We start from the raw sequence: 124966 nt of genomic DNA, 5'->3' as shown, positions 1-124966 counted from the left end.
AGTGCGGGGACAGGGTGCTTGTGGGTGCTGGGGCAGGGTAGAGAGAGAGGGGACTGATACGTGGGGATCCTGCAGCTGCATGTCAAGGCCCAGGAAGGTCATGAGCTGCTCCCCCATCTCCCAAACAGCGCAGTACCTGAAACGCTGGTCCGTCGCATGCCTGATGCCTTCTTGCACTGGGGAGGGAGAGTCCCGGACTGTGCCAGCCCCAACCACTGGGGCACTGTGCGCCTTGCTTTGCCTCTCCCCATGGCAGTGCGTGCTGTCCAAGCAGCTGGAGCCGGTATGCTGGGTACTTTAGTCCCCTGCTGCCTTCCTGCACAGGGGAGAGGGGGAATCCCAGACCACGCCAGCCCCAACTGCTCCGGCAGCACATGCTTTGCTCCTCCACACCCTATGGCAGTGCACGCCGCCCGAACAGCTGGAGCCAGCGCAGTCATGATTCCCACCCCTCCCCTGTGCACAGGAAGGCAGCAGGGGAACAAAGTCCCCAGCACCATGGACTGGCATTTTAGGTACTGCACTGGCTGTTGGGACGGGGGGGGGAGGGGGGGGAGCAACCCATGCACTTCCAGCACCTGGCGTGCAGCTGCAGAAACCCCCCTCTCCCCACACACACACACACACCCAACCCGTGGTCCCTGGAGGTAGCAGTGAGGGGGCCCCTAAAGCCTCATTATCGACTGGTCAAGCCTCCAGGATCGACCAGTTGATTGTGATCGATAGGTTGGTGACCATGGCTCTAGGATACGCCTTCCCATCTATATTCCGCTAGTCAGAATCTTGTCCTAGCACTTCTGTACTGGTTGTGCTCTGCTGGAAAAGCATAGAGCACTTTTTCTCACCGCAGGGCAAAGCCATCTGATCTGGGGAAGAATTCAGTAACACAAACCTTGTCTGTTTTGATTTTAAAACCCTAAGGCCGTGTCTAGACTACATCCCTTTTTCGTTACAGGGATGTAAATTAGGCATGTCAACATTGAAGCCGGGATTTGCATAATGGCGGCTGCCCCTTTTTTCGAAACGAGGCTCTCAAAAAAAAATCAGTTTAGACAGGGCGTTTTTGACAAATGCCCCGTTTCGAAAGATCCTGTACTAAACTGTTTTTTTCCGAAAAAGCCCCATTTCGAAAAAAAGGCAGCTACCATTATGCAAATGAAGTGTGGGAAATTCAAATCCCGGCTTCATTTGCAATGTCGACAAGCCTAAATTACATCCCTTTACTGAAAAAATGGATGTAGTCTAGACGTAGCCTGTGTTCGCTCAGCTGCCCTATAGTTGCAAACGACAGCCACCCTCCACCAAAGGAAAACTAACACGTGGCAATCTTATGGAACAGAATACCCTGTTTGTAGCCACCTCCATAGAAGCCCAACTTCCTAGAAATGTTACAAAGCAAGATCTCTGTGGAGAGAGAAAACATGGTGTTCATTAGTGGAAACATTTTAATTAAAAAAAAGCCTCCGTAGAACACTTATTTCCCCTTTGCCTGTCCCTTTTGTCATCAGCAACGTACAATATTGAATTTCATTAAATAGGTTTTTTGGGAAAAATTATATAGTGGTTACTTTATAAAACTTTATAAAAACATTTTCTAGCTACATGTGCTCAAGGAAATTGCTATGATGGATGCTGGTGGCTTCTCCTCCTGAAGCAGGTGTTACTTCTGCTGTCCATAGTCACCCAGCCTGCCAGAGGCCAGGAGTGGGAGAAATAACAATAGATTGCCCCTGTAAACAGCTCAGTCATAACTCCCATTGATTTCACAGGGAGCAGGATGAGACTCATCGCGGAGGACTGTTTAAAGCTTGGTTTGTGTGTTACGTGAACAGATTCCATATGGCAGTAAATCAAAGAATGCAGTTTTCCAAACAAGCTGTGAAAATTTTTTCTTCCACTTGTCTCAGCTCCGTTGGTGGCCAATGGAGTTGGTGAATAAGAATTAATCCAGTAAACCATTGGCTGTGCTTTCCTAATGCTACTTGAAGAGTGGGAACATGTAGGTACAGTTGCTCAGTGGTCTGAGAGGCATTAATTATCAACCATAGAAAAAGGCTGGACATTGGTTAGATTAAAACTGCCCTTGCCCCCACATCAAACTGTCTCCCATGGCAATGCAGCAAAGACAAAGTGCAAAGGTTCTAGTGGGAATAGAGTATAAAACCAATGTAAGAAAAGCTTTAGAAAAAAAAACGTAACTTAACATCTCTTAAACTTATTTGTGTGATGTTTGCTGGTGAAAGTGCCAGGCTGAAACTATTTGGTGAGATAGTTCTGGCTGTGGAAGCATTAATCTGTGACTTCGCTGTAATAGTATTTTTGAGCCGCATCTGTCATCTTCCAGTCCGCGGCACGGAACTCTATGATCTCCAGCAACAGGAGCTGAGAGAGGGAGCTGAGTCCCTCCTGCAGGAGAAAACCATCTCGGAGAAGGGAGAAGAGTTCATCCATTGGCTGGGAATTCATCTTCTCCAGCTGTTCTCCAATGCGGTGCAGCTGCAACACCAGGCAGTCCACCTTAAAAGACGAAAGGGAAAAATGCCTTAAAATGTAGTATAGTGATAGAGATGTAGCCGTGTTAGTCTGGTGTAGCTGAAACAAAAGACAGGACTATGTAGCACTTTAAAGACTAACAAGATGGTTTATTAGGTGATGAGGTTTGATCTGAGGAAGTGGGTCTGGCCCATGAAAGCTCATCACCTAATAAACCATCTTGTTAGTCTTTAAAGTGCTACATAGTCCTGTTTTTTGTTTAAAATGCAGTGGGAATCTATGGTGTTTCTAAATAGAGCTCCTTCCCCATCACCTCAAAATTAATAGAGGCTGGTTCCCTCCATCCTGTTCTCTTGGATTTCTTTTTTCCCTGCCCACTTTCCTTAGGAAACTTGCCATCATTTGGTAGTGACTAGGAATCTGAATGTTGATAGCTGCTCTGGAGGGGGCTTTCAGGGAAGGAGATCCCACAGCTTTGCACCTGAAATTGCTGAAGAAGCAGGATGGCAGCAATTCACACCATTAGAACTGCACCAACTCACGCTGAGGCTGCCAGCAGGTGGCAAATGCTGAATCAGCCTCTCCCCAGGGCTGCTTAAATAGGTACAGTATATAAACGCCTGTACCAAGTGATCTGGCTGAACTATGCTCTGTTTCCAGGATGGTTTGCATTCTTTTATCATCGGATTGCCATTCTCTCAAATTAACCAGGAACAGCAGCACCTGTGCTACGAGTCACACAGTAATATGCTTGCAGGGTATGTTTGGGGTAGGATGACAGGGAGAACTGCGAAGAAAAATTCATGTCTAAGGGCCTATGAACTTGATGGTTGTTTCAGTGCCTTTGGCATTCACATGATATCACTGTGCAGCTATACCAGCCACAGTCAAAGTTGGAGCTTGAAGTAAAAGTTTGGGTTGGGGGAGAAATGGAATCGTGGTTGCAACTTTAACTAGAGAAGCATCAACACCTCCATAATTCTTCCATTCTGGGGCAGCTGGAAACTTCCCACTTTACAAGCTTCCCTTGTTCCCTGTGCCCACCCCACTTAAAATAGGTACAAGGGGGGGGGGGTTCAGTTCAGCTCTGTGCCTCCGCTTTGTTCCAGACATTGGTTCAAACCTTTCTCAGCAGTCCTTGCAGGACAGTATTTTTTGCCAGTCACTTGGCTGTACAAACTCTCCTTGCAGGTTAGCATCCCACCAGCGCTCACCTCCTCCTCCTTCCTCAGGCTATCAGGTTGCGCCAGTCGGAACAGGCATTCATAAACTGGGTTCACCAGCGCCATCATGGGCATGTTGTTCACCTGTTAATGGGCAGCATGCATATCTCAGCTCATGGGCAGAGGCAGAGGGGTGTTGTTTTTTTTAATTGTTCTCAAATGGAAGGAGAACTGCTCCCCTGGAAACCTGTCAAGGTGTCACTCTGGCTCAGAGGTCCTATTGGCAGGTTTGGCATAAGAGATCGTACAGACATATCTCCTTAATCAGAGGCACCAGGGATCTTTGCATGGGGCAAAGGTTCCAACAGAGATGGGGAAGTAATACAAAAACGGAAGATTTGGTTATATTTTAAAATGAATTAACACCACCTATGCTTTTCTCACCACGCTTCAGCTGTGGTCACAACCCCATGACCTTCACTGCCTATCAGCATCTGAGCCCATGCGTTCTCTGAGCACAAAGCTCCCAGAAAACCAATTCTTGCTGGGAGGGCTTTAGCACTCATCCAGTCTGGGAACAGGAAATACCACCATGCAACTTACCCAACCCTTCACAACTAACCAATGGGACTTGGATTTCGTACATTTGAGATCAGTCAAAGAGTGTGCCAAGCAATGGATAAAGGTGTGTGTGCGCCTGTTCCAGGAGCTGTGAGGGATGCTGCTAGTTGTTCACAGTTTGTCTGCAAAGAATTATTTGCTCTGCGCTACAGACTGACAACTTTTCCCTCATCCTCTGCTTTATTGATAAGGGGAATAGTAAGCAATGGCCTCACATTGCCCTCTGCATATTGAACAATTAGTGAAGGCCTGAACTGTGATGTTTGAATGCAGAGCCCCTGCCCATACAAAGAGCGAGGGGTTCAGAACCAAGAATTCACTCCAGGTCCCAAGCTCCTGTCCCTAACTCTGCAAAGGTTCATTTCAACCCTCTTTAGCCAGCAGGCAACAAACAGGGATGTCCTCCCGCATAGGCACCTTACCCTCAGGTAGTCAAAGATGTTACAGATGAAGGTGACGTAACAGATCCACGCCTGGGGTGAGCGGGCACGCAGCTCTTCCCGGTCTTTATACTCCTGCTGCAGTCGGTTGAGAAGACTCCGTCGGAAAATGCTCTGGCCCACCTGCTTACTCTCTGCCTAGGACCCCAGAAGAGCGAGGAGGGGCAGGGGGGAAGAGGCAGGTACATTATTAGACTATTTACAAATCACTCATCATCCGACTCCCATTGTTACATAGAGAAAGATGATAGCCGAGAGTCTAACCGCATGTGGAGTTCAGGCTGCTGTCATGGCTTGCATATCCCATCCCATTCTCTTCCTCTATTTCACTGCTGCTCTGGGGCTACAGCAGCTCCTCCTAAGCATGCAACCCAGCCTCACACCTCATCTTTTGGGGAGAAATAATTCCATCAATATGCTGGACCAGTTCCTCTGCTATGACAGCCACTGCCCAAAGACTAGGGGACCCTCTTGCCATTCAGCCTGAGAAACTGCATTCAGACACATGCGGACAGCTTCGGATTTCTGCTTCTCTCTAGCAGATGGGGCAAGTGGTGGAGATACTGGTAGCTTCTGTTAAAACCCTTACAAAGACAGAGAGGAGCTGGCCTGGTGGTCAGAAAACAGGACCGGGAGAAAGGATGTGCTGGGTTATATTCTCTGCATTACCTTCTGCAAGTCTGTCCTTCTGTGTCTGATTTTCTCCCATTCTTTGAAAAGGGAATGATACTCCTCTAGAACAGGGGTGGCCCACCCATTCTGGGCAAAAAGCCAAAATATCAGTAGATCCAGTGCAAAAAAAAAAAAAAAAAAAAATAGACCTGCCCCTTTAAGAAAATGCATTTAGAGGCTTTTTGGCCACACCAGGCTCCCACCGGCCAACACCGTCTTTAATGGCTGCACCTGACAGCTCCCCTGCCCAGCACAGGGAGCCGGGAGAAGAGGGCCATTTTCAGGGACGGCAGGGCAGCTTTACAAGTCACAGGGGACACTTCACAAGCCGCACCCGGGGGAAGAGGGGCGGGAAGAGTCGCATATGGCTCGCGAGCCACAGGTTGGCCACGGCTGCTCTAGAGGGTGGCATTGGAAGCCTCAGTAGAGTTACTAAAAGGCTTTGTGGATTAAAAGTGCTCTGTAAATGCTGTGGAACTGAGGCAGGTCCAGCTGAGACACTGGGATGTCCACAAGCACTAGCTGTGATCCAGAAGGGCAGGCAGCATGACTCACTAAGGATTTGCTGTCAGCATGCTGACTTCCTCTCACCTGGATAATGGTGTAGCAGATGCGCCCAGCCTCCTTGCTGAACACAGAGTCTTTGAGGGACTGGTCCACAATGATATTGGCCACTTTCTCCAGGTCCACACTGCTGGGGTCTGCAGGAGATGAGGCAATACCATCAGCACCACGCACTCGCTTCCCAACATGGCACAAACTCCCTACTTCACACTCTCCCTGCTCCCTTGAGAGCACTAGGAAAGCAGCCACTGTACACATGGGAGTGAGTTGTGTTACCATGCTGGAAGAACTCAGGCTCACACCACTTCCCACAGACTGGAGGCAGCAAACTCAGCCGCTTTCACCACCAACAGACTGCATGAGGGATGGCATCTTCAGACAGTCCTTAGCCCTCAGTCGTCACTGAAGCTACGTCTACACTGTAGCATTTTTTTGGCAGAGGAAATGCAAATGAAGCGCTCATTAACATTTTTTGCACTCTTATTTGCATAGTCTCTTCCAATCTGTTTTACAGAAGAGGTTTTTGTGGAAAAACACACAGTGTAGATGGGGCCATTTTGCACAAAAAAACCTTTTTACACAAGATCCCTTATCCCTCAAAAAAGGAGGTATACAGGACCTTGCGCAAAAGGGTTTTTTGTGCAAAATGGCCCCATCTACACTGCTTTTTTTTCCACACAAAAAAATCAATTTGCATTTCCTCTGCTGACAAAATGCTACAGTGTAGACATAGTCAAAGAGGAGGGGAAAGAGGAAAAGAGTGAGAGTAAGGGACAAGTTTAAACTGGAGCTGAATGGGCCAATGTTCATTATGCTTTGAATACAACTGCTATTGCTGACCACAGCTGGCTTTTTCCTATAAGGCTGAGGATCCCCATCACTGGTGGTTTTTAAGAACAGGCTGAACAAGGGCAGGACGGAGGATGGGAGAATATGCAGGCCCTGGGTGGGGCAAAAGGCAAAGTGAGGGGGGATGGATAAGAGCAAAGGTAAGTCAGGAAGGAGGATGAGTGGGAGTGCAGGATTTGAGAGTGGAGGATGTTGATTATTTGCCAAGGGGGATGGGAGCATGGGTAAGTATGCTTCAGCACACAGGAGACAGACAGCTGATGAGAGGATTAGGCAGGAGCAGAGAGAGGGAGGTAGTGGCAGGGTGGGAGAGCAGAATCCAGGATTGGAGAAAAATGGATAGAGGGAAGGGGGTGGATGGGAACAGAGAGTTGGAAGGCATCAGAACAGAAAGATAATAACCACTAGAGGACACTCCCAGAACCTGGAATTGAATTCAGATAATTGTGCCTTAAATCTCAGGGAGGAGGTGGCAGGGAGCAGAGATTGTGTGTTCCACTAGCTCCCCCATGGCAGGGAAAAGGCCTTGGGGGCCAAGCAGCAGTGCAGTTGCATTTCTGACATAGCTTTCCTATTCTATCAGTGTTAACAAGACATAATGGCACCTGGCTGTTTAGATGTGATCTGCCAGCCAGACTGGGCATGGAAGCCACGGCAGGGGGGCTGGAAAGGCAGATGCCTGCTGACCTTTGAGAGCTGTTTTCAATAACTGCTGTGTCTCGGTGTCGAATGACTGTATCTTATATTCTTCTTTGCCCGAGTCTCCCATGTCTGGCCTGCTCTGACAGCACGGTCAGGGAAGTGGCTGTTAGTGTCAAACCCTGGAGAAAAGAGCAAACACGTTTAGTCAGGAAGCCAGATGGAGAAGTGCAGGTGTTCGTTTTGCCATTTGGGGAAACGCTGGAGCACTGTGTGGTTTAACCAACAACTATGCAAAGAGCATTCAGATATTTGGGGGTTATGACATTTTTCCAAACTCCAACCCCCAATCCTGGGCAACCATCACTACTATTTCTTTATAATCCCTGCCCTCTGCCACACTTTCACAGGGGGCTTTGGACCAATGGACTCCCTTATATTATCTAATATAAAAGCCTCTTTGAACTGCTGATCTGTGGCTTTAAAAACAAACTGCCCACCTGAGGCAACCAAAACACTTCCTTTTACAGGGAGTAACAGCCTGAGCCGGTCACAGGGAAATAACACACAAGAGCACGGCTTGGTTCTGCTGATTCATTTACTCGCATGTGGCTCCGAACCTGCAATTCAGCGGATTTGCTCAAAGACACCGGGGAAATTCCAAACATACAGATGATTATCCTGTCTGCTTCTCTCCTGCACTGTCACTTAATAGCAGAGCTGTGTCCGCATCGTGCTAGGCCAAACTCAATGACTTCAGAGGGGCTGCTCAGAGTGGCAAACAGAAATAGCAAGTAAATTCTACACCATTACTAAGTCTCTGCTTTCCTGGAGATCCTGCATTATTCTCCCCAGTACAAAATGATCCCAGAAACTCCCAAGTTTTCCTCTAATTAGTTATTTTGGGGGCGTTGTCATTTCACATACCCATCCAGCCTTACCTAATGTGAGATCAACCCCGGTCAGCGCAGCACCAAACGTTTGTTGCGGGGCTGCAGTAGCCTGTGTCAGAAACACTGAGAAGGCAAATGTCCAAGTGGAGCATTCAATGCGTTTTGCCAGCTCATGAGAATTCCACAGCTATTGCTCTCAGTCACTGTGCAAACAGGCCAGGAAGCAGATAGTGGGACAAGGCACCTATCTAAGTTGCCGTGACTATACAGTACCTGCAAGATTTCTTTTGGCACTGCTCTGGGGGGCGGAGGCCAGAGAACCACGTCCCTCTGTATACCCGCAGCTCCCCGCCTGCCTTCAGTAAGATGTCCAAGATACAATCTTTTCTAATGCACCACACTGCACCTCACCAGGCTTGGAGCTGTCAGTTCTATGAAGTAGAGGGTTGCACGTATTGCTTCGCTTAGGTATGTCAAGCTGAACACTCAACTGGATCTTTGCTTCTATCTGGGCAGTACTCCCCTTTAAGAGGGGTTACCAGAAAAGGGGAGTTGTCTATAGCCCAAAAGCAGTCTGAGACAGGCTACTGTAAGTTATGGCAACCCCTCAATGCTCTAATTTACAAGGGGCCATTTTGGTTCCTGGAGCAGCCCAGTATCTGGAGAGCACAAAGGGGGACAGCAGAATACTCTCCTGTAGTCAAATATGTTATCTGCCTACAGACTAGCATTTAAATAGTTTATTTTCCCTGCTGTCCCTTGTGGCTTTACAACAACATTTAATTAGCAAACGTTCTCTGTTTAACATTAGGGGAATAAACACAAGTTACAATCTCTTCCTCCCTGGCCACCAGGTGTCTTTTCAGGTAAACTCCCTGTTGGTCTTCTAATACCATGTACTTAACACAGAGCTCTGTGTGTGTTCTCAGTTAAACTTCTCTTTCCTAGTGAGGATGTGATGTCATTCCATTGTCATTCATGGTTGCTACGATAAGCAACAGTTGTAGTCCACTCTCCAATTGCTGAGTCTGGGCTGGAATTTCGACACACTTTGTGTGGTAACAGGGCAGTACAAGCCCACCTGCTGATGTTGCAAGCAAGAGACCTAGGAGGCGACCGTCTGTGATTTTTCTCTAGCCTATTTCCCTTAAAGCATCTCCTGGTGGTCACTTGGGGGCTGCCAGCCTTTTGACCATTCCATCAACTAACCCTGCTCAAAAGCAAATGTGGATGGCCTGACTGTAAAAATGCAGTGTCAGGCCAATCTATGGATCCTACTGCAGCTAGCACTGCGGGACATTTGGAGAAAAGGGCGGGTGAAGACCAGCCACGAATGCTCAGCATAATAAATGACAAATCCCTGTTCCATTTGCTATACTTGAGCCCCCTGCTTTTCTTTTGCAAGGGGCACTGCAGCATCAATGGCAAGATCACAGAACAAAGGGGAGCAGGGAAAGCAACATCAAGGTCTTTAAATCAAGACTGAGCATGTTTCTTAAAAAAAAAAATCACCTGGATCCACCACAACATATGGCAGCATTTGTCAAACTTTCTGAGCTGAACTATTTGAGTTATAATTTTTGGGTGCTCTTCCCTCCCCCCCCCCCCCCCCACCCCCCCACCATACCTCAAACTCCCCACTCAGATTTTCAGGGCTGGGGAAAGTGCATGTGATGATCTCTTGGGGTGGAGCCATCACTGGGCATGGAGGCATTGGCACTGACCCACAGACTGGGTGGCCAGCTAAGGTGGGTCAGGAAGTGGAGTTGTCTCTCTCTCGCTCCAAGCCCTACTTTATCCACAGTCAAAGCACAAGCCACTTGGCATCACAGCTCAACCCCTGAACGTTCCTCTGTGCCCCTTGGAAGGGTGTGCCCTGCAGTGTGATCTCTGGCATATCGTCTCTATGCAGGAATCAGTGGGTGAGGGGCTCTGGCCTCTGCTGTGCAGGAGATCAGACTAGATGATTATGGTTCCTGTGGCCTGGGTGCTAGCCTGGGACCGGGAAGACCTAGGTAAGGGTTCAGCTCCCAGCTCTGCTCCTGGCTCCCAGCATGACCCCAGGCAAATCACAGTCTCTCTGGGCCTCAGTTCCTCCTCTGTACTAGGGATGTTAAATATCGGTTAATTGAATAGTCGATTAACCTCATGAATTCTTATAGATTAGTCAACTATTCTATAGTCCCCGGGAGTGGGGCCAGCAGCCAGTGTGCTCCAGCCCCACTCCCAGGGAACCCCCATCTCTCCGCACCGCTGCCTCTCTACCAGAGGCAGCAGTGCAGGGTGCCAGGTGGGAGCTGGGCCACTAGGGGAGCCAGTTTAAAAACCAGCTCCCATCACGGACCAGCTGCCTGCCGCCCCACACTGCAACAGCCTCTGTCCAAGGGTGGGGTCTGAGCTCCTGGACCTAGGACAAACTGGAACCAGGCTGCTTGCCCACCTGGTTCCTAATACACTTTAAATGCAGAGCTGCAGAAGAGGTAGGTCCCAGACCCGGCGCAAGCTGAGACTGAGCCATGCTGCTGGCCAGCCTGCTAAAAAAATTACTGCTGCAAGGGAAGGAATGTATGTAGTCTATAGCATTAACCGATAAGCTTTTGCTTATCGGTTAATCGACTAGATTATTACAGTCCTACTCTGTACCATGGAAATTATAGCACTGCTCAGCCTCCCAGGGGTGCTGAGGATAAATACATTAAAAATTGTGAGGTTTTCAGATACTTTGGTAAAGGGAGCTACGAATACCCAAGACAGAACAGGGAGACAAGATTTTCCCTTTGCTAGGACTATAATCGGTGTGGGGGTGATGCAGAAGATCCACTCTGAGATGACTGAGGGGTTAAATACCCAGGATTAGGCTTGGTTTATATAACAATTTTGGAGTCTTGTCTCCTATCCTTTTACTTTTTAATAGATACCCCATCGGTGTAGAATCAAACCATTCAGCTGTATATGAATTGATAACCCATGGTTTGTCCCATTGTTTGTCAGGAGAGGGAAACATGCTCGAAATTGACATTGATATCCTGGTAAAACAACTATGAAAGTGCCTGCCCTGTGGTTACCAGTCGATCCATCTAGGTTAGCTCAGCTGGTAAGAGAAAAGTGATTTTAGGCATCAGAAAATTCCCCCCAAATGTCTCGAATTATGCTCACCATTAAATAACAAACTTTCCCTGGATTCGGGAAAAAATAAAAAAAATATGGAAAAAGCCTAGACTGGGCCCAGGAATTAGGTGTTCTGTTTGCTTTAAAAGTAGGCCAGCCAGTCGAGAAAGTCAGCAGAGAAATATTCTGCTCGGAAAGTAGATGCTGCTCCACCCAAAAGTGGCGCGCGTTAATTGCTGAAAGTAACCAGCCCAGCCCGATCTGTAAATGTCACCAACCTGCTCCGGCTTTGCTCTTCAGTCTCCCAGAGAGGTTTTCTCAGGACTCGAGCGCTCGCATCTTTGGTACCTTTGCACAGAAACCCGCCCCCTCCCCTAATTCTTCTTGTTTTCAGGGTCGGGGGTTTGGAGGTAGATCAGGAAAAAGCCCAGAGCCAAGAACAGCAGCAGCAGGAGCAGGAAAGGCAGCAGCTCAAGCATGGAATGCAAATGCAAGATGGGCATCTTTCACGCGTTCGCCCCGCCACCAGGCAAGCGCCCTGCCGGACCCAGCTGGCAGGATCAGGGCTCAACTCCCAGCGGCTGCTCTTACTTTTTGGCTTCTTTGGGCTCAGTGGTTGCCAGACGGATTCTTTCCACTGCAAATCTGCGGGCTTCCTCTTAGGTCATTTCCTAGCAGCCAGAGCCAAGGGGAGGAGGGACGTGAGAGCGCTGATTCAGCAGCGCCATCGCCTGGTAGAACCAGAATTGTGCAGCCCTCTGTATTCACTTTCGGTCCTTCTCTTTCGGTGCCCTCACCCTGCTCCTCCTCTTCCATCATTCTGCGATTTGGGAGCTGTGTGTCAGTTAGGAAAAACTTCCTACCTATCAGGGTGGCGAAACACTGGAATAAGTTGCCTAGGGAGGTTGTGGAATCTCCATCTCTGGAATAGTGCTACATTGTCCTGCTCCATCTCTGGAGATATTTAAAAGCAGGTTAGACAGACATCTCTCAGGGATGGGCGAGAGCTGTGTTTCTCAACCAGTGGTAAGAGTACTCTTAGAAGTCTGGGGGTTACTGACAACTGAAATTTGGAGAAAACTGAATGTTTGTTTTAAGTTTTACAGCATTTTATTATTTTTGTACTTTTTACACCCAAAAATTTCATCGCCTGCCCAGCTACGATTAAGCTGTTTAAACAAATGTGTTGCAATGGTAGAAAAAAAATGTGTGTCTGAAAACTGTCGGTACTGGGGATACTTAATTTTTTTTAAAGGGGGTACTTTCTTTTTTTAAAAAAAAAGGTTGAGAAACACAGGTCTAGAAAGTATTGGGTCCTTCCCGGAGGGCAGGAGACTGGACTCGATGACCTCTCAAGGTCCCTTCCAGTTCTAGTGTTCTATGATTCTGTGACACGCCCTTTCCCCTCTGACTCAGGATGATGTCTCCCACTCATAAGAGCTCTTCATCCACAGCTGTGTTTTAATGCTACGTTTTGACCATACAAGCTTTTTGACTTTTCTGTGTAAACTTAGCCCCTGTGAAAGGCTGCAGTGCTCTTGTCTAGTCACAGGACAGACACAGCAGAGAAGCTACAGTGCAGATTCCCTACACTGTTCTGCAAACATGCCCCGCTCCTGATCTGTAGGGATCTACCTACTAGACATGAGTCCTTCCCACTCTGTGGTCCATTCAACCTTTGGCCTCTGGGGCACTACCAGCATGGGGAGGGCTGCATGGGATTTTCATTAGTGGTTATGGTGACTAATGAAACATGAAAAACTGCTCACTAGGAACTGGGCCTGCCTATATCCAACAGTCCTCCTGCACCTCCAAGCAGCTACCCCACGCTGCTCTCTTTCAGATCAGTTCATGTGCTTGAGGCTGATAAATACACTTTTCCTCCTTTTGGGTTTTTCCTTTTGTACAGTAGTAGTCCATGGCTGTGCACTCTCCTGTTAGCTTGGAAGTCTGGGTTTTGCTCATAAGAACTGAACCTCGTATTTTTGCTTTCATATTTCCCTTCACAGTTTGTATGTGAACTTCAGAAACTTGAAATCTACTTAACTCTTCTATTTTTCCCTCCCTCTCTAAGATACACAACCCGATGAATATGTTGGAGCAGAATTGCTCTGGTCCTGACACTAGGGTTTTACTTGCAAGGTAGGAAAAAACATTTGAAGAATTTATAAAGGGGGGAAAAATATATGAGCACTAAACATTATAAGAGAAAGAGAGGCTATGCCAACTCACTTTAAGATCTCAAAACAGGTGCTATAGAACACAACTTTATGTGCCAATGTTACCACATGCTTAAAGTGTGATGTGTGCTGGTTCTTACTCCTTAGCATGAGCATATTTAGACAAAGTAGTACAGGCATACTCTTGAAACTAGAAAGCAGCTTCAGTGAATGAAGAATGAGCAGCTTTTGATAATGTTCTGCAGCACTGCATGTAATGGATACATATGCACTAAGTCTGAACTTGTCTACCAGACTCGTGAAGTAGGTCAAACATCTGCTGCTTTAATTCTCATACACAGTGGAATGACAAAGCATGTGCAAATCCGTTTGGACAATCACTAGTTATTTGTGCAGTAATGGAGATCTAAGAATTGAAGCCCTCTCTTGCTTTGTAATTGTGGCAATGGCGCCCTCTAGCAACCAAGCTCAGCAACTTTGAAATTCTAAATTTTCTGCTTTAAATTTGTCCCTCTGTGCCTTTTGCTTCACTCATCTTCTGAAGAAGTGGGTTGTGCCCATGAAAGCTCATGGTACTATCTATACTTTTTGTTAGTCTCTAAGGTGCTACAGCCTACTAGTTTTTTCAGGTTGCATCTGCAGTATAATTCATGAGCCTTGATCTCTCTAGTCAACAGGAGCAAGATCAGGCCCTTGTTAAAGGGTGTTTGTCCAATACAATCCAACTGCATCACCCCATCAGCCTGGTCAATTCCCTTTTTTTTTGCTCAACAAGTTTTGCTATTTTTTTTTTGGGGGGGGGGGGGGGGGAATGCGAGGGTTTTTCCAAAGTCAAAAAGGGGGCCTGATGCCAAAAAGTTTGGGAACCACTGACATACAAGTTTTATGTGTTTGCAGATAATTGAAAGGCAAAGCCAGAAAGGAACATAAAAAAATATTTAATGTTTTCTTTCATCTCTTTAGACACAGGCACACATTAAACATATCTTGTGAAAAGAAACAGCTAGTCAGAAACCTTAAGTCTACGGCATGCACAGAAGGTCCATTCAGATGATCACTAGAAATGCTGCAGAGGATTAAGGTTTTGCATATCAATGGAGGCTTCAAATCAAAAGGGAAAACAACCTACTTCAGAACATTTGTTTTCCTCACTGAAGCACCCAATAAATACAGTTCAGTGCAAACATCCTGAGAGAAGAGTGTTACTGTACATGAGTTCAGATAAGTGCTAGTGGAAACAGGAGATATGCTATTGGAAAGTGTTCCTTGCAGAATTTGCACATAGAGGATCTAAAGGCCAAGACTAGGTGGGTACTGTTGTGGATTCCATAACAGCTTCTGCAATATTAGTGCTTTGTTTAGTTAAGTGCTTTGCTTTACCTAGATGATAAAAGGCACTAGGACAAAAACAAATGTAATTGCTGGTCGCTTGTGGGGTGAATTTCAGGCAAAGTAAATCCTCGCTGATAGGATTACATTAGAATAAAATTCCAAAAATCACCATCAGTTACACTGTGGCACAATCTCACGGAAATGGTGCAAACCCTATTGAATGAGTCATTGTAAACTGGCCTAAAGTCAAGTATACAATCCAAAACAACCCTGCACTTGAAGGTGAGAACAAGGTTATCTAATGGATCTTTTCCTTTTTTAAACCTGATTCTAGGAAATAACCCCAATGTACTAATCCTACAAAACCCAACAGTAGCAAAAATAAGAGCCATCCTGCTAATTCTTTGTTTTAAACCAGTCTCTCTCTTCTTTACTTAATGGCACCAATGCTCTCATGTCATCCACCTATAATGTGACTTGAATTTAAAGACTAATGAAGTGCACATTAGAAATATTTTAAAGACATTAGGAAGGCAGGAGGTGAAATGATTGTTTCATGGTTTGTCTTTTCATTCTACTATAGAGGGCACTAATTCCCACCCACTAACACAGAGCAATCATGCCATTTTTCTAAAGCCGCCTGTCTGACAGATCTCAGGTCTGTCCCAAGCCCCAGCACCAAATTTAAAGAACGAATCTCCCAGCTGCATCAGGTTCTCAGCAATTCCTAGGCTCTATGGTGATCAGAGAGAAATAATCACTTTATACTCTACTCTGCAATTCCAGTTATTTAAAGTTGACTACGGTTAGCTTCCTTCTATGATATGCTTACATTACTACAGAGGAGTTTTATAGCAATTCAGTGACAGATCATGAAGAATCTGAAGAGCCACCCAATTCTGGGGGGATAGATGCAGTGTGCGTATTCCCCACACTGACTTTTTGGCCATGGCATAGTTCAGAGATGTGCTGCTGTGGTCTATTTTCTACCTTCTAGGCAACCCTAATTTCCCCTCTATTGGTAGCCAAAGATCAGCTACAATCCTGAACTCAGTCTGTTTTATCAGAGGATAATGGTATATTTTCAAATGAACCTAAATTACTTGGGGAAAAGTCAGTAGGACTGAGAAATTAGGACCTCTGTTTTATTCTCATCTGGAAGTAACACAGTGGTCTCTAATTCTATGTAGGTTTTGGGCTCAACATGATGTTTTTTTGCCCTCTGAGTCATACTCTGCATTATACTTATTTGGAGTACTGTAGATTTTCCTTGGACGTCTTCCATATGACTACCAGCCTTCCTCACCTTGATTAGCTTGCTCCACATCACTTACTTTGCACCATCCTGCTTAACTTAAGAAGATGAAGTAAAAGCGTGACTATCATTCTGCTATTGTACAAATGATGGTTTATATTTTTAACTCTGTAAAACCCTTTGGTGACTCTGAATTTGTTAGGAAAGATGTGTTCTTCTATCTCCCTCTATCTGAAAGAGAATTATTTTACTCAGCAGTATTTGAATGGAGCTGAAATTGACATGCTTGCTTCTTCAGCATCACATCAATTGCTTTCCATAATGACATATCTGGCAAAAATACCTTTGATTGCGAGCATCATTGCACAGTAACTCTCATGTCTGAGTTATCTTGCAAGAGGGTGAAAATGTTTTTGGGACCTAATAAAAAAAATATTGTTCCAAAAAATAATCCAGAGAAAGTAATACATTAAAAACAATATTCACTAGTTTCCATAGGGCTATCCTTCATTATTTTAAGGTAGGTTAAAAAAAATCTTCATAGCATCTACTTAATCATGACAATCTAATAGCAAAGCAGAATCCTGCACATCAGTGCAAAATAATAATGGGTTTTGTGCACTGAAAAACTTGAGAGCAAATAGCATTAGACCTGCACACCTGTTTGTTGGAGCATTACACTCATAAAACAGACCCTGAGAGGCCCCACAGCAGAACACATAAGCAGAGTAAGGGGCATTTATAAAATAAAATTAAGCTTGCCACTTGTAGTGAGAAAACAATTCAAGATGGGCATAAACTTTGCCAGATGACGCTATGTTTAAGATGTCTTATAAATGTCAATGAGCAGAAAATCTGGGTGGCAAAGAGAAAAAAAAGTGTCTATGCAGAATAAGGGAGGGCTTACCAGTACACCAGGGAGATGAATATGCAGCACAATGGACAGGCCCTAAGGAGAAGGCTGAATCTTGGCAGGTGTAACACCATTTGACATTGGCTGAGTGGCACTAGCTAAGCCAGATGGGTCCCAGTGCATGAAGGATTTCACACTCTTGATCAGATGCCTCTTAGGAATACGTTACCAGATGAGTTGTAGCATTAGCTGTTTATAAAACCCCTTCTCCCAAAGTGAGTACTGATGATGGTGGAAGATGCTCAGACCTCAACAAAAGCTGCAGTCACGTCCTTTGGTTTTGTTCCAACCACATCTTCCTCCAAAGCTAGTAGAGATATATTTGCAAAGCAGTGGCAGGGAGGAGCCATCCCCCATCCCACTTCATGTGACAATGGGACCAACAGTCTTACTCCTCCACAGAGCAGTTGCAGCTGATGGGTTATGCCCCATCAGCCCTCCTGTCTCTTAGTACCACTAGTATCCTTCAGGGAATATAGCAGGTTACAGAAGAACTCATATGAGAAGAAGGTGAAGCCAGTAGAGAGAGCAGCCTTCAGCAAGCTGGGGGATAGACCCTTAAACAATCCAACAGGCCCCTCCTCTCGCACAATCTGTCCAGCACAGTCCATTAGACCCTTGTATGTCCGAACCTGGGGGAGAAGAATTGAGAGAGTAAAGAGAGCAACAGTCCAAACCCAAGCCCTCAGGACAGGATTCTCTCCGAAAATTCTCTATTACATATCACACCTCAATGAAAGGGACATAGAGGACTTAAAAGGAAGCCATAGGCGGTATCTAAATTGTATTCTACAGTGGATACAGTGGAGATTCTAGGGATATTCACTATGGCTAATTGTCAGTAGCGGAGAATCAATTTGAGCATGTACTGTTTTGTAGTCGCAGGAACCAGAGCCACAAATTACAACATTTACCATTATCAGCAATAGCTTGCACACTAACTGAATGGCAGGAAATCCTTTAGACCATAATTCATGCACTGTTCATATTACACAATTTGTAGAGCAACCACTTCAGAATGTGTATACAGAAGGCCTCCAAGATGCGACTGCCTGAGTTCCGACCCCCCGCACTTACAACCATTTTTGTAAGTGCGGAAAGGGTCGTAAACCCCCGACTTATATCCTCGGCCCACATTTATGATGGTGCACAGCACCTACCCTAAATGCGGGTTTGAGTTACGACGCCCCCGACTTGCGACGCTTCCTCTGGAACCAATTGCATCTATTATTTTCCATGTAGAATCACAGACTTTTAGGCCATAAAGAACCATCATGATCATCTAGTCCAGCGTTTCTTAAACAATTTTTTTAATGAGGAATGCCAAGGATTTTTTTGTTGAGCAAAAAGGGGGGGGGGCATTTTGAACTCTGTTGTTCTCTGTGGCACTCCTCCAACTGCCTCGTGGCACACCAGTGTTCCCCAGAACACTTTAAGAAACACTAATCTAGTCTGACCTCCTGCACACTGCAGGCCAGAGAACCTTACCCACCCTTCCTGTAATAGACCCATAACCTCTGGATGAGCTATTGAAGTCCTCAAAACATGATTTAAAAACTGCAAGGTGCAGAGAATCCCCATTTACATAAGTTTAAACTTGTAAATGAGTCATGCCCCATGCTACAGAAGAAGTCCAAAAGCCCTGTGAGCTCTGACACTCTGACCTAGGGAAAAATGCCTTCCCAGTGTTCCCGGTAAGCTGTTTACTTGTGTGGTCACTCAAGAGAGAGTCAAATGATTAGCAGAATGAGAGCCAGATGATTAGCAGTGCGTCTACAGCTAGGTTTTTTGTTTCTCCATTCGCACATGCCTCAATGCACATAAAATTTATTATACAATTAGAAAAAAACTGCATTTGGTTGGAAAAGTTTAGAGGGAACGTGGTTCCCAACCCCAAATGTGGTGATCAGTTATATCCTGAACATTTTAGCAAGACCCAACAGCCTGTCACAGATCAGCTGTTATTGTTACAATACCAACCGCACCAAAAATTTCCCAAGTGGTCTTTGAAGCCAGTTAGGGGAGAAGTAATGCCAAAAAACCTAAGAGACTATTCCAGAACTTCTCTCCTTTGATGGTTAGAAACTTTCATCTAAAACTTGTTGGTGGCCAGTTTACATCTATTTGTTCTTGTGTTAACATTGGTGATTAATTTAAACAACTCATCTCTCTCCCTAGTATTTACATCCTTCCCTCTCAAACTACGAATCTGTCATTGCTTCAATTTGCACATTAGGCCACTATTAACTGGAAAGGAATTTTTCATATTGGGGCAGAAAGGAAATGTTTCTCTAACACTATTTTTAAAATGGCTATTTTAAGTTGCTTAGGAATGCTTGAAGTATTTAATTTACTTTATAAATCTCTTTAGACACACACCATGTACTGAATGCCTACTCCATAAATTAAAATACAATAGGAAGATTTTCATGTCACCTTGATATGCAAATAAAAAAATAAATAGATCCAAATTCCTCCAAACTTTCATTCATCCCGTCTTCAAGAACACAGTGCAAGTGAGGCAGGGACAGATTTTTAAAAGGCACCTAATTCTCACAAATAAATATGAGTTAGGCATCTAAATATGTTTAAAAATTTTACCCTCAGTCAACAGTAAATTTATTATATGGCTATGAATACTGTCAATCCCCAAGGCCCCTTTGAGGCTCCCACTAGCCTATATCTACACATACAGACATAGTGTACACCACTCAGTTGGGTCATCTTCATGAAAGCCAATTTATTCCAATTGTCAACAGAAGTAACTGCTGATTGTTTATAACAGCACAAGCAAAAATTCTGCATTTGGCCAAGACTTCAGAATTTCAACATCAGTTTAACACAGAAATTACAAAATTAGCAAGACAGATGATTTTTAAAAGTCATGGTTATTTTTACTCATTACGGTCTTTTACTTAATTTCAGGTCTTTTCAGTAATGTATGTTTCTAGAAGGAAAAATAATTGCCTAATCAATGTACCTGTTTATCTGGGATGACTGGTTCACCCTAAATAACTGCTCAATAAAAGAATTTTCTTTACTCTCTTGTGAACAAATCAACCAATATCTCCATGCTTTGGTAGGTCTAGAGAGGAAATAAACAGAACCCTGTTCAAAAGGAGATGCTACAGCTGAGTTTTCTGGGTAATATATATTTCTTGCCCTTCAACATATGAAAACCAGTTGATCAAAATATCTCTCACCTGCCCAAAGGCTGCCCGGGCCTGCTCAAAGCCTCCCACCTGCAACCGCTTTTTGAACAGGTCAAAAGGATAAGTAAGGGTTTTGCTGATAACTCCGGCACAACTGCCACACACAAGGTTTTTAACATTACCTGAAAAGCAGAGGAGTGGAAAGAGAATGGAGGGAGGAAATGGAAGATTTCAAGGCAGTTCTAATTTATAAAATCATCATGGAAAGTAAATTAGAATAATTTATTCTGAGACTGTAAGTATAGGAAGGACCATCAGGATAATCTAGTCTCAACTTTTGCAAACAACAGGAAATGGAACCTCACCCTGGAATTTTTGCATCAAGTCCACAACTTTTTTGAAAGCTAAGCAATCTTAATTTAAAGACTGATTTATTTATTTATTTATTCTGCAACTCTGTGAAATGGCAATATACAAAAGAAATAATAATAGAAGCTTTCACATTGCTAGAGAAAAATACTGGAGATTGGCAATAGACTATGGATCCTTGTACATCCAATTGAAGGTTCCAATCAGAACAGGCTGGTAGAGATCAGAAGTTGGTACCATGACTAAGTATTTCACAGTCCCAAGCACCTACCTTCGAATGGCATCACACATTCATACAATTGTTGCAGGAGATTGTAAAAGGAGAACTGGAGACCAGCGTATGGAAAGACAGCAATGATAGTGGGAGTCAAACCCCTGTAGAAGGTCAGAGGCCCTTCTGTCTGGTACATGGTTACCACGGCATGGCGAAGGTTTCGGTAAACCTAAACAACAAGGAACAGTACAATTTTCCGGTGAGATATACTTATAATCAGTTATCCAGAAATCAGTCACATTCCTGATATTGATCATAGGAATTCCCATCTTTCAATATACAGCTTGATTTTTAGCACAAGCAGATTAAGAAAACCATTTCCTGTAGTGGCAGATGGACACTCTCTGTTGATAATAATTAAAACCAACTGGCTGAATAAACATGGATTTCTTCCACATTAAACTAACTGAACCAACAAACCCTCAGTTCTGCTTCACACGGATATCCCATTGAAAGACAAGGCTGGACATAGCATAATGAAGTTGTCCAAACTCTGATTCTGGTTAAAAAAAAAAAAAAAAGTCCTAGAGATGGGTCCTGATGACTGAGAACTCCCTGGTGTGAACAGCTTCAGAAAGTGACAATAAGGGCAGGCTGGCAGAACAGGACAGCTATTATAGAAGATAAGGCAGGATGTAACTGCAAAACACAGCTGACTTTACAGATAAAAAGAGTGTCCTTCACAGATTCTTAATTTACAAGGGTATGTCTACACTAGCCCCCTAGTTTGAACTAGGGATGCTAATGTAGACATTCGAAGTTGCAAATGAAGCCCGGGATTTAAATATCTCAGGCCTTATTTGCATGTTCCCGTCCAGTCGCCATTTTGAAATTCCACTAGCCTGAAGTAACTGTCCCCAGCTACACGCAGCAGTGAAACGGCAATTTGAACTAAGTCCTTAGTTCAAATTAACTGTTACTCCTCCTGGAATGAGGTGTAACAGTTAATTCAAACTAAGGACTTAGTTCAAATTGCCATTTCACTGCCGCGTGTAGCCGCGCGCGGGCAGTTACTTCGGGCTAGTGGAATTTCAAAATGGCGACCAGATGGAAACATGCAAATAAAGCCTGGGATATTTAAATCCCGGGCTTCATTTGCAACTTCGAATGTCTACATTAGCCTCCCTAGTTCAAACTAGGGGGCTAGAGTAGACACACCCCAAGAGTGATGTCAAGTATGCTAGGAACAGCTTTTTACTCAAAAAGCTGAGAACATCTCTTGACCACTGTTTGGTGGCAAGAAAACACTAGTACTCAAAGACTTATTGTACTAAGAAATCTAGCTGCTACTTATATTTTTGATAATCTTCTGAAATATTTTAGCTCACCGGCACTTGTATTTGTTTCAGCGGTGCGTTTTCCTCCTCATAGACTAAGTTTCTCTGTTTATTCCTGCACTAAAGCCCTGGCACTGACTATATGCGGATGCATTGTGATTCCATTGCAAGCCAAGCAGAAATACTGTAAGAAAATGGCTCCAATTCAAAATTAAGTGTCTCCAGGAAGAACAAAGGGGAGAAAGAGCCGGGTATAAACAAAAATATGAAACTGGATTTCTAGAGGACTACTTTAAAACTTCATGTCTATAAAAACCTGCATGTCTCTTTGTACAATTCAGGTTTATGAACCAACAATGTGACATAGTTGTTAAAAATGATTACATCTTTTTGAGATATAATAGCAACGGTGTTGTAAGACAAGAGAAATAATTATCCCACTGGTAATTATCCTACTCGGCACTGGTGAGGCCTCAGCTGGACACTGTGTCCAGTTCTTTCTTAAAGTGTGGTGACCAAATGTGGACATACTGGAGACAGTCCAAAGAGCAATATACAAATTATGTAAGATTTCAAAACCTGACCTATGAAGAAAGGTTAAAAATACTAAAGAAGTTTAGTCTTGAGAAAGACGACAGAGGGAGCACCTAGTAACAGTCTTCAAATATCTCAAGGGTTGTAAAAAGGATGACGAAAAACTGTTCTCCATGTCCACTGAAGCTAGGATGTGAAGTAATGGTCTTAGTATTCAATAAAAGGGTACGTCTACACTTTCTCCCTATCTGTAGAGATTAGAGAGATTTAGATTAGATATTAGGAAAAGCTTTCTAACTATATAGATCAGAGAGGGGCAACCTAGACTAGTGAGTAGGCTGCATGAGTAGCCCTTCTTCATCTCAGTCAGTCACAACCAAGATAGTCTCCTGGGAAAGGATAGTTTTTCTAATTGAACTTGGCGTACCTAGACTTTATGGGGTATGGTGATTTAACTGTAGTGGTGCTTTGATTGGATGCAGAGGGAGCACCCGGCTCTCAAAACGTTGTGTAATATCAGCATGCACCTCATTACACGTGTCCTTGTTTTAAGTGCATGTCACTTTTGTAATACCAATAGGAAAAAAATTATGAGGATGAAAACAAGCAGAATCTGGCAACCCTGTGCATGGGCAATGGAAAGCAAAATGTCTCATGGGCCACATATAGAACACCAATGGGCCACAGGTTGCCCACACTGATATGGATAATTAAGCACTAGAAGGCTTCTAAAAAAGCTTGTGGAATCCCTATCACTGGAGGTTTTTAAAAACAGGTTAGGCAAACAGCTGATAGGGACGGTCTAGGTATATACTCAGTCCTGCTTCAGTTCAGGAGGCTGGACTAGATGACATCCTTTCTAGTCCTACATTTCTATGATTCTAGGTTTGAGATATGTCCCCTAACGAAGAGCAAAAGAGTACCCAAGTGAGAGCCATATCAGCCACACCAAAAAGAACAGTTTCTCCTTCGCTCTGCCAGGACAAAGCATGTGTGTCAACGGCCCAAAGGATAACTTGTCAGTAATGACATTAATACCTATTATGGGCTCCAGCCTTCCCAGATCACCTGCTGGAAGTTGTGCAGTATTCAGTCTTTCCCATGCTAATCTGAATGAAATCATGGCTACCATCAACCAATTTGACAAGTCTGAAGGTCTTCTCCCCTAACTCATACCTTAGGCTCGCCCTGAGCAGCAAAGCGGGTACGTAGTGTGTCAAGGGGCTGAACGGTCATGGTAGCAGTGCAAGCAGCCAGGCCACCACAAACAAAGTGTACGATGAAGTTGCGAGCGTTGTATGGTGTGGCATTGTGCACCAATTCTGTCAGGCACTCAAAGGTCACAAACTTTCAAAGAAACAGAAATATACGTCACAGAGAAAACTCTTACCACCAACACCTGTAACCCTCTTGTTTCTGCCATATTGTAACAAAAATAAATAGATAAATAAATCCATCATTTGCAATCTCATAAAGTGGATACTTTAAGGACACAGCCATCAAATTGGGAAATATTCTTGGCATTCAAAATCTCCAATTCTCCCTTTAGGAGAATACAGTCTGGGATTTAAAACAAAAAGGCATTCTAGGGCAATCCCATTTTAACTCTCTCTCCTCTCAACCAATTATTTATTAAATAATACATATTTGGTTCTTATATATCATCACCTTTCAATAGACGGTCTCACAGGTTCAGCAAACATTAATAAACTAAGCTTCACAACAACCTGAGAATTAGTATTATCAACACTGTCATTTTCAATGACCAGAGACAGTAAATGAACGAGAAAGTTAAGTGCCCCAGCCAAGGACTCATCTGAGAATAGAACCTACATCTCTGCTCTTGGTCCACTGCTCTATTATCAGCTAATCAGACTGCCAGAGTCTTCACTTTGGCAGTTATGACAGAATGCACCTGCTGAGAAAACCCCTATATGAACTAAAAATTTCAGAGTAAATCTAGCCCAGGACACCTTACTTGGACAGCTCCATAGCTGACTGAAAGGAGCTGAGCAGGCACATGCCCCTTCCAGAACGCTGTCAGCCCTTCCTCAAGAAGGATCCGGTGTGTGCTTTGCAAGATGCCATGATATTTAGCCAGTGGATTTCTGGAGGATATTTGTTCAATCTGAAGCTGAAGAAGAACAAAGAAAATATTTTATAATGTGATCTTCTTCAAGGGCCTAAACATGATCTTTAGAACACTCAGTGGCTTACATTACAACTCAGACCCCCCTTTTTCATGTGCCCTCATGGCAGCTACAACTGGCTAGATACCACTGCTGCTGGTCCTTGAGAGCTGGGGGAAGAATAAGAGGTATGTGCAATGCCAAAGAGCTATGATATTCAACAAAAATGTTAATACAACTAAATTAGAGCAGGTGTACAGAAAGGAAAAAGAGAAGGAAGAACAAGAAAAATACAAGCACTATGTACACAAAAATAAGACAGAGCAGTAAAAATACATCAGTTTGTTAATAGAAAGCTGAAATGGCCCCAAAGGAGAAATTGGTCTGTTTACCTTGTATAATCTGTATTTATCTCCTACACAGAGGTTTAATCAGCTATGCAATAGCTTCTGGGTGTACTGTGACACTGGCAACAATTTATTTAAATATTATAAAAGGTTAAAAGGTAAAGTGTTGCTTCCTTTTATTCTCTTAAAGGTCACAGGTGCATCACAGGGGCTGTTGGGAAAAGTACCTGAAAGCGAATCTTGATGACATCCAAAGGGCTGATTAGAGCCCGAGTGACAAACCCAGATGCAGATCCTGCCAGAGCTACTTCCACAGCTGAGATGGACTTCACTTCACATTTGGGGTCATAACCGACCATCACTGTCTGGTCCACAGGCAGCCTCCACCTGCATCAACCTACAGGAGCACTACAGTCCAAAACAGAAAAGAACGAGGAGTTTTCAGTGAGAGGTCTGCTTTAGGGATGTTAAGTAGCAATTAATAAGCTAATTGAGTAGTCGATGGAATTTCCATCGACTACTCGATTAGTCAATATGGGGGGGGGGGACACAAGCCAGGACTGAGCAATTCCGGATCGCGCTGCATCCCCTGCTGCGCCTCCATGCCTGGCCTTAGGGCAAGGTGAGCAAGGCAGCTGTCTTGGGCCCCGTGGCTTCAGGGCCTCACGCTGCAATTGACAACTTTTTGGTGTGAATCAGGTGGCTAATTCAGCCTCACAAGAGATGCCTCAGGCACTGAAACTGCCTGATTCCTGTCGAGAGATGCCTGACTCTGGATCACTAGCTGCAACACTAGCTATGGTGATTGGCCCCGGCTACTTTCGTGCTATCCAATGGTGGCCTGGGCTTGGGTTTGAAGCCCTGTCAGAGCACACGCTCCCCACACTCCCTCCTGGCTGCTTCCTCCACCTGCCGCTCGCTGCCCAGCCCAGGTGAGCAGGGCTGAGCTGGCTCCTACGGCCCAAACAAAACTCACCCAGGACTTGTGGATGGGTGGGCCTGGGAAGGGAGTTTCCTGGTCTGGTACCTGCAACAGGATGGAGTAGTGGGGGCAGTTCCTTTTCCGGCCCCACTCCCTAGGGCTCTGCCTGCAATGTGGCATCCACAGTCTGGGCACCCCTGTCAGCTTTTTGGCTGGGCCTGTGCGCCTCTGCCTCCCCTGTGGAGACTCCTGGGGGGAACCAGCTCCTGACCCCTCTCCTTGCTGCCTCTGATACTGAAGCAGCAAGAGAGGGGAAGCAAGTAGTGACTTGACTAGTCATTTACATCCCTAGTCTACTTCTCATAGAATCACAGGTCAAGTCCAGTCCTTGGCCCAACACCATCTAGACAGCAGTGGGAAACCGTTTTTCGGTCTGGGGCCACAGACCCACAGAAAAATCAGTTGGGGGCCGGAGCTGTGAAGAGGCTGCAGGGAGCCTGGAGAGCCAGCATGGGCTCCCTAATGCTGGGGAAGGCACTCAGCCTTGGGGGCCAGATCCAGACAACCCAGGGGCTGCATCCAGCTTCCGGGCCTTAGGTTCCCCACCCTCATCTAGGCCATCCTTGACAGGCATTTGTCTAACCTGCTCTTAAAAATCTTCAGTGTCAGAGATCCCACAGCCCCCTTAAGGCAATTTATTTCAGTAGTTAGCCACCCTGACAGGAAGTTTTTCCTAAAGTGCAACCTAAGCCTCCCTTACTGCAATTTAAGCCCATTGCTTCTAGTCCTATCATCAGAAGTTAAGAACAACAATTTTTTTCTCTCCTCTCAGAAGAGCAAAGAGATCCCTGTTACACAACACGCTAGCCTCAGGCCTGTGAATATTTTGTAGCCCCAACAGGAAATCCCAACTCCTAACACTGCTCTCCTCCCCCCCGCCGCCCCCGACCACCACCAGACCCCATGGTTTATGCAAACAGAAACAATCATAAAATAACATAAATGGTCCGCAGCCAGCCTACTATTTAGTCTGCAGAAGAGAAGAGTGAGGGGGGATTTGATAGCAGCCTTCAACATCCTGAAGGGAGGTTCCAAAGATGATGGAGAGAGGCTGTTCTCAGTAGTGACAGATGGCAGAACAAGGAGCAATAGTCTCAAGTTGTGGTGGGAGAGGTCTAGCTTGGATATTAGGAAAAACTATTTCACTAGGAGAGTAGTGAAGCACTGGGATGGGTTCCCTAGGGAAGTAGTGGAGTCTCCATCCCTGGAAGTGTTTAAGTCTCGGCTTGACAAAGCCCTGGCCGGGTGGATTTAGTTGGGATTGGTCCTGCCTAGAGCAGGGGCTGGACTTGATGACCTTCTAAGGTCCCTTCCAGCTCTATGACTCTACTAAAGGCAACACGAATACACTAACATTTGGACGAGACATGCTGGGACCAGCGCTGCTAGAGGTGGCTGATCATGGGCGGGAGCGGTGCTTCCCGGCGGGGACGTGCAGCAGGGGCAAGTACTGAGCAGGACTGGGGCAGGCTGCGAGGCCGGTCGCTGGTGCGGACGGGGGCGCGCCGGGGTTCCAAAAGAGGGTGGCGGGGGCGCGCGCCGAGCGGGTCTCTAGTGTGGACAGGGACGCGCCGGGGTTCCGAGGGACGGTTGCGCGCACGCGCCGCGGGCGGATCGGCGGTTGGACGGGGGCGCGCCGGAGTTCCCAGGGATGGTGGCGGGCACGCGCCGCGGGCGGGTCGGCAGTGTGGACGGGAACGCGCCGGGGACGAGGCTGCCCTAGATCAGGGCACCTCAGATTGTCCCCCTCAGGCGTCTGCCCCCAGCGGCCCTGCCGCCGCCCGACCTGAGGAGACAGGACGCCGCCGCTCACCCCGTTGCTGCCCAGGACGCTGTCGCCTCCTCATGGCGCTGCCCAGAGCCGCTCCCCGGTCCCTGACCTCCGCCCAGGCCCGTCCTGGACCTGGAGGACACATCACAAACTGCGCATGCTCACGACCATTACTGGCGCGCGGCCTGCTGGGAGATGTAGTCAAGCCAGGTCGTGGAAACAGGGCGGGGCGCATGTGTGCGGGGCAAAGGGGCGCCGCTGGCTGGGCGTAGAGGTTGGTCCCTATGCACCCGTCCTCTAGCAGCCTGGGCTCAGGGAGCCGGGCAGCCACAGGCAGTGAGAACACAAAGGAAGAGCCTGGCTTTCAAACCTGTTTGCTCCCACCCCCATCCCTTTGCACAAGTCCTAAGCCACCCTGCACTGCAGCAGTAACCACTGGCTCCTGCTGCCTGGCTGCCCTAGAACCACTGCTCGGAAACAGGGAGGGGGAGCTGTACACACACCCCAGGGGCCCTGGAACAATTTGTACAATGAGTGAGGGAGAGGGGTCTGAGAGCCAGTGAACCACATTTTAAGAAAGAGGTGGAAAAACTGGAGAGGGTCTAGAGAGGAGCAATAGAACTGAATAAAGGCCTGGAAAACAGCACCAATTAGGGAAGACTGAACACTTGGGTTTGTTTAGTTTGGAAAAGAGAAGATTGAGAGGGGACAAGGTTGCAGTTTTTAAGTACCTAAAAAGGGGTTACAAGGAGGAGGGAGAAAAATTATTCTCATTGACCTCTGATGATAGGAGAGGATGCAATGGGCTTAAATTGCAGCAAGGGAGATTTTAGGTTGGCCATTAATCACCTTGACAGGAAGTTTTTCCTAAACCCTGGAATAAGTTGCCTAGAGAGGTTGTGGAATCTCCCTCATTGGAGATATTTAAGAGCCGGTTAGATAGACATCTACCAGGGATTATCCAGATCTCTGATGTATAACATGCTAGCCACTAGCCACATGTGGCTATTTAACCAGGTGAATTTGGCTAATTGGCTTGATCAATGTGGCTATTGGGCCAGTTTAGTCAGGCTAAGTCGCTATAGAAGTAGCCACTGTGGCTACTGCTTCAGAACAGGTTGAACACCACAGATCTAGATGGTGCTTGGTCCTACTGTGAAGGCAGGGGAACTGGACTTGATGATCTCTGGAGGTCCCATCCAGTTCTAGTATATAACCAACCTGTAACCCTGCATGTAATGGAAATCTCTTCAAGCCAGAGGGCTGCAGCACCTCCCACACCTCTAGTTTGAGAGTAAAATCTTTACACATTTATAACAAGTGGCATTCAGCTACTATTCTCTTTAATTCCTTCCCCAAATCCAAGCTTTAGTTGGACACATTCCAGCTACCATTAGAGTTACAGCGCTACTGAATTTTCTTCTCCATGTCTCTCCATCCCTGCCTCCCAAGCTGTCCTAGGAAATCGTTTAGGGTGATAAGAGGAAAAGGTCCCACCACACACATCTTGATCTTTGCAACAGAGGAAACATACATTTTAAGAGCAGGTTAGATAGACATCTATCAGGGATGGTCTAGATAGTACTGGGTCCTGCCATGAGCGCAGGGGACCGGATTCGATGACCTCTCAAGGTCCCTTCCAGTTCTAGTGTTCTATGATTCTATGAGGCTACATCTACACTACAAGGTTTTTGTGCAAAAATGTCCATTTTTGCACAAAAAAGCCTTTTTTGTGCAAAAATCCACGGAGTGTCCACACCTCAAGTGCATTTTTGTGCAAGAAAATCTATAGTCAATCGACAAATCAGAGGGCTTTTTGTGGTGTAGGTTTACCTCCTTCTATGAGGCATAACTCCTTTTTGCACTACAGCTCATGTGCAAAAAGGCATGTGTGGATGCTCCACAGGGGTTTCTTGCACAAAAAGAGCCTATCCGAAAAAGCACAGGTGCTCTGATGGCCATTCTGTGAATGGTCATCAGAGCTTTCTTGCGCAAGAGCGTATATGCAGTGTGGATGTGCTTTTGCACAAGAAGTTTTTGCGCAAGAACTCTTCCACAAAAGACTTCTTGCGCAAAAACCCTGCAGTGTAGACATAGCCTGATTGTAAAAGGGACTTCTGCCCATTTAAAGATCTGGAGCTAGCCAATCCTGGTCTCAGGCAAATCTCCCTTTTGGGAAAGAGGTGCTTGGGCCTCCAGAGACAATTATCACATCTTCCTCTGATGAGGTCAGGTACTTGCTACAGGATCAGAATGCAATTGAGAGAAGTCCCAGGTAGATGGCCTGTAGAAGGATGGGGGAATATGTAAATACAACTCTGTATTAATCATTTTCATACAACCTTGTATTGACATAACCTTGTATTATGTCTTTTCATACTACATAACTTCCATTTTCATATAACTTTGTATTAAGTTCTTCTATATAGAAACTTTTTATTAAGTTTTAGTATATTATTATAGTTATGTCTTTGTATCAGAATAGATCTCTCCCCTTTACTTAATTGATTGCCCTGTTCAATGAATGAGGTGTGAAAGGATAATGCCTGGAAGGCAAACACCTCTGAGCAGCTACAACAGTTGGAGAGGGGATGGAAGCCATATCTAAGAACAATAAGACCTGTCAAGTGGGCTCAATGAAAGAAGATCAGACATATTGAGGGCCTTGGGACTCAGAAGCAGGCACCTTCCTTTGAAAAGCACCGACTTTGAAGATGAATGTGGCAGCATTAAGACAACACCCAGAAAGTGCCACAGATGACCAATTGACACAGACACAGATTTTGCATGTACATATGATGACTAACTGGTATAGATTTGCATGAGAGGGAAACTACAGTAAATCTAAGATGTCTTGCAAGAGGACCCAGGTTCTTACTAACATCAGAGTATCTATCGGGATCAGCAGAAGCCTGGTTCCACCCCTCCCTCATCGAACTCACATGGCCAGTGAAGTTAGGGGGAGCAACAGGCTGGTAACAGGACAGAGTGTGCCTGTGTGTGTGTGAATGCATGAGTGAAATATATATCAGATGCATATGATAGTAGTGATTGATATATGTATTACCAATAAGTGTGGTGTTTTGCCTTATCTCCTTGCAAAAGATCCTGTGCAGTTTTTTAAGCACAAATACATTGGTTTTGTGTTCAAACCCAAGATTCACAAGGAGTGTGTCCTTTTGTTTTGTTTTTAAATTCAGCGTACCTACCATATACTAGTCACTATGGACACAGGCAAGATATAATAGGCAATATATAGTAAGATATAAATACACATGCCAGATTAAGTGGATGTTAGAGCATAGAAGCATGTTACTCTAGACCAGTGGTCTCCAACCTTTTTACACCCAAGATCACTTTTTAAATGTCAGGACAAGCCAAGATCTACCCCAACCCTTCCCCAAGACCCCACCCTTTCCTTAAGGCCCCGCCCTCTCTGTTCCCCTTCTCTCCATCACTTGCTATCCCCGGCCCTTATACACTCTCAGGGCTACACTGCCACTTTTTTCAATCCTTCTGTTTGAAGAGATTTTTCTGACATTTGGCCCATCCTGCGACAAATGTTGGAAAACCCCTTTCTTTTGGAAGACCCCTTATTCCTCATGCAACGAGGAATACAGGGGCTGCCAAAAGAGCGTGTTTGCCTGAAAAACTCCTGCAGTCTAGCTGTACCATCACAGGGTTGAGACAGGAGGTGCGGGCTCTAGGGTGTGAATGAGGGATTTAGGTGTGGGAAAAAGTGAGAATTACAAGCTCTGGGAGGGAATTTGGATGCAGGAGGATGTGGAGAAGGGGATGCTGGCTCAGGGAGGGGGCTCCAGGCTGGGGAGTGCTGGGCTCAGGTGGAGGGTTGGGGTGCTGAGCAAGCCACAGTTTTGTGGATGTGAGGGTGCAGGAGTTTGGGTTGGGGTGTGTGAGGAGCTCAGGGCAGGGAGGTTGGTAGTATGATTTGCAGTATGTGAACGGTGAAAGAGTGTTGTGGCAGAGCATGACACTAAATCTATAGAAAGTTGGGTCTTACAACCATAAAAATGGGGTGTGTAGCCATGAAGCTTTGGGTTAGTCAGAGCATCAGAATGTGGCCAACAGAACCTGGCTATTTCCCTGTACCCAGCCATCTTGGCCACTAGCACGAATAAGACTGTAACACCTCCTGTAGGATGCGCGCATGTGTGTGAGAGAACGAATGAGTGCACATGCTGTATTTGCAATAAAAGGAAATTACTCACTTCACGCAGTAACAACTGTTCTTCAAGGTGTGTCCCCCCCATGGGTGCTCCACTGTTGGTGACAGGTTATCCCCGGAATCGCAGTTCGGAGCTTTTTCCCTAGCAGTTTACTGTCAGGCCGCACATGCGCAGGAGGCAGCTCACACCATTGGTGTTTTGACAGCTGCTTTGCGCGTGACCCAACCCTTCCCCTTCAATTCCTCGATTGTGCCCGAGTATACTTAACTCTGAGCAGACGGGAGGAAGAGAGGGGCGTGGAGCACCCACAGGGACACACACCTCAAAGAACAGTCATTACTGCATAAAGTGAGTAACTTCCTTTTCTTCTTTGGGTGATGTCTCCGTGGGTGCTTCACAGTTGGGGTGTCTAGACTACATGGCTCCGTCGACGGAGCCATGTAGATGAGTTTACTAGACATAGCAAAATGAAGTGGTGATTTAGATAATCGCCACTTCATTTACATCAAAATGGCCACCACGCTGTGCCAATCAGCTGATTGTTGGCACAGTGCTGTAGTCTAGATAGGGATCAACCGACCCCAGCACCCTTTGTCATCAGATCCTGTAAGCCTGGGCAAGTAGGATGCTCTCAGGATAACACCATGTTGGATACACCAGTTCCAAAGGTGAGTGGCCTCTGTGCAGAGGGACTGGGAGCGTGCACCCCTCTGCCTGTTTATATAAAACATAGTGATTGTACTGTCCATGAGTAAGCACACTGTGCGATTGGTAATGAGTGCTTGCAGGTGTTCCTGACAGCCCTGAATTCTAACAATTTGATGTGTAGAAATGCTTCGTGCTGTGACCATTTTCGCTGCACAGTATGGTGACTCACCCAGCCTATGAGTGAGGCATCCGTGGTGATTGCACGGATAGTTTGGGTTGACGGAAGGGACTCCTGTGCGTAAATTGCGGGGTGGGGGGGGGATGTCCACAACCTGAGGGATTGGAGCACGTGACTGGGAACGAAAACTGACTTGTGGAGCAGGTGATGAGATGGCTTGTAAACTGAGGTCAGCCAATGTTGCAGGGTGGGAAAATGGAGATGTGCAAACTGGACAACATATGTCGTGACAGCCATGTGGCCCAATATTTGGAGACCGGTATGAACAGTAGTGACTGGGTTTGTAGATACCACATTGATGAGATCGCGGAGGGTATTGAACCACTGTTGAGGTAAGTAGGCTTGAACCAATATGGAATCAAGGCAAGCCCTTATGAATTCTATTTATTGGAGTGGAAGTGGGGTAGATTTCTACTCATTTATCAGAAGCCCCAGGCAAGGGCAGCAGGCTTGTATAATTTTTGGTGGTGCCCAGAATGGGTCTAGTCCCCCCTTCCTCCACCCGCCCTGTCAACCAATATATATATTTTATTAAATAATGTAAAAATGGACTGGAAACCGTAAGTGTTTAACAGTTTCCCTTTATTGCACATTTTTCATAAGAAAAAATGATTTAACTAAGAATATCAATGTTATTAATACTCTTTTGAATATGGAAACAACCAAGCACTCTTTGATCAATAACCCTCAAAAGCAAATACTTTCTAAAATTAAAACAAATATAGCCCCTTCTTTTGCAATGTTCTTCAGGCCCCCACCCTTCTGGGAGCTGTAGAAGGTGGTTTTTCCATATATAACAGATTTTGGAACACTATTTTGTATAAAATTTATAAAACTCAGTCATTGGAGAAAGTTGGTTTTACTAAGTTTTTTTTTAAATTGCAATAAATGACAAAGATTGAATGGGGTCTGAGTGCAGAGATTCTTATCTATACCTTTTTTATAAAAAACCAACAAAAATGCTCCCTGAGTATAAGTTAGCTAATTTGACATGTTTTTTCTTACATAAGAGTTTTGCTATGGCTTGTATATTGCTATCAAAGTGCATGTTGGAATAAGACTGAAATATTGATTAGAAACTCTTTGTTCATTTTTTCACTTCTCGTAAATACTTTGACCTCCCATCTTTCTGCTGTTGGGTGAATAATATTATCTACAGCATCTGAAGTCACAACCCTGGAGCATGTGAAACAATACGTAGGGCCTTTTAAAGCTCAGTTACCTAGAAATATGTTTAAAAATTCCAGTTAAACATACGTTGTGGCATCAGCATTAATTCTAGCCATCTTTTTATTGCTAAACTGTATCCTCATAGTTATCACTTTTTAGTTAAGTGGTTAGTATGCTTGTTGCACAGTGTAGGCTTATATTTTATTTGGGTGAATATCTAGTGCTTTTATCCAAGAGATAAATGTGACAGACAATAGTAACTCCAGATGTTCTCATGTTTCAGGTATTGTTACATACATTCTGCAGTTATGTTAGGATGGGTGTTTTTGGATATGTAATACGTTCTGTTATTCTGTGTATATTTGCCCATTGTAACCATGAAAAATTGCTCTTTTGAGACTGCCATTCTAATCAAGCTTAAAAGATCCATAATTTTGGCCTACACTGAACTGAATGCAGTCAGTTAAGAAACTTATTTGCATGTGTACTCTATTACATGGTTTCTTGGGTCTGGAAGAAAAAATGAGGTGAAACATTTTCAGTAATCATGGATCAGCAATTCCTGGAGCATGGGCAACATGAGCCCATATAACTTGCTGCCCATGGCCCCAGGTAATTGAAGAGGCATCTGGTCTTTAACACCATGTCTGTTGCCTCTGTGTACGACCAGCCTTTGATGAGGCAGTCATCAAGGTATGGGGAAATGACGACCCCTCGTTGGCAGAGATAGGCCGCTACTACTGTGAGGACCTCTGAGAAGACTCAAGGTGCTGGGGAGAGGCCGAAGGAGAGGACGGTAATGGTCCTTCCCAACTGCAAAATGGGGAAAACGTCTGTGGGCTGGTAGTATGGAGATGGGGAAATAGGCATCCTGGAGGTCAAGGGCTGCAAACCAGTCCCCTCTGTCCAGTACAGGGATGATTGAAGCCAGCATGACCATCCTGAAGCACTGTTTTCTCAAACTTGTTCAATTTGCACGGATCTAGGTTGGGCCTCCAAACCTGTGTGCGCTTCTGGGTCAGGAAGTAGGTTGAATAAAACCCTCTTCCCTGATAAGGAATTGAGACCTTCTCTATCGCTCCAATATGTAGAAGTCGAGTGATCTCTTGCCTGAGAAGGACCTCGTGAGAGGGGTTGTTGAAAAGGGACAGGAGAGGGGGAAGGTGAGGGGGAAGTGACATGAATGGGATAGAGTAGCCTGCGCGAACAATCCTGAGAACCCACGGGTCTGATGTTATCGCATCCCAACAATGTAGAAAGAGATGGAGCCTGTGGTCGAATATAGGTTTTTGGCTTGTTGGCACTGAATGATAGGGGAGGTCGGGCAGATCCCCGACCAAGATTTCACATTTGCTGCTTAGGGGCCTAAGAACCCGAGGAATGTGACTGAGGCGGACGCTTCCCTCTGGGATCTCTGTCTGGGACGGTTATGGTCATAAGGCTTATGCTGGGGGCGGCTATAGAAGCTGTCCCTGTTCTTCTTGTAAGGGAAGTAGCATCTGTGACGATATAGAGGGGTGTCCAGGCCTAATGTGTGGAGGGTTGTTCAGGAGTCACTGTTAGGTTCTCCTCATGACTGTGGCTCTCCTGGCTGTGTCTGCCACATCAATGGCAGATAATAAGGCTGTGCTTGCCATGGCATGGCCCTCTTGAATCACTGCCCTTAGACTGGATCTTTTGGAGTCTGGCAGGTGTTCAATCAGCTCAGACAGCTTGGAGTGATTATCAAAAATCGTGGTTCACAGCAAACAGTTTGGCCTTGCTAATGCAAACCTGTAATGTGGCTAAAAAGTAGATTTTCTTGTGCTCTTTATCATAAAGCGTGCCCATGGTCTGAGGGGCTTTAGAGCGTTGATTAGCTGCATCCACGATCAGGGAGTTCGGTTGTGGATGAAAGAGAAATTCTAGACCCTTAGGGGGAACAAAGTATTCGTGTTCTGCCTTTTTGCAGGTTGGTTGGTTGGATGGAAGCAGATGTCTGCCAGATGTCAGATGACACCTCCATGATTGCCTCATCAATTGGCAATTCTATTCACCCCTGGGCAGCTGAGCCTATGTTTTTTAAAATGCTATGTTGCTTCTTCTTTAATTCTTGGAGCTGGACCTTCTGAGAGGTGGCCACTCTTTTGAAAAGCTCTTGGAATTGTTTTAAATCCTCAGAGGCATGCCTATCCTCTGGAATTACAGCATCCTCTGGGGCCAAGGATGAATTGTTGCCCCGAGAAGATGAGGCACCTGCATATTGATGTCATCCCCCAGGATCTGGCCGCCTTCCTCCTCAGAGTCAACTGTGGTGGGAATAGCGTGAGATGGTGAGAGTGGAGGCAGCCCTTTTGAGGAGCTAGATGGTTCTTTGGGGTAGCGTCTACAGGGTGCCCACTGTTCCCGTGATGCCCAATGGGAAGTGTAGTGCCATTCAGGATTCAATGGTGTGACATGACACTGTAATGATAGGACTGTCGAGATGCAGTTGTGGGGGAGCATTGTGACGAGAAAACACTCCTCTGGTCATAATAATGAAGCCCCTCATGCGGTGATGGAGACCTGACATAGCCCCTGGATAAATGAGAGGAAGGGAGCACCAGGGAAGGCTCCTTTGAAGGGGGAAGGGAGTGTAAAGATACATCATTGGTGCCACATGTTGGTAAATTGGGGTTACTAGTGGCTAGGTCAGTATGATGCACCTCCTTGACAGCACCTCTGAGGTTGAGCGCCATGTGAGGATGATGGCCTGTCATCAGGCGGTGCTGGAGTGTTACAGGACCACTGGGCAGACGGCTCCCCATTCCTTCCCAGCGCTGTGCTTATGGGTGCCGCTGTGTGGCAGCGCTGTTTTTCCGGTGCTGAGTGAGAATGCCTGCCCCGTTGTTCTGGGGGTTGCAGTCACTGTGCCTGTGGTGGGTGCTGGCACCGCAGTCGTAGAGGCGCTTGGCACATCTCCCTTGGTCCCACTGGGGGACAGTGTAGGAGGCAATGACCTCAAGGGGGGAGGCTTCCCGCCCTGACTTTTACTGGGGCTAACAGGCACCTCTGTCTTGATCTCCCAGAGCAGTAGACTGAGCTTTCTCTGAAGGCTACAGTGCCTTTTCAAAGAATTTCATTCGGAGCTGCAGCACCCATCCTTTCTGGCTCTGGCTGAGGCAGTGGTCACATTTCTGAGGTGAGAGAGACTCACCCAAGCAGTGTAAACAGCAGCTATGCCTGTCGGAAATAGGCATAAGCTCCTTACATTGTTAACACTTCTTAAAAGGTGTCATGCTGAGGAGATATCAGAAGCCACTATTCTAGGGCGAGGCAGCTGAAGGCTGTAATTAGCTCTCTGCTGTCAACAGCTGATAAGCTGGAGCATGTGTTGTTCACCCAGCTTCTCCTTATCCTTCATCTTTTCGGGGAGGGGGGGCAGAGGAGAAAGGTGGCTGGCTGAGAAGCGGAGCTGCTGTTTGTGGAGCCGTCCAAATGGACCATAAAGGAAAAAACAATCTAAATTTTTTGTGTCTTATCAAAAGGAATAATGAGAGGGTAAATTCTGAGGCAAACATTGAAAGAAGCAAGCACTATTCTGAGGAGAAACAAAATACAGGACTATGTAGCACTTTAAAGACTAACAAGATGGTTTATTAGATGATGAGCTTTCGTGGGCCAGACCCACTTCCTCAGATCAAATAGTGGAAGAAAATAGTCACAACCATATATACGATATATATAGTTGTGACTGTTTTCTTCCACTATTTGATCTGAGGAAGTGGGTCTGGCCCACGAAAGCTCATCATCTAATAAACCATCTTGTTAGTCTTTAAAGTGCTACATTGTCCTGCATTTTGTTTCAGCTACACCAGACTAACACGGCTACATCTCTATCACTATTCTGAGGAGACATGCTTCAGGGGTAGCCGAGTTAGTCTGTTACAGAAAAAAAATAAAAATTGTCTGGTAGCACTTTAAAGACCAACAAAACATGTAGATTGTATCATGAGCTTTCATGGGCACAACCCACTTCTTCAGATGACTGGAGTTATGAGTTTGGGATGTGTACACCTGAAATAAATAGGAGGGGGGAGGGAAGAAAAATGGAGGGGGATGGGAGACAGAGCATCAGTAAGTATCTGAAGATTGGATAGTTAAACAGAAGCAGATACAAATCAAAGTCAATAGACAGACTCCCATGTCAGGAAGGATATAACACAGAGAGCTGTTTGCACCTCTGTTAAATTGGTAGTGTCCCAGCCAACTTTCATCATGATTGAGTCCATTAGCATGTGAATTGAATTTGTGGATGAACTCTAATTCCAAATGCTTCCCTGTGGATCTGGCTTGTAGAACTGGCTTGTGACAAGACAGCTACTTGGAGATCTTTCAAAGTGTGATTTAGAAGGTTGAAGTGTCTCCAATACATTTCTGTAGGTTTCCTTTGCGTATATCTGATTTGTGCCCATTGATTCTTTCCTGCAGAGACTGTCCAGTTTGTCCAATATATAAAGCAGTGGGGCACTGCTGGCATAGATCAGATCACTGGATGTGCAGTCAAATGACCTTTTGATTTGGTGGCTGATGTTCCAAATCACACTATTTTGGGTGTACACATCCCAAACTCTCAAATCTGGTCATATGAAGAAGTGGTTGTGCCCACGAAAGCTCAGGATACCATCTACATGTTTTGTTAGTCTATAAAATGCTACCAGACCATTTATTGTTTTTCTTCCCTGAGGAGAGAGACAGCTGAGGAACTCTGTCTGCGACCAAGAGCAGTAAGAGAGGAACTGAAGGGAGGGGTCGAGCTGCACGCGAGGCCGCTGTCAAACCACTAGTCGCCTCCTGTGCACGCGCGTCCTGACAGTAAACTACTAGAGAAAAAGCTCCAAACTGTGGCTCTGGGGATGACCCGTTACCAACAGTAGAGCACTCATGGGGACATCGCCCAAAAAAGAAATGTAGCGTACTGCCTTTTCCCCCGGAAAAGATTGTGTGTGCTACTTATAATAATAAGCATAACATGGAGATCTTTAATCCTAATTTTGATATTTGCATTGTCAGAAGGTGGTGTTTGGGTGTGCACCAATGGTGGTGGTTGTATGTGCACCTGGAAGCAATAGCCTTAGAGATACACATTACTTATAAGGGATTTTTTAATGAAAATCAAGAAACAAGTCCCACCATTATTATTATTATTACACGACCATATAAAATGACAAATGTGTTTAGATTCCTTTAAAGCCATAAGGAATTTTTCTAAACTTTCAACAGAAGATAAAGACCATAACACCACAGAACAATGAAAAATTTTCACTAGACAATTTAGATATTGCCAGAGACAGTCTCCAGAACAGATGTGGTGAAAGAATTCCTAGTCTAAAAAGGATTTTCTTTGATAATTAAAGGAACTCATGTGTCAGTCAGCCTTTCAATTATTATGCTTTAAACCCCACTATGGAATGTATGAACATTATCTACACAGAGTAAGGGGGCTATAGGAAAGTCATACAACTGATATTGATGGAGACAGATTTTCAAGGCCCATTTCCACCACTGCATTGATATAGCTTATTGGCATGATCCAGGCAAGCCATTCTGGTTAGGGTATAAATGGGTAACTGGTTACTCGGTAAGCATCAGCCTTACAGGGTTCCTGGGAGCCAGGCCCAGGCAGGGGGTGCTCCAGCCCAACCAGGCACACCATGCCGTGTGGCAAGCAGTTAAGCAGTTGAATCTATAGTTTAACTGGTTAACATTTTAAACAATGTTTTATATCCCTAATTCTTGTCTCATTTCAAAGTGCTTTGGAACCAACTCACACAATTAGATGTAATCCATAAGGAAGGCCAAAGTGCAAACTGAGCAAAAAAAAAATCATTTATCAATGGGAAATACAAATGCTGTCCTCAGAAATCAGATTCCAGTCTCTCCTTCCCCCACTTTGTCCTTCAATAAAAGAGGAGCAATAAACTACTTGGAAACTATCAGACAGAAGTCAGACTGGATACACCAAATCATCCAATGATTCCTTCCTTCATGTCAGCAATTCATGCCCATTTGTGGAGATCAATAAAAAGTTTTAAGCAAGGAACAAAGAAACATCTAGGCTCCACCTACCCTTCAGATAATGGACAAAGGATTTTTCATGTCTGCAAGCAGCAGACAGGACCTCTATGAACCCAGGAGGCTATGCTGTTCTCAATTTATCCATCTCCTCCTTGTCACTGACTTACACATTATAAATTAGTTTGACTGGCTGATGTTTTGCTCAGTTAATGGAAATAACAGACAGATGCTAAAGTGAAGAATTCATTGTATATTTATTATTCACAGTTAATTACTATCTACCAAATGCTGCTGCAGAGTTAGAGGATTAAGTACATAGGCCATTTTTATTTAAACACTGATTTTTTTTAATATATGTACACACAAGACATATGTCTGCAAGGCTGCATGATATACACCAATTTCAAAATAAGGAAACAATCAAATGGTCCAGGTGTAGAATGCCATAGATTCTTTTTCCAATCATTTTAGAAAGAAGACAGAGTGAATGACAGCTAGCAAGGACAGGGAGAGAAAGTAATAACTCTACAGGGTAGCTCTCTCTTTCATCTGCTGGAGAAATGAAGTGTAAGGCAAAGTTCGTCTCAGGAATAAAACATCTGTAACACTTAGTACAAAAAAGGCACCTGCCAATGCAGGAACGTCTCCACTTGGGCAGGAGATTTCAGTTGCAGTTTGGGAAGGGAGGTTATTGTTGGGGTGAAGGGTTCAGCTACATGGCTGCCAGAGCAAACAACGCAACTGAAGATTGGCACAAAGCTCTGTAGTTTGATTTATCTCCTTTGTCAAATCAACATCAAACTGCTCTGGCGAAGGAGCTAATGACATTAATGAACGCCACTGCGGTGAGGGAAGGGGGAATGCAGTCATCATACAGCCTGCTGGGAACGGGGAGTGAAAAGAAAGAATCCACTTCTTAAATTATGTAACACTGGCATAAGGAGGACGGGGTTGGGAAAAAGTGGAGAACAGTGATGCCACCTCCTCTTTTCAAGAACAAAACGTGATTGCAAATATTCCCACCCAGCTTGAAGGGAGTCAAACTGTTGATTCCATGTGCATGTATGAACATTCACTAATAGCTGAAAGTGTACTCAAGAACTATTTTTGAGGTTTCCCTGTAATATAAAGCTTCCTGCCAAGAGGAACGGACATTTCCTCAGATACCTCAGAACTATCATCTCCCGCCATGGTGCTCTGATAAAACATTGCTCAATGCTTGTCCATTGCTCATAATACTTAGTCCTGGCTTAGTGTAGGGGACTGGACTAGATGACCTATTGAGGTCCTACCGATCCCAGCTTTCTAGATTCTATAAACAGACCTAATGATGCAATCCTTCTTTCCTGTTTCCTGTGGCTCCTGGCTGCAGTTCCTCATCTCTGAGCAATCTGTGCTGCTACTTACAACACTGTGTATGCCTTGTTTTTTTGTTTTTTTTTTTAAATAAGGTCAGATGGTAAGACAAATATTAAAGCTCCATCTTTTTTGTGGATGTCTTTTAATATTCATTGATAAAACTACCCCCCTTACCCTCCTAAAATATTTACACGTATGCAGAAAAAACCTCTGGACTGTCCTTTTAACTTAAAAATAATAAGAAAATAAAGGAAAAGGCACTATGGAAAAAAATTACAGACTGTGCTCAACCTTACACCTTTAAGAAAAAAGCGGTCATGAAAATAAAAGGGAACAGACTCTGATTGTAGTTTGAATTTTCTCAAAGCAGCTCTCTGACTGTGGAAAAAAGCTTGTTTCCTGCACTCTGCTCTGAAGCTCAGCAGCTTCAGAGTGGAGAGTGGCGAAGGAGAAGGAAAAATAAAGAAAACACCATCTTTTCCCAACCAAAAAGAGCTAAATGCTGAAGGCGAAAAGCTGTTTTTTTAAAGGCAGGACAGTAGATTTGGTTCTTCTCTCAAGTCCTTCCATGTCAAATGAAGACTGTTTGCATAGAGAGAAAATACCAGCAGAGTTTCTCCCTTTTCCTTTTTCCAGCATGGCTAGGACTTTATATGGCATTAAAACTTCATGCACTGATGGACAGAGGAGGTGAAGGGGCTGGGGGGGGAGGGTGCGGGGGAGGAAGAGATTGAATGGGACAAACCCAGGAGCAGCTGAGGAAATCTATTAATTGTTTAATTTAAAGGTAAATTTTGGCATGTAAGTTGAACTCTCCCTCCCACCCCCAAAGTTCCATACTGAGTGAAGGAAGATCACTGTGGTAAGAAGTGAATCATGTTTTACCATCTTGTGATTTTAGATCTCCAGCTGTAGTTAGGACTTTGTATGTGTATTTACTGTTTCTCTGGTTTTCTTTAAATAATCTCTAATATTTATCTCTAGATGTTCCGGTTCACTGGGGTCACGTAGTTGCGTGGAAACATGCCCGTCTGTCCATGGCAGGCTCCTTTCCACCAGTTGGGATCAGAATTGTCGAGGACCTGGATAAAGTCTCCACGGCGGAAGCCGAGTTCACCTTCCTCTTGGGGGTCAAAATCAAAAAGGGCCTGAACGTATGTGGGTTGCTGCATGGGGGAAAAAAATCAGGAGAGAACATCACTCTCAGCATACAAATCTCCATCTGCATTCTAGCTCTGCAACAGTAGGAGCCACTAGAAAACATTTGGGCTGTTTAATTTCTCTGCAAATTGCCTCTTTCGTCAATTGTGACAAGATGCTCAAAGGATAAGTTTAGAATGCAAGAGGCCTCTGAAATAGTCAAATTCACCTAAAAAATGAGTTACAATAAAATTTTAGAGGGTGGATTCTCGTGGGCATTTTGACTGGAAGACACCTCTTTGTGACCACATCTTATCACAGGCCCATACTGTATATGCTTTTGGATCTCCAGTAAATATTCCCTTCACCTTTGCATCCCTGTCTCTTTTCTCCCTTTCCTTTCTCTATCCCAAAAGCTTCGCTGCTTTTATTTTTCCTCAGTTTGCGTCTCACACAGATCACAACATTAACTGAGTATTTGTAACCCAACCTTATACCACAACACTTCATTTCTTCCCTAAACAAGACATGTTAGATCACACTGAAATTTTACAGGCCTCCATTTGAAGTTTACTAATTGCCATTTATTTTTGTTGATTGCAATTTTATTGGACAGACATTATCCAATCTGTTTTCTGCATATCAGTCTGGTAGACTAACAAAACATGTAGATGTCATCTGAAGAAGTGGGCTGTGCCCACGAAAGCTCATGATACCATCTACATGTTTTGTTAATCTTTAAAGTGCTACCAGACTATTTGTTGTTTTTTTAAGTGTATCCTGTACAGACTAACTTGGCTACCCCCTGAAGCTTCTGTTTATCTATAGATTAGATCAGTGGTCCCCAACCTTTTGGGGCTGGCGGGCGCCCAGGGGCGGGGCCACTAACCCGCCGGGCACCCGGGGGCGGGGCCACACACTCACCCAGGGGCGGGGCCACCCATAGCCGCATGCCCAGTGCCGGCGCCACCCATGCACCACACTCCCGGGGCCACCGCCACTCCTGTGCCTCACGCGTAGGGGCAGGGCCGCCCATATGCCATGCGCCCGGGGCCAGAACAGCCCATGTACCGCGCACCCAGGGCCAGTGCCACTCAGGGATGGGGAAGCCCATACACCGCGTGCCTGGGGCTGGCACAGCACATGCACCGCCCACGTGCTGTGCGCCTCGGGCCTGTGCCGCCCCTGCGCTGGGCGCCCGGGCCGGCACCGTTCATACGCCGCATGCCCTGAGGCTGGCACAGCCCTTGCACCGCGCGCCCGAGGGGAGGGGGGCAGCCCTGATCACTCAGCGGTTGCACAGAAATGGCCCGGCGGGCGCCATGGCGCCCGCAGGCACCACTGGACTAGATACAGCATGGACAAGGCAGCATAAGGGCATGTTTGCACTAGAACTGGAAGGTGTAAATGCCAGCTTGAAAAGACATACCCACACTAGCTCTGATTGTGCTAGCATAATAAAAATGGATGCATACCCATGGCAGGACAAGCTGTGAGCGAGGGGCTCAATGCCCCAAAGTCCATACCTCCGGTCTCAGACAGGATCATACTTGGGGCAGCAAGATCCTGCTGCTTGTGCCACTGCAGGTTTACCTCCATTTTTAGCATGTTAGCTCAATCAGAGCTAGCAGGGATGCATCTCCTCAGGCTTGAATTTTTTACTTCATTCACTAGCTTAGACACACCCTAAATTTCCCCCATTCAGCCTTTCCAGCATCTCTCAAGCCTGGACTGAAGGGGCCACATCTAATGGTGAGATGTCTTCCTGTGCAGCCTAACAGATTCCAATTATTACCCAATGTGATGGTGTTTGGTGCATCTGGGACCTAAGCTAAAACCAATAATTTCCCTTAGATCACAGTTTTTGGTCATTACCTGTCTGGATTAGATTCAAACCAGCAAGCTCACAGAGAGAAGTTCCATCCCCTACAGCAGGGGTGGGCAATAATTTTTTGCTGGGAGCCACTTCAGAAATTTTTCAAGTGGCTCCAGGCAGCTCCGGAAGGGGCAGGGCCTCAAACGGAAGGGGCGGGGCTTCCCTGCTTCCCCACCCACAGACCATGACTGGTCTGGGGGTGGGGGAGTGCCTTAACCCCTCTCTTCCACGAGAAGTTCCCCCTAGGAGCCTAAGCCCCTGGCAGTGGGAGGAGACTTCATGCACTCCCCCTTCAGCCCCTAGGCCAATTGGGGCCTGGGGAACGAGTGAAGCCTCCCCCCCCCCCCCCCACCAAGCACGTGTGGTGCTTCTAAGCACCGCGTGCTCCTGGCAGGGTGGAGAAAACATGGTGTGCTTTCCCCTGATCCCAGGCCCTAATTAGTCTGGGGATGGGGGGGAGTAGCAGGGCTTCTGCAGGCTGGATTTGGCCCGCAGAGGCCCTTTTGCCCACCCCTGCCCTACAGTGCATTTCTCTTCACAAGCACACATTATGATATTAAGGGTGGGCAGTGTTCTGCTGAGGCCACTACTGGCCAAAAACTAATTCGAACCGAAATCAAAATCCCATGAAAGTAGCAGGAGGAAGGGAATGTAACATGATTATGACCATTTCTACTGGTGGGAATGAACAGGCAGACTCATTATGGTGTTTATGTACTGAAGGATAGGCATCATCCCAAATCATCCTTAAAGATGAGAACTGGATGATCAAAAAAACCAAAAGGGGATTAACAAGTTTTTCATCGTGGTACAAAGCCCACCTAAAAGAGGGCACAAAGGTTGCATTCATTTCTCAGTACAAGTAGTGTGTTACGATTCTGAGTCCTTAATTCTGAAATCAAATAATTCTACGTCAGAAGGGGAAGTTAAACAGGTAACTTCTCTCTTTCCACATCCTCCTATTGAAAATGGAAGCAACCCTACAGACCCTGGACTGTGGACAAAGAACTCTCTATTTTGTTACAATGGCAATGCTTCTGTCTCCCACCATCTTACCTGTGGCACCTGCTCAATGTCCCGGAGGAATATCTGCTGGTTCCTGGAGACAGAAGTGGATCTGTGATAATCTACCAGCTCGTTCAGAGAATTGAACTTCACCACCCAGAGGAAATACTTGCCAGCCCCATCTCGGAGCACTTTGAAGTGCTGCACGTCATTTCCAAACCTGGGATGTGGGAGAGGGAAAGAAGAGAGATTACATGCATGTCACACTGAGTCTCAATTCCTAGAATGACAGGACATGGAAACCAATTCCAAGAATAAATCGCATAAAATGGCTCCTTTCTTAATGGCTGTGAATTCCATGTCTCTGTATCTTCAGAATCACTAACCCACTGTTATATGTACAGGCTAAGAATTGGTGGAAAGCAGCTTTTGCACTTCCTCATATTTTGCAGAGGGAAAAAGGGATCTCCAAGGTGGTGTCTGGAGTATATTTTGAAAGTATAAATACGATAAAAAACAAAGTTTGTGACTTTCATGTTCATGAAAGAGGGAATAAAAATACTGTCTGGAGAGATAAACAGAGTGGCAGGTGGAATGCAGACTCCTCCTATATAGCTATGCTAAGACACTCAGACCTAACAGATAGCAAGGACTGCTCTCTCGCCTGAACAAAGATAGGTAACTTAGAAATTGGAAGAATGTCAACTTGGAAGCCGAAAGCACAACATGGACCTTTAGCATCTGAAAATCCCACATGATCTCCCCAGGAATACAGGTGACTATGGGGCACCTATGTATGATTCACATTAAAGGTATGTAGAAGCAACATCCTTAACTCAACTTTAACTTACTCTGTTGGTATGTGAATATACAAAAGTTTTGATATTTAACAGACTCCTTTGTCTCTTGCTTCTAACAATTTTCTTCTGAAGGAAGGGGAAACTCAAACAGGCTATCAGTAGAGTGGCATATGTAGACACAATTACAACATTTTCCCTCTATAGCTCCAAGAAAAGTTCTCATTTGGTGTTTACAGTCTTTCAAAACCTGGAGAGGTACACTCTACTGCAGGGCTACTCAACTTTGGAAGCCCCAGGGGCCACAATGAAACTCACAGCAGATGCAAAGGGCTTCAACTTAAGTGTGGTTGCATATACATGCAAAAAATAGATGCAAATAAATGCAAATCGCTTCTCTCACTCAGACGGGCATGAATACAAAGGTTAAGCCGTAAGCCCTGGTGCTGGACTCAAAACATGGCCAGTGAGAGCCAGCTAGCACTTCTCAGGCTCTGCCCACAACGCTAAGCATCCAGCACTTCCCACAATGCTCCAACACTCCTGGCACCTCCTCCCTGGGGGCCAGAAATGCAGACATCTTGTACCCGTCTGTTGCAGCCAGCCTGTCCGCTTGTGTCTTTCAATGCTCACCCTGCCTGGGAGACACCTCGCCATTGTGGAGCGTGTTCCCAGTGGAGGCCATGTTCAAAGGAGCCCACCTGCAGGCTGCATGTTGAGCCCCACAAACCCAAACCGCACCATGGGCGGCAAACAAACAGGCCGTGGGTTGAGTAGCCCTGCTCTACTGTTATGAGCAAATGTCACATTTGCAGTATTCAATGGCTATTGCTTCAAGTATCCCTTTCTCAGTTTCTTTCCACTTCAGTTCCTGAAAATAAGTTTTAGTAAGCCCGTTCAGAAGAGCTAATCGGCAGAAAAATCTCAAAAACTGAGAACTGTGTCATTAGATGAGCTAACACTGAGTTACCAGGCAGGCAGAGATGATCCATGGTCTCCCCCCAGTGTTAAGAATAAATGTGTTCATTTTGTAAAGTAAGCTCCCTGGAATGAAGGTTCTATTTACATCTTATTTATGGTCATAAAGCCTTGTGTGTACTGTACTCTAGTTTAACTGATTACTGTGTCAAATGAAGAATATAAATGCACTGCTAAAACCAGCCAGCATCAGGGCTCGACAAACTATAGAATCTACTCGCCCGTCGCAAGTAGATTTCAGCCACGCGCCCGGTTCATCGGCAGCGCGCGTATGCGCAATGTTGGTCTTGCGCGTGCGCAGTACGGGGCTGGTGAGCAGTTTTTGCTGCCGTTTGTCAAGCCGTGGCCAGCATGATGGCAGAATTCTGTGCTCCGTATAATGAAGTCCAGAATTTAATCACAGAAGAAAAGGGCTGGAAACATTGTAGAGGTACCATTCTTTGATGATCATGGAAAATTTGGTATTCAGTAGCAACTTCAGCTGGATAAATCAAAATATGATACCTAAGTTCCAAAGGATATCTTGCTTAACTCTGCCCAATAAAGGGTATGCGACTGAGTGGAGGAGAAGGAGGGAGTCTCGTCCTAGACATTTCCATTGTATTTCACAGCAGTCTCTTGGGGTTCTCACAGTTTGTGAAGAGATATACTAGACTCACCACCCACTAACACAGGAGCTACTGTTAAAGCAGTTTAAACAAGCATTTCTAGATGCTACCAAAATAACAATATTAAATAATTCCTTACAACAAAGCTACATTTCCAAAATTAAATCTTCCCGTCAATGCCAAGATGGAATCTACTGAGATGAGAAGTATGCTTCATTTTTACACTGCCACATCCCTATGTTGGAGAACAAGGATATTCCCAAAATATGTGCCTCCCACAGTTAGGAAACACAGCACATTTGAAATGTGCCTCAACCAGCCAGATAGCAAGAGCAGAAGGTGGTAAGGATCAGAGCCTCAGAACAGTAAATGAGAAGAGCAGAAAGAGGGAAAACAGTACATGAATATTCCCATTCTTCAGCATCTATGCAGTAATGGTGTCCCATTCCTTGCGCTAAGCGCCAAACCAATACATTGCTTCACACAGAACAGGACAATCTCTTGTTACCATCAACTCAGCACTGTAACTCTTAGTAGGATAGAGCACCCATATTTATTGTCACAAGACCTAGCACAGGAACTTGTCCCTGGAAGAGCAGAGCTGGTACTAGCCCTGTGGGAAAATGTCAGAGGTGAAAAACAGGAATACTGGTTTGTATTTTTATCCAGTTTGCACACTGGATGCTTCAGAGCATTACTCACTTGACAGAGAGGGAGAAGTCCCCAGGAGCACTCTCACTCTCCCTGATGAGAAAGGCACCATCGTGTCTCTGTTTGCCTAACACCTCCTCAGCCTTTGCTCGGGGGATCTTCCCAAAAAACCACCTGTGGAAGAAACATGAGAATTAAAGTCAATCCCCTCCCCATGGAAAAACCAGGAATAGACACGTACACAGCTGTGAAATGAAGAATGGTAATGGACAGAATTGCTCCCTAACCCCACACTCCAGAACAGGGGTGGGCAAGATTGCAACCCACGGGCTGTATGCGGCCCACCAAGCCATTTGATCTGGCTTGCAGCCCACTCCGCCGCCCCCCCCACACTCCCAGACCAATCAACACTGGGGGGCAGAGGATCACGCGAAGTCTCCGCCCTGCACCTGGGGCACGCAGTGCCAGCAGGAACTGGCTGCTCAAAACAGGCAGGGCGGGGCACGGTGAGACACATTCCATGCTCCGCTACCCCATGGGGGAGCACACGAAGTCTCCCCCTGCATGGGGTGCCTAGAGGGAACTGCTCCTTCAGCCCTTACAGAGCTGGCCTGTAGCCACTACCAACATTGGTGAAGTGTCCGCCCCCCCCCCCAAAAAAAAATTATTGCCCACCCCTGCTACAGGACCTTTACAAGTAGCATGCCACCTCATCTTGCGAGTAACAGCCACTACGATGCCATCAAGAGGGGCTTTGCACTAGTCTCTCTACTACACTGGGATGACTTGGTATGTCTGTAAATGAACTCACTGAAATGGCAGAATTTACAACAAAAACAATAAGAAATGACTGGAGGAAAATGTGCAGCACTGTATCCCACATGGATGACACAATCTCTCCAGTTGCTTGGATAAAACCTAGGTTAAGGAGGGTATTTTGGTATCAAATCCTATTACTTAAACAAAACAAAACCAGTAGACTAAAGAACTCCCCTTCTGGGGCCAGCCAAGTGCTAATAGAAATATTTTACTAAAACTCTAGGGTAGAACTCTATGTTTCTGGAGCAACAGATACACAAGTTTACTTCCTCATGTTGCACATACACATTTTAATCAATGACACCAAGAAATCTGCATGTATGTGGCCAACCAAGAAGGAACTTTGCTGTGAGTAGCTGGACTTGTTTCACTATTGTCAACAGAAGATGGTCAATGGAAAGTAATTACACACACTTTTTTATTATTTGAGTTTCCTAAGGAAAAACACAGTGCCTCAGTACTGACTTGGGAAGCAGTCACTTTGAAAGACAGATGTGATGGTTCTTGGGGTTCCCAGGACAGATGAGTCACTTTGTCACCTCCTGCCACCCCCGAAGGAGTCTAGCTTGTGCTCAGCCTGGTACTAGCTCACTAACACCACCAGCCTGTCGACCCTCAAGCACATTCTTCCAGGCAATGCCAGTCCTTCCTTTGCCTTGCAGGTTAACAATAGACATACCCAATATCCCTTTGAAGTATTCCCTTGTGATATCCAGACTGACATTGGCTACTCACAGAACTACCAGGCTTCCTGTTTCCAAAGAAACAGTATAAACGCCAGCTTTTAGATTCAGCTCAAGACTAGCGCTTAAAGCCACCACACTAAGCTATATTTATGGGAATACAAGAATAAGTGCATCATCAAAGCCCAGAGATTCAGGACATAGTGAATCAGTATATTGGAAACAAATGGTTACACATAAAACAAAATTATAACATGCTCTCTAGACACAAAATTTCCAGGTTACCCTCTCTCTCTCCGGTACATATATCAAAATCAGTGTATTCCTGTAACTCCCTAGCCAGCTGGCATTAAGGGGTTCTTGGGTTACAGCAAATTATACTGGATCAAGCAAAGAAGTCATGATTTTTAACAGGAAGAAACAACAGTAAATTCAGTAGCATCTACGAGAAAGCAACAAGATTACTTCTGCTATTAAATAAATTGAAATGCAGAATTCACCCTCAGATTTCTTCAAAGGCTACACTTCATATTTACAGCTGTGAATAGTTGAAGCAGCAGCTTTTCATACCCTAATCGAGGTTCCGCACCACTCCTCCACAAATGGAAAATGCATTTTGTGCCAAAGAGCAATTTCCAGCTTCTTCTGGATCAGATGATTATGAATAATGCATACAGAACTGCACTGAGCAATGTGACTAGGAGCAAAGGAAGCTAGCTTTTCCTGTGCCAGGGCGAAATTAAGTCACAGGCCTCGTCTGCTAGGTGCTGCCCACGGCTCATGGATCACAGGTTTCTTAATCCAGATGCACATCTAGACTCCAGTCCAAGAAGAGCAAAACCAACTGGGTTTGGGATGTTGGGCACGTGCTGCGTTGGGAAAACCAGATCTATCTTCAGGCAGAGACAGAATGGCTGAAATGCTGAATGCTAGGTTACCTCAAACTGGGTCAAGAAGCAGTGCCACAACCCATCTGTGTGGGGAACATTCCTATTGGGGGCACACTTCATGGCTCAACAGCAAGGGCTCCAGTCCAAAAAACTTCCTTTCCATTACCACACCAAGGGATCCTTTGTCAGGGAGGACACAGATCTGTAAGACTGGCTTTTATTCAGTTGGGCTACGTCTACACTGGCCCCTTTTCCGGAAGGGGCATGTAAATTTCACGAGTCGTCGTAGGGAAATCCGCGGGGGATTTAAATATCCCCCGCGGCATTTAAATAAAAATGTCCGCTGCTTTTTTCCGGCTTTTAAAAAAGCCGGAAAAGAGCGTCTAGACTGGCCCCGATCCTCCGGAAAAAGTGCCCTTTTCCGGAGGCTCTTATTCCTACTTCAAAGTAGGAATAAGAGCCTCCGGAAAAGGGCACTTTTTCCGGAGGATCGGGGCCAGTCTAGACGCTCTTTTCCGGCTTTTTTAAAAGCCGGAAAAAAGCAGCGGACATTTTTATTTAAATGCCGCGGGGGATATTTAAATCCCCCGCGGATTTCCCTACGACGACTCGTGAAATTTACATGCCCCTTCCGGAAAAGGGGCCAGTGTAGACGTAGCCTTGATGTTTAGTCAAATCCTGGAAAGCAGGAACAATAGTTTCTGCTCTCCAGGATCAAGCACAATCTAGTGCAGGCATGTCCAAAGTCCGGCCTGCGGGCCAATTGCGGCCCGTGTTTCGGTTTAATACGGCCCCACAGGTAATTTGGCAATATCTATCTTTTATGGCCCCCAACGAATCCATATGTATTGAGATGAATACACTGTAAAATCTCAGTTAATGTCAGATGGTCTAAATCAGTTATAAATATATTTGGACACAACATGTATACTTGGTGTTATGTTCCTGTTCATATTTTTTGAACTTAAAAAGTTGACAGACAACCTTTATTACCAATAATATGTAATGTACTTTACAATGTTCCTGACATATATTTCAGCTTCCTGGATTTTTTTTTCATCTGGCCTTCAGATATGAAAGGCAGAGTGATTTAACACCTGTTTAGATTTGTCATCCATGTGACGAAATGAAAAGTATGCCGTTTGCAATAAACTTTGCATAAAATAGTTAATTTGCATTTAATTTTAATGGTTCAAAGAATGTCAGGCAAAATGGTCGGCCTTCACGCATGTTCACTTCATCAAATCTGGCCCTCTTTGAAAAAAGTTTGGACACCCCTGATCTAGAGGCACAGAGGCTTCACCACATCATGGGCAGTTTCTTCTATAACTAGCAGCCCCAGCTCCTCTCACCATTTGCCTATGGTGTCAGTCTTACATACTGTGCATTGTATCCCTCATATGATTGATGTAAAGGGAACTGATATAGTCACAGCGATATTTTTGACATAGGAAGCATGTCTGGAAATTGTTTCCTCTACTGAAACTTTATGAAGAAAGTTTATACTTCACTCTAAGTTGTTTTATTTTCAGACCAAGGAAACATCCTCGAATTACAAAACCTAAACATCACTCATCAACTACATGTATATTACTTTATTGTAAGCTGTGTGCGTTACACTATTTTTCAAACAGAAAGGACAAGCTAATTTCCACTGCTACCCTGTATCCAAGAGTAAAGGAGCTACCAGGATTGAGTGGGGGTGTCTATTCAGCAAAGTTATTTGAGAATAATGGCCGTTATTCTGAAATAACTATGCGAGCAATTCCGCTATTGCAAAATAATTTCGAAATAGCAGACGGCTTATTCTACAAAGAACAACACTTATTCTGAAACAGATATTTCAGAATAGGGGCTGTGTAGACAGGGAATAGCTGCTATTTCAAAATAGGGGGCCTCCAGCCCTTCCCTAAGATGCCCTGCTGGCCTTTCTGTCTACACTCAGCAAAATTCTATTCGTGCCCCCCTTTCCCCGAGAGCTCTAAAAGCTGCAGCCTCTGCAGAAAGGGTTTGTGGCTACCAGGAAGCCTGACAGCCCTGAGCCACCCTGCAAGCTGCACTTGCCTTGCTTTTCCTCCCCAAAATGAGCCAGTCTGCTGCTCCCAACCAGTGCTCCATTGCTTGCAAGGAGCAGTCAGAGTTCCCAGGAGCCTGCCAGGGGCTGAAAAAGATGTGTGCCTTCCTGGTCTGGTGCAGAGATCCTGGACCTTACTGAGGTTTGGGGTGATGAGACCAACCTCCAGGATCGCTGCACCAGACCAGGAATGTGGATGTCTATGGCTGGATGGCCGACAGCCTAGGCACAAAAGGATACATCCGCACTCTAGTGTGGGTGCGGATGAAAGTCAAAGAGCTCCGCCAGGCATATGTCAGGGAGGGCAACTCCCACTCTGGGGTAGAGACTCATAGCTGCCTTATTTTAAAGACCATGACTGCATCCTGGGGGGCAGGGCAGGGCATTCCCCCTACGCCCCAGTTGTAAACTCCGGGCTCGAGACACCCATCATAGAGGAAGAGGACCACCTGGACAAGGCCAGAATCATCACCCAGCTGACCCAGGAGCCCAAACCCCTTCCTGCAGATGTGTCCCAGGTATCATCCAAGGCCAGGGAAGGTACATCATGAGAGTGCCATCACTTTCCCATCACACAGGGAAGGTGCTCCTCGCTTGGCCCTTGCTGCCCATGGATCATGTAGCAGCCTCTGCACGTGGGAGCATGTGCCATGCCACTCATGGGCACACAGCCCCAGGAGGCTGCCACAGAGGACCCGTGTGCTATTGGCCAGAGGGTGTCTGGAGAGGCCTGCCATGCATCTGATCCTGGGATGGGACACCTGGGGCGGGACCCCTCCCTCCACACGCCACCTCTTGAAGGAGGCAGGGGACACACACACACACACACACACACACACACACACGGGCATGCCCACTGTCTCAGAGCAGCACCCACTCCAAGGGACATCTGGGCACACTGGCCAGAGCATACATGGCCTCGCTCCAAGCACATCACCTGTGACAGAACCGAGAACTGTCGCGCTCGGCTCACAGGTGGGGGCTAAGTTTCAAGCATAGTGTCCCCTGGAATAAATAACCTCTCTTTATTCTCCACAGCCAGACCAGCTACGAAGTGGGGGTGGTCACCACCTGGGACAGCCTCCCGGACCCAAGGCATCCGCAGGCGCCACAGTGCCATGGATAAGTTCCAGAGGCAGCACCTGGTGGCACTCCGGTCCCTGGAGCACACCATTCACCTCTGGTTCTAGGAGGACCTGCAGCTGCATCATGAGACCTGGCAGGAGCTGCTTGTGCAGGGCTGCTCCATGATCATGGATGTGCACTCCCTTGTCCTGAGCATGGTGCCTGCTCCTGCTGTAGCTTCCTCCTCCCACTCCTCCTCTGACTTCTCCCTCAACACCCTCTCCCCTCCCCTGTGGGCCTCATGCCTGTGGCAGTGGGATCAGAAGAGCCAGGCACCACTCCCAGCCCCGAGCCTCTCCTCATCCCTCCAGCTCCCTCCTTCAGGGTTCTCACCCCACCCCTTCCACCTTCTCTCCTCCCCTCTCCCAGGTTTTTTCCCCAGTCTGACCCCAAATAAAAAATACAGAGGTTTGAGTTTTTCAAAAACAAATGTGTCCTTTATTTTTTCATCAAAAAAAGGGGGGGGGGGTAATTGGAGGGAAGGCAGTGAGAGGTAAAGCAGAAGCTCCCAGTGGAGTGGCCCAGGGGAGAGTGTCACTGGTCCCCTAGGAGAAGCTTTCCCTCAGGGCCTCCCGGATTTGCACAGCCTCCTGATGGGCCTGCTGGACGGCAGCTGTGTGCAGATGCTTGTAGGCCCAGCCTATGTGGTCAGCCTCCACCCCACACCCTGGCAGGAATGCCTTCCCCTTCCTCTCTCATGTCGTGCAGGACAACAGGCAGCCACCACATGTGGAATGTTGTGCTCCCCGAGGTTCAGATGGGTGAGGAGGCATCTGAAGCATGCCTTCAAATGGCCAAAGGAGTCCTCCACAACCATATGGGCCCTGCTTAGTCTAGCACTCTATAATTCTCTGGAGGGGTTGAGGTGGCTGGTGTAGGGCTTCATGAGCCAAGGCTGCAGGGGATAGGCCGCATCCCCCACCAGGCAGACGGGTATGTCCACATCCCCAACCTTGACGGTGCGGTCAGGGAAGTACAGCTTATGGAATATGCTCGAGCTCCGAAACACACGTGCCGTGTACATTCCCTGACCACTCGACATATGTCGGTGAACTGTCCCCAGTGATCTGTCATGGCCTGAAGGACCATGGAAAATATCTCTTTCAGTTGATGTACAGAGATGTCCAGTGGTCTGGGGCACAGATGGGGATGTGGGTCCCGTCGATAGCCCCTCCGCAGTTGGGGAAGCCCATGTTGGCAGATCCAGTGATGATAGTGTCCACGTTTCCAAGGCAGATGACTTTGCGCAGGATGGTATTGATCGCCCTGACCACCTGCAGAAGGGAGACAGACAAACAGAGAATCACAGGGGTGCCAGGGCCCCTGAGAGTTCCCCCAATCCACTCTCTAATCCTTCTCCCTCTCCCATTCACCAGGAGCAACCAACCCACAACCTGTGGCAGGGCTTTGTGAGGGCGGGACTGAACAAAACCTCCCGGGGAGGGGACTTGCACCACCTCCACTTTCTCCAGGGAAGCCCATTCCATCCTTCCATCCCCATTCTGGGACAATAGCCCAAGAATGCCATACCTGCATGACCAAGGCCCCGACGGTCGATCTCCCCACGCCAAACTGGTTCCCCACGAATTGGTAGCTGTCCAGCGTGGAGAGCTTCCAGAGATGGATGACAGGTCTCATGTGCGTCTCTCATCGCCTCAGGGCAGGGGCAAGCCACTCACAGAGCTCTATGAAGGTGTCCTCTCTCATTCTGAAGTTCTGGAGCCATTGTTGTTCTCCCCATCGCTCTAAAACAACATGGTCCCACCAGTCTGCACTGGTGTCCAAATGTCAGATGCAGCGGGGCACGGTGTCCAGGGGAGGGCGGCAGGATTGAGCTGCAGGAGCCATACCTGCTCACATCTTAGGAGGGTTTCCCACAAGGGCTCGGGGTTGGGTTCCTGCATTGCCTGGCAGGCTGCATGCAGAAACTTCTGCATGACTTGCAGCAAAAGTTGCAAGAGCTGAAGACTGCTCAGAGGCAGCTCTGGCTCCAAAGCAGAGAGTGCTGTGGTGTCCAAAAGCAGGGCAACTGGAGCATGCAGAGAACATGCTGTGCTGTCCCTCAGAGAGATAGGCAAACAAGCAGGAAAACCTGAGAAATGTCTGTCCAGGGGGGTCCCTTTAAGCACAAGCTTCAGATAGCCTCAAGCTGCAGCCACATGAAGTAACTATGGCCCTGATGCCATGAACTGGTTCCAGGTGGCCTTAAATGCGATTCAGCGTGTGGATGCTCTATTTAGAAATAGCTAAGCGCTATTTCAATATGGATTTTATGTATAGATGCGCTCTTTCAAAATAAGCTATTCCGGAAAAATCTCTTCCGGAATAGCTTATTCTGAAATGACCTGTGCAGCGTAGATATAGCCAATATGTCCTCTTTGCAATTTTCTCATAGAAATCCACACTTTGTTGCTGCAGAGACAGCAGGGGGAGCTCCTACCACCATCACATCAGCGTGTTGTATTTCTCAAAATCAGTTGTGAGAAACCGTTAATTGGGACTCTCTCAGAACTCAGTCAAGATATTAACCCACATTCTTTTTGGTCATGTGAAAAAATGAGTAAAAATTACTTTTTACTTTATCTTAATTCTACACTTTGCAAGTCTTACATTAAGAATTTGAGGATTCTTTTAATAGTTTCTGCTATTGTTTGATGCTTTGTTCAAATTCTCATTGCTCAGTTATAAAGATATTTTATCACTAGCAAAAGGGAAAAAAATGTTTTGTGCTTTCCCCCTGCCCCATCTTTGTGGTGCATAAAGGAAACATGAAAGATTTTTCCAGAGAGTTTTCTTATGCACTGGTTTGATTCAAGATTAGTTTTCCCTAGTTTTGCTGGCTCATTAGAGATATCAAATGTACGTTAGTGAAGAGGAACACAGTTTTGAATCCTTAGCACAGATATTTTTAACAGTTTCCCAGACATTTGAATTAAATACATTATTAAAAATCCTCTTTGCAATGGCTCAGCATTGTCTCTTGTGAGATCATAATTCTACTTTAGCTCCCTAGTCATCCACAGAGTTCACAGGATAGAGAAGACCTCAATTTTTAATGTAAAAACCATCAGAAAAACATACACTTTTCAGGCATTCTTCATGTATAAAAAAAAGAAGAGAGGAAATGTGTTTTTAAGGAGACATACATAACTGCTCAGGAGCACACATCCAACCCACCAACAATTTTCTGGCTTTATGGAATACTTCACACAAATATTTTCTGTGGATTGGTTTAAAAACAAGCAAAATCCTCAGAATAGCCACAAATTGTAAAGCAAAGAAAGCATCCACACTATTCCAATGGTTTCCACTATTTCCTTCTGAATAGTTATATGTGATAATTACAAAGCTAGTTGGAGACAAATGTAATGCTGGGTGAAGCTTGTCCGGTTAGGACTGCAAAAACAAATCCAGATTTTACTGCTGATGTTGCAATGCTGAAGGTGGATGCATTGATTGGTAAAATACCAAATTCACAAGGCATATAGACTAATTTCTTCCTGGTGCAAGCAGCAATTTGGCACCTCTTCTGGCCTCATTCACAGCAATCATTTTGTTTCGCTCCATTTCCTTGATACATAAAAGTCACAATGTTATTGAAGAGATATTCCAATAAGATCTGCGTGAACAACCCAGGATGTTGTGCACAAGCACTTGAGGTGTACAACCCAAAAGTGTAACACAAACCAGACCATGAAAGCAACCCAATGAAATGTAAAACTCAACTTAGCAGGAAGTCTCCCTCCCAGAACCTCCTGTTATTTTTCATTGAGTACTTCATATCTCGGCTTACATCTTTGTTTTACTAATTAGAGTGCATTACAGATTAACCCTTTGTTTTAAAAGGGTTTTGAATTTGGCAATTGAAGGACTAATTCTTTTCTTTCAGGCTTCATTTGTTCGTAATCGTGAAGCAAATGGGAAGCTCTGCACCATGTGATCTGGGGAAAACAAAACATTGCATTTGAAGGCAACTATTGGACAATAAGATTAAAAGCCACCCATTATGATAGGTCTTAAATTGAAAAGTCAGTCCAGGTTATGTAGATGGAAACTAAAGAACTAACCCCTCTTGACTGAAGTAATCTTCATGCTACTCACTCACAACATGTCTTGTGAGGTGCTGGTCCTACAATAGAACCTAACACTTTCAAGTCCCTGGTCAGTTGCCAGCAAATTGCTGTTTATTGGAACAGCTAATCAGCAGTGCTGAAATAATTTTTATAGTTGGGGTGCTGAGACACATTGAATGAAACTATAAACCCTGTTATACAATGAAACCACTTCAAACCAGAATGGTGGCAACACCTCCAGCACCTCTAATTGCAGCACCTATGCTGCTAATATACTCCCTACATTAGGGAAATTATGGGAAAGATTTCCAAGATTGCTTATGCATGGAGCGAAATACTTATTAGCAATGTCATCCATTTAAATATTCATCTAAACTTGCTCAGAGGAAATATAATTGACAGTGCTTAAAATCACTAGCTGCGCAATTCCATTAGGGCTCCCAACATTACTGACATCAGCAGAGCTGAACAAACATTAGTGGAAAATTTCTGCAAAATTCTTCCAGTGCAGATAAGGCTTTTAAAATGTTTTAGGTAACCTTCGCATGTCTTGAATGATGTCTTGCCACGTTTCCTATCTGGATGAATCTACCATTAATGAAATGTTCCTCGCTACATTCTTAGCATACTGCCTGAAAGAATTTTCACCCTTCTGTTTAACTGCAATTTCTTCTTTATTACTTACATATTGAAGCCAACTACTGACAAAAGCAGCACCAACAGTGCTGGAAACCCCAGTGTCAACTTTTGTTACACTGACCAGAAGATTTTTCACTCTTCAAGACTGTACTGCACAAAGCTACTTGCTTTCTTGTTAAACTCTTTAACTAGCTAGAATTTCAATAGAACATGAAAACAAGAGAAGATGCTAAAAAGTGTCTCAAATGATCAAGAGGGCATGCAGTCATGGAATGGTACCGTTCCCGTGTACTGGTTCTTCCAGATTTGATGAAGGACACATGTTGAGAGGCTACTCAATGAGAGTTTCCCTGGAATTGGGGCTTTAGCTACAAGAGTAGCTTTATTTAGGTGATATGACTGCAATTTTTCACTGTTACTCTGTTGAAATCTTCGTTGCAAAGTACCATAAACATAGGGGCAGAGTTAAACACATACCATTTCTGATTTTTGCAGTGCTTAACCACACAACTTTGGCACTCTCTTGTTTACAGGACTGTTTTTTTACCAAAAATATAGAAAAATGCATAAAGGATCTGTAGGGATGAATAATGAAATTGCCCTTTTAATGAATTATAGCTACCAATGCGATGTTATGTAGCCACATGAATTGTGGCCCAATTTTTATGAATGGGATTTGGATTAATTTGCTAGTAACCTGTTAGGAATTGCAGTTGAAGAATCTCTTATTGTGTAACTTTTTTATACATTGTAACTGAAACCCCATTTTAAACTTTGTACTGCCTAAACTTTATTTAAAGTTAGGTGTGTGTACATATGTAATCTGATTTAAAAGTGTAAATGTGAGGGGGAAGGGTGTGTAAAGGGATCAGTCCCTGAAACCAACCTATCTGGGTGACCAGGTGCCAGCACCACCTTGATGACAGAACAATGCAAGTGAGCCCTGCAAAAGAACCCACCCAAGACAGACAGACAGAGATACACAATCCCCATCAACAAAAGAAGATCAAAGTCACATCTGCTGTTAACTGATGACTCATGGTAATACAGTACTCAGGGACAGGATTTTTGGACTAAAATAAATAAAAAGATGGGTGCAAAACTATAGGATTGGGTCTTTTGGTTCTATCATCCTCCAGGAGCATCAGTGCATATCAACATGATCCAGCTCCTCTCCTCATGTCTAGACCACCTAGCCAGTGCTTTAGCATAAGCAATTGAGGCTTGTGATTATATCCCATCTTTAGATATGTGTATGTGTGGTGGATAATTTTAGTATCTGGGGGACAGTAAATGAATTTGCCTTCACAATAAATGCAGCATATTGCCTTATCCCCCAAATAAGATTATGCTAGTTCAATTTCTACAAGTTTAATAGATATACACTAAAGACACTGTAGCTCTTCTGGTTGCCAGATTTGACAACATTGTGAAATTTCCAGGAAATTTATTTACCTGGATTCCACCAGCACACCCTTTCTCCATGCTCTTCAAGACATCTGCAGGAGAAAGTCCCACTGATGCAAACCATAAGAGCTGTACAACTCTTAAGATACGTCACAACAGTGCTGTTTTCTGGGTGCAGCAGCCAAAAGTAACCCCTTTATACCTTACAAAGTCCACAGGACTGTGGCAGTGATTAAGGTCCTGCATCCAATACAAAGTGCTCAGCAGCCCCACCTATTATTTCACAGGCAAATGAAAACAAGACAGACGGAAAGGGATGCTCCACTTACGGATGTGGTTTCATTTCGATGTAGTTCTTGGGAATGAAGCCATCTTTCCCATTGAGTTCTGCCTTGTACCAGTTCTGATCACATTCTTCATTCAAAACCTGTAGGAAATGAAAAACAAACCAATTTTTTTTTTTTTACCATATTTCCATATACATCAAAACTGGCAGAACTGTGCTTAGGAAACCAACATGTTCTTATGATGCCTATTTCAAGAGAGGTATATCTGCTATTCTGCCCCAATCAACCCCATGCATTGTAAGAGCTATAGCAGGTAGAGTGAAGGAGAAAAAGTCACTTCAAATTATCTGAAAAGTCTGTGTTGAAGTTGGGAGGCTATGGCAGGCTTGCCTGGATCTCCTACCCTGCGCTGGGGAACCCGTGCTGGCATGGAACAGGAGCACAGAAAAACTAGTAGGCTTTGGTGTGCAACAGGAATATGGGGAGTATCTTTCTCCTTCTCAGACAAGGAGCCACGTCAGAGGGTTTTTTCCCTCTTCTCACTTGTGTGTGGCCCAACAGATTTTTCTGTGGGTCAGTGGCCCCCAACACAAAAAAAGTTCCTCACCACTGAGCTACAGCTATGCTACAGCTTAAGCAGACATAAGTTATGTTACTTGGACTGTGAATTAGCCTCCCACAAGCAACATAACTTAGGTAGATTTAAGCACTGGTGTGGACAGTGGTATGTCAGTAGTATGTCAGTAGAAGAGCTTCTATCTGACAGGGCTGCAGCTTGTTGGTGGGGGGGCAGATTGAGTCAACAGGAGAGCTCTCACCTATCCACTTAGAGTGGCTATCCTTGATAGAATAGTAATAGAGATGTAGCTGTGTTAGGCTGGTGCAGCTGAAACTAAAGACAGGACTATGCAGCACTTTAAAGACTAACAAGATGGTTTATTAGGCGATGAGTTTTCGTGGGCCAGACCCACTTCCTCAGATCAAATGGTGGAAGAAATTTTCTTCCACCATTTGATCTGAGGAAGTGGGTCTGGCCCACGAAAGCTCATTGCCTAATAAACCATCTTGTTAGTCTTTAAAGTGCTGCATAGTCCTGTCTTTTATCCTTGATAGCTTACAGAGAAGCAGCTGCAGAGGTGCAGTTGTGTCATTGTAAGCTTTCTGATGTAGACACAGCCATAGTCTGTAAGTTCCATATTTACCCTCAGCAATTTCTCAATCAAGTTCAGTTTATAAATCCAGAGAATATTGGCTTAACTGCCACCACTGCAAACTTGAGATCTGAGAAACAAGCTATAGTCTCCCTTTTACCAACCAACAATTATTCATCTAGAACTTAGCAATTGTGACAATCTAGGCAACTAGGATTCCATCCATCTCTCTCGTGTAATTGCACTGGATCCACAGGATTTTAAGCAGTGCTTATATTAGGGAATTTAAAATTCTCTAATAGTAGCACTGTTGGAAGCCCAAATGCAAATAGGACTGGCAGCTTCAGAACTGGTTTACTTGTATTTTTTTCTTTTACCACTAATGTTAAACAAACCACGTGAATAGAGAGTACCAGTGATTTTTTTTGGTAAAATTCCCTAGTGCAGACAAGCATACAACAATTAAGTGAGTCAATGGAATTCTGGTATATTATTAGCCAGTGTAGGAACATGAAGGTACCACTTTTAATATGCACTTTTCTGACTATGACAACACTTTAAATTACCACAAGACCAGAAAGCCATAAGGGATGAACTTGTATTAATGAAGGACAATAGAGAGCATCAAGGGCACGGTCTGTTTTAAGTGTAAAGGCTTTGGATCCCATTGTTTTTTGTTGAATTTATTTCAAAGGGATTTGATGGATAAGGCAGGAAGAAGCAAGACCTAGGCACTTTGGCTAAAAGTTGATTTTTCCAAAAGATAACTTTCTGTAAGGCAAATTCTAACTACATTAACATTTGACAGTACATTTACCAGCACTGACAATTTTTACTTGGTTTTAGAAATCAGATTAAATAAGATTACAAAAAAAAAATCAATGTTCATTTGTATGTATTTTTACTTTTGTCAATATCCCACCAGCTTTTTTATTCCCTCCCAAATTACCTCTCCAGAGATATTTTCTCCTGGATGATACAGAATGAATTACTAACAAAAAGCAGTCAATCTAGAAGATTAAAAATTCAAAGATGGCATTGGTCCTTTACAATTAAAAGTACCATTGGACTAGCTGGCTGCCTTGGTAGATGAAGTGTAGGAAAGGCAAAAGAAAGAACAGGACATACATATCATTAGGCTCTAAATAAGGTCTACTGCTGCACCCAAAATGAAGTTAAGCAGTTCTATGATTTTCTATGATGAAGAAAAGCTCTCACCAAAACTCTGTTTTCACTCTCAATTATTTTCACTTCTGAAGTTTTGCCCATATAATCACTTTTCTCTTGCCCCTCAAAAAATAGATGGGAGAGGGAAGCAGAATTACACAAAGTAAAGCTGTTAGCACATACCTCAGCAAGGCCCTTGTAGCCGATGAGGACTATGCAGAAGATTAACAGTTCAGTGTGGCATTTTAAAAAACCTAATCCACTCCAATAGCTAGGTCTGGAAAAGAAGGAAACGCCTCTCTGGATTGAACTGGGCCCTAGTAGACAACAGTAAAATCTGAATAATTACAGGTTGGACCTTCCTGGTCCAGTGCCCTTGGGACCTGACTGGTCCCCGATGAGGGATTTTGCCAGACCTGGGGAGGCCATTTTTGCATCCCTACCACTGGCCTCCTTGGCCCAGCTGCTAGCCTCCCAGCCGGCTCCCCACCTCCTGCTGGCCCAGCTGCCCTGCTGGGTAGCCATCACTGCTGTGTCTCTGCCAAGCAACCCAGCACTGGGGCTCCAGGCAGCAGCGTGCACCGTGTGCTGGGACTCGGGACAATTGCGTGAGCCACAGCTTTCTTAACAGCCTTGTGCAGCATGAGCTGGGGCTTCCAGAGCAGCCGTGCACCCCACTCTGGGGCTCTGAGAGCAGCCCCTGGCACATTGCATGCTGGGAGTCCCTGGGCAGCCACTCGCCAGCTCCCTGTGGGAAGCCCATTGCCCTGCCAGCCAGGAGAGATCCTTACTGTTGGCCCTCCACGGGGACTCTCTGATCCTGCAACATCCATGCTGGACCAGAGAATCCTGGTTAACAGTTTCAACCTGTATGACTGATTTTAGTGAGAGAGTAACTGCTCTCAAATAATAATGGATAATCATCTAATGGCCAGTTCTTAATGCTAGCATTACAACGCAGACCAAAACTATTCATTAGATGGGCGTTGAGCAGCCATGCTCTGTCTGCACAGAAAGGGCTGACCTTCTATGAGACAGACTCAAGAAATAAGAAACCTCATGAAAGTGCATTCCCAGATAATTGTGAAGGATTTTTTGAAGCTACTCCTTTGTTTTGTAAATACTGTTTTAGTGTTTCTTAGGCTCCAGTTGTTATACACCTTGGCAGCCATCAGAATGCCATGAATGAATATTGACTGAGAACACACATTTATTTTTTCATTATAGAATCTATGACAGATCAAATTGTTGAGAAGCTCTTCTGCCAAGATCCCCTTACACGGGATTTTTTAGTTTTATAGCATGTAGCTGAGGAACAAAACAGACTCCTCTTCCCTCCTCAAACAAAAACACTGAAGATTTATAGATGGATCAGTATTAAGAAATCCCTGCAAAACTGAAAGGACACATTAAAATTTGAAATTCTAATATTCAAACATACATGATTTGAATATACTCGCTCAAGAGCTCTGCTTAGATATGGAGAGCCATGTTGTATGTGCCTTAGGGTACTCATTAACATTTGGCCCAGAACCAAATGCCAGGATTGGGGCATTGCTGAGGGTTGTATTAATGATAGCAATTACACACAACTGGTCTTTGCTCCTGAAGGATGTAAAATCTGTCAGACTTCTATGCAATTATGTGACTCCAAAGGCAATTATGTACAATAAAAAAAACCAAAATCCACAAAGCAGGAGTTAAAGAAATATTTTAAAAGTGATTTAGTGCCAGGCAGTGGAACTGTCCAAGAGAGCCAAAAGCCAAATAATTAGTTCAACTAACAGCAGCTCTTTTAGGTAGGCCCAATTTATCCCACAATTCTGCAACCATGGAATCTACCCCTTACCACAGAAGCGTGCTACAAAATTGTAGCTTTTATCTAAAAAAAAATTACACTTTTAATATTCATGGATGAGAATAAGACCAGGATAAAAGAACTGAGTGTAAATGTGATTAGAGAGATTGATGAAACCGGGAGGGTGTTTCCCATTTTCAGTGACAGGGCAAGAAGTTTTGTCTTGCTCTCATTGGAGGAGATTACTGACCTCATTCCAAGCAGAATGAAAGTAGGAAACCACGAGGGAGGGGGAAGAGAGTTGCTGTCTTGTTACCACAGAAAGGGGGGATGGATGTAAATTGGCGATAGCAAGAGGAAAATAGGAGGCAGTGAAGTAAAAAGGCAACTGTCCTGCTCTGAATGGTCAGCAGGGGAGTAACAAGGGAAAACAGGGGACCCCTGCCTAGCTAATTCCACAATGGGAAGGCTAGGGGAGAAGCTGCTGCTCTGTTAGAAGTTCACAGGTTAGGGGAGGATCTGGGAGCAAAGCAGAGAAGCTGACCCAATCTGGCAGTGCCTGTAACTTACCCAGCTTTTTCCACGTGGCTGGTGGCAGGCAATGAAGCACTGATCCACCCCTTCAGCCAGCAGCTCCAGCTCTACCACAATCTGGGTCACATGATCCTTCAAGTATTTCCTGCCTCCCTGACTGGAGAACTCCCTCATCTCCAGTGAGTACACGAGGGTGGGAAGGGAAGGACCGGAGTAGAGGCTGGAGCCAGGTTCCGTTCTCTATTTATAGGAGCTTCTGCTCCTCTTCAGTGAGAGGGTGAGTGTCCCGCTGCCCCCTTCCTCAGCTGATAAGCAGAGCTCCCTGCCTGCACAGGGAGCTCTGAACCTCAATGCATGGCTCAGAAAAGGGCTGAGTGGCTGCACAGATGCACAGCTTAAAGAGAAGATTGGTCTTATCTCTTCCAAGACTGCAGATAGACTAAAACAAAAGCTCTGAGGAGTAGGAACAGACCCAAATGCAATGGGGTGAATTTTTAATCCAAACAATAACAATCAAAGTGTCAGTTATCTATATGGCTGCTGAAAACGTTAGCAGAAAAATCTGACAAATGTACTTATCACATAATTCCAAGTACTTTTATATCCCATTAGAAAACTTAATTGTTAAAATTTTACTGAAGTTAGGTATGTGAACGAGTAGTCGACTTGTCAATTAACCAAAAAGCCTAGTCTTATCAGTTAATCTAGTCAACTACTCACATTTTCCCCATCCTCTGCTGCCTCTGTGCTGCCTGCCCCAACCCCCATACCGTTGCCTCTATCAGAGTCAGCAGTGAGGGGAAGAGGAGGGAAGAGGAGGCTGCCAAGAAGCAGCCTCTGCTTGCGGTGAGCCCTAGCCTGCTGTAGGCAGAGGCTGCTTCATGGCAGCAGTCCCTGTCTGTGTGTGTGGGGGGGGGGGGGGGGGAAGGGGTGTGTCCAAGCTCCCTGCAGACAGGGCCTGCTGCAAGTGCAGCCTCTGTCCGCAGCCAACACCACTGCAGACAGAGGCTGCTTTGTGGCAGCCTCCCCTGTCCCCCCCCCCCCCCATAGCATCTGTCTGTGGGGAGCTCAGACCCTCACGGACAGGGGCTGTTGCCACCCCACACTGTTGCTTTTGTATCAGAGGCAGCAGCAGGCAGCCAGTCCACGAGGGGAGCTGGTTTTTAAACTGGTTCCCCTCGCAAACCAGATCGGCTGCCACAACAATGCAGGATGGCAGGGGGCTCCCTGGTAGCAGGGCTGGAGTGCGCTGGCTGCTGGCCCCACCTCCAGGGACTGTAGAATGGTCAACTAACCACTAACAATTCATGCAGTTAGTCAATTATTCAATTAATTGATAGCTAACATCCCTGGCAGAAGTTGTCACAAAATTTTCAGACTGTTTCAACAGAATGCTATAAGTGCAGTGCTTCCCAGTCCCAACCAATTTTAAAAAGTAGGCATTTTAAAGGGTATACAGAAAGAGTTAAGTCCTCCAAATGAAAGTGTTAAACAACATTTTGTAAACTTTGCTGCTTTAGATGACAGTGGTTTTTGGAGCCTGTAGGAATCTGGAAGTCCAAACAAACCCCATAATCCTCACTGAAATGTACTGAGTATTCCTGCTCTCTGTACGCATTTAAACAAAGCTGAAATTCTTTTGCAGTTAAACCTCAAGTCTGCTACCAATGGAGTCAAATGAGAAATGAAATAACTGTGTTCCTTTATACTGGAGCATTTGTGCACAGGAGGAAGGATATTTTTAGCCATTAGATTTGAATACAAATGCTGCCATGTGATGGTCTCAGTCTGTAGTCAGCCCTGTGTTACCGTAATAGCAGCTCATACACTACCTGTCAGTTTCCTAGTTGTGTAATGGGACTTAACAAAAGCCCATCTGTACCCTGTAAACCAAGAAGAGGCACTGCTGAACGGCTGTGCAGAAAAACAGCTTTTGCTGCAATAGTTTGAGTGAAATTATTAAAATATTACACCCAGTCCAACACTCTGTGAATATTTCCAATAATTTAAAGGATTGTAGAAAACCTGTGATACTCAGTGCCCCAAAGCAATACCATGGCACCCCCCATATTCACCACTGTTATATAATCACAATAAATCTTATACAAAACATGTCAATGGAAAAGTTAAGGTCTTCTGAACGTGATTATTCTATTTATATGTATGTATCAGTTTTGTACCTGAAGTCATGAATATTGACTATCTATACCTGTATTTTTAAATGTGTTTGTTCCTGTGGTAACTCCCACAACATAGTTACCAGTCTAGCCAGTGCTTTGTGAATCGACTATTCGAGTTTATGGCCCAACAATGAACATAACGAGCCTTGAAAGAAGCTTATCCTCACTTGATGGAGTTTTCCTGTGGATGTTCTAGCCAGAAAATGGGTAATGGCTGCTGTTATGACTCACTGAAGTATGCAAGGGCATGTATCTAGCTCATGTGACACAGGACTTCATTTTATGCCTGTACTTTTCCACTAACTGTACTAGGAGCTTGCTTTGAGACAATGAAGTTCCCTCCACAATGCAGAAGTTATAAAAAGGAGAAGTGACATCACTTGTTCTCATTCCCCCCAGAACTCAACACTTGGGAAACATCTCAGGAACAAAAACTGGACCACAGAAGTGGTCCTAGATGGGAAAGAAGGAATCACAAGCCTGCATATGGAAGACCGGTGAACTGTTTGTACTACCAGGATCAGATATGATTTGAATTAAGCAGTGTCTCGTTAACAGAACATATAGTGATAGTGTTTTATTTCTTAAGTAATCTACTTTGAGCTGTACTTATTACTTATCACTTAAAATCTATCTTTCTGTAGTTAATAAATCAGTTTTATATTTTACCAAAAATAATATGGTTTGAACGAAGCATATGAAAAAACCTTAGTTAACAAAAACCTGCACCTCTTTTCTACATTGAGAGAGCGGCAGACTGGATAATAACCTTACATTAGTCAGCCTGTTGAGGATGGCAGGATGGTACTGGAGTATTGCATCCAATTCTGGGACCCCCCCCCCACTATAGAAAGGATTGGAGAGGGTTCAGTGGAGGGCAACCAAAATGATGAGGGGGCTGGAGCACATGACCTATGAGGAGAGGCTAAGAGATTTGGGCTTAGTCTGGAGAAAAGAAGAGAAGAGGAGAGGAGAGAGGAGGAAAGAGAAGGGGGAGATTTAATAGCAGCCTTCAACTTCCTGGAGGGAAATTCCAAAGAAGATGGAGAAAGGCTGTTCTCAGTAGTGATGGATGGCAGAACAATGAGCAATGGTCTCAAGTTACAGTGTGTGTGTGTGTGTGTGGGGGGGGGGGGTCTAGGTTGGATATTAGGAAAAACTATTTCACTAGGAGGGTGGTGAAGCACTGGAATGGGTTACCTAGGGAGATGATGGAATCTCCAGCCCTAGAGGTTTAAGTCCTGGCTTGACAAAGCCTTGGCTGGGATGATTCAGTTAGGGTTGGTCCTGCTTTAGGTCTCCTCCAGCCCTATGAGTCTATGGTACAGCTCTGTGGTCCCAGGCTGGAGGACCACTCATGGAGCCCATTCGCCCGCCTAGGTTGCCCATCGCTGCTCCAGCAATTGTAAAAATTGGAACCATCTTAATTCCCAATTGGATACCCACATTCAAATATGCTGGTTGGGGATGCCCACAAATGTGAGTATTAGAGTACAAATGCAAAGTTAGCCATATCAGGGGTAGCTTGTTCTGATATACCACGTGGCAGAGGGGAAGAGTAATGAGAATTTTTTCACCTTTTTGTGGAACCTAGCAATGAACAGATCGAAATTGCCTATTCCATTCAATTAACTACAGTTAAAATAATGTTGGCTATAACACTGGGGGGAGGAAGGAGGGGAGGGAAATCACATCAAGGTTGATAAGTAGGCTCAGGATAAAGTTGTTTATATAACAGATGTTTTCTGCTCTATGTATAGCCTGAGAACTGCATGTTGACTCCCATGACTTCATGGGAGCACAAAAGAAGCAGCACCACCCCTGTTTGAGGTAGCTCTGCAAAGTGACAGGGACTACAGGGAAGAAGACAGCAGCTGCAATTTGAACATTATCATGCACAGTCTTATTTTTGTGCTATAAGACAGCTGTGCGTATTTCACAATTCCATAAGTTTAGAGCTTACTTAAAAACTGCCCTGACTGCAGCATTTTACTTCAGCATCTCAGATGCCTGTTAAAAAAAAGTTAAGTGGACTGAGAAGAAAATCTTCCGAACATGAACTAACTGCAATCAATTCCTGAGTCTGCAGGCAGCCTGAACCAAAGCTGAATGTTACAAACTGCATAGTTCATCATAATGAACTTTGCTACCTCATGAAAATTCCAGTGTTGTCATTAACTATTGGTAGCTAGAATGGCTTGCTTAGTCTTTAAGGGGTGAAAAACCGAACTGCTAAAAATCCCAGCTTGCACCATCAACTTCTATTACAGTGTTATGAATTTTCAATACAGTATTTAGAGCTAGGATAAAACGTAACAGTTCAGGAAACATTACAGCATTTGTTTTCATATTCAATTAAATAAACCTCATTTTAAAAATTTCTGACTACCACAGAGTCCCCCCATTGCTGCACTGGAGTTTCACAAAATTAAGATAAACAGCACCTGAACAGCTCTTAAATACAGCCTGTTAATCAGCTACTGATGTGGTATTCCTCATTTACAATGATGGGTTGGCTTAATTACACTGAAAACAATGCACCATTTTGAGAACTCTTCCCTCTAGTCTCAGGCATCCAAGAAAAACCCACAAAGCTCCACAACTAGAAAACAAGAATTCTCTCAAACTCAGAAAAGCAAGCAGTTGTTACAAACAATCTCAGCAAGGCAAGGAATGTTTTACCACAGCTACATGCTTATGGGGAATAATGGTCAGGAGGGGATTAGTCTCAGAGGGGTAACTGTAAAAACACCTAGTAATTCTGTGGCACCTTGAAGACTAACAAATTTATTTGGGCATACATTAGCTTTTGTCAGATGCAGGACGGGATTGTCAGCTGACTCCTGGATGACATCAGAAAGCACTAGGAGGCTCCACAGACAGCCAGGTTCAACCCTCCTCAGGAGATAAAGGGCATTTAAACAAAACAAAAAAAGGATGATGGGATTAAAAAGGATAGCTCCTGTCCCCCCCCCCCCCCCCAAAAAAAAAGGGCCCAATTAGTTCAGATGAAATCAAGCACAATTCCCAAGGACTTCAATGTAAACTGCATCTGATTACAAGGTTGAAACTGATCCACTGTGTCACTGTATAAAACGCAGTACCACAAAATACTGAGATTTCTCCTTTTGCCTGCTTTGTGTAAGGAGCCTAAGGCAGACCTGGTTTGCAATGAAAAACCATCTAAGTGCATAACAAGGCTACCTTCCTTGACCTTCAATTGAGGATCCTATTGACATAGCAAGGCATATAGCCTAAACCCTTTAGGCTGCCAGCATTTAGAAATGACAGTAAGACGGGGTGGGCAAAAGGCCTTCCACGGGCCGCATCCAGCATGCCAAATGCATAGATCCAGCCCATGGAGGCCTTGCAGCTCTGCTGCCCCCAGGCCAATCAGGGCCTAGGGACCAAGGAGTGTACAGTGCTTAGTGTCAACCCTGGTTGGTCAGCCAATCAGGGCCTGTGTGTGGGAAAGCACTGAAGTGTCCTGGCCCCACCCCTTCTGTCTGAGGCCCCTCCCCTCCCTGGTCAAAAATTATTGCTCAGCCCTGCAGTAAGACAAAATAGCACAGAAGGTAGTGTGTTTCTTAAACTCTGAGACCATGGAACACCAAACTTTTTTTTTATGCGGAACACCTATGAAAATTGTCTTTAAAAAACTGTTGTCAGACAAAAAAGACAAAAACAAAGAAGTGGCGGCACACCTGTGAGTTGTTCATGGAACACCAGTGTTCCATGGAACGTAGTTTAAGAAGCACTGTGTTAAGGAACCAGCATCTTATCATAGGCCAGGGCAACCTGCACATCAGAACAGCCAGCATTCTAATACGAGCAAGACAAATCAGACTATAAACCACAGAGCACGTCCTACTTCTCTTGATTTATTCCCTTCCTCCCCATGTCAGAATTTCACTGCAGTTCATTCTAACCACACCAGGTTAAATGCTAGACTTTAACTGTATTTTTTTCCATCAGCTGAGCAGAGAAGGCTGGTTCAGGAATATACAAACTTGCTAAATTGCATAGTCTTTTATTTTTCTTTTCCTGTCAAACCATTTATCTTCACCCACACCTCATGTGAGCGCGCACCAGAGGGGGAAGGAGGGGGGGGGGGAAGAAAGGGCAATATCTCTATTTTACAGACCAGGAACTGATGCACTGAGCTTCTTGGATACAGCTGCATAACAGAAAGAACTACATACCTGCCATTGTTAGCAGTGCAACATCCAGACAAGTGCAGAGGCTGTGAAAAATGCAGATAATCAAATGCTGTATTGAAATAGCTTTGAAATAATGAGTGTAAATACATTCCCTATCAAAGTTGAAGTCACCAATCAAGTAGCATAGCTTAAGAGCAAAACAAGTTGGGTCCACTGAAAGGGTCAAACCTCTCATTTTCTACCCCAAATTTCCTTTTGCTGCCCGCACTTATCTCCATATAAATGCTTTTTCCACCCTCATCCTTACTTTTTTTTTTTTTAAATCAGGCTCATGAAAACATAGCTAACAAAGGGAGCTCACACAACCAATCTGAAAAGCGAGAAGGGGTTGCCCTGTACTTCAATGCTGCTTTCTTCTGGAAAGTTTGGCTGAAGTCTTGACTTAACATTTCAATGTGGACTATATATTGTTGGGTTCTCATACTGACACCATTCCCTGCAGCAAGAGTCAGGCAGTTTAAACACTTTCAGCTAGATCCACGGAGAACTAGTTTTGTCCTGGATAGTCTGAAGTAAATTTCTTGATTATACTGTGTTATCCCTGGACAGTTTCCTCTCTGCTCAAATGGTAAATAGGTGTTTCCCTCCATATCTGAAGGAAATTATATTGATCATCAGTGAAATATAAAAGCTAAAAGTCACCATAAATATGTGAAACAGTGGAAGTCACAGAAACCAGCTGTGCCAGGACCCCTGATATAGGGATGCAAAGGAGTAGCCGAATAATTGACTACAGGCAGTCCCCGACTTACGCGGATCCGACTTATGTCGGATCTGCACTTACGAACGGAGTTCTCTCGCCCCGGAGCTCACAGGCAGCGGTCAGCCACCTCGAGCTCCGGGGCGAGAAAAGCTGCTCGCGGTGCCCCTGGTCTGCTGGGGACCGTCTCCAGCAGAGCAGGGGCATCAGGAGCAAACCCGCAGCCGCGGCGGGTTCCCGCGCTTCTGAGGCTTTGCTCTGGCAAAGCCTAAGAAACACGGGGACCCCGCCGCGGCTGCGGGTTTGCTCGCGGTGCGCCTGGTCTGCTGGGGACCATCTCCAGCAAAACAGGGGCACCGGGAGCAAAGCGGTCCGGCGCCAGAGCAAAGCCTCCGAGGCGAGGCCCCCCCCTCCCCCCCGCTGCCGCTTTGCTCCCTGTGTCCCTGGTCTGCTGGGGGGGGGGGGGGCAGCTAGTTGGTCCCGCAGCACCGCTCTGGGCACTACTGGACCAACCCGGCAGCACCCCAACTGCTCTGCCCCAGACGTCCTGATTCAGCCGCTGCTGGTCAGTTTCAGCAGCAGCTGAATCAGGACTCCTGGGGCAGAGCAGCTGGGGTGCTGCTGGGTTGGTCCAGTAGCGCCGAGGAGCAGTGCTACTGGAGCAACCCAGCAGCACCCCAGCTGCTCTGCCCCAGATGTCCCCAAGTCAGCCGTTGCTGAAACTGACCAGTGCTGACTACAGGAAGCCCAAGGCACAGTTGCTCTGCCCCGGGCTTCCTGGAATCAGCTGCTGATCAGTTTCAGCAGCAGCTGACTTGGGGATGCTTGGGGTTCTTAAATTGATTCTGTATGTAAGTCAGAACTGGCGGTCAGTTTCAGCAGCGGCTGAATCTGGACGCCAGTTCCGACTTACATACAGATTCAACTTAAGAACAAACCTACAGTCCCTATCTTGTACGTAACCCGGGGACTGCCTGTACTCTCATTTCTCCGCCCCTTGCTGCCTCTATATCAGGACGCAGCAAGGGGGGAGAAGCAAGAGCAGGTGCTGGGGAGCTGCCGCCCGGCTCCTACTACATTTCAACTGCAGAGCCACAACGGGGTAGCAAGCATCCCCCAACCCTTATCAACTAATCGAGTAGTGGATGGAAATTCCATCGAATACTCAGATTATCTGCAATTTAACATCCCTACAGTGAAACTCTCTTCAAACTCCCTAGACAGAAAAAAAGGCTCTCCCCTGAACCAGTCACACCAATTCATACCAATCACTATAGAATTGTGCTGTAGGAATACTTATAAACATGCCAAAATAATGGTCACAAACCATGAAAGAAATGAGGAGATAAATTTCAAGTAATATTCCTTCATTTAATTTTCAAAACTCTAGACAATGAGAAACCTACACCATGGTGCTTAACATTAGGCAGTGTAAGAAATTTAGTAAGAGTGGAAGAATCACAGTCAGGAACATAAGCTTCAGAGGGTAGCCGACAGTCTGTAACTGGAAAAACTTAAACGAATAGTCTAGCAGCACATTACAGACTAACAAAACACGTAGATGGTATCATGGGCACAACCCATTTCTTCATTTCATTCATCATTCCATCAAGGTTCCAGTTCAAAAGTGTCTGTTTTTAAAATCCCACATAAATTTTCCCAAGATAACCTCCCTAGAACCAGCCTTCTAGCCCGTCACTGATAGCTGGTGAGAAAGTGTGCTTCTCTCTACTTTCTGGACTATTTTCTGAAATAATCTTTAAAAAAAAAAAAAAAGTAGATATTGTGTCTCTCTCCAGTCTACATCTCTTGATTATTCTCTTTGGCTTTCTTCTAACTGTATGCTTTATAAAGCTAAATACAACACCATAAAAGCCAGTATACTAAATAAAGTTACATAATGGTACAAAAGACCTGCTAGTTTAGCCACAGACCTCATCTACATTAACTTTTCACTAGTTTCCCCACTCTTGCTACCGTCAACATAGCTAAGTCTAGATCAAGAGACAACATTTTTACTACTGTGTTAACTCACTGTAAAGTGTATGTGTGATAGAAATCCCAAGAGATCACAAAAGTTTCATTTAAATTATTCCTCTCGCTATGACAACTGTTGATGGAATTGATAAGAAATAGTATGAAACATGTCGCCATAGCGAGCGCTAGCAATACTGGTAATCTGTAGTAAAAGTTTGACCTTTTAACTTTTTTTTTTTTTTTAAATTGTCCATAATGAGAATAGGTTTGTGGAGCTGAAAATTCTTGTAGCCAATACATTCTGTTTGGCCCCCTATGCTGAGGAAATCTAAAATTGAGCTTAAAGACCGGCACTGAAGATAAAGTTACCAAACATAAAAACTGGCCATTTTAGTTCCTATGATTTTAGGACCAAAGAGTAATGACCATTCAGTTAGTTCCAGGGCGTGGTAAACACATTGCACTTTCATTACAGTGGTTCAATCAGATATGAGGTATAAAAAGATCTTTCATCATAGATCTAATGCCAAAGCTTGGCTCGCATATGTATTCAATCCCATAACATTCTGCTTTCAAGAACAGATTATTAAAAAAAGGAAAGAAAAAAAACTGTTTTCCTTCAAGAGATCACAAACTAGTTTATTGTGACTGAAGCCCAGGACCTTTTATAACCAACTACATCGCTCAGGATGCTATTACGGAAACAGAAGACAAAAACATCCTTCCTTAATCTCAAACCTAATCCACAATTCATTGTGGAACTATTGAACACCACAGCACTTCCCCAGTTTGCTGTTACGCAGTGTGGATTAGTTTACTCAGTCCTGCTCAGATGGCCATTGTCTAACACATTTTCTAAGGCTGAAGTTTTATTTTGTTGACAGACAAATCACCACTGTTTTAACAGCCCCCTAAATATCAGTGAAGCAAGAAAACTGATCTATAAATATAAATTTTTAGAACCCATAGATAGCTCTTCCCTATTCCCTTCTTACTCACTGAAGAGCATGGATAAGCTTCGCTAAGTCTGAATGATGTATTTATCTATTCTGGACATGGCTCAAGAGGACTAGACTGAGGGTGAGTCTACACCAATGTTTCTCAACCTTTTTTTAAATAAAGTAAAGTACCCCCAGTTCCTAGTTTTCAGAAATGCGACTTTTTTTCTACCATTGCAACACATTTCTTTAAACAACTTAATCATAGCCAGGCAGGCGATGAAATTTTTGGGTGTAAAAAATACAAAAATAATAAAGCACTGTAAAATTTAAAACAAAAATTCAGATCTCTCCAAATTTCAGTTGTGTTGACATACCGCCCAGACTTCTCTCAAGTACCCTTAAGGGTACTTATACCACTGGTTGAGAAACACTAGTCTACAGTACACCGGTTCTGCAATTCGGCATTCAGTATGCCGAAAGCAACACTCCATTAGCAGAGCAGTATCTGCACTGGGGGCTTTGCTGGCATCTATAGATATGGCTATAGATAGGATTAGGTTAGTATAAAACATCAGTAAATAGTGATTTCATCAAGTACACACAGATGACAAAATATTTCCACTGAGGATAATCAAAATTTATAGAAAGGCAAGAAATGAATACGCTGCTTGAGAATTTACTAGACTCAAAATCCAGTGATTTAGCTTTTTCAATTAGGCTTGAAGTAGACTACCAAATGAATATGATTTGTTGATATAAAGGTTATTTGTATACTGAAAAGTGAAGTTGACAATCTGTGTTTTAATGGTTTACAGAGCTTTAACTTTTTGAAACCTGTTTCCTATATTAAACAGTCTGATATCCCCCATAATTTCCTGCAATTATGAAAATTAAAATTGATTAAAAAAATTAAATGCTTAAAACCCATAATTTTACACAACTGAAAATTTAAATGAAAATCTAAAAAAAATGCTTCAACAAAAACTGATAAAGCAAAATTATACCCAAAAATTGATTTCTCATTCCCTGAACAGATAGTTATGCAGAAAAAACTTTGTTCAGACCTGCCCTGACTGTGAAGTGCCTACTAATACTATTCATTTATATTAGATTACTTAAACTGCCATTTAAGAAACTCTACAGTTACTTCTGATGCAACTCAACAACATGCATCAAAATGAGAAGTAATGTTATCTTGCGGACAGGGTAAAATCAGTTCTTCTGCCACTTATATTTTAGCCTTGAAAGCTGCTGTTCTTCCCATTCTCTCTAGGCTGCCTCCAGTTTTCCCTTAAGTTTAGGAGCACAGATACGGAGCACAAAGTACACATTTGCTGCTGCATGTTTTAAAATAGTCATACAGTACAACTCTGACCACAAGTTTGTAGAGCAGCCTTTAATGAAATTTCAGAGCTTTTGTAAAAAGCTCTTGGCAGAACCTCTGAGGGATGGAGGTTGAAAGTCATTGCCAGAAAATAAAAAAGGCGCTATCAAATGCATTCCAATGAGTGTGTTACACAATTCCTTTTTAGTTCATAGAAGAGACTGAAGTACCACCAACAGTGGTCCCATGGCGCTTCATAAAAATGTGGAATCTTCTCCATTTTGTGACTTCTATTCAGCAAAAGTAATTTACCCAAGTTCACACGGCAAATGGAAGTCAGGATTAGAAATCCAGAGTTCCCAACTACTGGACACACACAGTTCATTAAACCACATTATTTCATTCATAAAAGTAGTAACACAATTACATGACAAATGAAGCTTGACTTGCATTTCAGTGAAGAGGAATAGGACGCTCACCTCCAAAGCATCAGACCCCTAACAATCCTCTTCCAAGACAGAAAACCACAAAGAAATATAGGGACTAAAATACATTTCCTTCTTATTCTGAAAGTGGGATGGGACCTAAACTATCTGATAACAAAATTACCTGGAAACAAAAAGTACATTTTAAATGGTATTTACCTTAAGTAATCATTAGTCCCTACACACGTCAGTCTCCTGGGAATAGGTGATCCTTACCTATTTCATAACTGTTGCGTGAGATGGTATTCTCCTCAGATGTGTATGTACCCACGGTGCCAAAGCCAGAGAAATTCACTTGGCAATACCCATGATGTTGCACTCATGCCCTTTGCATCACAGACCATTACCTGGCTATACTGACACAGGGATCAGCACTGATCATATAGTGGGCGCAGGGATTCAGCCTGTACATCAATGGATTACTCATATCCATAGTGGCCTTGGAAGCTACTCATTCCTTTAGGCCCTGATCAGTGTTCCCTGTCAGGTGAGTGCTTGGGCTGTCACACAGTAGGGATGTCAATGAGTAATTGACTATACGATTAACCAATAAGTTTAGGCTTATCGGTTAATCTTGTTGACTGCTTGCATTTCCCACCCCCAGCTGACTATCAGAGCTGGTGCTTGGGGGGGCTGGCTTAAAAGCTGGCTTTCGCAGAGGCAGCAGTGTGGAGCGGGGGCTGACAAAGCAGCTTCTGTCCATGGCGGGCCCAAGCTCCCCGCTGACACAGTTTGCTATGCATCCCACAGAGCAGCCTATGTCTGTGGTGAGCCTGGGCCTGCCGTGGGCAGAGGCTGCTTCATGGCAGCAGCCCTTTTCCCAGGGGCTCCCAGCAGATGAGGGGCTGCTGCCAGACCAGCTTCTGTCTGCGGCCAGTCTGGGCCACTGCAGACAGAGGCTGCTTCATAGCAGCCTTCCCGACCTATTTCCCACCTCCCTCGCCCCCTCAGCAGCCTCTGCCCGCAGGGAGCTCAGATCCCCGGTGGACAAGGGGTGCTGCCACCCCATGCTGCTGCCAGCAATTGGTCTGTGTGGGGAGCTGGTTCTCCTCACAGACTGGCTCCTGCCTGGTACCCCACACTGCTGCCTCTGATACAGAAGCAGCAGCTCAGGGTGGCAGGAGGCTCCTGGGAGTGGGGCAGGAACACACTGGCTGCTGGCCCTGCCCTTGAGAACTATAGAATATTCAAGTAACCCATAAGAATTCATGCAGTTACTCGAATATTCAATTAACCAATATCTAACTTCCATAATACTCAGGAGAGATTTAGGTACTCTCCAGCTGACTGGCAGAGCGCCCACAGCCAGTAGCATGTGTTTATTTTGGTGGTGCACATAAGCACTTGCATTGTTGCACATAAAATGTATTCTACACATGGATAGAAAAAGTTAGCAGGACTATTGGTCCTGATCTTCAACTCACCCTAGGTGATATCACCTAACCTAGCCATGGCCAACCCATGGCTCTTCCCACCTCGGAGGGTGTGGTTCGCAAAACCCTCCCCATGGCTTGTAAAGCCGCCCCAGTGACCCTGAAAACGGCCCTCCCCTCCCAGCTCCTTGTGCTCACCGGGACAGGGGAGCCGTCCGGTGAGGCCATTAAAGATGGAGAATTAAAGATTGCATTGGCCGGTGGGAGCATGATGTGGCCAAAAAGCCTCTAAATGCGTTTTCTTAAAGGGGCAGTCTTTTTTTTTTTTTCCCACTTGACAACTTTGTCCCAGCTCTTTGTGCTAGAGCCACTGATATCTTGGCTCTTTGCCCGGAATGGGTTGGCCACCCCTGACCTAATCAATCTGTCACACAGCAACTCATGCTGCATTGTCAGATGAAGGATGCCATCTCAGCACAGGTACAGACTAAGGCCATTGTACAGGCAGCAGCACGGGGGTGGGGGGAGAGGCACTGTGGAGCCAGTGCTGGGGGGGGAAAGAGGGGAGAAGAGAACAGGCTTTTAAGTCAGCTCCCCCCAGCACCCGCTCCTGTTTCCCCCCGTCCCTTGCTGCCTCTGATAAAGAGTCTATTGTCCTTCATCCTCGTCACTGGACAATACCATGGTATCAGACACTTCCTCTCCAGAAGTGGGAGATTTCAAGGCACATCAAGACTTCTTACCCAAGGCTGAGGCTAATCATCTATCCAGGCAGAATTTATACATGAAAATATGCACAAATTTGTGGGTGTTACTAGGCCCTGTCCCGGGAAGAGCAGCTCTCTGCGACTCATAAAAATGAGTCCCTCCTTAGGATATTTTTTGGCAAGAAAACATGTAGTGTAGACATAGCCTTATTGGAAACAGCCAGAGCTCAGTGGAACATCCTAGCTTCTGCATCAAAGCATTTGGAGAAGCATTACCACATCGTTACTAAGGGTTCTGAGTGCCTGTATATCAGAGGCGAGCAATAAGAGTCCCACAGGCCAGATGCAGATCACCGGGGTTAACCTCTAGTGGGCAGCTAGACATTTTATTTACCTGCACATCCACAGGTATGGCCTCTCTCAGCTCCCAGTGGCTGTGGATCGCCATTTCTAGCCCATGAGAACTGTGCAAAGTTGTCCCAGTCTGCACCATATCCTGTGGCTCCCTTTGGCTGGAACAGCATAACATGACCAATGGGAGTTGTGGGTAGCTGTATTGTGGATGCATAAGTAAATGAAGCATCTGGCAACCTGCCAGGGGTTAACCCCTGGCAAACTGCATCTGGGCTGCTCACTGTCCCTCCTATTGTATCTGCATCCTGCCCCATCTTGCTTTTCATGATGGTGGTCAGTGAAAGATCATGTAATGGAAAGAACAAATCTATGCTCCAGGGCAAAGAGATTGGATCTTATGGGCAGGAATATTTATTTGAACCTCCTTCCTACAATCGCAAAACAGGTGTTGCTCTCGAAAAAATAATTTTGTAAACTGGGGCTCACACAAAATTCATGGAGCACTTGCCTAAGCCTTCTACAGAGGAGTTCAAAGAGTCTGTGATGGAGAATCGTCTGGTGACCAAGATGTCCCATAATTCTGGCTCAAGCTACAGTGATCACAATGAAAAGGGGATCATGGTTACAGAATTCAGTAACGGCAACATCTGTACAACAGACTATAGAAGACCTTTCTTCCAGGGTCAATCCCTCTTTTTGGGCAAAGCAGAGGAAACTACCCAAGAGTGGCTAAAAAAATACCAACATTCTAAACAATTATTCCACATGATCTGCAAACTCAGGAAGACTTCAACCCATCCATCAGTTCAAATGCAGTTCACATTTTTAATATTAACTTTGTTGACTTAAAAAGGGAAAGGGGGAATATGGTGGATGAGGTAGCAATTTTGACAGGAAGGAGCAGGGAAGCAGAATTTCTCCTTTTTGAAGAAAAAGCAACTATGACAAAGAAGAACAGACATTATAAGGAAGAGCCTGAAATTCACGTATTAGTGGATGTGTGGGAAAAAGTTGGTTTTTTTTTACTTTTTGGAGGAGACAAAACTAATTAATAGCTGCCCCCACAGACAATTACTTTGGGGTGACAGTGATAGAAATGTAGCTGTGTTAGTCTGGTGTAGCTGAAACAAAAAACAGGACTATGTAGCACTATTTGATCTGAGGAAGTGGGTCTGGCCCACGAAAGCTCATCACCTAATAAACCATCTTGTTAGTCTTTAATGTGCTACATAGTCCTGTTTTTTGTTTGGGGTGACAGGCTTATTCCTCGGATGAATAAATGTCAATTTTTCAAAAACTCTTCATAGACACAGAGGTTCAACTGTGTCATGTTTCTGAAAATCATGCCATCCAATTGTTGAGAGCGGAAGAAAAGGTACTTTTCAGACCAGCCAGCAAGGCTGGGCTAAGCCCTAATGCTGATCCTGGAGACAGACACTGCAGGTCTCTACAGCGTGAAGGATGAAAACACTGGCCTCACATAGGACAGCTACAGAGTTCACGGACACTGAGCTCATTATAATAAAGGGTGGTAAACTGATAACACCTTTCTTTCTTTTGCTTTATAATCCAAGTGACCTCCCTGGCCTCAAATCCTGAGGCAGGTTTGTTTCTCTAATCACCACCTCGTTGACAGGCACAGTAAACAAGGTCAATCCACTTGATCATGGATTACAGACCCATGCAGATGGAGAAACCTAGGGCTATAGTTTGAAGTGGTAAAAGCTAGACTTAATACAAATGCATGACTAATGAGACTCCTGTCTATCAGAAAAGAAAGTTTTGATATAGCCATGTAATGACTGACTGACTTATCCTTTCAGGTAGCATTTATATACAATGGATCTTTTTGAATTTTTTATACATTTAGGACATTTGTGTGTATTTGTCAGTCCTTAGAGCACACTGTATGCATGATTACATATGAAAATAAGGAAACGTTCACATTGCATTACCTAGAAACAGCTGCCCTAAGTGTTTTCACTACTCAACCCAACTATCCCAGCTGAGAACTCCAACAATTCTGATGAATGAATTGGGAGATTGCTGTTTCTGTAAACATCAAACAGGATTTACAGCTTTGGCCATCAATGAACCAAGCTATCACAATTTGAACTATATCCCCTGAAAGGCAGTCTGTCTAAAATCCCCTCAGATGCACTTTGGTCCCCAAGGAAGTAAAACCTGGCTGACATCTCTATTTTTGATTGAGGCGAAGATTGCAAATAGCAATCTCTTAAATAGTTTAAAGGAGATTTTACTTGATATCCCTGCTAAGTGATATTCACACACTGGACAGATGTAAAAAGGTCCTAAATCAGGGATTAACACTTTGGACAGAGAAGCTGTGATTCACCACTATCAAGAAGTGCAGTAGCAGCAACTGTATCTGCACCTTCTGGGACCACTGTAGCTCTGAGTTTCAACCACAAGATTAACAGGAAAATTAATGGAGAGGAACAGGACAAGATGAGCACAGGGGTGGGAACAGATCTTTTAAAATCTGATCTAATACACTAGCAGCAGAGACAATGACTAACGAGAATTAGACTTTAAACCACAATTACCATACTGCAGAAAAACCTTTCAAATGCTACCTGAAAGGAAAATTATGTAAAAGAATTTTATGAATAAATGACCATGTACATCTTCTGACTGCAAAATTTGTCTGGACTGCTTTAAAAAGAAGCAAATTAGTCGTTACTTGCCTTCCGCTTCCTATAAATGGAACTGCGAAATGTCTTCTTACTAGAATGTGATGGATTACCAAATCCTTCAACTGCAGAAGCAGTTCCCTATCCAGATTGATTGGAGATCAACTACATTTAGAAGCAAGGCAAGAAACTAGGGATGTAAATATCCCAGTTAAAAAGTTATATGGTTAAACAATGTTTATCTAGTTAACCATGATCTCGCAGTGGGAGGCTGCTCCAGCCCAGCAAGGCTAGAGCACCCCCCGTACCTGTGGTGGGACATGAGTGGAGGCACTGCTGCAGCCAGGCCAGGCTGGAGTGGGCAGAGCAGCCCTCATCAGTTAACCAGTTACCCTGGTAAGCATGCCTCTAAGGAACCTGCTTACTGGGTAACCAGTTAATCCTTTACATCTGTACAAGACACTCGAATAAAAACTCTTCTGAGATTTTGCACAGACTACAGCATGGATTCATCATACTTGTTTGGATTATTTTCTCTTTTTAAGAGGCATGATTTTGACCCACTGATTGTTAGTGGCACAGGAACCTGAAATATCTTTAGGAGAGCTTACTGCATTAAGTCAATGTACCACTGTGGGCAAGGGTAATTTCTCAGGGAAGGGCGACCATGGCCCTGACGAGCTAGGAGTACATCTACACAGCAGGGCTAAAGTAAAATTAAGCTACGCAACTTCAGCTATGTCAATTGTGTAGCCAAAGTTGAAATAGCTTAACTTGGCTTTAGGCACTATCTACACAGCAGGAAGTCGAAGGAAGAAAACTCCTCCTTAGACTTCCCTTACTCCTCATGAAATGAGGGTTACCATGAGTTGTCCTCCAGCTCAACACGGTTTCAAAATAAAGGCTTGTAATTTAGACGCACACTATGTTATTTTGGAATAACGTCAGTTATTCTGAAATAACGCTGCTGTGTAGACGTACTGTAAGATGACTTGGCGGCGGTGATTAAAGAAATTCACTCAGGTTATAACACTTCCAGAGAAACACTAGTTCAAACTGGATTTTCAAGAGATCAACAAAATTTAAAATCAGATTATTCACCCAACATTCTTAAATCAGGGACTCATTTCTGACCTGGGAAATGGATCGAATCTTCTGGCAGACCAAAAGAAAAAGTTGGAGAAGTGTTTCCTATTAGCTTCTTTTCACTTCATCCCATTTAACTCCCATCCTTTAGGAACTCCCCAAATGGAACGGACATGTTATCACTAGACTAGGCCAGATCAATGAAATTGCTAAGACCAAAGAACTGTACAATCAAATATTTCATTTATAAAAAAGTATATATTAAAACAACATTGTCACACAGCTTTCACAAGCACAACCACCATCAGTACCAAGTATAAGTGCACAATTAAGGGTTTTTTCTGTTTGTTTTTTTTAGAGGAAGAAATTGTTACTCACCCTGTGCAGTAACATCTGTTCTTCGAGATGTGTGTCCCTGTGGGTGTTCCACTACAGGTGAGTGTGAAGCAGTAGCACAAAAACATTACTGTGCTTCGGAATTAAGCATACAGAGGATAGGACTGCCTAAGCCACTGCTGCATCTGGCGAAACAATACCTTCCAGCGTGTAGTGTCTGGTGAACATCGATGCGAACAACCAGGTTGCCTCACGGCAAATGTCCTGGATGGAAACATTTAAGAAAGCCCCGGAGGTGGCCATGGCTCTGGTAGAGTGCGCTCTAGGCTTAGAGGGCAACGGTTTGTTACGGAGTGTATAACAGCAAGTGATGCAATTTACAATATGCGATGAAATACGCTGAGATGCGAGTTGTTGACCTTTGGAACGATGCGTGATGGACAAAAATAGGCGTCCTGACTTGTGGAATTGACGCGTCCTGTCTATATAGAAAGCCAAAGCTCTCCTAGCGTCCAAAGTGTGCAGGTGCGCATGCTCCTGGGTGGAATGCGGCTTAGGGTAAAACGTATGGAGAATTGATTCATTGACATGAAACAATGAATTGACCTTTGGAAGAAGCGATGGGTGACATCGTAGTGTTACCCTTTGGTGAGTGAACAGTGTGTACGGAGGGTCAGCTAACAAGGCTGCCAGCTCGCTGACTCTTCGAGTAGAGGTGATGGCTAAAAGGAATGCAACTTTCATAGTCAGGGTCTGTAGGTCGCAGGTTGCCAAAGGCTCGAATGGTGGATGGATAAGAGTATCAAGGACTAGTGTTAGGTCCCACGGCTCCGGAATAGCCTTGTGCGGTGGATAGAGACTGATCATGCCTTTCATAAATCTCTTCGAGATGGGGTGGGTGAACACTGAAACACCGTCTATATGTGGGTGAAAAGCTGAGATTGCAGCCAGGTGTACTTTTAGTGAAGCGACTGCCAACTTCTGCGAATGTAGATGGAGGATGTAGTCCAATATGTGTTGGATAGATACACACAAGCAGTCCATGCCGTGTGAATGGCACCAGGTTTGGAAGCGGCACCATTTTATAACAATAAGACCTTTGGGTCGTTTGACATCTATCTTGTATCAGGATGTCCTTGACCGCTTGTGAGCAGTCTAACTCTGAGTCCTGCAGCCACTGAGGAGTCATGCTGTGAGGTGGAGATGGTCGATGCTCGGGTGTAGAGTGCCGTATTGCTGGGAAAGTAAGTTGTGTACGTGTGGAAGTCGTTTGGGTTGAGACAACGACATCCTCATGAGTTGTGGTAACCAGGTCTGGCGAGGCCAGAACGGTGCTATCAGTATTACCGTTGCGGCATCCGCAAATATCTTCCGTATTACCCTCGGAATGAGGGGGAAAAAAAGGTGGGAAGGCGTATAGTAGTCGATACGTTCCCCAATTGAGAAGAAAGGCATCGCCTTTTGAACTGAACCCCATTCTGATCCTTGAACAATATAGGTGGCACTTCTTGTTGCGTCTGGTGGCAAACAGGTCAAAGTCTGGGTATCCCCAAGACCAAAAGACGTCGCGCACTACACTGTCGAGTAGCTCCCATTCGTGCTGCTGATCGAAGGTCCTGCTCAGAGCGTCCACAATGGTATTGCTCTTGCTGGGGAGGTAAGCAGCCGTAAGTGTAATGCCATTCCAAATTGCCCAATTCCATAGTTGTATGGCCTCCACACACAAGGGACCCGGATCTGGAACCGCCCTGTCGATTTATGTAGTAGACCGTGCACATGTTGTCTGTTAGGACCTGCATGGTCGTACCACGGAGGTGCTGGGCAAAATGGCGACAGGCATTATAAACCGCTTGGAGCTCAAGAAAGTTTATATGAAGCAGGGATTCGTGTGGTGACCACAGGCCCTGCACTTGATGATGTTGCATATGCGCTCCCCAGCCAATAAGGGAAGCATCTGTAGTAATTTGGAAGGATGGGGCCCGAGCACGGAAGGGGATGCCCGCTAAAGTGTTGTTCGGATTGAGCCACCATGTGAGAGTGTCTCTCACCCGGATGGGGATAGGAATAAGACTGCATGTATCGCCGGTGACTGGATTGTAGACTTGAAGAAGCCAATGTTGTAGGCATCTTATGTGAAGGCGGGCATGCGGAACGACGTAGGTTGCCGCTGCCATGTGACCTAGCAGCTGGAGTCACGTAAGTATGGATACCGCGGGAGCGGTGAGTAGGACTTTCACAAGATCCTGAATGGTTTGAGACCTGTCAACCGGTAGGTAGGCGGTGGTGGAATCCAGCCTCGCCCCTATGAAATCGATCGTCCAGGAAAGCATGAGCGAAGATTTTGGCAGGTTGAGAATGAGGCTGAGGGCCTCAAATGTGTACCTGACCATAGCTATCACCCTCTGTGCCTCAACTGCTGAGTAAGCTTTTACGAGGCAGTCATCGAGGTACAGAAAAATCATGATCCCTGAACATCTGAGGTGAGTGGCTATGACCGCGTGGATTTTCGAAAACACCCTTGGAGCCGCTGAAAGTCCGAAAAGTAGCACAGTGTACTGGTAATGGTCGTTGCCGAGTGTGAATCGGAGAAATCTTCTGTGTGCCGGGTAGATGGTAATGTGAAAGTAGGCGTCCTGAGGATCGAGAGATGCCAACCAATCCCCTTCGGTAAGATTCGGAATGATAGAGGCTAGGGTAACCATCTTGAACCTTTGTTTTCTCAGGTAACAGTTGAGCTGCCGAAGATCGAGGATTGGTCTCCACCCACCGGACTTCTTCTGCGTGACAAAGTATCGGGAATAGAAGCCTCTGCCTCTGAACTGACGTGGGACCACTTCTACTGTTCCAATGGTAAGTAGTCACATGACCTCCTGACGCAACAGGAGATCGTGAGAGGGGTCCCTGAAAAGGGACGGGGAAGGGAGTTTTGAAGGGGGAATAGTGGAGAAGAGAAAAGAGAGTCCGGATGTTACGATCTCTCTGACCCATCGATCTGTGGTGATAGCAAACCAATGACGGCAAAAGGGTCTCAACCGGTGATGGAACAGTCCAGTTATTTCAGGGATAGCCTCTGGAAGGGGAATGGTGCACAGCCCCTCGATGAGGACATCAAACCTGCTGACGAGGTTGATGTTGAGTTTGCGTCTTGGCGGGCTGTTGACGTTGCATTTGTGGCCGCTGCCTCTGCTGCCTCTGCTTCTGTTGGTCGTAAGGCCTGAACCGTTGAAGCATGTAGGACTGGGGTCTCTGCCTATCGTAGGGCCAAGCTCTTTTACGCCTGAAGGGCAGCGTATACATCCCGAGTGTTCTTAATGTTGTTCGGGAGTCTTTACCAGAGTGGAAGACCTGGTCAGTATTCTGAGTGAATAGAGAAGAATGGTCGAAAGGTAGGTCTTCCACTTTTGGTTGTAAATCCTTGGGCACAGAGGCAAGGTGCAACCAAGAAGCACATCGCATTATGACCGCTGTAGCTGTCGTACGGGATGCTGAGTCGGCAATGTTGAGCAAGATTTGAAGAGCTATACGGGCCGCCGCGTAGCCCTCCTGCACAACTGCCTTGAGTATCTCCTTCTTAGAATCTGGAAGGTGCTGCATAAGCGGAACCAGTTTTGCATAATTATTGAAATCGTGGTTGGCCAATTGAGCAGAGTAGTTTGCCATCCTAAGAGTTGCTGTTGCTGATGAATAAACCTTTCTCCCGAACAAATCCAAACGTTGTGTCCTTTTCGGATTGTGTGTTCTTAGATTGGGACGTCTTCGACTTTTGTTGAGCTGCGTCAACGACAATAGAATTGGGAGGAGGATGGGTAAAAAGGAACTCGGCATTTTTGGCATCCATGAAATACTTTTTGTCCACACGCTTATGTGCTGGTGTTATGGATGCAGGCGTCTGCCAGATGTCATTAGAAATTTCTAGAATCGCCTCATCGAAAGGAAGGGCCAACTTCACCCTATTGGATTGTTGTAAATTCTGTAAGAGGGCATGCTGTTTTTGAGGTGCCTCAGGAGCGCGCAGGTTTTGTGAGTGAGCAACCCTTTTAAACAGTTCCTGGAATGGTCTGTAATCATCTATGGGCGAAGACTCGTGATCGAAAACCGCATCATCTGATGACGAGGATGAGATGTCCGCTGGAGAACCAATAGGTTGTGTATCCTCAGAGGGAGAAGGAGGGATGGATGTTGGCTTGACCAGAGGCTATATCATCGCCCGTGGGTGTTGGAGGCGGTTGTGCAGGAGGGATGGTGTCATGAGTTGGCAGCTGAGGCGAGTACGATTGATGGCAACTCCAAGAAGGCGAGTGCGAGCGGTCATGGTAATGGACATGATCTGACCAATGGTGATGGGCATGGTGAGAATATGCAGGTGAGTTACTGCCCTGCCGATAGTGATGCCCATGAGCAGGTGACACCGGAGACCGTGATCTCGCGGAATATCGCGATGGAGATCTGGAATAGTAGTGCCAATGATGACAGGAAGGTGCCTCGGGGATCTCCAATACCACGGTGACTGTGAGCACTCATAATGATGCCATTGATCATAGCGAGGCCGAGGTGAGGGTCCCGGTGAGAACACGGTCCTAGTGGGACTGTGGAAAGGCGAACGTAAGTGGCGCCTCTTCCTCTGAGCCTTTGTAGGTACTCCAGTCACTGAAGAGGGAGCGGTGACCACTGGGCTACAAGGCACTGATATGATGGAGGTGGACTCAGATGGTGACGCAGGTGCTGAGACCAATGAAGGCAGTGCTGTGCCCTGGGTTGAGAGACTAAATGGGGGTCTCTGCTGCAGGTTGGGTAGCCGGTGCCTCGGTCAGTGTTGGTGCCGACTGCAACTGACGGGACTCCCTGCCATGCGGTAATGCGTGGTGCGGGTGGCAGTGTATCTGCTCTCGGCACCGTCTTTGGCTTTGCCTTAGTCTTATGCCTCAGTGCCGGTTTCTCTATCTGTGCCGTTGTCTCCCTCAGTGTTGGCTATCTCGGTGCCGGCCTCTGTGCTGGTGTATCCAGTGCCGTAGTCATCTCTGTTTCCAGAGCCGGTGTATGTCTCCGTACCAAGCTCGGTGCGGACAGCTCCTTTGTTGGCGTCGACTCTCGACACCGGCTTCGAGGCAGCCCCAGGTGGTCGGGCATGGCACTGTGAAGAGCCCTCCGGTGCCAATACGGACGGTGCCGATTGTTGCGGTGCCATCCGAGCGCTCGGTGCCATTGCCGCCGGTGCGGACTCAGACCGTGGTGCCATATGGGACAGTGCCGAGGAAAGCATGGGACTAGGCTCCGATGTTCTACGGCCCTTGGGCGATTTACCACGGGCAGGCGGGAATGCTGAAGAGCCCGGTGCATCCCCCGCACTCACACTCCTAGATGGAGCAGAGGTTCTGCCTTCGCGGGCCTTCCGCAACATGGAGCCTCTGGACACTGGGCCGCAGACGAGGGCTGAAGTGCTGTGTTAAAAGGAGCATCTTCAGTTGCATCTCCCTGTCGCGTCTGGCCTTGGCGGTCAATTTAGAACAATGACCGCATTTCTGTGGGATATGACCCTCTCCCAAGCAGCGAATGCAGCGGGAGTGTCCGTCCAAAGCTGGCATCTCATCACCACAGGAGGCACATTTTTTAAACCCCACAGGCATGTTTGGAGTAGGTGCCTTAGCAGGAGGAAAAAACCCTGGCAGGCCGAACGAAAGGCCTGAGGGATCAAACAAGAATAACTTTTTTTTTAAATTTTAAACTAACTAATTAATGAACTGTGATAACTAACTATACTATAAGGAGTGGGGGCTAACTGGGGGAAGGAACGAGTAGCTTAGAAAAAAACGAATTTCTCCCCAGGTTGACGAGGAGCGTGTTCCAACTCAATCTACAGCTGTGGACAGTTAGAAGGAACTGGCGTTAGACCGCGATGCGCAGGAAGGGCGCGAACGGCGAGAGACAGCTTCTGCGCATGCGCAGTCCACCAGAGGCTACTGCTGGCTAAAACTCTCTCAATTACGGTGCTGGGATGAGCCCGACACCTGTAATGGAACTATAATGGAGCACCCACGGCGACACTACTTGAAAAAGAACCAAAGGGTTACTCTAAACCAGGGTTTCCCAACCTATGGGTCGCCATTAAATTTCAAAAGGGTCGCCAAGTGTCTCCCCAGGTGGCTCTGCCCCTCCTCTTCCCCCATCTTTGAATTGCCTTGGGTCACCAAGTCTTCCTGAATTGTCAAAATGGGTCCCCATCTGGAAAAGGTTGGGAACCGCTGCTCTAAACAATGAGAAAAATAGTTTAAGCAACAACTAACAATGGACTGTCCCAGTGACAACGTAGTCTTGTCTTCACTACTATGGGCATGGCCTATGAAATCAGATCAAAGATTCATCTAGCCCAACATCCTGTCTTCCAACAATGGCCAATGCCAGCTGCCCCAGAGGGAATGAACAGAACAGGTAACCATCACATGATCCTCCTTCTGTCACCTATTCCTAGCTTCTGAAAAACAGAGGCTACAGGTTGACAGTGTGTTATATAAAGAAATACTTCATTTTATTTCTTTTAAACCTGCTACCTATTAATTTCATTTGTTGACTCCTAGTTCTTGTGTTATGGGAGCAAGTACATAAAACTTTCCCTTTTTTACTTTTTCCACACCAGTCATAATTTTATAGGCCTCTACCATATTCCCCATAAACCCTAGTCTTATTAATCTCTCCTCATATGGCATCTGTTACAAATGCCTAAATTTTTGTTGCTCTTTTCTAAACTTTTTCCAATGCCAAGATCTCTTTGAGATAATGTCATCACAAGATGTGGGCACACCATGGATTTATATACAGGCAATAATATATTCTCTGTCTTATTCTGTATCCCCTTTTTAATGATTCCTAACATTCTGTTTGCTTTTTTGACTCCAAGATCTCTCGAGTCCCCATCATTTATATTATATATAAATAAATATTTGGGATGTTTTCCAATATGCATTACTTTGCATTTACCAACATTGAATTTCATCTGCCATTTTGCTGCCCAGTCACCTAGTTTTGTGAGATCCTTTTGAAGCTCTTCATAGTCTGCTTTGGACTTAATTATCTTAAGCAGTTTTGTATCATCTGTAAATTCACTGTTTTCCCCTTTCTCCAGATCATTTATAAATACAGTATGTTAAATAGGACTGGTTTCAGTAAAGACCCCTAGTTACCTCTCTCCATTCTGAAAACTGATAATCCTACCTTTTGATAACTAGTTAAAAGATAGGCAACAATGCATGAGAGGACATTTCCTCTTATCCCGTGACACCTTACTTTGCTTAAGAGCCTCTAGTGAGGGACCTTGCCAAAGGCTTTCTGGAAACCTAAGTACAGTACATTATACCCACAGGGTTTCCTGTTGTCCAGATGTTTATTGATTATATGCTTTGTCAGCTGCCCCCATATGGCAATAAACTACCATGAAAAAGGCAGAGGCACTGTATAAATCCTTCAAAAACCATGTTCAACATTATTTTTATCTGGAAGTCTACCATTAAAGTACAATATAATCTCAAATACCTCATGCACATGTTCCAATACAAGTTACTATGTAATGCCCTTTTAAAGCCATCAAGGAACTGGACTGTTACTTCTACCTGCAAATACCAAGTGTATCAGCTGCCAGTTAATCATCATTTTATCATATTACCTTCCTTATGTACACAGGCCCAATCAAGTGAAAGAGAGAGTTTGTTTCATAACTTATGTCTTGGATTGTCCAGGAAGAGCAGAGCTTCCTTCATAGACTAGAGACAAAGGCCTCTTGTAAACCTGAGTCCACCTGACAAAGTTTGCAGTAAGACATGGTATTGCAAGGCATATATTAATCCTTTTTTTTTGTCAAATACAAGCACCATAACTTAGCCCTTTGCAATCAGCTAAAGCAGATCTCCCAGTAATATTAATGCATTTCTGCACCAGAAATGGAAAAATAGGTACTGTGTACTCAAACTTCAGCCATTTTTCTAGAGCAGCAGTTCCCATCTGCCGGGCCATGAACCACTGGCTGCTGGGCCGCGGTGGCTCTGGAGGCAGGGGTGGGATACACGTGTCCTGCCCCACCTCTCAGCCAACCAGCACCACACAGGGCCAGGGTCTCCTAATGGCTGCAGAAGAGCCGTTTGCTGTGCAGCAGGAGGGCCACACGGGACCTGGCATGGCAGACAGACCTGCCGTGACCGGAGCAGCAGTGCTCAGCTAGCGGTTGGGAGGCAGTGCAGAGCTAGGTGAGGGGGACAAAGGAGGCACTGGGAGCTCTGGGGGGCAGAGCTAATATTAGAGTCTGGGGGCTGGAACTGGGGGGGAGGGGGGGAGAAGGAGGGAGACCCTGGATGGGACACTGGGGCTCTGGAAACAGGAAGCTGGCTCTGTGGGGTCTAGTGCTCGGGGGCTGGTATTGGGGGGCTCTGAGGGCAGGGGACTCTGGGGTTAGTGGCTGGTGCTTGGGAGTAGTGGAGGGGTGGGAGGCTCTAGGGATTAGGGCTGGCACCGGGGAACTTGGAGCCAGGGCTTTTTATACTGTGGACTGGAAAACCCATTCACAAACTTTTGGCAGACTGGCACCATTTTATTTGATTATTCTTTATTTGCACAATGAATATACAAATGTACAAATAAAATGGTACCAGTCTGCCAAAAGTTTGAGAGCGGGTTTCCCAGTCTGCGGTATAAAAAAGGCTGGGAACCAGTGGATCTAGTGTATTGAAAGTATATCTGCATAAGAGCTAGCATGAAACTAATCAGTAATCGACAAGTCAGTAGCTCAGTTCATACTGAAATGAGACCTACTCCACTATGAAACCTATGGGGCCTCAGAATTTTCCGCAAAGTTTTGGACACAGGTCTGGTAAATTAAATCTGCCCAAAATGCTCATCTGAAATTTCTGGGCTACCACAAACTAGTACTGGTGCTTCTCCAAACTACAAATCTCTAGGTACATCACTTACTTTAGATTTAAATTTAATTTTGTCCCACAATGATCGATTTTCAGAAGGAGTGAGAGTTTATATGAAATACTGTGAACACAGAAATTTACATTATAAAAAAAGTGTTAGTATATCAAATGAAAAACTTAAAAGAGTCTAGTAGCACTTTAAAGACTAGCAAAATATGAAGATAGTATCGTGAGCTTTTGTGGGCAAAGCCCACTTCTTAGTCTTTAAAGTGCTACCAGACTATTTGTTGTTTAAGTTTTTCCTGTTACAGAATAACTCAGAGGACTATCCCTCTTAAGTATGTTGAATGTTAATCTATCCCTTTAACATTCCTTAACAGCTTGCTGCACCTTGTCTGTGACAATTCAGCTGTCAGATCTCAAATGAGTAAACTATGAAACACCCTTACATGGCCGGCTGAATAACTAGAACTTGAATAGGTTTTTTTTTTCTTTCCCATCTAAATAGGAGTTTGGAAACCAAAGAGAAGTAACTGCCCACTCCAAGAGCAAACAGCACACTATGCCCCTTCATTACCACTTTACACCATGTTTGTTGTTCAACACAGGTTGAATAAAGGCAATTTTCAAATCCAGAAGACTAAATGTAATGAGATCATAATAATATTATCATAATCTGCTTCGCACACACAGCTAGGATCAGTCCTAATCTCTTCATTTCAAGACAGATGGAAAGCATGAAAACAGATAAGAGGCCAATTTCCTAAAATAGGCAGCTTTTCAAGGTTTACTTCAGAATAAATCAATATTTTGCTAGATCCTTGCCTATTCTGACCACTTCCAAGAGAATTTATTGGATGGTGGAAGCAGGATTCACAAGCATCATACAATAAATTTCTTGTTAGTTGCATTACAGAAGAACTGGAAATCTATTATAAATTTGAGTGAGTTTGTCTGTGCGTGTGTTCAACCACTCCTCCTAATCAGTGCTCAGTATACAGCTTCCTCTTATCATAACTGAAAGCAAAGTAAAGTTTCGGTTGAGCCAGAAAAATGGGATGGGATTACTTCTCAAACCCACACACACATTCTCTCTGTCCAGAACTTCCCCAGCCTCAAGCCTCATACTCCCAGGCACGCTGTACGGAGGATGGGGAGGGGGACTGAAGCTCCCCCCGGCCCCCCAATTCATACAGGAACATTGCTGTCTGTTTCCCTTCATCAGGGATCGAGAGGAAAGTGCACACTTTGCTAAATTCCTCATTCTTAATGGGGAGCGCAGTGGGAAGACAAAACTGGACCTGCCCCAGCAGGGGGACATGCACCACTCCCCCAGCTGTGCCTGCTGGAGCTACATGGAGAAGTGCTGTCACTTAGTGCTGAGGTAGTCCTCCCCTCAAGTCAGCCTGCATACTAAACCCCTCATCCCCAGGCCCACCCCAGAGCAGTGATTCAAATGAAGCATGGACTTCATTTTATTTTCCAAAAAACAAAAACTGAGTTAAGGACCCGAGCAATTCTGGGTAAATCTAGTTTCATATACCGGAAAAAGACAGAGGCTCAGGTAGAGATTATATTCTACTGCAGCTCTACCAGACCCCGGATGCTTTAATTGAAACAATCAGTAGGACAAAGAGACATGACCTGACCCTACAGAACTAGAAATGATCTGCTTATCAATTATCATAGACTTGACATGCCAATACTAGACTACTGATGATCACTATAGGTTGGACCTCTCTAATCCAGCAACATCTGTGGTCAAGCATGATTTTAGTTAGCTGGATGTCCACTTGTGGGTATGGCCAAGTTTCTCAGTCCCATAAAGTTTGCTTACAGCCACTAGTCCTGGCTCTCAGTGTTCTGTGCTGGTATTTAGCTCTAATTTACACTACATGTCTTCTCTGAGTGCAGTAAGCAGTGGAAGTGTTGGTAATGTTGCTAGACAGTATCAACCTCCCGTGGTCTGGCAAATTTCCTGGTTCGGCACCAGTCAGGTCCCAAGGGTGCTGGACTAGAGAGGTTCAATTTATCGTGAATTTGAATCTTTGGCCAGAAATCTTTGGCCAGACAGAGCAGGTGTCAGTCAGTTTTCTTGCATTCAAAGAGTCATTTTTAGGGTCCTTGCTTATGGCAACAAGAGAAAGTGGTGTGTACCAAGCTTATCTTTTCCACATGGAAGGGGATGAAAACTTTTCAGCAAAAGCCTCACATAGAATAACCTTGGATAAATAGAATTAGCTAGATGATCACTGAATGTGGCCTGCACACAGCTCCCACAATGGCTAAGAGTCAGTTACAGCACACATTATAACAGAGGCAAGAGAAGTAAAGAAAAGCAAGATGATATTGAAGCACTAGCTATAAACACCAGGATGGCATAAGACTAATCAAAGATGTTCAGAGAAATTAATTGTAAAATAAGCATTTAAGACAAGGGTGGGAAATCTAAGGCCCAGGGGCCAGATTTGGCCCCTGGCTTGTCTGGATCTGACTACTGAAGCTCAGGGATTTTCCTCCTCCCCCTCTCCCCCAGCACTGTCGAGCCTATGCTTGCACTCCAGGCCCCCCTCCCCCACCGCCACCAGGGGGCTGGTGCGCGCGCGCACACACCACACACACACACACACACACACACACACACACACACACACACACACACACACCCCCCCCCACCCCTATTAACCTGGGCTCCCCTAGGCTCCGGCATGCAAAGGGAACGTGGGGAGTATCTTTTCTCCTTCTTAGTCGGGGCCCACATCAAGGGGGGTGGGTTTTTTGTGCTTCTCCTTGTGTGTGGTCCTTGACTGTCTTTGTGGGTCAGTGGCCCTTGGCCCAAAAACGTTTTCCTATCCCAATTTAAACAATAAATGAACTTATGGGCTTAGGACAAAATGGAACCAATGGCTGAACAACCCTACTGGAAAGAAATTTTTAACAAGCTAAGAAGTGATAGCTGCTTCTATGAAAAACCACGTAATATGTAGGTCAACAAGAGAGCCATGGCACACTTTCAATCAAAGCTTGTGATGCGTGTGACCTCTATAGTTCACTATAAAATGTATCAGCCTTTTAAACTAGTTCTATGGAGGAGTGGTGAAATATTTAAGGAGCCCTGCAAGATGTAATCTCTCTGACAGGACTGGTAAAGGAACATTGCATCACCATTTAAAACAAATTAACAGGTTACGTAGACGAGCTCTTAGCAAGCAACTGCACAGTAGGTCATAAGACTATCTTGGCTGACAGAGTCTGTTCACACTATAGCCACAATGATGGTGATGTAACAGGTTGCAGGAAGAGCTGCAAGGAATACAATCTGGTTTATGTCCATACAGCAGCTTTTCTGTCATCACAGCCATATTTGCCTATACCTACCCCACTGCCTCAGCATGTTTTCATCTGCATTCTGACCAGTGATCTGAACCACTGATGTGTGAGTGAGTCACATCAGGAATCAACATTACCCAAAAGAGCCACCATAGGGTAAACCCCTCATTCCCTCAGTAGAAGACATGCAGAGCATGAAGTACGGCTACTGAGACAATGCACTTTGTGATGTTCTACCACAAGGACAGCTGGGAAGAATAAGGCTAATGAAGCCAGTTTCACAGTCTTGGTCAGAGGATCATGTCCTTGTTAAACTGACTAGAGAATGATAGCCATATACCAAGTTAAGCATGTGGCAGGGGTAACCCACTGCTTGCTGCTATTATTTCCAACTGTGTCTTAACTATGCCTTGCATGAACAAACCCACATTTAGAGCCAGTCACAGATCCACGGAAATGTAGGACTGGAAGATACCTTGTCAGGTTACCTAGTATAGTCCTGCCTTAGGTGCTGGGGTGAGCAATAGGAAGGTGGCGATTCACCACAGTTAGCACCAGTGGGATATCGCTGCTTTATTTACCTGTGCCTCTGCAGGTTCGGGTGCTTGCAGATCACCATTCCCAGCCAATGGGAGCTGCAGGAAACAAACACCACTTCCCAGAGCTCCCACTGGCCAGGAACGGCGATCCATGGCCAAGGAAAGCTGCAAGCACCTCTTCCTGTGGAGGCACAGGAAGCTAACCCTGGTGAACCACATCTGGCCCACAGGTCGGTATTTGCTCACAGCTGATCTAGAACAATGGTCACTGACTAGTCGATCACAGAGGCACTGTGTTGCCAGCACCCACCCCCTTTAACGAGGAGCCCATGCTGGCGCTACAGCCTCCCACCCCTCGCAAAATTGGAGCCAGCACCAGCTTCTGGGAAAGGAAAGGGGGAGTCCTGAGGCTTTGCACGAGATCCAGCTTGGTCAGAAGCACGCGTTGCTCCTCCCCTCCCCATAGCAGCACGTGTGCTTCCCTATCCACCCTACTTTCCCCCGTGCTCCCGGGAGGCAGGGTCAGAGGGGTGGGAGGACTAACATGACGGCAAAGGATCTGGACTTTGAGCAGCTGGATTTCTTAAAAGGGCCGGCATGTGTGGTTCTTCCAGTGCAGCTTGCAGATCCTGCCCAAGAGATACTTATCCCGGAAGATTCCCCAGGTACTGGCCGAGCTGCTCCTGCCCCCCTCTCCCCTGGCTGAAGACCTACCAGCACCCTGCTCTTACTCCCTGGCTTGAGACAAACCCCCAATTTGCTCCTACTCTCTACCTCCCACACAGATTCTGTACCCCCATCCCTATCCCTATCCCATTCACTGGCAGCCCTGTCCCACACATTGGACCCCTCATTTTTGGCCCCTGCCCAGAGCCTGAGGAGGAGGGGAGGCTCATAAAATCCACTAGCCCTGGAACTCCAGAAGAATTAATCTGGCCTGAGACCTTGAACCTCAGTCCTATCGACACTCCCCACCCCATGGGGCTAGAATGCCAGGGGAGTGAGGTGTCTCGGGACCACATCAGTGAGGGTTGGGGTTTATTGCAGGGTTTGTGTTTTTGCATCGCACTTGTGTGGCCCCTGATTTTTCTCTGGATCACTGGCACCCTGATCCAAAAAAGGTTCCCCATCCGTCATAAATAGAGACAATGTTGAAACGTCATGTGTTGGACATAATATTTTATTTAAAAATGAAGCCTGGACAACAAGCCCCCAGCTGGGGCCAAGCCCCATCTGACTGCAGCATCATAACACTCCTGCACCCCCACTCCCAAACCCTGAGACCATCATACACCTGAACCCCCTGCCCTGAGCCCCTCCTCCCCAAACTCCTGCATCCCACACATCCCCAGTCTTGCACCACAACACTCCTGCACCACCCACACTGCAAACCTGTGCCCCTCATACCCCCCACCCAAACTCCTGCACCCTCACATCCACAAGCCTGTGGCTTGCTCAGCACCCCAATCCCCCCCCCCAATCCGAACACTCTCCAGTCTGGAGACCCCTCTGAGAGCCAGCATCCCCTTCTCCTCCAACTCCTGCACCCAAATTCCCTCCCAGATCTTGCACCGCTCTCACTTTCCTACACCCAAATCCCTCATTCCTACCCCAGAGTCCGCAACTCCTGTCTCAACCCAGTGAGAGTGTATAAGGGTGGGGACAGCAAGGGATTATGTGTGTGTGGGGGGGGGGAGGAATGGAGAGGGTGGGGCCTCAAGGAAAGGGTAGGGTCTCAGGGAAGGAATGGGGTAGATCTTGAGTTGCCGTGGCATTTAAAAAGTGATCTTGGATGTAAAAAGGTTGAGATCACTGATCTAGAACATCCCTGGCAGGTTTGTCTAACCTGCTCATAAAGAAACTCCAAATGATGGAGATTCTACAACCTCCTTAGGGAATTTGGTAAGCGTGCGCTTATCGGATAAATCAACTAGTCACTTACATTCCTACACCAGATCCTGTGGAACTCCCCCATCCCCCCACGCTGCTGTCCAATAGAGAGGGAGGTAGGCAGGAGCAGCACAGAGGGAGAGGGAGGTAGGCAGGAGCTGGCACACACAGAAAACCTGCTTTCAAGGTGGCTGCCCATGTGTATCAGCTCACATGGAGCCGCCTGTTCCCCGCTCTCCTGCACTGCAGGGGGAGGCTGCCGCAGAGCAGCCTCTATCCTCAGTGGGCCCGGGTGGAATGCTGGCGCAGCCTCTACCCCTGGGGAGCTCAGGTCCCTGCAGACAGGGCTGCTGCTGTTCCGCACTGCTACCTCTAATACAGAGGCAGCAGTGCAGGGTGACAGGGGGCTCTCTGGGAGTGGGGTCAGAAGCGCACTGGCTGCTGGCCCTGCCCCCAGCGACTATCGAATAATCATGTAGCCGATAACATTTGGTGCACTTTAACAATTATTCCATTACACAGTATCTAACATCCCCAAAGGATGGGAGAAGTGGATATTCATTTTAGATTACAAACTTAACAATTGTTGTACGTATCTAACAAACAAGAGGAGACTACTAGGTCTCGGCTGGGGTATGCATTCTTAACCATCTACAGAACACTGGCTCCATGGATGGGACATAGGTTGCATATTCTATGAAATGTGCAGGTGGAAGGTTTCCTATACACTAAACTAGTTTCAGTGGCTTTTCTGCCAATGTTACAGTGCATGAGGAAACAACAAAGGAAATAGAGAAGTGTTCTAATTGGGAAATATTTTTAAAGGAATCAGATGGCATGTTGCCATATTCTTGTCCCAGGGCTTTAACAGATGGGTGGAGATACAAAGCAGCAAGCCAAGTCACACTTATTTACAGGATTATGCTGGAGACAAGGTAACAGTTTGAAGTACAATTAAAGTTCACATACAGTCCATTCTGCTATATATCTTAAGCCACCACTACAGGATGTTGTAAAATCTAATAGAATGTGCTTCTTTTTAAAATCAGCGTACTTAGCATCTTTGACCATTTTCGGTGGGAAAATTCTGCTAACAGAACAAGACTTTGCATGAGGAATATGCTCTAAAAGGTAATTCTTGATCTTAAGTCAGTACTTAAGTTCCAAACACTCTAAGAAGGATTCTTAAGTGTTGGAAAACATCAGCAAAAAAAACAAAACAAAAAAAAAATCAAGGGATGAGACCAAGACAAGACACAATCAAGGTTGTCAGAAGCCAGGCCTCTATGTATTTTGCAGCTAAGAGCTTACTGCAAGTCTACCTTTTACAAGAACTATGCTTCAGAATATTTGGTATAAGAAATGTTTTTAGCCCTTATGACTGCAAAGAAATGCTGGAAAACACAAACTGAGCATATGCTGATGAAGCAGTTATCTTCCTGAGTCAGCAGAGTCTGAAACACTAAAGCTCTGAGGCACGAACTGCTCATTTCATCTCAAAGGGATTCTTAACACTCAAACCTGAAAATGACAAATTAAATTTCAATTCTGATTAAAAAAAATAAAATCAAGCCAACGTATTTATTCTTCTGAAGATTCAGGGACTCTATGCAGAGTTTTTGAATTCTTTGATATTGGGGACTACCTGTCTCCTACTCTCTAGAGCAGTGTTTTCCAACTGGTGCTCCGCGGAACCCTGGGGTTCCGCGAAGCAAAAGTAGGGGTTCTGCGAGGAGCCGGCACTCCCCCGCCCCCTCTGAAAGAGAGTGCGCCGGGGTGACGGGACGGACCCATCCCAGAAGGGAGGACTGATCTGTCCTGCACACAGTCCTCACCGACCCCCGCCTTTTACGGGGCACGCAAGGGGTGGACGCCTGTCTGTGCTGCCTTTTCTTGTGCAGCCGCACAGCGAGGCCATTCTGCTGCTTGGGGAACGCTGAGCCGGGAGACGTCAGCTGCCCGCCGGGTTGTGCATCTGGGGCAGGACAGGTGACGTCAAGACGGAATGTGCGTGAGGGAGAGGGGTTAGCAGGGTGGAGCCAGAGCAGGGAATTCAAAAGGGCTGTGGCCGCAAGAGACAGGGCGGGGGAGGCAGTGAGGGAGATTAGAGGGAGAAAGGGGAATGGGAGCAGAATCGGAGCAGGGGAGGAAGTGCCAGCATTATCCCAACACCTGCAGTTAAGGCACAGGGGTGGTGAGTGTCAGAGCTAGGAGACCACGGGGGGCCGAAGTCCAAGGTCCCTGGGGGTAAGGAAGAAGCCCAGGGCAGGGCTTGCCTACAGACGGCCTGTGGGCTGGTGCTTTGTGGGTCTGGGACCTGTGAGTGAGGGTGGGCCCGGGTCCCCCTACTCCCACCCGCTAGCAGCGGGGCAGAACTGTTGGAGACGCTTGTGGGATCGGACTACAGAATGAACTGCCATTGAGGCAGAAACAATTGCAAACTGGTTAACAAAAGGATGGCCGGGCAGCCATTAGAGCCAGAGTAAGCTGACAGAAAAGGGGGAGCAGACTGCCACCCCTTTATAGCCAGCAGAGGCGTACGGAGGTGGGGGTAGAGGGAGAAGTTGCTCTTAGCCAGCACACCAAGGGAGTGCAGGACAGGAGTGACCCCATGTGACCCACAGCAGGGAGGGAAGCACTGCTGCCTGAATATCTGGGTCTGTGGGATCAACAACTTAGTTCCGGGGCCTTTCTGTGAGGTGCGGGGGAAGGGAGGAAGTTCAGGAAACCCGGGGCTGTTCAGCTCAAACTATGCAGGCAGCGTGCTCTGCCCTGGAACTCCCCGTGCCCTCCCCCTGCAGGACAGCATGGCAGAAGTAAATTACTGGGGTGCAACAGCCCCTGTTGCTCAGGCAGCACACACGCCAGCTGTTTGGGGAGGGGGAGTGCAGTCGCACACTTCCCAGAACCCAGAGGTGCTACAGGATTGTGAGGTACTGGTCCCAGCTGCCCCTGTCCAGAGCCCCCCATGAGTACTCTGTCCCCACCAGCACTGTCCCCAGCACCCTTCCATCTACCCTAACACCCAGCACCACCCTGTCCCTGGCTCCAGCACCCTGCCACCCACCCCAGGACTCAGCACCACTCTGTCCCAAGCCCCAGCACCCTGCCATCCACCCTGTCCCTGGCTCCAGCACCCTGCCACCCCAGGACCCAGCAGCACCCCGTCCCTTATCCCAGCACCCTGCCACCCACCCCAGTGCCCAGCAAGACCATGTCCCTGACCCCAGCACCCTGCCACCCAGCAGCACCCTCTACCTGGCCCCAGCATCCACTAGCACTCTGTCCCCTGCCCCCACCAGCACAGTTGGGACCACATTAGTGAGGCTTGGGGGGTTTTGGAGGGGTTGGGTTTTTTTTACATCTCACTTGTGTGGCCCCAACTGACACTTCTGTGGGTCAGTGACCCTTTACTCAAAACAGGTTCCTCACCCCTCTCATAAATAAAGACAATGCTAAAACCTTTTGAGTTTGACATAATATTTTATTTAAAAAGGAAGCCTGGCCAACAAGCCCCCAATTGGGGCCAAACCCCCATCTCACTGCAGCATAACACAACACTCCTGCACCACCTGACCCCAAATCTGAGCCTATCATATACTGGAACCCCGTCCTGAGCCTCTTACGTCCCCAAACTCCTGCATCCCCACCCACATCCTCAGTTTTCTGCCACAACATTCCTCCATCTGCACATCACAAATCTGTGTCCTGAGCCCATCATACTCACAGCCTTCTTGCCTTGAGTCCCTTACATATCCAGCCCAAACTCCTGCACCCTCACATCCACAAGCGCCTGGCGTGCTCAGCACCCCAACCTTCCACAGCTTGGAGCCCCCTCCCCGAGCCAACATCCCCTTCTCCTGCATCCAAATTCCCTCACAGAGCTTGTACTTCTCATCCCTTCCCACACCCAAATCCCTCATTCCCATCCCAGAGCCTGCATCTCCGGTCTCAGGCTAGTGAGAGTGTATAAAGGCTGGGGATAGCAAGTGATGGAGAGGAGGGGAACAGAGAGGGTGAGGCCTCAAAGAACAGGTGGAGGGTCTTGGGGAAAGAATGTGATTTTCATGCATTGGTGGGGATTTTCATGAATTGTTGGCTCCCTCTCTCTCCCCCCCACCTTTCTTTTTTGCTTGATAGACCTAGGGGTTCCTTGAAATTCTGAAAAGCTGAAAAGGGTTCCTTGGCCAAACAAAATTGGGAAACACTGCTCTAGAGCTTAAACATACGCAGAGGGCTGAGATGTGAAATCAGTGGTACATACAGATGTGACTGCCTCACGTGCTTCTCCACTTGCCACAATAGTCTCCCTCTCCACACTAGAGATGTTAGATACCGTGCATTTTAGTAATCATGTAGTTTAAACAATTTCGGCAGTTACACGGTTACTAAAAACTCCATGGGGAGGGCTGGCAGTCAGTGTGCTCTTAGCCCCGCTCCCGGGGAGCCCCAGGCCACTCCATGATGTTGCCTCTAATACAGAGGCAGCAGAGTGGGACAGCAGTAGCCCCTGTCGGGCGGGGGGGGGAGGGAAGGAGGAGAAGGGGAAAGGGAGAAGCTCCCCACAAACAGAGGCTGCACTGGCACTCCACGGAGCTGCCATCATGGAGTTCTCCAGGGACTAGGGATGAACAACTTGACTATCTGATAAGTAAATGCTTATCGGATAGTCAACACACTAGTTGACTAGTCGCTTCCCTCCCCGCTTTGCTGCCTCTATCAGAAAGAGGAAGCAAGGGGTGTGAAGGAGGTGCTTAAAAGGGGAGGCACTGCATGGAGCCTGGGGTCAGCTGGGGACTGCCCAGCTAACCCAAGTTCCATGCAGCGCTGCTGCTTTGAAATGCTGTGGGGAGGAGGGATCAGTGCTCTTATCGACTAATCAAATAGTTGAAGCAAATTGCATCAACTATTCAATTAGCCAATTAGTCTAAATTTAACTTCCCTACCAGGAATTGCACAGGAAGCTGAGTCCACAGACCAATAGGTTAATAAGAACCTGCAGAATTTCTGTTTGGTGGCTAAGAAACCGCCTTGTGTCATGCTGCATCACCCTTTCCTTTTTCTGATGCGATTGTGTCTTTTTTATTTTTCTCCCATCAATCCTATCCTTCTCCATGCCATCTGCCAGATTGGCCTACCAGGCCTTTTGTGTTCTGATGCATCACTGCCTTACAGGATCTGCTTGAACATATTCTCTTCAGTAGGCTTCCTTCTCCTTCTCATCAAGCCCAGATGTTCTTCAAGTGTGGAGGGGGCATCCCTCCAGGCTTCAAGGCTAGCAGCTACACGAAACAGACACCCGTATTGTATTTATAGTTACAATGGAAAGTGAAAGTTTCACAACTCCCTTTATTCTCAATTTTTTTTTAAAGACAAGCTTATTGACACTTCTGCTGTGGAGTGCTTCTGCACAGCGCTACTCTCTACTCCCAAACACGGTGAGTATCACATCCCAAGGGGTGTAGCGAAGAAAAAGGAGGGTATTAACATTTTCTGTTGTGTGAAACAATTCAATCCCTATTTCCAAGGGTACAAAGTATAGTGCAGGGGTGGCCAACCTGCAGCTCTCAGGGGAGGGGAAGAGGATTGGGATAGAGCTGAGAGCTGGGGATGCCTGGCTCTGGGGGAGGGCATTGGGTTAGAGTTGGGGGGTTGAAGCACCTTAAACTCAAAGTCTTCATGGATGCAGAATAAGGCAGCCAACACAGATTCATATTTAAATTCCAGGGCAAAAAAAGAATTAGCATGTACCTGGTTTACACTGTGTTTCTTCAAAGAAAATTCAAAGGCTTTGTTTGCCAGGCTGAAGCAATTATTCCAAGATAGGAGTCTCTCCCTTATTGTTTTTGAACCTGTCATGTTTGCAGTCTGGCACAGACCTAAATTTTTATAAATATAAAAAGCCATAATCTTCATAAGTTTAAAAAAAGAGGACGCTATACCAGAGATCAACAAGCTGGAGTGCAATAGGGACTTCAAATTGTGCTAATTTACTTCTCAGTTCAGTTTAATTTTAAAAAACTCACAGGACATAATAGGGCAGTCATGTTAAATTTAAAATAAACAGTGAGAATGCTTGTTTTTAGTGTGAGAATATTATTGTATTTTCAAAGATTTTCCACATTAAAAAAAAAAGCTTGATTCATAAGTCACAATGGAAGAGGTTTACAGTAAAGGATCTTCTGAATTGTGCAATGTGTGTGGGGACGAGTGTGGCGAGGGGCTCTGAAACTGGTGACACCTATATGTTAAAGCATCTGCCTTAACGTTTCCGCTAGGCTAAAAGTTCCTCTTTCACTTCTAAGAGTAATAAATAGAATTGGACATAAACCAGTTCTTGATAAAGAAAATGTTTATATGGAATTTTCTTACACTAAGTTTATTGAAAGCAGGCAATTAATCTTCAGAGCATGTTAATGCCAGCTAATGGAGCCAATAGCCATTATTATGGCTCACTATTATAAAGGCTGGGGAAAGATGAAAAAATAAAATATCTGTATTTAGGTCACTCACCATTAGAAATGGGTAAAGAAGAATATGGCATACCATAGCGTACTTTTAAATTAAGAAGAACATTATTTCCCCAAAGATTCAAAAGACTGTCTATTCCAGTTTCATACACGTACTGTGCCTCAACAAATAAAAATAAATGGTAAGTCTCATGTTATTGGTAGTACCATAAACTTTTCTTTTGAAAGTTATTTCTTCCTTGGTCCCTAAATTCGCTCAATGTGTGGGCAAAATGAACAATTCAGGTACATAGGCCTACATGCAGGAAAACAGCAACATGCCCCAGAATGTAAAGTCAGAAAGCTGAGGAAACAAACTCTTAAGGAGAGGAAAAAGCCATCAGGGCTAACTAAAACCCATCTTCTAATTAGCGTCCCAAATTAGCTGAACTGTTCCAGGTCAAGAACAAATTAAACACAAGAATGGAACTTTTTATGTCCACAGTGCAGTCCTGGAAGGGATATCATAACGCAGGCCAGACACTCTAGGGTATAGTTTTTGATCACAGGCTAATTTTAAGCTTTCAAGTATCTTACAGGAGCACAGTATTTCCATTGTAAGTCCCAGCAGCACTAAAGCACTAACTCTTCCCTATTGGCAGATTCCAATCAGGAGATCAATGGCCTGATCTGTGACACTCTCTTAGCCTTGGGGAGAGGGCTTCATAATTAACAGACCCTGCACAACAAAACAGAAGCTGTATATCAAGTGTCACATGCATACTTCTACAAATCATTCTCCCAATCTGTGGTAGGGTTATTTTCACAAGACGGAGACTCAAAATACCAACAAACACAAACTCATACTACTAATTCACTAACCTAGGGACCTGGCCATAGAAACATTATAGATTCGTATGACACCACAACAGGTTTCCAGTTGGTCCCAGGTGGTTTACAGCAATATTACTAATATGCAGCCATAAACCTCCTTGGAAATACAGCTTTCCAATTAAGCAGAGTTTCAAACAGCTGTTTGGTAGCTGAGCTCTTCTGGCAAGGCTATAAAAGGAAGAGCAGTCTTCACCTCAGACCTCCATTTAATCAGTGATGAAACAGAACAAAGATTATTCCCCTAATTAGTGAGACAATCCAAAGTGGTTCCCAGCATTTTCAACCTTCGGGTTTCATGTGGGTTATGTGGCCACAGATCTCCTCAGATTCCTGGGCTACTCACCTTTACAATTTCACTAGTTAAAAATAATGTAGCAACAGCAATTATTATAAACAAAATGTGCTCTTTTGTTACTCTTCATCATGAAAACTTGCAGAAATTCATTTCACCATAGGTTGCACTAACGGTTCCTAATATGACCTATAAAACCGGACAGTATTTTAAACAGCAAAAAGACAAATCCAGTTCTTTACTGCTACTAAGAAAAAACCTGGAGCAGAAGATACTAGTCTGTAGACTTTAGGAGCTGCAGAATAATGTATGCTCAAGACCTTTCAGCTTTGAGGGAGGAAGAGACAATTCAACTTCTCAATACAGAGAAGTTAACATTTAACTTTACAGGATGTGGTATAACTATAATTTAAATACAACAATTGTCTATGGTGCTATACAGTGTTTGAAAACATGATCCCAATAATTGTGAGGTTTGGCATGTTACAATGCAAGAATGGAGGATGGCCGGGGGGGGGGGGGGGGGGGGCGCGGGGGGGGGGGAGAAAGGTAGTAAAGTTATGGCATTGCTTTATGTGCGCCAGTTCTTTGTACAGTAATAGGTTGAGTGAATGCAATTGCTGCAGAGATTATAGAAGAGAGGGAAAGTCAACTCAAGGAGACAAAGCGTGGTGGTCTGCGAGAAGCAGTGTTCAAAAATGTTCAAATACAGTTTGGAATGTAACATAATAAAAGAGACTGGATGGCTCAAAGGATCAGTAATGGTAGACAATGCATTTCCTTTCCAGACCTATGGTATAAATAAAGCCCAGGTCAGGAAAGATCAAACTGAATAACTTTTTTTTTTTGGTGAGGGCCTAGTGGAAAGTTGGGGGTGTCAGTCCAGTTCCTAGAAGGCATTAAAAATAGGCTTGAAAAGATTAGATTTTTATATGCAAATGTTGATTTCATCATACATATGCAAAACAAATATATTTCCACCAATAATATAAATGTACAGACAGGCAAAGAAAAATGCTAATGAAGAACCAAAGAGTCCCATCTTAATATATATATATACACACATATACACACACAATGTATATAATGTATGCTGCATAAAACATGTATTAACTGCTCTAACAGCTGGCTCTGGCGTTAGCTGAGCTAAAGCTGCAGACAACTATGTGGCATTCATAAAGTTTTAGCTTTTGGAATCTCAGTGTCAGTCATTAAACTATTTGGCCCCTGATTTCCCATAACTGCCTGCAACTGGACATATTAAAAAAAATTAAGACATTTTGAAAAAAAGCTTAAAATAAACATCGTCTGCTGAAATTATAAAAACTAAAAATTAAATTCTGCCAAGCCTAATTATAAATCACAATGTGCATCCTTCTTGGTGGGGAACAAGGACTGAATGGGCTAGGTGAGTAAATTATCTCCTCACACTTGGAAGTGTTCTTCTCCAAGATGAGGCTAAGGCACACTGGGTGTAAAAGGTTAAAGGTTAACCAGTAAGCCTCATTATTAATGCATGAGGCTTACCAGTTCTGGTTAACTGATAGGGGCTACAGTAGCTCCCCTGCCTCCGGGGAAGGAAGCTGTTCCAACCCTGCAAGACCCCATGGAGCAGCCCCTGTCCATGGTGGGCCCAGCCAGTCCCTCCACCGCTGCAGGTTATGCGCTTGGCTCCCCGGGTGTGGCAGACCTTGCCCGTCTCTCTCACAGGGAGACGGGTTCACTGCCACAACAAAGCTGCCTCCCTGGGAGCAAGGCCAGAGGCAGCCCCTCCTAGGAAAGCGGCTTTGCTGCAGCTCTCCCCTTGGGAGCGAGGAAAGATTCTCTGCCAGCTTTGCAGTATAACATTTATTTAAGCTTTATACTGCACAGCATGTGTAACCACTATGATTTTTTGCAGTTACACGGTTACCTTTTGAACTGCATATTTACATACTTAAGGCATATTGGATTTCCTTTGCAATGGGAACAAAACTTTTATCAAAACAGTTTAGACCAGTTTCAGATTGGTTAAACACAGGTCAGCTGGTCAAAATAGAGAGGAACACCAGCCCAGATGAAAGCACTGCACACCTAGTTACAGAGCTCTGCGACTTTGTCCTCACCCACAACTACTTCTGATTCGGAGACAATTTGTATTTCCAAGTCAGTGGCACAGCCATGGGCACCTGCATGGCACCACAATATGCCAACATCATTATAGCTGACCATGAATAACGTTACTCCTCAGCTCTCGCCCCCTAGCACTCTTACTCTACTTACGCTACATTGATGACATCATCATATGGACCCACAAAAGAGAGACTATTGAAGAATCGCACAGGGATTTCAACAACTTCCACTCCACCATCAACCTCAGCCTGAATCAGTCCATACGAGAGATCCACTTCCTTGACACTACAGTACAATTAAATGATGGGCATATTTCCAGAAACCTACCAACCACTACACTTACCTTCATGCCTCTAACTTCCATCCTAGACACATTACTCAATCTCTTGTATACAGCCAAGCCCTAAAATACAACCAGATTTGTTCCAATCCCACAGACAGACACAACACCTACAGGATATATACCGAGCATTCATAAAACTGAATACCCACCTGGAGAAGTGAAAACACAGATTGACAGAGCCAAAAGAGTACCCAGACATGAACTACTTCAACACAAACCCAAAAGAGAAAACAGAATTCCACTTGTCATCCCCTACAGTCCACAACTTAAATGCTTCCCAACGCATCATCAACAATCTACAACCTATCCTGGAAAACGATCCCTCACTCTCAGAGACCTTAGGGGAAAGGCCAATCCTCGCCTACAGACAACCCCCTAACCTCAAACACATTCTTTCAAGTAACCACACAGCACACCTCCAATCAATCATCCAGGAACCCACCCTTCAATCAGCTTTGGTGCTAACTCTGTCCACACATCTACACTAGCGATTTCACTGCTGGACCCAACCATATCAGCCACCAAATCAGAGGCTCATTTAACTGCACATCCACTAATGTGATCTATGCCAAATGCCAACAATGCCTCACTGCCATGTATATTGGCCAAACTGGACAGTTTCCATGGGAAAGAATAAAGAGACACAAATCAGGTATTCAAAAAGGCAATACAGCCGGTGCCCGAGTTGCGAACGGTCAACTTATGACCGTTCGCAGTTACAACCAAAGCTGTTGTAAATGGTGGACCCCGAGTTACAAATGCGATCCGCGCTTACGAACAGCGCGGTCATGTGTAACTCTATGGGGACCGACTTATGAAAGAACAGAGTTACAACCAATTGCTTGGTCCGTAACCAGTTCATAAGTCGGGAAGAGGCTGTACACAAAAACCTTTTGGAGAACACGCTAATCTGTCTGGACACTCATTAATAGATCTCCAAGTCACTGTAATGCTTCATGCCAATTCCACAAGCCAAATACACAGGGAAGGATTGGAACTTAACTTCATTTACAAGTTTAATTCTAATGCAAATTGAATGAACAGGGACATCAGCTGGCTAGCAAACTACCTTCCACATCCTAAGGACTTGACTTAACTGATCTTATCAGCCTCTTGTAACTATTTGAACCATCTACTCACGCTCTCTTTCTTTTCCCTTCCCCCCACTTATTTATTCTTGGATCTGGACTTCTAATACTCCAGTCATCTGAAGAAGTGGGTTGTGCCCACGAAAGCTCATGGTACCATTTACATGTTTGTTAGTCTTTAAGGTGCTACTAGTCTGTAACAGGAAAAAATGAAACAACAAATAGAGTAACTCAGCTACCCCCTGAAGCTTTTTAAAAAACAGGTATGAGCTCAAACTTGTTTGACCCCTGATCACTATGTTTGGCTAAATCACGTTAGCAATTTTAATATCACTAGAGTAGGGGCCTGAGTGGATCAAACTATGTGTAGATGAGGGATTCAAAAGGAACCCTGCACTGGTGATCTGTGCTGTACCTGTTCTGCAGTTGTAGGTTTCCAGCTCAGTTTGGTACTTTTAATGAACATTCAAACACTATATTTAAAAATGACAAAGGAAATGTTTTAGCCATATGAAATGTACAGACATATTTAGATACTCTGATCCCACAAGGAAAGTTGATACAGCATTTGATTTTTTTTGAGAGGAGTATTTGGCTGTCAGGCTAGGGATATCAGTATACTAAACATTTGAGAAAATTTGTCTGTTTGTTCAAGAACTCCTCCTAAACACTAAGCGCTAGTACCACTAAAGTCAGAATACATCTTCCTCTTATAACTGAAAGCAAAGTTTGGTTGTGCAAGGAAAACAGGATGTGTCTGGAATGGGATGGCTTCTCATAAAACCATACAGAAAAGAGACAGAATCACTAGGCAAATGAAAGGGCCTGGCTGCGAGCATGCCCTCTCCCGGCCTGGGACTGCCTCAAGTCCAGAGCCTCCCACCCCTGAAGCACCCTTTAAGGAGTGCGGTGGGACTGAAGCCCTTCCCCAGATTCATACAGGGACATTGCTGGCTGTTCCCCTCCATCAGGGAGTGAGGGGAAAGCACAGTTTGCTGCATTCTTCACTCTTGCTGGGGAGCGCAGGGAGCAGACAAGCTGTCACTTTGCTCTCACTCTGACAGGGACAGGAAGAGGAAGAGCAAGCAGTCTTGGTATGAATCTCGGGGGGAGGCTTTGGTCTCCTCTCCTCCTACACAGTCCTCTTCCCAGAGAACCCCTTCTCACCCCCCAACTCTGACTCCTGCACCCCTCACATCCCCAGCTCTTAGCCCCTCCTTAAGGACCCGAGCAACGCTGGGTAAATGTGCTAGTGAATATTTAAAAGTGAGTTTCAACTATCAGTCCCCATTACCACTAGCACTTCCTTCCCATTTCCCTCTGTGGGTCTTTCTTCCCTATCCATAGCTTTGGTATATGATTGTCACTCTCTAACTTCCATCTGTTAGAGTCTTTCCCAGAGCGCTGACAGGATGTGCTTAGACAGCAGTTTCTCCAGCAGCACTATTAGTACCAGATTTAACTGACTAGAACGGCACAATTCCAGTGATCCATGGGAACAAAATACTGCAAGTCATTTTGTGAGATTTTTTTCCTGAGAAGCATTCAGGGCAGGAAGATGATGGGATTTCCCATCTTCAGGATATAGGATTTTCACAAGTCAGTGACCAATTTAAATGCCTTCCTGATAAATGAATTGATTCCCAATATCAAGGTATACCTCTGGAATTTAACTACCTAATTAATAAGATCTGAACAGCTACTTTTAGCATCTCTAATCAATAATCCTTTTACTCAACTAGACCATAATCCAAAGGTAAACAATAGGTAACAAAATTAAACTGAAGTTGTTTAAAATGCCAGTTTTGTATTTATCATATCCAAAGAACAGAGCTCTCATAAGCATTTTATATCTGAACTCTAACTGCACAGAAGGATATATAATGGAAAAACCTACTCAACCACAGCTAGAGTGGCACGGTTAGAATTTGGTGCTGATCGTGCAAACCAAAGCGCTGACTAGCTCAGACCACAAATCATCTGCATTAACCTAGCTGCTGTGATTAGTGGAACCTGCTGGGTCATACGCAGCTCATAAAGTATTCTCCTGCTCCCCAAACCCTCAGAGGAAAGTCTGCATAAGTGTGCAGCTTGGTTTTTATTTCCACATTTAAACCTGTGAACTGTTGGTACAAGTTAGAACAAGACATAGTTCCACAAAATGAAGAAAGCGTAAAATTCCAGAGAAATTATTTAAATAAGACAGTATTAGAGGGTATAACAATATAGTTATAGTTCAGCTGAACTGAAAGAAATGCTTTCTGCTCTCTGCATGGGGCTCTAAATGTTGCTGCTATATGAACATGCGTTCACAATGACACTGTGTACATGTTGATCAGAACACCAAGAAGTAAACAAAATTCCTCAGGCACAAGCATATATTTTCCTTCCTACATTTTATTCACACAGGTTAACACTGTGAATTTAAGGATTATTTATAAAACTAGCAGAGTTACCTGGCATTGACCAAATCCTTTAGGGCAGGGCTTTGAGGATGTTGGGGGGAGTGCAAGAGTGAGGGTTGGGGAGTGAAGAGGGACTCAGGGTGGGAGTTCCCATCTAGCATGGACCTCTTCTCTCCCCTGCAACCTCCCCCCCCAATCTCTGCCAGGAACCTTTCCTGTTCTCCCCGCTCCCACATTGCAGCAACGAAAGGCTACTTACTCTGTTTGCTTGCAGGTAAAATGGTGGAGACCCTGCTCTGCTGGCCACTCCCTTGGTGGTGAAACTTTCCCCAATGGACACTCTGCAAGATAGCTCTCTCCTGCGGGCTTGTTGCCCCCAGTTGGCCACTCTCATAGCACGTCCCTCTAAACAGCAGCCTCTTCCTTTGCATGTTATGGAAAACAGTCCTTTTCTCAGGGCTTCAATTTGTCCTGGCACAATCGGATCCTGATCTTGCTTTAAGTTAGAAGAGGAGGAAGCTGCATGCCAAATTTGGTGGCCCTAGCTCTTACCATTAGGAAGAGCTCTTGAACAGACTTTCAGACAGATAATTATTTCCAGGGAGGGGTTGACAGTCTGTTTCCTAGCCTGAGCGAGAGATCCTAAAACTTTGTACTTATTCTAGCTGTTGCCTTAACCTACTCCCCAAAATAGGTCTAAAGATGAACTGATTTGTTTTGCCTTTGAAATGGGAAGAAACATCTCTTATTCACCAAATTCAAAGAGATCTAAGATCAGGTATCAAATTTATAGACAAAGTTTTTTTTCTTTTTTCCTGGGTTTCTTTAATCATTTATGTTTTTAGAATAACTCAATTAGGTTTCCATTGTGTTATTTATGTCTTAAACTATTCACCTTGTATTCCTTTTACTAACAGGAAAATTGTCAACTCAAAATAAAATGTGTCAGATATATCTATAAATTAAATCAGAGTATTACAGGCTAGTTTCTTGGTTTCAGTTTTTTTTTAAGGCTTTATATTCCTAAATACAGTTCTAAAGACTAGTTGATACAGTTCCCATTGAAAAAGGTCATTGTACCGTTCCACATGTTTAGATTCCATCCCATATAAGAGAGATTATCTCTCATGAAAGTTTCTTTCAAATAATTCACTGGAATTATCTTATTTGAGCAGTTATATCACCAACATGGTAACAAGGACATCCTACATTAAGAATCCCACTCTCTTCCCCACTTAGTAAGATCAACAAGACAGCTTCAGCAGAAATTGAAGAAAATCAGCACTTTGTAAAATCAAGCCATTCAAGATGTAATGGGGCTTGAGACTAAAGCAGAAATGCTTAATACAGCCTGATAAAAAGGGAGACTGAAGCTTGGAACATTACATTGGTATGGTCAGTACTCACATTTTAAGTGGAATAGCAGCATTTAAAATAAAATGTGAAACTAGTTTATTTCTTTAGTCTCCATATAAAAATCTTGGAAGTGCAACTTCCTTTCTCCCCTCTGATCCCAATAAAAGTTCCCCTCTCAATTATCTCTTTCCCAAGTTTACAATGAAATTTAAAATTAACATGGCTTTGTTTACTTCCTCATGTGTACACCACTCACTGATGTTAGCCCAGCTTTAGAGATAAAGTTAACCACTACTGCAGAAACAGCAGAGGAAACTAAAGAGCAAAAGCCGTTGTGCTAAAGAGCAAAAGCTATAGATAAGAATTTTTGCACCACATTTCATGAAGTGTCAGTTTGTTAATCTGAAGAAATGCAAAAGGCACGCAATTCACCCCTTGATGTGCGCTGCTAAAACAGAACAAACTGAGTATAAAGTATAAAATGCAGTGTCAGACATCTTAATATAAAATCCCAAACAACTCAAGAAATTTGGGCTCTATTAAGACACCAGAAAAGATTAATATTCAAGACTCAATGTTACAGATAAAAATAAATCCGGAAAAATACAAATCAGGTTGTCAGGTCATCTAATCCGGAGTCAAACCATGACCAGTCTTTATAGGCTAGCAGCTAAACTACCATCTTGTAAGTTTCAGTGGAGATAGAGGTTTAGTCTGTAACTGGAAAAACTTAAACAACCAATAGCCTTGCAGCACCTTAGAGACTAACAAAAAATTTAGATAGTACATTTACCAGCTAGTAAAAATCCCACACATGGAGCTAAACATGCAAATATCCTGTCCAGATCTAGATGCATTGTAGTTAAACCAACATATTCTAATGTTAATGTGTCAATGAAGAGCTGGCTGTTTATGCTTTGAAAAGGATTCTCTGTTCAAAGTCTTTCCAAGCTCAGTTTGCATGGGAGTTGTGAGAAGCCTCCTTTGTTTAACCAGTGAGGGCAGTGATAGAAATGTAGCCGTGTTAGTTACTCTTCCTTTGACTAGGAGTGGCTTCCTCCTTACCCCAGAACTGCCCTATACTGAAGGGGAGACTGTGGCTGCATCCAAGTGACACCCTCTCCTCCTGTCCTGTTCTCTTTTAGCACACCTCTTTTGCAACTGCCAGCAGATGACCCGAGCCCTACGCTGCACCAGAACTTATCTTACACCTCTGCTGCATGCAATACTGGCTAAAAACCACATTCTATACAATGAAAACTGCAAAAACTTCACATCAACTTAAGTCATTGAGATGATCTTGAACACGGGACTAGACTTCCACCTTCTACTCTGATGCATCACTTGTAAATCTCTAATCCCAGACAGCATACAGAGCAAAGATAACTACTAGATACAGTACAGTGCAGCTTTCAGCTATGGGGACAGGGATGGAATAATGAAGATGTTACCCTGAAAAGCACGTCAGAAGTCAGACTCCACTGCAAAGACTTGTTTTGACATATTACTTACCCCTAATACTTCTCAAAACCCCATTGATTTTGGTGAAAATCAGAAAGCCAGAAAAGCCTGATTTCTCCCATTTTAGTCAGGTTTTTCTTGGTCTCACCACAACCAAGAAGGTTTTGAGCAAAGCTGGGCCCTTTGTGCCCATACCTAACCATCACTGCCACATCCCTCTTTACAGAGTGACTGCTTTCCTGGCATAGGCACCTGTGAGGTCCCTGCCTCACCCTTTTATTGTGTGTGACCAATTGGTGATTTCAGTTTTCCCAGGGACTTATGCAGAAAACATTCCATGAAATTTTGGATTTTCTGAGGTTATTGCGCAACCAAATGGAGAATTGCCATTAGGGACGTTATACAGCATGGTCCTGCCCAAGCAGCGCCCCGCCAGTAGGACAGTGTGCCACTAATTGCCACAGTGTAGAACGCAGAACCTTGCTTGGTCAATGAATACGTCAGTCACACCACCCCTTTGTAGCAGCTTGACACATGTTGAAGATGATATATCAGATAACTGAAAGAGCCAAAAGCTGTTTGGTGAGTGCTTATTTATATCCTGAAAAATCCATTTAAGAAGTTGAGATGATAAACAGTTATGGGACAGGTTGGGCCCTATGGACAAGCCAGCATGTTGCCCCTATTAGAATTAGCTGATAAACAGCCCAGGAGTGATCAACAGTAATTACAGTAGTGTGCACAGTTCTGCATATTATGAAGTTAGAAAGCTAATGACAGTCAGCTTTTATCAGTAGCTCATCTAGTACCATTAGCCAAAGAAGGATAACTGCCATCCTGAATTACACAGATTTAAACCTACTGTGCTTTGGATACAGAGCAGCACAGAAGGGAGTTAATCTGCTCTGCTTTCAGAGACAGCCCTGGTAGGAGACCACAGCTGGCTACCAAATAAAGAAACAAAGAAACCATTTTCAAGGAGGAATGCATTTATTCCTCCTGCTCTGGATGCTGGCAAAGCTTGCTTTATTTACACCTTCAACCTGGAATATTCTATACTTGTAACAAATATTTCCGAGAAAAGCAATATTTAATAATGCAACCTCTCTGAGACTGTCCTCGGCAAGATCATATACTCCAGGGTTGTTGGTTTTTTTTTTTTTTACATTTTAGATTTTTTTTTAAGTCACTGAAATTTAAAAGGCCTTCTTTAACTAATGCAAGTGATCCTGGAACTTAAGAGTATGTCTGCTAACTACTTTTTCTAATCAGTGCCCTTATGGAGGAGTGAGAGGAAGAAAAGCATTTTGAAGGACCTGGCTAATAGGATATGTATCCCACTCTCAAATTGTACCAGGTGTAGGTAACAATCTTTGGAAAGAACTCCATATTAAATATAACTATTTAGTAATCAAGATATTACAAGACATCAGGTTAATCTTAAAACAATTGATCACTAAGTTATTACAACAAAAACATTCAATTTCTTCAGAAGATATTAATTCAAATGCCACTCTCTCAAACTGTTGTGTAATTACTACAGGTCTCTGTTTCACATCTGTCAGGTTTTCAGTGACCTGCTGGCAGCTTTGACTCCAATATTATGGTCTGATAGGAGGTCTATTTGGTATCCCTGCTTGAACAATAGCATCCATCTAAAACATTTAAGTCAAACCCCAATTTTCTCCCACAACAATCGAGCAACATACATCAAATATACCTACAAAATGGACTGTCACACACTTAATGCACATCAGTTGCATCTGATTCACAGAAAAAAGACACCACCCCCACACCACTGCTTACAGCTACTGTCCTGCTCTGTTCATTCAGAAAGCAGTTTTCTATACACTAAATTTATACACGACTATAGAAGATGGAAAGAGAGGAAAGACTCAAAATCAGTGTTCTCTATAAGCCGAGCGCTTGGACGGTCGTCCAGGAGAGATTCGAATGCTGCCCAGCTAATTAGCAGAACATCCACAGCCTCCCACATCATGTATTTCTATTGGTGGTGCACATCTGCACGCCTGGGTGCATATAACAAAATTTATTGTGCACACAGATGGAAAAAAAATTAGAGGGGGAACATTGCTCATGATCATTAAGTCCACTCCTCTTCAATAGCAGTATAGTTCTCTCAATCAAAAACAAATAATTTCAAACAAAAGGTAGGACCATTGTCCTCAAACCTCCCTTGAGTAAGCCATCTGTTTGCCTGTACAAACACCACTACATAATAGCTAACACAGAAGGGGTCACTGAATGGATGGGGAGAAGGAAATATAGACCGAGAACCTGCCAACCTTGCTCATCTCACTCCTCCTAGACACAAACATGTTGTTCTGTATTCAGGCCCAAAACTGGTTTTCATGCAGGAACTGAAAATGCAGACTCGGCATCACTATTTTGAAACACTAAATCCCGATGAAGTCTGAAGGGAAAGTGAATAAATCTTGTGTGAGAGTGGGGGAAATCACAAACAGTAGTCATTGTGGAGCCCAACTGATATCACTGCTTAGAATAGCAAGAAGCCTTGATAACGCAATTAAGGTAACCCACAACTCAACACTGCACAAATGAGAAAACATTAACACATAGGTGCAACAGAGAAAAGTTACTCAAAAATGTAATCACCTGTAAGGACTCCAGGAAAACAGCAAAACGCAATTCAAAAGTAAAGGACTCTTAGTACACTTCTGGCCCATTTACATCCGGTACTTTTACAGTCCTTCCAATAAGCTGCCCATGAACTACACTGACATCTACGGTGAACAGAACACTGATCTTCTAAAGGATCTTCAGGCTTGCTACCCTTCTAGGTATATATCATAAAGGCCATCTTTTATGAGGAGGGTTTTTTTTTAGGGGGGGGGGGGGAGAAATGGATCTGGATGCTAGAAGTTTTTCTATTATTGTGTGTGTTTTTAATATATATATGCACAATTATTGCATTAGCTGTACATTTTAAACAGGGTGGAGAGAAGCAAAAAGCTTTGACTAGTGGGATCTTTGGACAATTTCTTCTCCTCTCCCCACCTCAATGCCAAGCCAAAAGCAAACAGCATCAGCACATGTTAGGACTGGATACTGGCCAGCTGGCAAAAAGGCCAACAAAACCAGAAGCCACCAGAAATACATTTCAATTTTTCAGGAATTTAATACCTAGACTCAACAAAGAGTTACCTAGACTCAAAGACACAGATTGAGAGTGACTCTTCCTAATGACACCAGACAGCAAGTGAAGAGAAAGCAGAGAACTCTAAATGCGTCATGACCCAAAAGCATAAAATAGTCAGTTCAGTACATTAAAAACTGATACTTTCTTGCATCTGAATGTGGGCTCTTCCGGTTTTCCTCACTTTTCTCAGAGGATGCCATTTACCAACACCCCTTTCCACACAGTAATATACAGAATGCAGACAGAAGGTGATCTTGTAGACAGCCACAGTCAGTAAGTGACCGAGAAGCAAATAGTAGGGGACACTGGATAGAGGATATGCAGAAACAATAAGCCTTCATTTTTCTGGGCAAACTAAATACAATTCTAAGTTCCACTTGCCTAAAGATCAAATCTATAGATAGATGCCAACTTGTATCTTCTGCACAGTCATACCATACACTGTTGTAGAATCATCTGACAAAGGACTGAGAATCCAGTACAATGCCACGGTTACAAAATTACACACGCTTTTATCATCTTTGCCCATTAAAGAAGAGGCCAGGCACTTTTCCCTCTTCACTCAGCTATTTTACAGAGTTGTGAGTCAAAGATCATCTATCTTCACTTACTTTTGGAGCATAGCCACAAGATTACTAGCAAGTAGCTTAATGGCAACAGTTCAAATGCTATTCAATCACATCCAGAATATGTGGGTATACTGCAGTAATGGTACCATGACATCATAGGTAAGTTATCTGCTGAAATCCGATGAAGTTAGACAATATGCATCTTTTCCTTCGCTCCTCACAGAGAACATGAAAGCTTAAGCACGGGTAATGAAGTATTTTAGATATAGCTTCATTCCTTAAGGTGGTACAAAGCTTTCTAACTGTTCTCTGTACAGCATTCTAAGTCACACGTGCCATCAGAGAGCAATAGCTTGAAACATTGGTGAATGATAGGTATCTAATTATGGCTGAGTATTGAAAGGTACAAAAAAGAGGGTTATGTACTTGCTTGTAGGATATGTAATTTTTCCTCAACAACCCCATTTTTGACTAGCACAGATGTGTGACGAGTGAGAAATACTTCCTTCTGGGCATGCATTAGATTTGCACCATGTATTGCTGTTTATTCTCCTTAGAAGTTTTTACTCATTTACATGCACTTAAGATCTGATTTCAGGATTGATCACTACTCAACAATGGGGAAAGAGGAAGGTGAGAGAACCAGAGAACTTTCCATCAAGAGAGAAGTGATTTAGTGTGCTTAGTATAAGTTACTTCCACAGCCCAAATGTACTAGTCACTATGAAAATTTTCACTATATATGTGCCACAAACAGTGTTCTGAGTGAAGTCAACTGTACAATCTCTGGTCATCTGAAGAAGTGGGCTGTGCCCACAAAAGCTACATACCATCTACATGTTTTGTTAGTCTTTAAAGTGCTATCAGACTATTTGTTGTTTTTTAACTTTATCCTGTACAGACTAACTCGGCTACCCTGACGCTTCTGTACAACCTCAAACTGCTGCTACCATCTGGGATTCCCCCACCCTCTGAACCACAGTTCTAACACCAGACCTGTCTTCACTGTGGTGCATCAAGCTACTCGTTGTCAGAATAACTGAGTGGAAGCCAGAGTTGGGTTCTATTCCTGGATTTGTATAAGCCATGAGCAAGTTAACTTCTTGGGGCCTCGGTTTACTCTGTTACACATTCCAGCAACAGCAAGGCGAAATTGTTCCCCAGTGTGATGATCATGCTACCACTACCCACCTTCTTGCTCTCTGGAGCTCCCCCACCACCCTGTCCTGCTGGGCCAGATCCACTGGTCTCCCCCAGACAAGGCACAGAGTTGGAGTTATGCCTCCCTGCAAAGCAAAGCAGACACTGAACCACTTACGTTCTGGAAGGACACAATTCTAGGGCACAGCTCTCAGGAAACCAACTCTGAAATGGGACCAAAACCCCCCAAATAAATCCCCCTCTCCCTGTGTAAAAGTTTTACACAGAGAAAATTCATTTAAGTTTTCTTTATCAACGAAAGAGACATGCTCAGTGATTGCTCTTGCCTGGTAATTATTTACATTGGGCCTGATAGTAAACAAAAGTGATTTTAGTGACTTTATTAAGTACCATTAATTGTAATGGTTTCAAGTGAAAACAGATCTAAAAAGCTTAAAAAACAACAACAAATAGTCTTGTAGCACCTTAAAGACTAACAAAACATGTAGATGGTATCATGAGCTTTCGTGGGCACAACCCACTTCTTACAAGAGGCTGATAAGAACAATTAGCACCTCCATTGTTAGCTTGGTTGGTTACTCATTAGGATGTGGAAGATAGTGTGCGAGCCAGCCCACATCCCAGTTCATACCATTTGCAAATGAATTACACTTGTGAATAAAGTTAAGTTTCAACCCTTCTCTGTGTATTTGGCTTGGGGAATTGTCCAGAAACACAACTGTGACTTGGAGATCCATTTATGAGTGTCAAGGCAGATTAAACCGTTCTCCAACAGGTTTTTGTGTGTTGCCTTTTTGGATATCTGATTTGTGTCCATTAATTCTTTCCTGTAGATCAGGGATGGGCAATAATTGTTGGCGGACGGCCACTTCAAGATTTTGGAAAGTGGTCAAAGGCCGCACTTTTCTGTGGAGGACATGCAGGGTCTAGGATGGAGGTTGGGCAGAGAAGGGTGCATGGGGTAAGGGACTGGGGTGCAGGACATGGTGAGGTCTGAGAGAAAGTTTAGGCAAAGGAAGGGGTTGTGAACTAGGTCGGGGATAGGGCTGTAGGTTCAGGGAAGGGGTATGGGTGCAGGAGAGGATTCTGGCCTGGGAGAGGGGCACAAAGTCTGGAAGGGAGCTGTGACCTGGGAGAAGGGGAAAATGGGGATGCAGACTACAGAGGGTGTGGGTGGTGACTTGGGGCAGGGGAATGGGGTGCAGGGTCTGGGAAGGCATTTGGGTACAGGAGTGGATTCTGGCCTGAGGGAGGAGTGCAAGAGGGAGTAGAGGGTCTGGGAGGGAGTTGTGACCTGGGGGAGGGGAGTACAGAGGGTTTGGATGGTGACCTGGGGAGGGAGTTGGAGTTGGGGGTGCAGGAGGGGCAGGGGTGCCAGAGGCAGGCTCTGGCTGGGAGGCACTTACTAAAGTCAGCAGCCCTGCAGCACCCCCAAGGAAGGCTGGGCTCCCTGTCTGCTGCAGCCTGAAATCACTTACAACTGCAAGCTATAAATCCCAGGTGGCTCTCAGCTTGGGGTGGGGGGAAGAGAGAGAGGGGAGATTTGCACTACTCCCATCCTCCAAGCCAATTTCTCAGATCTTATTGGCTATTTGTTCCTATTGGCCAGTTGTTTCTAGCCTCTCAGAGGTGAGGATTCAGCTAGGGGCAAGGAGATTGCATGAATCTTCTCCCTTCCTGCAGAGCAGAGAGATGCACAGGCTGAGCTTTAAACCACACAGCTGCCTGGGACAGAGTCCTGGCCAGGTGGGTGTGCGGGCCAGATCCAGCCCCTGGGCCATATTTTGCTCAGCCCTGCCATAGAGGCTGTCCAGTTTGGCCAAAAAGTAAGATCAAAGTAAGTTATTAAATAAACATGAATAGAAAAGGGATAACTAGCTCTAATTCACTAAGAAACTGGTCATATGCAAATTCTTACTCTAAACAACTGTTCTTATTTCAGGCATCAGCTTCAAAACACAGATGATCTTTTACTCTGATTTTGGTCTCCAGACTTCTTTAAAGTTCTTTTTTCCTCTTAGGGTGTGCCAGGCAGTCTCCAAAGCCAGCTGAAGACAAGGGGGATTGCTTCCCGTTGCTTAGTATTCCCAGCCCTGAGGTAAAGTCTATGTTTTACATCCCTGATTCCATGGGAAAATACCAGGTTCAAAATGGATTTCAGTACCAGGTGGTATAGTCACCTGTCTTCCTAGGATGAACCATGACTTGGACTTACAGGATAAGCAAGACTATTTACAAATTTATCACCAAGCCATTAGGCTTCCAGGGCACTAGTAAGGGCTCTCATTAACACAATTAAAACTATAAACAGACTCATACTTCATAACTTCACACACAAGAATGATACATGCACCAAAATAGGATATACACATCCAGCAGATTGTAACATTAAAATTGATGTTACAAAAGGTATTTTGTTTAAAGGATCTTTGAGTTATACAGTTTCACAAGTTAATTTTCATGAAGCATGCCACACATAAAGCTCAGATTTCTGCCACAATCTCACAAACACAATCATGATCTAGTAAGAGTGTCTGAATAAACTGCAATACAGGTCCTCATTTTCCTAGTTTAGACAAAAGAAATCCTTATATATTAGGGATGTAATAGTGTAGTCGACTAACTGATAAGCAAAAGCTAATAGGTTAATGATATAGACTACACGCATTCCCTCTCCCCTGCTGCCAGTAAATTTTCTAGCAGGCTGGCCAGCAGCCCAGCTCAGTCCTGGCTTATAGCAGGTCTGGGACCTACCCCTGCTGCAGCTCTGCATTTAAAATGTATTAGGAGCCAGGCAGGCAAGGCAGCCCAGCTCAGTTCCAGCTCGCACTGGTTGTGCTCAAGAATGCTCATATGACCATCTACATATTTTGTTAGTCTCTAAGGTGCTGCAGGACTTTTTAAATTTTTTTAAATTGAATTGGTTATCATCCCAACTAAAATGTTTAAGGAACTGGTTTTCTATGACACTGTATACTAAATTTCAGCCAGTGAAAAATCATGGAGTAGTCCTATAGCACTTTAGACACTAACAACAAATTTATTTTATGTATATGTATAAGCAGCTTTCGTGGGCAAATCCCACTTCCTCAGATAAGCAGAAAACTCATAATTTATGGCAAAAATAGGAAGTTTGCAACAGAATCCATATATTTCTTGCATCAATGAAGTAGTTAATGTGATTCTTTTGCACAAATGGAATTTAAGTTTGCCTTTAAAGGGGCCTTTTCATCACTCCTTGAACAGGCTACTATTTCTTAGCCCCAACTCCGAAAAAAATTAAAGGTTTGTAATTGTTTGCAGGTTAATAGTCCCAGTGAAGAATATTCACATTCACAAAGTTATTTATGTGCTTAAAATCTTTGTGGGATTGGGTTTTTAAAGAACATGGTTTTTAATCCTCAGCCATCTATGTCCAGGTTATTTTGGAGAATAAAGATATGGATTTCAACTTTTTAAAGCTAAACCGCTAATGGCTCAATTGCTTAGAAGAAAAAGTATCCATCTTGTTTTATCCATAACAAACATGGTGATATTAACCATAGAATTAAAAAAAAAACCTTATATGAATACAAACTAGACTTTAGTTATTCTGAAAGCAGCATAGTTTAGAATCTTTATACAAAACACGCACTATAATCCGTTACCAAATCCCCATTTTCTGTTTTTGTTGCATACATTCTTCATTTGTTCTTTCTAGATTCTTCTTCAGTTTTAGGCATATATATTTTTTTAAAAAGCAAATATAAATTTATGCTGGACTCCTACTCTTCAATAAATTGAGAAACTTACACACAAAACCCATCTAATCTATCCCAGGCATCCACTCACACCTTTACAATTCCATTAAATACTCAGTGTTACAGATTTACCGCTGAAAACTAACACCACAGAAGAAGAAGAAGAAAATCAGTATCAATATTTAGCAGCGTGATGGCAAAAAGATGACCCAATTTTTCTTCCATGCAAATCTTTCTGGCAGGGGGCAAAGGGATGAAACACTAAGTTGTGGATTACTATCAAAGGGTGCATCTCTAGAAAAAAAATAATCCAGTTAATAGTACTTCTCAGCTACTGGTCTATGCTCTAGCTCTCTGCCATTAAAAACAAGCGGGCTGGAAGATGCTGTCGAAGAGCAGCCCAAGGGGTCAGAAGGGCTGTGGAGGAGACACGGGGGAGGAAATGGGATAGTGTGTGGGTGGGTGGGGGGTATTTCCAGAGATGGTGGGGCCCGAGTGACTCGGGAGAAGAGGGCTCGCTAAGCCTCCGCGGCTCTTACCTTGAGGATATCCCCCCGTTTGAAGCTCAGCTCGTCGTCCGCGGTGGCTTTGAAATCGTACTTGGCGATGGCTTCCATGCTGGGGCTGCTCCGCGAACAGCGGCGCGGGGGGTGGCTGGGAAGGGAGCTCTCCCTCCGGCTCCGTCTACCCCACTCACGGGCGGCCCTAGGGGAGGTGGAGGAAGAGACCGACCATCAGGGGAAGTGTGGCACGGACGGATGGCAGGGGCCGCGCCCTGCTCCTCTCCCTCCTCCCGAGCCAGAACCGGCCGCCGCTTCCGCTTTCCGCCGCTTCCTCCTCAAGCCGGGGCTCCGCCCGGAAGCAGCCAGAGAGGAGTGACATGGAAAGCGGCCAATAGCAGCTAGGACTGCAGCGCACAGGGCAACGCGCAGGCGCACCCCATCCAAAGAGCTGGGTGCTCCTGCGCGTGCTTTCTCGGCCCCCGGCCTCATTGCACTAGGCCGCAGCGCGCTCTCCCCTTGGGGACTCCATATTCGCGCTGTGGGGACACACAGAAAGCACCCACACTCCTAGCCCCCCCATGAACTCAGGGCAGGACCAAGCCCCATCTAGACTATCCCTGACAGGGGTGGGTCTAACCTGCTCTGAAATAGCTCCACAGCCTCCCTAGGCAATTTATCCCAGCGCTTAACCACCCCGACAGGAAGTTTTCCCTAGTGTCGGACTAAACCTCCCATTGTTTCTGGGCCTATCCTCGTGGGCTAAGGAGCAGGATTTTTCTCCCTCCTCCTTGTAACACCCTTTTATGTACTTGAAAACTACTATCATGGCCCCTCTTCTCTAGACTAAACAAATCCCAGTCTTCCTCATAGCTCATGCTTCCTAGACTTTCTGTTGCTCTTCTTTGGACTTTCTCCAAGTTGTCCACATCTTTCCTGAAAGGTGGCGCCCAGAACTGGACACAATGCTCCAGTTGAGGCCTAATCAGTGTAGCATAGAGTGGAAACATTACTTCTTGTGTCTTCTTTACAACACTACTGCTAATACATCCCAGAATTTTTTATTTTTTTTTGCAAGAGTGTTCGAAACACTGTCAACTCACTTAGCTTGAGGTATACCAT

The 124966-nt window shown here is 45.0% G+C and overlaps 3 protein-coding genes across 9 annotated transcripts; all 3 read right to left on the bottom strand.

Annotated features, from left to right (window-relative positions):
- Positions 1 to 1422: 1422 nt before the first annotated feature.
- MIF4GD (MIF4G domain containing) lies at positions 1423 to 12174 on the bottom strand. Of its 4 annotated transcripts, none has more exons than XM_014580277.3 (7): positions 12034 to 12174; positions 7490 to 7623; positions 5981 to 6090; positions 5387 to 5476; positions 4700 to 4855; positions 3708 to 3800; positions 1423 to 2517 (listed from the first exon to the last, which is right to left on the bottom strand). In XM_014580277.3, the coding sequence occupies exons 2-7, from the start codon at positions 7569 to 7571 to the stop codon at positions 2290 to 2292; spliced, it is 759 nt and encodes a 252-aa protein (XP_014435763.2). In that variant the 5' UTR covers positions 7572 to 7623; positions 12034 to 12174; the 3' UTR covers positions 1423 to 2289. The 4 variants fall into 4 exon arrangements, with proteins under 4 accessions (XP_014435763.2, XP_014435762.2, XP_014435764.2 ...); XM_014580276.3 differs by having other exon boundaries at positions 11721 to 12113; XM_014580278.3 differs by lacking the exon at positions 3708 to 3800 and having other exon boundaries at positions 11721 to 12114.
- A 2370-nt stretch (positions 12175 to 14544) lies between these two features.
- Positions 14545 to 28154, bottom strand: SLC25A19 (solute carrier family 25 member 19). 4 transcript variants are annotated; one of them, XR_332918.4, is made up of 8 exons: positions 28000 to 28154; positions 25432 to 25612; positions 24707 to 24862; positions 23905 to 24075; positions 20915 to 21086; positions 20326 to 20456; positions 20103 to 20207; positions 17624 to 17754 (listed from the first exon to the last, which is right to left on the bottom strand). XR_332918.4 is itself a non-coding variant. In XM_006136425.4 (7 exons), exons 2-7 carry the CDS (start codon positions 25561 to 25563, stop codon positions 17554 to 17556), a joined length of 963 nt encoding a protein of 320 aa, XP_006136487.1. In that variant the 5' UTR covers positions 25564 to 25612; positions 28000 to 28154; the 3' UTR covers positions 14545 to 17553. The 4 variants fall into 4 exon arrangements, 3 of the variants coding, with proteins under 3 accessions (XP_006136487.1, XP_075759806.1, XP_075759807.1); XM_006136425.4 differs by lacking the exon at positions 20103 to 20207 and having other exon boundaries at positions 14545 to 17754; XM_075903691.1 differs by lacking the exons at positions 20103 to 20207; positions 28000 to 28154 and adding an exon at positions 27541 to 27562 and having other exon boundaries at positions 14545 to 17754.
- A 12317-nt stretch (positions 28155 to 40471) lies between these two features.
- On the bottom strand, positions 40472 to 124196 carry GRB2 (growth factor receptor bound protein 2). The gene is made up of 5 exons (XM_006136426.4): positions 123884 to 124196; positions 60690 to 60787; positions 48702 to 48824; positions 45668 to 45836; positions 40472 to 42761 (listed from the first exon to the last, which is right to left on the bottom strand). Exons 1-5 carry the CDS (start codon positions 123959 to 123961, stop codon positions 42576 to 42578), a joined length of 654 nt encoding a protein of 217 aa, XP_006136488.1. The 5' UTR covers positions 123962 to 124196; the 3' UTR covers positions 40472 to 42575.
- Between the last annotated feature and the right edge of the window lie 770 nt (positions 124197 to 124966).

The sequence above is a fragment of the Pelodiscus sinensis genome, chromosome 20 (assembly GCF_049634645.1).
Source record: "Pelodiscus sinensis isolate JC-2024 chromosome 20, ASM4963464v1, whole genome shotgun sequence".
In the NCBI taxonomy this organism is placed as follows: domain Eukaryota; kingdom Metazoa; phylum Chordata; order Testudines; family Trionychidae; genus Pelodiscus; species Pelodiscus sinensis.
The sequence above is the reverse complement of the archived record's forward strand: the minus strand, read 5'-3'. Positions and strand labels throughout refer to the sequence as shown.

What these genes read in the sequence shown, in the direction of transcription:
- GRB2 (XM_006136426.4), bottom strand. Translation starts at nt 123,961, where the DNA reads ATGGAAGCCATCGCCAAGTACGATTTCAAAGCCACCGCGGACGACGAG. An exon ending in ATCGAAATGAAACCACATCC is followed by an intron (nt 48,825 to 60,689) that starts GTAAGTGGAGCA and finishes TTTCTTCCACAG; the next exon opens with GTGGTTTTTTGGGAAGATCC. An exon ending in GACTTCTCCCTCTCTGTCAA is followed by an intron (nt 45,837 to 48,701) that starts GTGAGTAATGCT and finishes CCCACATCCCAG; the next exon opens with GTTTGGAAATGACGTGCAGC.
- SLC25A19 (XM_006136425.4), bottom strand. Translation starts at nt 25,563, where the DNA reads ATGGTCGGTTATGACCCCAAATGTGAAGTGAAGTCCATCTCAGCTGTG. An exon ending in TCATCAAGATTCGCTTTCAG is followed by an intron (nt 24,863 to 25,431) that starts GTACTTTTCCCA and finishes GTTCTTCTTCAG; the next exon opens with CTTCAGATTGAACAAATATC. An exon ending in TCAGCTATGGAGCTGTCCAA is followed by an intron (nt 24,076 to 24,706) that starts GTAAGGTGTCCT and finishes TTTCTTTGAAAG; the next exon opens with TTTGTGACCTTTGAGTGCCT.
- MIF4GD (XM_014580277.3), bottom strand. Translation starts at nt 7,571, where the DNA reads ATGGGAGACTCGGGCAAAGAAGAATATAAGATACAGTCATTCGACACC. An exon ending in TCTGCTACACCATTATCCAG is followed by an intron (nt 5,477 to 5,980) that starts GTGAGAGGAAGT and finishes CTTTTTGCCCAG; the next exon opens with AATGGGTGGGCCACCCCTGT. An exon ending in GCCTGAGGAAGGAGGAGGAG is followed by an intron (nt 2,518 to 3,707) that starts GTGAGCGCTGGT and finishes TCGTCTTTTAAG; the next exon opens with GTGGACTGCCTGGTGTTGCA.